This window comes from Balaenoptera borealis (assembly GCF_965194805.1).
Source record: "Balaenoptera borealis genome assembly, chromosome: 13".
NCBI classification, from domain to species: domain Eukaryota; kingdom Metazoa; phylum Chordata; class Mammalia; order Artiodactyla; family Balaenopteridae; genus Balaenoptera; species Balaenoptera borealis.
The window spans coordinates 42,337,256-42,475,667 of NC_138870.1; the positions used below are offsets into that span (position 1 = coordinate 42,337,256).

Sequence of the window (138,412 nt, forward strand, 5' to 3'; positions counted from 1 at the left end):
ACAGGAAATCCAAGGGCTGGAGGGCGACAACCACCCACCCCATGGCCTTCTCACGTCACACGGAGAGTCCGGAACGACTCCTAGAAGCCTAGACCCTTCCACACAGCCTCATTTCTGGCCTCCCCATCCTAAAGTGAGAATTTGAGAGCCAGGGGAACGTCTGGCTGAAATCTGAGGTGGAAATAGGGGCGAGAAGCTCTGAGGAAAGCCCGAAGTCTGTGGAGAGACTAGAAGGCGGCAAGTTGGAGGCCCAGGTGTGCCTCACTTCACGACAGCGGGAGGCTGTGGACACTTACCTCTGTCCACCCCTGGGCCCCTGAGGCTCAGAGTCTGCACGTCCCACCTGACCTGGTATGTCCAGGGTTTGAGCGCATGCCCATAGCCGCCCTCCCCATCTTCTTCCCTCTGAGGGGCAGCCCAGCCTTCTGCCCTGCCCAAACCCTGGGCCAGGGGAACTGCCCCACCCCCAGGCACCGTTCCAGGTCTAAACAGACGCCACTTCCCCAACCCTTAGTTACCTTCTAGGGTGACTCCAGCCAGTGGCCCTGGTGGAGGGAGCTGCCTCACAAGGGAGCCTGGGGCAGAGTCCAGGGCCCTGGAGTCCTGCACCCCGGGGCCCACGCAGTCTCCACCTGCCTGTCCATCCCTGAGTCCTCCCACAGAATTAGCTGAGTCAGGGGCACGGAGGGGCCTCCAGGTTTTATTAGGGATACGGCAGAAGCAGAGGCTGGAAGCAGAGCAGCCGCGTTTTTAACAACAGATAAATTAACCGCAGTGCGGGGATGGTGGTGGTGGGGGGGTGGCGCGGGCGGGTGGAGATTGGGCCAGGTGCTTTAATATATAAAAAAAAAACCAACAAAACAGACAGACAAATGGGCCCCAAAGACATGGGGCAGGAGAGGGCAGCACCATCCAGACAGCGGGGAGGGCCAGGGCAGACAGAGAGAAGGCAACTTGACCCCTCGCCCCTGAACTCCACCAGCACGGGGCTTCTGAGGCAGGGGAGCTGCCAGGGTGGGTGGAGATGGCACGGCTGGTGGGCAGGAAGCCCAGCACCACAAGATGGCTCAGCCTGAAGTGGGAGCTGGGGGCCGGGACACAGCGGCCTTGAACCCCCAGTCCCGCAGAGGAAGAGCCTTACTCTGGGTGAGAGAAGGGACCAAGGGTGGGGTCTCTCCCTGAGCTGAGAGCGGTCATCTCCTCCACAGCAGCGGCGGGCAGTGGGGTGTGCCGGGGACCCCCTTCACCTTCTTGTCCATCTACCTCCTTGGTCCCTTCAGGGAGGGGCCCCACGGGCCCCGAGGGGGCGGGGCGTGAGGCGAGCCGGCCCAGTCCGCGGTCTCCGACGCCAGAGCGGGGCGTGGCCGCTGCAACCGCTCAGCCCTGACTCCCGCAGGAGGACAGCGAGTCATAGAGTGAGTCACTGAGAGACTCTGAGGTCTCCAGCCCCGGGGGACCCCCACTGGCCACTCTCCCTTCTTCGCCCACGTCCGATGTGCTGGGGGTGCGGCTACCCCCAAACGCTGGGCCCTGGGGCGCAGGGGCTGGGCGGCTGGGCTCCAGGCTCCGCTTTCCGTCCACGTCCACGGGCAGGGCCTGGGGAAGGAGGGAAGGCTCGGGAGGAAGCTCCTCTCACCCCTCCCCGCCTGAGAGGCTCTGCCCACCTGACGGGGGCGCTGCAGAGGAAGCAGGCTGGAGGCGCGACTGAGCACAGCCCTACAGTCCCACCAAGGTTCCGGAAGGGAGAGAAGCCCTTTCCCCAAGAGGGGTGTGAGAAGGCGGGGGGAGGGGGTGGGCTGCCCACTCAGTCCTCCTCCCGGACAGGGCTGTGCCTCACCCCACGTCATCCCCTCCTGCCCTCCACTGCTGTTCCCTTTTCCCCTTCGGCCATGCTCACCATGGGGGTCCTGGGCAGCCCCTCCAGTTGTCGGGGCGGGCATAGGAAAGGGTCAGAGGAGCCGCTGGCTGCCCTCGCGTTGGGGAAGGTCCAGTTCTTGGCCAGCTGGACAGGAGCAGGAGGGCCAGGGTCTTCACAAGGATCTATCCGGGGACAAGGGGAAGATGGGTGGTGGGTGGAGCTCCCAGAGAGGCCCACCCCCCTGCCCAGGCACTCACCGTGGGGACAGGTCTGATGGCCCCGGTGGCCCGGAGCAGCGGTGAGCAGGGCGGGGAAGGCCGGCATGCTGGGGTGCCGCCCGCTCACCAGCAGCTCCTCTATGCCAGGCACCTCACGCTCCAGTGTGTGGGCACGGCGGGGGACTTTGGTAAGGGGTGGGGGCCGAGCTGGGGGCACCCCGGCCGGGGGCTCCAGCCGTGGTGGCTTGGTCTTGGGAAGATTCTTACTGGGGGTCCCACTGCTGCCATGGTCTGGGGGCGGGAAGGTCCCAATGCCACTGTCCAGAGTTCGAGTCAAAGAGCCACAGGCTGGGGAGGGGAGGGGAAGTCAGGGATGTGAAGCTGCAGGCGGCTCAGCCCCTCTGCTTTCTTCCGGCTTTCTGCCCCTGCCCAGGTTCCACCCATGGTCAGGGCCCCCTCCTGGCCCCACTGGCTCAGTCATCCCTGCCTGCCCTGCCCCACCTCCCCTAGTCCTGGGGAAGAGGGCAGGGCAGGTACCCTATGAGGCAGGGAGGGATTTATTCCTGTGCAGCCCCAGTGCCCACTGATGCTTGGCACCAAGATGCTATAGGGCCTGGCACCTGCTGTGGTGACAGGAAGGAGTAAAGCGAGCAGGGGGTAAGGGGCAGGTCCCAGCCTTGGCCCAGACTTGGCCCTTGACCCTGCTGACCTGTGAAATGTGAGGTGGGCACTGGCTCAGCCAGACTGTCCTCTGAGGGCATCTCTTCCCGCCTCCCCGGCTCGCTGCTTGGCTGTACAGGGTACAGGAGACCTCAGAGCCCATTCCTCCTCCACCCTAATCCCCTCCATCAGGATCCCTGGAGTATGGGTCTGAGAGTCCTGGCAACCTGCCAGCCCTCAGGAGGCCCTCTCCCCTCCCCATTCTCCTCGGAGACCAGAAAGGCATCCAGCAGCTTCCAGGCCCCAGGGAAGGGGAGCCCTCCAGGCGGTAAGAGACCTGGCAGGGCCACAGAGCCAGGCCCTCCACCCAGCCCCCGCCCCAGGAACTTACCTTCCCAGGAGGTTTCCCACAGCCCTGAAGAGGGCCCACCAGGCCATTTCGGGGCCCACAGGCCGGCCAGGGGTTCTTGGGGTCAGAGGACACTGGCTGGAAATCACCATACTCAGGTTTGGGCTCCCGCCAGCTCTTGGGGGGCAGTTCCTTGCCATCCACCCTAGGGGCGGCAGTGCAGATTGCCGTGAGGGAGGCCCGGGCCCACTCACACATTCTGGCCTCCCTCCCTCCAATGGTGCTGGGCCTAGCGAGGCACCCACTGCCCCCTGCCCCTGGGGAAGGGGACATATCCCTGGTGGCTTCCCACATCAACCTCTCCTGACACCAGGAACAGGCCAAGACCCCAGGGAAAACTCCAGAGGATCAGCAGGGGCAGGGTATATGGGAGAACTCCCCCAAAGCTACCCAGGGTCAAGCCTAGAGACCTCTCCGACAATGTCTGCCGGTAGAGAGCAGACGCGGTCACATCCTGGTCCACATGTGACACACCCTGCCTACCCCAGCTGACTTTGAGCGCACTTGCTGTCCAAACCACACCCTACTTGGAGCCCGATTCCTGAGGACATTCTGCCTTACCTGGCCCAGACACAGCAACCCCAAGATGGGGGAGCCCCTTCCCTAAACCACAGCTCCCTTTGCTGAGTCTGTGGCAGGTGCCAAAGGGCAAGATGGGAAGGGAGCCCTCCTTTTTCTACAGGATAGAAAACACCGGAGGGAGAAGACCTGCATCAACCCAGTTAGGTACTAGCACTCCCTTAACTACTGCATGCTGCACCTCAGACAGGCTGCCTCATCTGACTCAAGACAATCCAAGAAAATGTGGACTGTTAACTCTTCTCAAATGAGAAACTGGGTCTCAGCAAGTTGAATGTCAGCCAGCCAGAGAGGAGGGGAGCTGGGGCACAAACCCCTTGCTCCTTGTTCGAGGCCCCAGTCTCTCCTCTGGGCCAGGCCATTAACCCTCAGGATGCTTTGGTGCCATTTCATTTGACCTCCTACACCCTTTGACCTCTGGGAAGCCCCAGGTCCTGGGAAAGGCAGTCCCAACCCCAGGGATGCCCGTGTAGGGAAAAGGGCCCCCAGCCACCAAGCCCCAGGCTCTCACCTGTTGAGCAGCTGCTGCATGAAGGTGTCCGCACCCTGGTACATGCCGGCCAGCTGGCCCTGCACCTGCCCCAGGCCTGCACTGGGCCCCGGCGCTGGTCCCCCGGGCCGTGGCCGGGCCCTGCTGCTCAGGTAGGCCTTCTCCTCCTCCAGTGCCCGGCGCAGGTCTTCTGCCTTAGCCATCAGCTTGGAGATGTTGAGGCTCTCGGCCTCCAGCTTCCGGGCTTCAATCTTGACCTCCTTCCGGAGCGGGGAGCCCCCGCCAGCCCCTTCCTTGCCCTTGGCGGCCTCTGTGCGGCGGTTCAGCGCTGGCAGCTTGCTCTTCTTAAGGCCGAACCAGCTGGCGATGCTGCTAGTGTTGCGGTGCTTGGCCTCGGTGCCGGGGGCCCGCTCCTGGCCCTGGAGCCGCAGCATGTTCTCCTCGATGCCCTTCATCACCTTCTCCTCAATGGCCGAGTGTGGGGCCCGCCCCTCAGGGCCTGGGCCTGGGTCGGCAGGGCCAGGCGCTGGGGGTGTGGGCTGGGCCGTAGTGCCGCCGCAGTCTGCCCAGGGTGGGCCCTTCCCCTTGTCAGGCCTGGGGGGCTCCTTGGTGGCTGGTGGGGCCACAGGTCGGGGCACCACCTTGGTGGGCGACTTAGAAGGCAGCTTTGTCGGGCTGCCGTGGGGACTCTTATTGGGCTTGCCGAGGCTGGGGGCTGAGGTTGGCACTTTGGCAGGGGTGCGGGGTACCTGGGGGCACAGGGCCCCTGCCAGCCGGCTCTTGGCCAGCTCCACTTTGGTGAGGCAGCTCCTTGGTGAGACAGGCTCCAGGTCCACCCGGGCCCCCATGGAGTGGGAAGAGTAGACTCGGGACCCAGGGTCCCCCAGGAGCCCAGATTCCTGTTGCTTCAGGCTGCTTGTGCCTAAGGCCACGGCCCCCCGCAGGGCCCCCTTGGCTTCTGGCTGCTCAGGGGGCCTGGAGGCAGAGGGCGCTGTGTCTCCAGTGCTCTCCCCTGACTTCCCTCCTCCCCGGGCCTTCTCGGTGCCAGGCCTAGCTGGCACCCCATTCTTTTCTGGGCCCTGGGGCCCCTCGGGGCCAGTCTTCAGTTTCCCCAGGGCTGCTAGTCTGTCCCGCAGAGGTGTGTAGCCAGGATCCCCATGTCGCCGGGCCGGCCCTTGGCCAGGTTTCTTGGACGAGCTGCCTGGGGTCCTGCGGCCAGGGTGGGGAGACTCCGAGCCTGCCTTGTCCAAACTCTTCTCCTGGGCACTCTCATAGGGGCAGGATTCTGGGTGGCAGGGGCTGGAGGGGACTCCAGGGCTTCTGAGGACCTCAGGGGCCCGTGGCACCTCCAGAGTTAGTTGTGGGTAGGTGGGCACCTGCAGCGGGGATGGAGGTGGCTCTGGGGAAGGCCCCCTATAGGTGCTCCGGGAAAGGTCCAGAATGTTCTCGTAGCAAGGAGACACCACTGGTCCCGGGGAAAGCGTAGTGGACAAGGCTGGCTGGGGAGGTCTGAGCTGTGCAGAATCTGGGGTTGTGGGGCAGGGTGACGGGCTGGTGGGCAGGCCCTGCGCCCCCTCTGGGGACAGCTCTCCTCCGCCCAGACCCCTGCGGGCCGGCAGCGGGGAGGGGCTGCCGTCTGAGCCACTGTTCCGACAGGGGATTCGGGAGTTCCGGGGGAGCTGGGGGCTGAGCTGGGGGCCCCCTGGGCTGGGTACCTTCTCTGAGGCTGGAGGCAGCTTTAGAAACTTGAGACCTCTGGCTGGAGAGGGCAGAAGGGGTCCTTGGGCTTCCCCGGGAGAAGGGGGGCCAATTTGGAGCTTGCTTTTCACCTGAGATGAGGAGTGGGGGTGGCCAGACCGTGAGCCCAGGGGGGCGTCCCCTGCACCCATGAACACGCTGAGGAAGGGGAGGGGCCCCTGGCCCTCTGAGGTAGCACCAAAGCCCGGCCTGTGGGCCTCCGGGGTACCCGCTCCCCAAGCTGACTTGGGGAGGCCTTTGGACTTGGACAGCTGTGGGGGCCCCTGGTCTGGGGAGGATGGCTGCCTGGGACCCGGCTGGTCCCCGCCGAGTGGGCAAGCAGCCCCGGCCAAGAAGGCCTGTAGGTAAGACTCTGTGTCCTCAAGGAGCTGGCCCAGGTTCAACTGTTTGCGGGCCAGGGCCCCGAGCAGGGTGTCAGGGCTGGGTGCCTCGCTGGGGTCACCTGCCTCATCAGAAGAGGAGGAGGAGCTGCTGCCTGGGGCACAGGGTGGCCTGGAACCGGTGCCCTGGGCCTGTGGGGAGCCCCTACTAGGGCCCCAGGGCCGCCCAGCACTGTCTTCCTCCCCTGGGCCCCCTAAGAGGCGCTCCCAGTGCAGCAGGCCTCCCAGGCTACCAGGACCTAGTAGCAGGCAGGGGGCCCAGGGAGAGGGTTCAGGCTGAGGTGGGCCACATAGCTCGCCATTGATGGGCTCTGGGGAGCCGGAACCCTCGCCTGGAGGCGGCCAGGGGGTGGCAGGTGAGCACAGAAGCAAGGGGTCAGTCTCTTCCAAGGCTCTCAGCACCTCCAGGATCTGGGCTTTCTTTCGAAGGAACGGGGATAGGGCCTCCAGCGCTGGGGGTGGGGCGGCCGGGGGTCCTGGGCCTCCTGGCCGCAGCTGCTGCTCCCAACACACCTTGGGGGAGAAATGGCATGAGGAGGAGATCGTGTGCAGGCCAGGGACCCGAGCGGGCATAACTGAGTATGCCAGGAACAGAGCTGGCCTGGTTTGTCTGTGTCCCCAAAAGGAACTGATAGCTTCTGGGATATGTTGGAAAGCTTCCTCAAGAGTCTCTGAGTCCTGGTTACCCCAAATGTCCTTCCTGGCACACCTGGGGTTGGGTGGGCACCCACCTCCCTTTCTGTTTATCTCTGCACCACTTCCTACCAGTATTTGCGGGTTAGCAGGGCTGACCACCTACAACCCTGGTGTTTGCTACGTTTGCCCCAGGAGAGGGAGGCCTGTCCATTTCTCAGTCTCCAGAAAGAACACAGACTCAAGAAAGGGATGTGATGTGGCCAAGTCCTAAGTCAGTTGCTGCAGGCAAGCCCGGGCCTCCTCAGGTCAGGCAGCTGTCCTGCTGCGCTGATCCCCGTGGAGAAGCAGACTGGGAATGACTCCATTGCAAACCCTCTCCTGCTTCTCCCAGGCCCCTTCTTAGGCCCCATCTAGTCTGGTACAGTGGTTAACTACATGGGCTCTGGAGCCAGATTGTACGGGTTCAAGACCCAGGTCCACTGCTTAACTAGTTACATGACTTTCAGCAAGTTATTTAATCTCTAAGCTTCATTGTATCACCTGTAAAATAGGATGGTGATTATATTTAATCTCACAAAATAAGATAAATGAAACCAGATATGCAAAAGAATGAATGAATAATAGTTCTGGACTGGGATAAATAAATATGTGTATGATTATAAATTTAAGCCAAAAATTACCAAAAAAAAAAAGATAAATGAGATCCAGGTGTCCAGTACAGTGCCTGGCACAGACTAAGAGCTCAGGAAGTATTAACTGTGAGTCTGACTGCTGTACTATAACGCTTTTGCTCGCAAGACCAGTGGCTGGGGGTGGGGATCTGTTTTTCTTGGTACGAGGCTGACAGCTGAGGGCTCACACCCAGCCTGGACAAGAATCTGTGTGCCCGGAAGCAGCCCTTCCCCTGGGACTCATTAGGAAACAGCCGTGGAGCACCGGCTGACGAGCCCGGAGCCAGCGGAGCCACAGACCACAGTGCCCAGCGCTCCTACCTCTCTCTGCCCAGTACAGCGCCCCAGAGGCAGCGAGGTGGCCGGTCCCTCAGCGGAGCTCAGGGAGGGGGTGGCTGGTGGCTCTGAAGGCAGCTGGAGTGGGGCGAGTGGGATCTGCAGGGGAGAGGCGAGGTTAGCACAGGTGCTGTCCGTCCCAGGTCCCTACTCCCACAGGAAGCTATGGCTTCCCATCCAGGGGCAGGGAAACATTCTTCCAAGTCTGCTCCTTCGGTGACGTCTCCTGGCCCAAGGTGTGGCTCTCACCACATGGTCAGAGGAGCCTCGGGAGACCACAGCACAGGTAGACTAAAGAAGTGCAAGCCCAGGTGGCCGGGAGGTGGGACAGGGTAGGGAGATCTGGAGAAAGAGGAGTGCCCCTGGGCCAGCAGGCAGTGGCAGGCCTAACCCGGGTGTCCAGCGAGCCTCCAGGACCCTCTGCTTTTCTGAGGGGCCTCCTCCCTGATTACAGAGAGGGTGAGCCTCGAGGCCCCTTCCTGTTCTGACTACCCGTGACCCAGCATCCACAGGGTTGGCTGAGACTAACGGAAGAGGCATTTGTTACTGGGTCCTGGAAAAGAGATGGTGGGAGTTATCACTTCTGTCTCCCCTGAATGGCCTCATGTGAAATCTCTGCTCTGAGGATTACAAAAGTAGTATTATTTTTGCCTGCACCACACGGCATGTGGGGTCTTAATTCCCCAACCAGGGATCACACCTACGCCCCCTGCAGTGGAAGAGCAGAGTCCTAACCACTTAATCATGGATCACTTCTCTCTCATTCCCCTTCTGCTAGGCATCTCGACTAGATACAAGTCAGCTTTAACTCTCCCCGTGTCATTCTCCATGGCTGTTAAATCCTGTCTCTGCCTCCCCTCCAGCCTGGCCAGCTGCAGCCGCTCCTGCGGCCCACGATCCTCAAACCTCTGGCCTGGACGCTGCTCAGCATTTCAGTCTCTCTGACCTGGCTGGGTGGCTTTTCAATCTCCTGTGCACAAGGCAGCCTAAAGCATCTTTTTCTTCTTTGTCTAAAGCATCTCTGTGCTCATAGCCTCCTCTGCCTGCCCACTGCCTCCAGAGACAAGTCTGAACCCCTCTGCCGGCATTCCGGCCGGGCCTGCTGGTTCTTCCCTGATGCCATCCCTAGCTCTCTCTCACTCACTCTTTACACATCCTTCGCTCAAGTCCAGCTAAACAACTCTTGGCTCCCTAGGATTCCCTGCTCTGTTCCTTCCACAGGGAACCCCATCTCCCAGACCCCTACTGCAGTCTTTTAAAACCTCCCATCCATCAGGGCCCAGGTCTGACGTCGCCTCCTTCAAGGAACCCTCCCCATCCCATCTCTGATGGCCTCTCTGCCCCTTGGGCTCTTGGTCAGCAGTGTCACACTCTGTAGCCCTGCCTTAGTGTCTAGCAGCCCCAGCTCTCAGCGGTTACGTTCGCTCTGCACAGGCCACAGCTCTGTCCAATTCCATACCTGTTGGCAAAGGCACTGCTCACAGGGAGAGCTTAATTAGCATTTGCTCAATGGAGCTTCCATCCTAGCAAAGCACAACTTGGAAATAACATTAATAATGACAACTAGTCGCCAGTCACTGACTATCTACTACGGGCCAAGCACTAGATATTATCTCATTTAATCCTTACAACAACCTGCAATACAGGTATTTTTATCCCCATTTACAAGGGAAAAAACTTGTGGTTTGTGTGGTTAAATAATTTACCCAAGGTCGCACAGCTAAGAATTAGCTAAGTTAGGGACCCAACCCAAGTTTATCTGAGGCCAAGGTTCATGCTCTTTCCATTATGTCATGTTACTTCTGGGGAAGATAAATCTATGGTCCCAAACCCCAAAATTCATTTAAAAATTCCCAGTTCAAATCCCAGAATTCATTGAAGTAAAAAACAAACGATTTCAGGATGATCTACACCTCTGTTATCATCAGTCACTGAGAAGGGTATGGACAACAGGGTAAGCTTGGCTGGTGTGGGTCAGGCCTCTGGGGATTCCTGGGTCAACCCTACAGCAGGGACAGACCCAGGGCAGGGGGAGCTGCAGAGTCACTACCGCTGATTCACCCAGGTCTGCACTGGCCTGGTGAGACAGGGGCTGCAGAAAGGCCATGGCGGTGAGACGCTTCCTCTGCCAGGGGTCAGGTTTCCCAGAGAGCTGAGGGCATCCTGCTCAGGATCTGGGGGCCAAGAGCTGCCTGGTTTGCATCACAGACACACAAATTCAGACATACACACAAGGTGTTTCTCTTCTTGTCAAGGTCGGGGTGGGTTGGCGGTGGGCTGGTTGACCTCAGAACCCACCGTTCACCTCAGGTACCTGGAGCTGCTCCTGATCCACCCAGGTCTCACCCCATCCTTGGGGCTTCCTGACAGAGTGGACCCCAAGTGACAGCTTAACTGAGCCCAGGACTCATTCCCAGTAGCCTCCTGCTTCTCCTGGGTAAGGCAGGTTTCAGGGCTAGAAGCAGGGACAGCGTCTGCAGCCATGCTTGGGTCATTGGGTGAGCACATGCAGCTAGGCATGCGCAGAGTCATCCGGGTGAAGTGCCTTTCCTGACCTCTCTGTGACACCAAGCACTGGGTGCCTTACACCCGGCCCCACCCCTGCCCCTGGCCAAGAAGAAGGCAACGCAGTGGCCAAAGGGGCCCCTTGGGAGCTCGAAATAATTGCATTTTCAGCCTCCACCCATCTGAGGGCGGAGGAAGCAAGGACCTTCTCTGTCAACAAGAAGGGATACCATCCAGCTGGGCGGGGAGCACCTGGGAGGTGGGGGAGAGCCAAGCTTAAGGGAACTCAGGAAGTTTCCCCCTCATCTAAGGCTTAGATCTATCAGGCTCGGTCGGCCTGCCCTGGATGGCCACAGCCCCCAGAATGGAGGGCAATGGCTGACGGCCTACTTCTGTAGGTGTCTGGGAGAAGAGAGGGTGATGATATTGACAGGGCTGGGGGGAGGCAGGAAGCCGAGATGTGAGGAAGGAAGGAGAATCTCTTGTGCCCACCTGAGGGAGGGAGCCTGCTGTGAGCTGAAGTTTCTGCTGAAACAGGGCGCTCAGCATCTGGTTCTGCCGTTCCAGGTCAAATACCCTCTTCTTCAGCTTGATGCATTCCTCCCGCAGGTCCTGCCACCCCCGGGAGGTGGAGGAAGACAAAGAGAGGATGGTGGGGAGAGGGAGAGTGGTATGAGCACAGTCGCCTTCATCAGAGCAGCGGGCACTCCTGCTGGGCATGCCCTTCTCTTGCAACCTCCTTCTATGAGGGAGCTGACCCTGCCTATGTTTATGGCTATCACATCTTCTGGGGATGGTACATTTTCTAACGTTTACCACCCCTGGTCAGAGGTAATTCCGTTCCATTTGGCAACTTTCACAATCCTGGAGCCAATCCCCTGCCTCTTAGAAAGCACATGTCAAAGAAGGGCCCATATAAGGCAGAGGAAGACCTGGGGGTCAGAGTGGCCCACGTGTCAAGAAATTACCCACACTACTTGAGTAAACATTTAGATGTCACCTTATGCTTACAACATCAACACTGCTATCAGGGCTATCGAAACATGGAGAAACTAGCTGGGCCCAGGATAACAGAAGGATTCAAGCCCAAATCAAAGTTACCATAGCTCAGAGACTTGGCCTTACCTAGCCAGGTAGAACAGTATGGACTGTCCAAGACAGAGAAAGGGGACTTCACTGGAGGACCAAGATGCCATTTCCACCCTCCTCTATTCCCTATCTAAGCAGGTACAGGGGTCCACAGGAAGGACCTCCCCTGCTGTACCCAGGGCCTCCTCCCAGGGCATCTGGGCTCAGGGCAGAGGGTGAGAACATCTCTTGTGGCCTTTTACCTTTTGGTTCAGCAGCGCCTGCACCACATGGTTGGCAACCTGGGGACAGAAAGGCAGAGCTGAGGAAGAGCTGTCAGCCAACCCAGCCTCTGCCTGGAATCGACAAGCTATCCTCCCCGTGGGGAGCATCAGTTCCACAGACCTCGTCCAGACAGCGCTCGTAGGTCTCCCGCTGGTTTTCATTGGCCTGGGCGAGTGCCGAGTTCTCTGCCTGCAGGAAGGAGGAGGAGGGCAAATAGGAGGCTAAGGGATCATTCTTCCCCTGGGCAAGTCCCTCTTGGGGAAGGGGAGGCAAGGAGTCTACTAGCTCTACCCCTGCCCCAGCTCTTGGCTCTGGTCTGATTCTGCCAGGGGGAGGCCTGCAGCCCAGGGCATGAAGAAGGCAGAGCTGAGATGGCTGGTTTTTTGTTACCCCAACTTCAGTCAGTGAGGCTGCAGGGGCTGGGGAGACACAGCAACCAGGAGGACCGAAGGTGGGAGGTGCCAAAAGTAACCCTTATTTCCCTGGGGAGAGGGCAGAGGAGCCTGGAGGGAGGAGGGCGGGTCTTAGGAATGTGGTAAAAGGCCTAGTTTAAGGATCCATGTCTTTGTCCCTCAACTCCTGAGACCCTTCTTTCTGTGGCCTCTGCGGCCACCCCCTTCCTAGAGCAGGGGCATGAAAGCAGGGGAGAAGAGGAGTAAAGAAGGGAGACATTCAGGGGGTTAGGATGGCCCCACCCTTGCGCACGCCTCTTGTCCTGAGCTGGCACACAGGCTGCAGAGCGAAGAGCAAGGAAAGGGGTTCTCAGAGGGGCTCTGCTAAAGAAACGTTCAGCTCTGCTCCAGCCTGGCAAAGCGGCCTGAGAGGAAGGTCCCCCCACACCCCAGAACCCACCCAAGCGCCCCAGGACTCTGGCCAGCCCTGCTGCCCCCCGCCGCCCCGTGGCCCACCTCCAGCTCCCGCAGCCGGTGCAGGAGCTCCTGGCAGGTGCCCGGCTCCACGCTGCCCTCACCACCCTCTCCTGGCTTTGGGTTTCCAGGGCTCCCGGCCGGCTGGTCCATGGCCTCCGACATCAGGCCCTGGGGACAAGTGAGAGAAGCCCCGGCAGGCTACTCCAGGGCACGGGGAGGTGAGCGGAGGAGGAGGAGGACAGAGACGAACGTTGTCAGTATTCTCGGAGTTTGGATCAGTGTGACCCCCGTGCCACGGACACTGTAACAACTCAGGGTCAGGCTAAGACTCCTGCTCATGGGACAGACACATAGACACACTCTTCCCATCTCAAGAACAGAGACCATTGTTTTATAAAACCCTGTAATTGCTCTCGCCCTCTCACAGGTCACACAGACACTGGCCAGGAGCCAAGAAACCTGAATTCTCCGCTGACGCTGGCCTCAGACTGGCGCCCGGTATCCTCTCAGGCAGAGTGGGAGGTGGTCTGCATGCCTCCAAGACTCCCTGCTTGCAGCGAGGCCCCGGGGGACCAGCCTCTGTGCACGCGGGGCCCTCCGCAGGGGTCTCTTGACACCTACCCCCCTACCGCTTGGCCAGCTCCTTCCTATTCATTCTCCAGGGCCCCCACTCCAAGGCCGGGTCAGGTACTGCTCCCGCACGGCTCTGTGACTGTCCCCCAAGACTGTCAGCTCTGCGAGGGCAGGGACACTGTCTTCACTTCACTGTCCACACTCACACTTCTTGGTGTGATACGTGGCGTATAAGAGACAGACTGACAGCTGTACAGACTAGTGTGTCACTGCCTGAGCACACAGAGCCAGGGTTCTGACCTGTATCGCATTATGTGATCCCCACCCCCCCCGCCCCCAAACTGTTGCCATAGTGACTGGCTTTACCTGACTAGTCTTCACCTTCCATTTGAGTTTCAATTTCTCAGCTAGAGGAAAGTACTCATTTCCTTCCTCTGCACAAATATTGTAGAAATTTCCAGTAGATGGGAAACCCTTCCTAACATAAAAGGTTGGAGGCCCCCAGTCTACCACCAACTACTTGCCTCCCTGACCCACTGCAGCTCCCACAAAAGGGGCTTAGCACTTTTGGACCAAGGAAGAGAGGAGCTCTCGGCAGCTACCAGGCCTCTGAATGCTCTTCCCTCCCGTGGGGCACAGGGGCGGCCTCTCCCACCCCAGCCCTCCTCCTCCAGTCCCCACCATCAGCGTGCACAGTCTCCACAGCCTCTCACCTGTCTCTGCCTTCTCACCCAGGCTGGCACACTCATGCAAGCAGCCAGAATGGTCACCTTGCCTGTGGAGACACAGAGGGAGACGATGTCAGCCGTGCATTTATTGGGTTCCTGCTGCCTGGCATCCTGGGCCATAGGGATAAACAAGCCAGAGAAAGCCCTGCCTTTATGAGGCTCCCATTCTATTGGGGGAGGCAGGTAATACCAGATAGACCAATGAACAGACATCAGGCTCCAAGAAGGCTCTGGAGGTGACAGCAAGGCAGAGACCTGAATGAAGGCTGGATGAAATCCTGGAATGGGAAAAGCATTCCAGGCAGAGGAAAGAGCCAGTGCAAACGTCTCCAGCTCTCAGCCAGAGGGGAATGAACAGCCACACAGCCCTTCCAAAATTCTTCTTTAATCCTCATAACCACAAAGGGAATTAAGTGCTATTATCCACACCTATATGTGAGATGAGGAAACTGAGGCACAGGAAGCTACACCCACATACCCAGAGTGCATCCTGTGTGCTGGCACTTTCTCATGCATCATCAATCGCATCTGATTCTCCTATCGACCTTGTAAAAGGAGGGCAAGGCGGGGGTGCCAGCCTGGTCTGAAGCAGGCTCCAGAGGCAAAGGATGCCGCCCACATCATATGGCAGGTTCACAAAGCACAGTGGACGGGCCTGGGTCCCCCCTTCCTATGCAGCCTCTCTGTACACACACGTGGTACTGTGTGCTCCGTATAGTTAGTCCCAGTGCTCTCGGAGCTTTGCAGTTAGAGAGATCTGGGTTAGAATCTGACTCTGCAAAATCTGTTTCCTCACCTGTATAATGGGGATCAGAATACTTAGTCCAAAGGGTTGTTGGAGCATGAAGTGAGATAACGTATGTCGAGTGTCTTGCATGGACTCAATAAATGGAGGCTTTTCACGTTTTGGAGCCCACTGCTACTTCAGCGGTTCACCTGCAAGTGGACTCTTGAGTCCCAGGCCCCTCACCCTGGGGGTCTGAGCAGGAGGGTCTCCTGAAGATGTGAGGTGCTGCCCCTCTGCCCTGCCCTCAGGGGCCTCCTCCTCTCCAACCCCCTCCCTGCCAGCCCTCCAGCTGCAGGGCCAGCCCAGTCCTCATTCTTCTCTGCCTGATACCCTAGAAAGAGAAAGGGTAACAGCAGAAAGGGAGAATGCTCCTTTCTGGGCTGGGTGGGGGAGGGAGAGAGAACAAGCATGTGTGCACAATAATGGGAAGGGGGCTTCTGAAAACCAGAATAAAAGGAAAAACTGTGTAATGCTTATTTTTAACACTCTGCCACAATCTAAAGTCCTTTGTTATTTTAACGTCATAAAAATGTATCAAGTATAACTTCATTTTGCTCGCAACATTATCATGCTTGATATATTTAGAAATGGACAGGCCTCAAAAGAAACGAAAAAAATTCAGGAAAAATCCTCCTTCCCACAAACACAAATAGGGGTTAAAACTAAAAAAGGCCTCGGGTTACCTCCACCATTGGACCAGTTCCAGGCCACCCCACATCACCCATCTCTGGGCCATCATCCTCTTGCCAGGCAGAGGCTCCCACTGCTCTAGGAGAGGCCTGTCCCCACAGATCACCAGCGTCCCCTCAGCCCCCTCACCACTTAGTTCCCCAGTGGACACCTCCAGGAATAGAGGGGCTGGGGTGGGGAGTGTGAAAAAAACCAGGGGGATGAAGGAGGGGAGTAGGATGAACAGGGCAGTGTCTGGAGGCCAGAAAGGGGAAAGATAAAACAGTAGAAACCTCGAGTCTTTGTTTTCTTCACACAACAAAAACCAAACTAAGGGTGAAGGTGGTTTAGGAGGGTATCTTCTCCTAAAATAAAATTAAAAAAAATAAAAATAAAAAAGCATCCAGCTTAGGCATGAGGCCCAGACTGTGAGGGCTGGCTGTGGAGTAGGTAGGTATATGTGGCTTCGTGTGTTGAGGAGGGCAGGGACCCAACACACCCCACAAAGCCAACTACTGCCACCCTCCTGATCTGAGCCCCTGGGGATCCCAGGGCAGGGAGGCCTGAGTCCCACTGTGACCTAGGGGAGACCCTCCAAGGGACAAGCCCCCTAAGCGCAACAGCTCGGTCATGGGGGTCGGCCTCCGTATCCTGAGCAGGGCCTGGGAGAGGCTCCGGAAATGTCGGCTGAAGGCAGGCTGTGACTCAGCCCCACCTTGGGGAGAAGTTTTCTGCCCTCTGCCAAAGTGGTCCGGCCAACTCAGGGCGACGGGTTTTCTCTGTGTCTGCAGGGCCACAAGCAGAGGGCAGGCAGGAAGCTGTCAGCTTGGGATGCTGAGTCACTCGGAAGAGGCCTGCATTTAAACTTGGCGCTGGGGAGACACGCACGCTGTGAGCAGGGTGAGTGTGAGCTCAAGATTTCTATGGTGAAAAGAAAACTTCCTGCGTCTTTACCCTCCTCTAGGGAACATTAAGATCGAGAGAGATAATACCACCTCTAGCTCCCAATCTGAGCCCAATTAGGAATTTGGCCCTTCAGAGTCTGGGTTTTCGACCCAAATCTCATGAGAAAAAACAAAAACAAAAACAAAAAAACTCAGGTCGGTTCCCCAGTGGCTGTCCCTGCAGGGTCAGTGGGACCCACCTCCCCAGGGCCGAGCACCCTCGTCCTCCCTCAGGCCCCACAACTGCTACTCACAGCTTCTGTGCTCAGCCCACCTGGGGCCCAGGAAAAGCCCTGGCCTGGGTTTTTCAGGATGGCCCTGGCTTCAGGCTTTCCTCTGGTGGTCCCACACCATATCCCACATGGTGGATGTAGGTCTGGAACACATGATGCTGGCCAGGATGGGTAGGGATGGAGCTGCAGTGGGTGGGAGCTCGAGCTTGAATGGGAGGCTTCTCCCGCCAGAACTGCCAACGGGCAACCCCGCCCCCGCAAAAGCCTGATTCAGAGGGAGGTGACCTCAGTGCCGAGGGAAGGGAGGGGGAGGAAGGGAGGAAGAGCAGAGCCTCTCTGGCCCTCCTTCAGAGACAGGGAAGGGGGAACAGCTGTTCAGGGGGTTTCTGGGTAACCCAGGGATGAGGTGGGTACAGCCCCATCCCTGAGTGAATCTGGGTGACCACTATCTCTTCAGCCTAGTCACTCATGGAAGGCCCCCCAGCCCCAAAAGATGGGACTGTCCTGGCCTTTCAGTCAGCCAGATCAAAGGCGTAGACTCTGCAGCTCCCACCCCCTCCCCAGCCGGGGCACCCGCAAGACCCCTCCCTAAACTCAGAGTCCAGACCTGGGAGGAAGGGGCCAGAGAGATGGCAGCAAGCCTGTCCTCCAGGCTCCCTTACCCTGGCCCTTAGCCAAGGCCTTTGGGCCCTGATGAGCCCCTCACTCACCAGCTGTTCCCCCCGGAGTCCTCTAGGGAAAAAAGCAAGGGGCCAGGAGGTGGGGGAGGGGTGGGCAGCTGTGGGAAGGCAGAGATGGAGCTCACTTTAATAACAGAATCATCCGTAACACAACCATTTCCCCTCTGCTCCCCCCATCCCCCAGCTGCTTTCTGAAATCCCAGTCACACCCAAAAGTCTACTTGTAAACAGCCACTTCTTCACCCACAGCAAACACTCCTTTCCAGACTAGATCAGCCCTGCGCTGCCCTGGGGTGTGGGGAGGAAAATGAGGACTGAGGCCCCAGGGCATTCCTAGCCTGAAAGTGGCCACCTTAATCTGGCCTAAAGCATCTTTTAGCCCTAAGTATTCCAACTGGTCTCCTCCCCCCTCAGGGAAAGAGGCAGACAAGAATTTCCTTTCCTCCTCCTGACAACTGGCCCCAAGACACAATAGCCCTTCTGAGAGGCAAGTGTCCGTGGGGAAGGGGCCCACTGCACCCCTCCTCCAACTTCCTGTTCACAGGCACTCCAAGAACCTCCAGACCATGGTATAGGTTCTTACAAACTGACAGTAGGCCAGTCCCCTGCCTTTCCAGGCAGGGCAGGAGGAAGGGCAGTAGTGTTATGAGCTCAAAAGGCTTATAGATTTCAATACCCTTTATCTCTCCTCCCCCAGATCCTCAACGTTCCCTGTTCACAGCATAACCCAACAATAAAAGCAACTGCTGGGGGTGGGGAGAGGGAAGGGGCTCGGACAGACACAATGGGTTTATTTATAGGGCCACACACCAGGGGTTCTGCAGCCAAGAAGCCCAGGCCCCACTCCCAAAAGCTCAGCAGGCCCATCCTAGCCCGGCCAAGGGTACTGGAAAAAGCCTCAGACCAGAAGGCAGAAGGCTTCTAGTCCCAACAATGCAATTTATTTGCTGTGTGACTTTAGGCAAATCACTCAGTTTCTCAAGGATAAGTTCCTTCATGCCAAGTGGAGGTTGTTCTAGAACAGTGGTTCTCAAAGTGTGGTCCAGGGACCCCGAGGCCCTTTCAAGGAATCTACAGGGTCAAAATTATTTTCACAATATCACTAAGACATTATTTACCTTTTTAACTCTCATTCTCTCATGAGTATATAGTGGCATTTTCCAGAGACTACGTGATATGTGATAACATGACAGATTTCATACAGAAGCCGATATGAGAATCCAGCTGCCTTCTATTAAGTCAGACATAACAGATTTGCAAAAATGAAGAACAATGCCATTCACTATTTTTTGTTTTGGAAAATATATGATTATTTTTCATAAAATATGTTAACATGGGTTTATTGTTACTTTTAAATGAATTAAATAAATGTTTAAAACTCTCAGTTCTAATTTGTATGACAGTAAATGTCAATAGGTACAATCTATATGAATCAAAGCTCTTTGGGGTCTTCAATTTTTATATTGTAGAAGGGTCCTTAGACTCAATAGTTTGAAAAGAATCACTTTTCTTAGAACAGTGTGGTCCAGTAGACCTTTCTGTGATGATGAAAATGTTTATTCCATGCTGTTCAATATGGTAGCCACCAGCCACACATGGCTACTGAGCATTTGAAATGCAGCCAGTCCAACTGGGGAACTGAATTTTAAATTTAAATAGCCATATGCAGCTGCTGGCGACGATACTGGACAGCGAAGTTAGAAGATCCCTGGGATTCCTTGACTTGAGCATTCGAGGTCAATGCTTCTTTCCAGTCTAGAGTAGGGAAGGGAAGGGAAGGACAGGACTTAACACTCCTGTCCCCAGGCTTTTGCTCACACTATTTCTCACTCTCTCTTCACCAAAGGAAGGCCATCTCAGCCACATGGGCAGTCCTGCTGGCACTCTTACCAAGGCTTAGAGTTGCTCTCTCATTCTCTGCAACGACTACCTCACACCCTCTCCAATCGCCTCAGACTTCTGGTCTACCACCTCCCCTCGCTTCCCCAGCGGATTGAAGCCAGCAGAGGGGAAACCCCTCAAACCTCCCGCCACCACAGTCCCAGCCCCATCGGAATCCTCTGTACTTCCTTCTCTCCTCCTGTTACAGCAGAGGGGCTGCCCTTTTCCCAGGCAAGGCCAGTCCTTCCTACCCCAGACCCTCCCCATTTATGTCTTCAGGGTCTACTTCCTGAAGGGATCTTTCCCATCTACCTTTACAACTTCTCAGGTACCTTTCATCTTAAAAATAATTTCCCCCTGACATTTCTCCAGATACTGCCCTCTTTTGCCTTTCACAGCCAAACTTCTCAAAAAAAGCCATCCTCACTTCTCACTCCTTCCTCAACCTGGTCAAACTTAAGCAGTAACTGCCACAACGCTAAATCCTACAATATTTTTCAGTCCCCATTGCCTTCTCAAGCACAAATGCCTCTGGTGGCCACTTCCTGCTGGACTACGTTTTTTAAAGCTTTGAGACATAGTTCAACTCCCACACAACTCACCCATTTAAAGTGTACAATTCAGGGGTTTGCAGTATATTCACCGATATATACAATCATGGCCATTGTCAATTTTAGAACATTTTCATTACTCCTTAGTTACCAGCCCCTCACACCCAAACCAAGGCAACCACTAATCATTTTCTGTCTCTATAGATTTCCCCATTCTGGACATTTCATATGAATGGAATCATACAATAGCTGGTCTTCTGTGACTGGCTTCTTTCACTCTGCATAATGTTTCCAAGGTTCATCTCTGTTGATGCATGTATCAGTACTACATTCCTCTTTATGGCCACATAATATTCCATTGTATGGCTATGCCACAATTTGTTTATCCATTCAGCTGCTGATGGACATTTGAACCGTTTCCACTTTTTGGCTATTATGCATAATGCTGCTCTAAGCAGTGTACACACCAGTGTACAAATCGTCTGGATGGATGTTTTCATTTCCTCTTGGGTATACACCTAGCAGTGGGATTGCTGGGTTGTATGGTGACTTTAGGTTTAACTTTTTGAGGACCTGCCAAACTGTTTCCCAAAGTGGATGCACCATTTTAGAGTTCCATCAACAATGTGTGAGGGCTGCAATTTCTCCACATCCTCACCACTTGTTATTGTCTGATTTTCTGATTCTAAGTCACCTTAGTAAATGTTAAGTGATTTTTTTTTTTTTTTGGCTGTGTTGGGTCTTTGTTGTTGTGCACAGGCTTTCTCTAGTTGCGGCGAGTGGGGGCTACTCTTTGTTGCAGCGTGCGGGCTTCTCATTGAGGTGGCTTCTCTTGTTGCGGAGCACGGAAACTAGAGCGCAGGCTCAGCAGTTGTGGCCCACGGGCTCAGTTGCTCTGCGGCATGTGGGATCTTCCCAGACCAGGGCTCGAACCCTTGTCCCCTGCGTTGGCAGGCAGATTCTTACCACTGCACCACCAGGGAAGTCCTGAAGTGATTTTTATGGTTTTGATTTATATTTCTCCGATTGATGATGTTGAGCATCTTTTCATTGGCTTATTGGCCATTTGTATATCTCCCCTGGAGACAAGTCTATTCAGATCCCTTTGCCCATTGTTTAGTTGGGTTATGTGTCTTTTTACTGTCGAGTTGTAAGAATTCTTTATATATTCTGAACACAGGTCCCTTATCAGATATATGATTTGTAAATGTTTGCTCCTATTCTGTGGTTGTCTTTTCTCTGTCTTGATAGTGACCACTTCCTCCTGGACAACGTTTCCCTTGTCTACCACTCTCTGCAGCTATCTTCCACCTCTTCTTCTGTGTTATTTATTTGTGAGTGTATGTGTGTATACCTTAAAAAAAACAAACAGACATAGCAGCATGTTCTCACTGTTCTACATCATTCATTAGCAAAACAATTAAAAAAAAAACCCACACGTGGTCCAGTGGGTAAGACTCCACACTCCCAATGCAGGGGGCCTGGGTTCAATCCCTGGTCAGGGAACTAGATCCCGCATGCATGCTGCAACTAAGAGTCCGCACGCCGCAACTAAGAAGTCCACATGCCACAACTAAAAATCCCTCATGCTACAACTAAGACCCAGTGCAGCCAAAATAAATAAATAAACAAATAAATAAATATTTAAAAAAAAACAACCCACAGACTTCATTTGGATCTTAACCAGTTTTTCCACTGATGCCCTTTCCACTGGTATTCTATCCCAAGATCCGATCCGGGATCCCACATTGTACTTAATCACCATGACTCCTTAGTCTCCTATGATCCATGACAGTTCCTTGGTCTTTGTTTTGGCCGCTCCAAGCGGCTTGCAGGATCTTAGTTCCCCAACCAGGGATCGAACCCGAGCCCTCTGTGCTTAAAGCGCGGAGTCCTAACCACTGGACCGCCAGGGAATTCCCAGTCTTTGTCTTTTACGACCTTGACACTTTGGAAGGTAACTGGTCAGTACTTTGGAGAATATTTCCTAATATGAGTTTGTTTGATGTTTTCTCCAATGAGACTGAGGTTATGGATTTTGGGAAAGAATATCACAGAGGTGATGTGCCCTTCTCAGTGCATTCTATCAGGGGCTGTGTATACATGATGCTGAGATGTCTTACTACTGATGATGTTAACCTTGATCACTTGGTTAGGTGGCGTCTACTAGTGTGTTTCTGTACTGTAAAATGAAAACATACTTTTTCTTTTGTAATAATAAATATTTGGGGGGAGGGCAATACTTTGTGACCGTGCAAAATCCTGTTTCTGCTTAAATTTTCACCCACTCATTTTAGGATTCATCAGTGGATCTTGCTTGCAGCAATTACTATGGTGCCCTAACAATAATTTTCGATTTCCCTCATTCCTTGTAATTTATTAATTGGAAGTTTTCTGTAAGAAAAAGCTGTCTCTTCACTCCCATTTATTTACTTAATTCCATATTTGTATGAGTATGGACTCACAGGCATTATTTTATTCTTTGGATTTTAATCCAATATTATCATCACCACTTATTTTACTGCTTAAATTCCAGCTTTGGCCATGCTTTCAGGTTGGCTCCTGTGTCCTTTCAACATGCCTCCATTAAAAAAAAAAGTTTATTTATTTATTTTTTAACATTTGCTTACTTTCTGGCACGAGAAGATGTTCCAGGCTGATCTTGTATTTTCCCTGCCACAATCTCTTTTCCAAAGGAGCTCTAGCAATCTTCTTTCTAAAACTGTAAATCTGATTGCGTCCTTCCTGCTTCAAATCTTCCCGTGACCTCCTACTGCTTTGGGGACAGATAAAAGCCCTCAACATGGCCCTGGAAGCCCTGCCCTGGGCTGGCCGCAGAGCAATATTCTTCTGAAAAGCTATCCTGGACTGACGTGGCCCATGTTGATCTCTCTTCAAGTGCCTCCTGCAGGATCAGTATTTCAAACTGTAATGCATCCTGTTCTCTAGTACTCCCTGAGAGAAGGGGCAACTTCCATGCTGTTAGAAGGGGAGCTCCCTGAGGAGGGGCCCTGCTTATATGTCGTTTTTCCCCTCCTACTTCCTGCCAGGGCACTGCTCCTGCCAACGAGGTCCTGAACTTGGTGATCTCCTTTCATTCCAGACAGAAAAAGACCAGAAAGACAGGACAGGTGAGAAGGTACAGTGGACTCATCAGGTTCCCTTAAAGATCCCCAGTGACGGCCCCCAACCCAAGTGGCTCTGAAAGTCCATATGACAAGCCACACTGAGAGGTGAGCAAGGACATTTTCAGATTTGTCCCGAACATTGATATGACCTTTTCCAAGCTCTCAACCTTCTCCCCAGGTCTCAGTGATGCCCTCTGGCAAAGGGACTAATCTATTCATTCTGCAAATATTCTGGACAGATCACTCAGTGGGAGGTACAGTGCTGGGTACTGGGACGCAATTTAGAGATGGGTCAGTTCTTTTCAGACTTCTTGGAGCTTTCAGACTAGTAGAGGATGTAAGACATGTAGGTAAATAGCTGTACTGTGAAGGACGTTCCACAAGAGAAGTCTTTGGAGAACTTTAAAAATCAGGAGAGAAATATTAAGCTGGAACAGTTTTTCAGAATTTGAGCATCTAGGGAACTCAGCCTTTATAGACAGATAGGGTTTAGCTACAAGGAAAAGGGAAGGGGGTCATTCCAGGCAGCAGGAGGCAGAAGTCTCCGGGTGTGTATGGAAACAGAATGACTCAGTACAGCTGGACTGAAGGGCATTTGAAGGTGAGTGTTTCCTGGTCCCCTGGCCCATGCCAGTTACCAACTCATCTCCTACCCCCTGACCGAACAGGAGAGTCAGCATCTTTTCAACATCCTGGGTGTAACCGGAGACACATGCTGGGCCCCACAGGAGGAACAGAGGCACAGAGGCTCCTGGAGACCATACCAGAGCTGACAACTGCAACTTCAGCTATCTGCTCTCCGATCCAAGAGAAAAAGGGCCTGGGAGGCTGCACAGCCTATTGGCTCTCAGGCTACACCTGCAGGCCCCAAAGAGCTGGGCATACACTCAGCCAGCCCCCCATGCTCAGTCCCTAGTGCTCACTCCCGCAGGCGTCATATCCTGACCTCTTTCTTCAAAGGGAACGGGCTCTGGCCAACCAAGTGTCTTCCTGTCCAGGCAGCTTTAGTGTTGACTCAGTGGGTGCCATTTGGCCAGAGCCCATAGGTGACCTCTTAAGCTGCCAGCTCTGCTCTTGAGAGGAGAAAGTAGCTCTGGTTCACCCACAATTCCGACTAGGCTCTGCTCGTTTGTGCCCATAAATGGGAGTCAGGCTTCCTTGATTCCAGTCTGGCTCAGCCATACTGCATGCCCCTAGATGAAGCCTAGAAACCCCCGACTCAGTTTTCTTATCTGTCAAATGGGGTGAGCTCTCTCTCTTGACTCCTCTCTTCCCAGAGGGCATAGAAGAGGAGGATGAGATCACGTCTGGAAATGGACTGCATCTGAGAAGAGAGGTCCCCTTGTGTGGGGTGGGGGACGTGGGGGTGAGGAGCCCGGCAGGGCCTTTAGGGAGAAGCCCTTGGATTTGATGCTGCCTTCCTCCTATGGGCCCCACAGGCTTCCCAGGAAAGCAAGGGGGGTAGAGAGGAAGGGACAGCAAAGCCAAGAGCTTTAGCCTTCTTCTAGCCCCGGGGACAGGAAGTGAGGTGCTGTCTACAGAGGAAGTGAGAAGCAAACACCCCCCAACTTCCCTTCAGCCTGCAATGGAAAGGAAGGCTCTAGCTTCAGGAGCCCACAGGCCCAGAGCTGGGGAAACAGAAGGCAGTGGGGTGGAGGCAGGGGAGTAGGCATTTTCAGCACCATCTGGCAGAGAAGAGGGCCTCTTGTCTTGGACACAGTAAAACTCAAGGGGTCCAGGACATCCCACAGACTGGGGTAGTGGGGAGAAGAGACACCACTGAAGTCAAGTTGAGAAACCCAGCTTCCCAGGTCACGTGGTACCACTTCTGCAGCCCTGGCCCCAGACTCCTGCCCCAGCTCTGTGCTGTGTCACGTGCCTGCCCCTAACACACGCACATCCCTCACACACCAAGGTGGGTAGGGCCTCTGATTATCTGGTCTCACAGTACTTGTCCTTTTTGTGCAGCCCCCATCACAGCTGTAACTTTATAACTGTTTAATTATTTGGTTAACATGGACTTCTTGGATCACCACTGTACCCCCAGAGTCTGGCACCACACCTAGTACTTAGTAAGAGCTGGCCATAGCTTGAGAATTCCTTGGTTTTGGCATCCGAATGAAGTTTGGCATATGAAGGTAAATGAACCCTGCTCCTGGTCTGAGGTCGACTGGGGGACCCTGAGGTGGGTGATGAAGGTCAGAAACCAGAGTCCCGACATGGTGGCAGAAGAAATCTCTGTACACGCAGATACTGCCAACTGGTGACAGATGAAGACAGTATATTCTATATGCTATCTTTTGGGCAAGGGGGGTGGGGAAAGAATATATATTTGTGTTTATTTTTGTATTAAAAAACAAGGGATATGTAAGAAATTAATAAGTGATTATGTATGGAGGGAGAAGGGGGTGGAGGGGGGAATGAGATTTCTCAATGTATGCCTTTTTGTATCATTTTGATCTTTGGACTATGTAAAAAAAAATCTAGTGAAAAAATAAAAGAATATAAAACAAAAAAAAGTTAGAAGGAATAACCACTTGACCAGGTGATTTCTAAAGCCCCTCCCAGATGGGGCCATCTACTCTCTTCTTCCCATGTTAGGAAGTAAGGACCAGGCCCCAGGACAAGGGAGGGGTGAGGAGGTCTAGACAGATGAGTGTGGGGTCTGGCCAAGGAACACCAGTGTCTTTACTCTCTTTCTTCCCAGCAGTCTCTCCCGGACCTAGGGGAGAGGACCCCTAGCCCCCGCTGTGGTGGGCACTGGTAGCAACAAACTATTCAGAAGTTAGGGGACTTCCCTGGTGGCGCAGTGGTTAAGAATCCGCCTGCCAATGCAGGGGACACGGGCTCGAGCCCTGGTCTGGGAAGATCCCACATGCTGTGGAGCAACTAAGCCCATGCGCCACAACTACTGAGCCTGCGCTCTAGAGCCCACGAGCCACAACTACTGAAGCCCATGCGCTTAGAGCCCGTGCTCCGCCACAAGAGAAGCCACCGCAATGAGAAGCCCGTGCACCGCAATGAAGAGTAGCCCCCACTCATTGCAACTAGAGAAAGCCCACGTGCAGCAACGAAGACCCAACGCAGCCCCCCAAAAAAAATAAATAAATCTTAAAAAAAAAAAGGAAGTTAGTCAGGGCTACTTCCGCCTGGATAAGAGCTGGGTTCATTCTTACCCTTGGGAAGGGGGTAAGGTCTGGCCAAGGGCAGAGGCAGAAGTGGGAGCTTGGGCAAGGGGAAGGTTTGGGGCAGGTGGGGGTAAGGCAGGGTAAAGGACTCCTGAAGTGCCCGGGGCTTCCGCGGGCAGGTTCTGGGGGTGTCTCAACAGATCTTCACACAAAAGGGCCAATTACAGCCCTCACATCAAGCCAGCTGGGAGTGAAATGAATCAGCCCCTGGAACAGCAGCTGCTGAGAACCCCAGGGCCACACCCCAGGAATTCCAGGGCCTCTCACATTCCCCTCCAGGAAAGACCTCATCATTCTCCTACCCAGAGGGTCTTCAGGGAGGGACAATTTCAAGCCCTGCATTATAGTGAGAACTGCAGACCAACACCCCAAGCAGCACTCACCACTCAAGTCTTGCAGGCAATAGCATGAGCAGCAGAATGAAGCGTCTCTCCTTTTAAAATACCTATAGTTTTTTGTTTTTTTTTTTAAAGCTTAGCGAGTCCTGGAGAACTCCCAGAGCTTAAGGACCAGCATAAGGTTCAGGGAGCTGTGCCTGACTGGGCTCTTCTCAGCCGCTGCTGGATTTTTAGAAATCAGGAATAGCAGCAATGATAATTCACCTTAATAACAACCTGGCCTCCTCAGGCCTCTTCCATCTGTGTAACTCCCAGAGTAGGGAAAACGTTAATTATCAAGCAGGTGCCACACCCCAGTGATGATGTCTTATTAATCCATCAGCACAGACTGGGAAACTGAGGCCCCGGGAGAAAGATCTGGCTCATACGGAGCTAAGGATACAGGTGCCGAGGGCCACTGGGCAGTGAGGAACTAGAGGTGCTGGCTTCATATCTGTCGTGCTTTGGGAAGGTGCTGAAGACAAGGGCACTTCTTTCAGGGTCAGCCAGACCTGGGTTTGGGGTGAAGGTGAGGAAGACCCCAAATATGTGCCCCAAGCCCCCTCCCCAGGCTGCCAGGGCCTGGTGGAAGCCTTGGCAGGGAGTCCAGGGTTCTGATCTTGAGCCAAAACACTACTCTCCCAAAGCACTGTAAAGCAGGCCAACAGCTGCTTTGAGCGTCTCCGCCATCTCTGCAACGTGCACAGGCACTACAGGCTAAGTGAGGGCTCAGCTCTCCAAATAGCCCCATGTGACAGGCGCAGTCCATGAAGTGGGAGCAGGAGGCACCTGGCAGCCAGGTGGGTAGATCAGATCAAAATCATGTCAAGTGGGGAGACTGCTTCTTTGGGACCCAAGCCCATCTCGGTGGCCCCCACCCACCTTTGGCACTGACCTTAAAATAATGAGATCTTTTCTACAGCAAGGCCTGCCTAGTCGGTCACTGCTTTAGAAACCGGCAGAGGAGGCTCAGCTGGTCTGTGCCTCCTCCAGCAGAGGAGGGGAGGGTGGTCACAGAAGACCAAAGATCTTTTCCCACTGTGGCCATGGAGGGAAGCAGCACACACTTGAAATGTGGATGAAATGTAAAGATGGAGGCATTGCTTGTGCAGATCCATCTGCAGCCTACTACGTGCTTGGTACTGTGAGAGATGCTGGGAACAGACACAATCTCAGCTCTGGGGAACCATAAGTGCCAAGCCAGGGAGCAACCAAAGACCTTGTCTACCAACCCTCCAGGGTAGGACCTAGGGAAAAACATTAAGGGTGTTATTCTAAGGAATTTGAAGTTGTTTTTCTTCAGCATGTTAAGAGAGCTGGCCAGAGCCCATGGGGTACCCTGAGATAACACTCTGACCCCTAAGGGCTCAGCTCTCCACAATCTCAGGTTCAAGAACTGCCCTCTCTGCCTTAAATCTGGCCAGGCCCCCTCATGCACAAGAAATTAAGGCAGAATGGTACAATGTAAAACACTAGACCGGAGTCAGGAGCCCTGCCTCTGACACTCATCATTGTACAAATCACTTCCCCCTCTAGACTTCAGTGTCCTCCCCACCTTTTTTTTTTTTCAGTTTCCCCATTTTTAACATGAGGGCATTGGACTAGACTGTCTCTAGGATTCCTTCCAGCCTGTGACTCTATGTTGTTTTGACGTAGTGGCAGATCCCAGATTGATTTACATAAATTTGCATGTTCAATCAGAAATCCCAAACTCCAAGTATAGAAAATCCAATCAGTCCATTAGTGCAGCCAGACTGGGGCTGGAGGAGTCTGCCAGGTTTGGGTGAGGATTGTCAAAGCAGACAGTGGTAGTGGTGGTGAATTAGGGGAGGAGCCGGGGAAGCGGGGGCAGAAGCGGCATTTGTTCTGAGAGACGCGCTTCTGGTGACCCAAGGCTGATGGGGCCAGGGACCCCTCTTTCGCTATCAGGCAAGATTCCTTTCTCCTCCTGCTTCTAACGGGGCCTCTGGCTGGCTGGCCTCAGAGCCACACCCCAAGAGGAAACGGCAGCCTCTGCCTAGCAACAGCCACATCCTTCACTCTGACAGGGACTCCACTGTTAACCACTTTCTGGGAAACTGACCTTCCTGGGAGCTTCCATTCTCCATCCCAGGGGTTTCTAGCAGTGAGGAAGGTTTCCTTGGGGTCTAACCTAAATACCTCCTGCTGTAGCTTCACTCTCATGGCAGCAGGGCCCAGGGAAGAGGGCTCCTGGGGAGCTAGCAGAGGGAAAAGCAATGCAGGAGAATGTGCTCCACATCCAACCGATCCCACGGCCTTTTTAACCACCACCTCTCCTTTGACATCCCCCTCAGCACCTGGGAGGCCAAGGATGAAAACAAACAAGGAGAACGTGAAGGCCTTTGGTTCTTGGGCTAGAGAGCAAGTCCCAACCTGGAGAGTCTGACTCCTGAGAAAGCTCTACTCCCCAGGAGGGAAGGAGTCTGGGAAAGGTGGGGTTGCGGCAGCCTCTCCCTGCTGCTGCCTGGCTGGCGTGGGAGGGTCTGGGAGGCTGGCTGGGCGAGGGCAGCAGGGAAGATTCCTTACGCCCCTTGCCTGGGAGCTGGGGGTGTGAGTACAGAGGTGAGGTGAGTAGGGCCAGCGGGTGGGATGGGCAACAGCAGCGGGGCTCTCCTTGTCCTCTTCCCATAACCGGGTAGATGAGTGTGCTGTACTCCCTGGCCCAGATCCTAAAACAAGTCCCAACAGCTGAGATGCAAACTGTCTCCTGGGAATCTGCTTCCCCTGCTGGCCCTTGGCTGCCTCCTCCTCTCTCAACTCCTCCCCAAAGGCACAGCTCAAAGACTGGCCTGCCAGGATGTCTCACCAGAGGCCTTGATGGGTGGGCCAAATCCCAGCCAGCAGCAGTTCATACTCCAAGGCACCAGGGGTGAGCAGCACAGTGGCTATTCTTAGGCAGGATAAGGGAGTCTGCGCCCCTCCACCCAAGGTTCTACTCCTAAGCAACTTACTTCTTCAAACTTAGCCACCCTGCTGGAGGACCTTACTCCCCTCCAATTTCACTCATCAGTGGAGCCACACAATGTCAAAAAGTGGAAAGGAATAGTAGCGGTTTCTAATCCAACTGCTGAATTTTACAGATGGTAGAAAAGAGCACCAGAGAGGCAAACTACCTTGGCTAAGGTCACACAGCAACCTATGAGGAGCAGGGACCAGAGCTTCTGACTCCCAGTGCACAGTGATAACAGCTTGGTCCTCATACACACTGGTTTCCGCTTGCCTATTGTAGAAGGGCCTTCTTCCCTGCAGCCCAGGCCATCTGCCTCTCCAGGTTCTCACTCTCTTCCAAAGGCCTGAGCTGGAGAGAGATGCTGGAGGGCTCACACCACCTCATGCACAGACCATAGACTGAAAACAAAGTTGAACCAAGTGGGGATATCTCCCTAGACAGGGATGCAAGTGTTTCTCTGAGGTAAGAAACCCACTAACCCCACGTTGTTCTTAGAAAGACAGGCACCCAATAAATATGAGAAGTGAATTTTGTGTCTCCTTTCTTGAAAGACAAGGAGTCTCTGAGTCAGCTGGCATATCTTGCAAGAGAGGGTCTGCAACAGGGCAATTGGGCTAGGTTCACTTTCCCCCAAGTACTGCCCACAGAACCATTAGACACTGACCCTTAGCTACTGTCCTCCAGGACCACACCTGTCCCAGGCATTTGTTTCCACCACTATCTCTGGCAGACAACTGTGCTTAAGCAGGAGGACCTGTGGGGGAGGGAGAGCAGTGGTAGGGAGGGCATAGAAGCATTGCCTTTACAGCCAGACAACCGGGCAGCCTAAGACCCCTGGCTACTCAGGAAGGCAGGCATTTAAGAAGTAGCAGCTGCACAGGCTGGTGGATAGCGCTGAGACACCTGGAAAACCAGGCCTGTGGGAGGTAAGGGTCCTCCGTGCCCTTGGGGCAGTGCCAGGGTTGGAGAGACCACGGGGGCTGGGGTTCAGACAGCCGCTTTCCTAGTCGGCCTAGGCCAGTGGAGTGTCGGGCACAGATAAATTCTCTGCATTCTTCTGGCACCGCAGCCAGGACCCAGAGAGCCTTTCCTGCAAGAGCTGTCCTAGCTTCACTCCCTGCCCAGCCCTTCTCCCTTCCTCAGCCTCTCTTTAGTGTTCAGCCCGCCCGGCTACCCTTCTCCTTCCCGCAGTCCCTCAGAGCCACTGAAGGGTCGTTCCGGGAGACCCCGATCTCTCCGCCTCCCCCCACCTCTCCCACACCCTACCGCCCCAGGCCACGGAGACAGCAAGGAGTGCGAAGAGAAGCCCGAGGCTCGTCTACGCGCCTGCGCTTTGGGGAGAGCCTCCCCCGCGCAACAACCCGGCACCGCTAAGCGGCACCCGTACGATGGGATGCGGGTGGGGTGGGGTGCGCAGCTGGGGCAAGGTCAGTGCTTTCAAAGGGGGCGGTAGACCGGCCCCCGGAACATCCCCCTCTCCGGAAAGTTTCCCTTCCGGGGCCACGGAGTGTGCGCGAGGATGGCGCGAGGGGCGGGAGGGGGTGGGGTGGGGGTGGACAGAGTCGCGGCCGGACCCCTCGGCGTGAGTGAGGCGGGAGGGAGGGGAGGCCAGCGAGGTCCGGCAGGAAGCCGCGCCGCCCTCTCCGACCCAAGGCTGCCACGAGAGCCTTACCCTCCATATCTCTCACCCCTAGCCCGGGCTTACAGACACCCCCCACTCGCCTCGCCGCCCTTTAAATCGCAAGTGGGCCCAGAACTCACCGAAATCAGGTGTTGAGCTGGGCCAGGGCAGGCCGGATCCGCCAGGTCCATGGCCGCGGCTCGGGGGCGGGGGGCAGAGAAAAAGGGGGGTGCTGGGGCCGCCTCTTGATGTCAAGGCTTTAAAGGGGCCAGTGAGCCCCGCCCCTCGCTCAGACCCCGCCTCCCCCTCCCGCGCAGCCAATCCACGTTCACCCTGGATGCGCGCCCCTCCCAGCCCCCTCCAGATGTTCCCAGGACGAGAGCTCGGTCCGCCCGGCCCGAGCGCGCCGCTTCCGCCCTGGAGGAAAGGACCTCCCCTCCCCCCTATAGCGACACAGACTTCCCAGACCTGGCCGGGTTGGGCCCGGTAAACCTCCCCAGTGCCGGGGTAGGAGAAGCCGGGCTGGGCCGAGCGGGGGTGGAATGGGGGGCATCTATAGCAGAGAAAACTAAGTAGGTGCACGCGGACCCGTGGGCATGCGTGTCTGCTTCTGTAGGGCTGGGCGTGCACGTGTATATGTGATTGTGAGCGTCGGTGTTTGTAATTTGCCTTCCTGCATACGTGTTGGGTGTAAATCTAAGGGAAGAGGCTTGAGTGACTGCTTGGCCTTAAATGCTCCCATCTCCCTTTTCTTCCTCCCAGATCGGGTCCTTGCAGCAATATGGAAACCTGGGCGCTGGGAACAGGCTCTGCGCCTCTCAGAGCAGTGCTGGCCTTTTCCTCACTGGTTAAGGAGGAGGGAAGGCTGACCAGAAAAAGGATACAATTTTGCTCTCAGCCACTTGCTGTCTCAGTGGGGGCGAGTTCCTTCCCTGCTGAACTAACTGCGTGCTTGAAGGAGGAAAAGCAAACAGCCCACCTAGGTCCCTGCAGGGCCTCAGAGCTCCCTTCGATATCATTCTCATTGGTCCTTGGTTAAACAATTATTTGCCCTTGTCTGGATACCATATAATCTTCACAATCTGGCCCCTTAGTGCAGGTTCTGAAGGGGGTTCTGCAGAGAAATACAAAGGGATCCCTAGCCACAGGCTCTGCTCATTTTATTAAAATTGCTTCTATTGCGGGTATACACAGGATGTATTAAAGCACCATATTATCCAATAAATGAACATAAAAGCTCAGGGAACATAGAGTGCTCAAATTGGCTAGAATTGACCAAGAGTGCCTCTCTGAAGGAGGCTCCTTAATTTAAAATGGGATTTGAAGGGCAGAGAGAACTTGAATAGGATCCAGGTGAAGTAAGGACACAAGGAGATTCAGGTAGGAAAGAGCAAATTATCTGCATGGGACAGTGAGCAGAGAACATTGGTAGGGTGGGAAGTGGGAGAAGTTAATGGAGGAAGTTTTGTATGGAGGAGATCAGAATAAGGATATGGATTTGACAGGACAGGTGATTTTAAAAAGTCATTTTGGGGGCTTCCCTGGTGGCACAGTGGTTGAGAATCTGCCTGCCAATGCAGGGGACACGGGTTCGAGCCCTGGTCTGGGAAGAGCCCACATGCCGCGGAGCAACTAGGCCCGTGAGCCACAATTACTGAGCCTGCGCGTCTGGAGCCTGTGCTCCGCAACAAGAGAGGCCGCGATAGTGAGAGGCCCGCGCACCGCAATGAAGAGGGGCCCCCACTTGCCGCAACTAGAGAAAGCCCTCGCACAAAAACAAAGACCCAACACAGCCGTAAATAAATAAATAAATAAATAAGTCATTTTGGATTCTTGAGTATAGAGGTAGCTTGATGAAAAGAATGCCTTAGGATAGTGATTATTGGAGCCTAGAAGATGTCGTGGAGGTTACTCCCACCAGCTCCCTCACCTTTGCTTTAAAACAATTTTTAAAATTGATTTATCCTTAACATACAAGAAAATGCAGATCTTGGGTGTTTTGTTTGGTGAATTTCAACAATAATATATACACTTATGTAACCCCCCCCAAACAAGATACCGAACCATCACCCCAAAGAATTCCTTCATTCCCCTGTATAGTCAGTTACCCTGCACCTACCAACACCCACCCCCTGCAACTTCCTGAATTTTATCACCATGGTTTTGTCTGTTCTTGAATTTCACATAAGTGGAATCATACAGTATGTACTCTTTTGTGTCTATATTCTTTAGCTTAGTAACGTTTTTGAGATTCAGCCATGTGTAGTCTATTCTTTTATATTGCTGAGTAACAGTCCATTGTATGAATATATTGTAATTTGTTTATCCATTCTCCAATTGATGGATATTTGGGTGTTTCCAGTTTGGGGCTATCATGAATAAGGCTGCTCTAAATATTCTTGTGCAAATCTTTTTGTGAATGTGTTTTCATTTTGAGAAAGCTCACCTTATTTCTTGATTATAGCTAGTGGCATATTTGGAATCCTGCAGCACTGATTAATTCTATTCATTCAATCATCTAACATTTATTGAATAGGAATCCGTGTCCCAGTCCTGGGTTTACAACAAAAATTACACATGATCGTTTCCTCCAAGGGCTTAAAAGTCCAGTAAAAGTCCACTCATCTGTTGCATTCCAAAGCCATGGAGTAGAAAAACCTTAAGAGTCTGCCAGGCATTTCTAACTATTTTTGGATGTTTCCAAATAACTAAATTTTGGGAAGCAAACAAACCATGTAGATGATTTTTTACTTTACATTCAGATGTTCGCCCCTGTTTAATAAACACAGCTGGAACATCTGCACTTGTCAGAACAAGTACCTATTCTCCTTAACTTAAAGGCTCTTGCACTCTTGAAAGTTTAGACATTCAGATTTGGGCAGATTCTCTATGCTTCACAGACCTTTATCTTCACTGACAGGAGGTGAAAGAAGTATAGCTACCATTGCTCCATGCTTTCTGTCTTTGATGAGGCCCAACACACTTTAATTACCACACTTAGTTGTATTATTCACTTATTAAAAATTACACTGAAGTTCCAATGTTGGTTTTCCACCTTGTTATATACCACTAATCATAAATTGTTCTTTACTTGAGTTATCTATGTTACAAAACAAGCTAGGCCTTTTAGGTCTCTGGTTGCTGCAAGCTGTTGGTAACAAACCAGTTTGGTGGCATGGTCTAATGGTACAGATAGTGCTGATGAATGACTGGTCAATGGCATCTCAGAGAGCCATGCCCTCACTGGTCACATCAGTACTTTGAATGGGGTCCTCTGCTTCAATACTATGTGTTCCTTCATTCAGTGTTGGAGCATCTTCATTCCTCAGTTTGGCATTGTAGCCATTTGGCTACTGTGTTACATTGGTTGATGAACTGACCCCAGTTTAGAATTCCTGACATCAGGAGATGGTCAGGTTGGTAACTGACCTCTCAAAAGATTTTAATAATCTGACTATTCTCCAGGTTGGATTGACTCTGAGGGCATTCTCTTTTTTTTTTGGCCGTACCATGCAGCATGTGGGATCTGAGTTCCCCAACTAGGGAGTCTTAACCACTGAACCACCAGGGAGGTCCTCTGAGTGCATTCTTGATGTCTTTCCTGCTCACTAAGAGGAAGAAAGGAGCTGGGAAGAGGCTATTATTTGGTCCATTTGCTGAATAGGAATAGATCTTTGCTAGTGCTGCTTACTTCTACATAGGACAACATGTTCCTTGGGTTCTGACAGCATTGCCAGTATGTGCTTTGAAACCTCATACCTGGTACAGATATGATGGATCTGCTTAGGTCCTTGAACCCCTTTCTCCTCATTTTCATTATTCGAAAATTCTTATTGAGTCTTTACTGTATCCCAGGCACTATGCATATAGTATTAGCTACCTAATAAATAATTCATGTCGGGTATGATAAGCAATAAGATTGAAAAGATAAGTGGGGGGATGATCATACTTTATCCTAAAAGCAATGCAGAGCCTTTGAATGGTTTTAAGCAAGGGGGTGTCATGATTAGAACTGCATTTTAAAAAGATCACTGTGGTTGCAGTGTGGAGAACAGATAAGAGAGAGCAAGATTGAAGTCAGGGAGACCAGACAGAAAGTTTTTGTAGTAATTGGGAAAAATGAGAAACGATGTGCTCTGGACTAGAAAAATGATAGTGATGATGGAGAGGAGACGACTTCAAGAAATAAATAGTATTAAAGTCAGGAGGTCTTGGGATTGGAAGTAGAGGGAAGCAGAGTGCTAAGCCAAGACCTCTGGGCCAGTCACTGAAATATCAAACACCTGAAGAAGAGCAGGTTTGGGAGATGATATACTCTCTTCCAAACATGTTGACAATGAAATGCCTGGGAGACGTCCAAGTGGAAATGTCTATCCAAGAGGTCAGAGCTTCCCAACTGTTGTGCCTCAGGAAGAGGTTACAGATGTGCTGCATGTTGATCTTTTCAACACTCAGAGCAGCACAAGCTCCCTCCAACAAACAGCAGTCTCAGTAAGGTGGACTGCCACGAAAACACCATCATTTTCTATGCGTGCCATGATGTGGGAAATGTTGGGAAGTACTAATATACGATGATGTTGGATAAATAATTCTGAAGCTCAGAAGAGATATCTGGACTAGAGATATCTGGACTAAGACATTTGTGAGTCATCAGAACATCAGATCATAGGTGGTAACTAAAGCCAGGGAGTATGGGACTTCCCTGTTGGCACAGTGGTTATGAATCCGCCTGCCAGTGCAGGGGACACGGGTTCGAGCCCTCGTCTGGGAAGATCCCACATGCTGTGAAGCAACTAAGCCCGTGTGCCACAACTACTGAGCCTGAGCTCTAGAGCCCACGAGCCAAAACTACTGAGCCTGAGAGCCACAATTACTGAAACCTGTGCGCCTAGAGTCCGTGCTCTGCAACAAGAGAAGCCATGGCAATGAGAAGCCCGTGCACCGCAAGGAAGACCCAACGCAGCCAAAAAAAAAAAAAAAACAGAGAGATTAAACAAATTTTCAGGTGTTTATCTGCCATTATCATTTTCTGTGAATGTCTTTTTCTAATAGATATATAAGAGTTGGTTGTATTATAACGAAATTTGCCCTTTGTCACATGTATTGCCAATAGTGTTTCTAGTTGGGAGTTTATCATGTGAGTTTATTGGAATTTTTTTTTCCTTTGCCTTAGGTAGTCAAATTTATTGATCTTTTTCTTTATGGCTTTTGTTTTTTTTGTGTTTAGGATGTACTACAATTTTTTAAATTATCTTTTTTCTCTAGTATGCTTACGGTTTTCTTTTTACTTTAAATATTCCATCCAGCAGAGACATGGATGAACCTAGAGACTGTCATACAGAGTGAAGTAAGTCAGAAAGAGAAACACAAATACCGTATAATATCACTTATATGTGGAATCTAGAAAAATGATACAGATGAACTTATTTGCAAAGCAGAAATCAAGACACAGATGTAGAGAATGGACATATGGCTTACCGGTGGGGGGAAGGGGGTGGGATGAATTGGGAAATTGGGATTGACATATATACACTACTATATATAAAATAGATAACTGGACTTCCCTGGTGGTCCAGTGAGTAAGACTCAGTGTTCCCAATGCAGGGGTCCTGGGGTTCAATCCCTGGTCGGGGAACTAGATCCTGCATGCCACAACTAAGACCTGGCGCAGCCTAAATAAATAAATATTAAAAAAAAAAAAAAAAAGCACAAATGCCTTAACTGGAAGGGTTTCTCTTTAAAAAATAAATAAATAAATAAAATAGATAATAAATGAGAACCTAACTGTATAGCACAGGGAACTCTACTCAATGCTCTGTGGTGACCTAAATGGGAAGGAAATCCAAAAAAGAGGGGATATATGTATATGTATAGCCGACTCACTTTGCTGTATAGCAGAAACTAACACAACACTGTAAAGCAACTATACTCTAATAAAAATTAATTTTAAAATATTTTAAAATAATAAATAAATATTCCATCCAGAATCTATTTAAATGGCAAAGACCACTGTTATTTCTCACTGCTGCTCAGAATGACATCTCCATTCTAGACCAGCCAGTCCTTTCTGTTTTCAATGTACAAAACACACATTCCTGTGTACCTTTGCAGAGAGGTTCCTTTCTACATGGCTCATAGGGCATGCTCCTGTCCCTCTTGTTATCATTGCAAAAGCTATACAGCTGTCCCTTGGTAGCCATAGGCAATTAGTTCCAAGACCCCAATTGATACCAAAATCCATGGATGCTCAAGTCCCTCATATAAAATGTACTATTTGCATATAACCTATGCACATCTTCCCTTATACTTTAAATCATCTCTAGATTACATATAATAACTAATATAATGTAAATGCTACATAAATAGTTGTAAGTACAATGTAAATGCTATGCCAGAGGTGCACAGCAAATTCAAGTTTTGCTTTTTGGAACTTTCTGGAATTTTTTTCCCCAAATATTTTTGATCCATGGTTGGTTAAATCTGTGGATGCAGAACCTGCAGATATGACTTTCAGGGACAGCTCAAATCCCATACGCTCCAGAAATTCTTCCATGCCCATTGTAGTCCACAAAGATTTTTCCTTTTCTGAAGCTCACATGATCACATGCTACCATGTATGAGCCTCTCCTTTTCTCCTCAACTTTAACATAGTTGCTAAAAGAATCAAATCTAACCTTTAGAAGTCCCAGTTTGTCTAACTGATTTTTCTTTACCCTCCACAGCAGCTAAAAGCATGCTGGGTATATGGCAGGAACTTGATAAATTACTTTTTGATTTGCCATAAATGTGTAGCATTAGCCACATGTGGCTAATAAGCATCTGAAATGTGGCTAGTCCAGATTGAGATGAGCTGTAAGTATAAAATACACACTAGATTTTGAAGATGGTATTAAAAAAATAATATAACATCTCATTAATAATTTTTATATTGCCTGCATGTTGAAATGCTAATTTTTTAATATACTGGATTACATATCTATATATTTAAAGTATATCCAGGACCATTCTTCATTCTTGTCCCTCAGTAAGTCTCTTGTCATGTTTGGTGTTGGTTCCTAAATTAGGCTGTTTTGAGGATAAAGATGATCTTTTCTTGAAGCCAAAGATATTCTTACCATCTCCAAGGGCTCTCCTAGGCCATTACACAAGCATTACCTTCTTGGTACCGAGACCTCATCGTTATAAGCACTATTTACACATCTTTTTTGAAACTAACAGCTACAGACTTCAAATACAACAGTTCCTCCCAACACGTCAGGTAACTGCTCAGCCAATAGAAATGTTGGAGGGAAGAGGTCGGGTTCAGATGCTGAAGGATCTCCCAAAGCTTTTACTGATCGAAGATTCCTCAGTTACCCATGTAGGTGGAGCCCCAGCCTGTTCCTTTGGTCGCTGTGGCTGTTTCCTGCCATCAGGAGTTACCCGGGACTGGTGCTGCTTGGCGTGTAGCCTAGTCTCATTGTAGTCAGAGTACCTGTGTTGGTTTCCTGTTCCTGCTGTAACAAATCATCACAAACTTAGTGGTTTAAAACAACACAAATTTATTCTCTTACAGATCAGAAGTCTAAAATCAAGGTATTGGCAGGGCTGCATTCCTTCTGGAGGCTTCTGGAGAGAAACCATTTCCTGGCCTTTTCTAACTACATTTCTTGGCTTGCAGCCCTTGCTTACATTACTCCAACCTCTTGCTTCTGTCATGACATCTACTGTGGTCAAATCTCCCTTTGCCTTCCTCTTATAAGGACACTTGTGATTACATTTAGGGCCAACCCTGATAATCCAGATTAATCTCTTGATCTCAAAATCCTTAATCAAGATCCGTAATCTACACAACTGCACACATCTACAAAGTCCGTTTTGCTATCTAAGGTAGCGTTCACACGTTCCAGGGATTAGGATGTGGACATTTTGGAGGACCAGTATTCAGCCTGCCACAGCACCATATATATTTCTTTGCACTGCCTTGGTGAAGGGAGAGAGCACCAGCAGGGTCACAAAGTTTCAAAGTGTTCTTAAATTAACATCTACAGAGAAGCAGGTAAATTCACGTCTATAATCACTGTTATCACTCCGAGACCATCATAAACCTCATTTCCATTAGCAAGGATCACTCTCTCCCTCCCAGCGCTGCTTCCTTTAAAATGCTCTGTAGGCTGAAGTTGAACTACTTATTACTCCCTCATCTTAAAAAACAAATTATTTGAAATAGTAGGATGCATGTTTTCTACAGAGATGAGATGTTTTTCTCGTAAGTCTTTGATCTAACAGGCATGGTTGTGGTCTCTAGCATGCTTAGAATGTAACAGCACTTTGTTTAACAATCCATATTCTGCAAATTACCTTCATATCCTTTAGCACATTTGGGCATAGGAAAAGGAAGGTCTTGTTATTTCAGTTGTACATATGAGTAAACTGAGGCTCAGAAAGGTTAAGTGAATTGAATAGGGTGGTCATACAGTAAGTTACTGGCAGATCCTGATTCCAAACCTGATGTTCTTTCCACTGCTCTGTTCCCAGGCCAAACTCAATCCCAGAAGGCTGAGGAGGATCTAACTGATCTTGGGATCTTAATACATCCTAGAGTTGGCCTTGGAATCCCTACCTCCTGAGCATGAAACCCACTTTTCTGAGGTCCTACCCAGAAGTCAAAGCTAGGGGTAGATTGGGAATTCAGGGGAAGGTCAGGGTTGCTGTCAAGTCAAGGGTACAGTAAGAGGGTAGTTAGGACTTATGGAGACGTAAGAGTGTCTATGTTTGCTATATGTGCCTATTTAACTGGTAGACAGCAGCAGGGGTGCTGCTAGGTACTCAACCTAGAATTAGGCCTGATTTCTGCGAGGGGAATTCTAAGAACATCAGGGATAGCTAAGAGTGGCCTGGCTGGGTCTCTTATTCCCAGGTCTGAACACATAATTTGAGGAAGCACAGTAACTCCAAGGTCCATGCTCTTTTACACTGGCTCTCTGGAGTCTCTTCTCAGTCTTGATTTCTATGACATTTCAAGGCATAGTAGCCAAGGCCCAGTCTCTGCAGCTACACTGCTTAGGTAAGCCCAGCTCTGCCACTTACAAGGTATGTGACCTTGGGAGAGTCACTTAACCTGTGTGTGCTTCAGTTCCAACATCTGCAAAATGAGGATGATAATAGTATCTACCCCATAGGGTTAAGGATTTTAAAAGTTCTGTTGTCTGGCACACGGTGCTATATTATTATCTTTTTCTGTTTTCTTATTTTCCTGTTTCTAACCAGACCTCTTATTTTTCCTTTTTAACAAATTTATTTATTTATTTTTGGCTGCATTGGGCCTTCGTTGTTGCACACGGGCTTTCTCTAGTTGTGGCAAGTGGGGGCTACTCTTTGTTGCGGTGCGTGGGCTTCTCAACGCAGTGGCTTCTCTTGTGGAGCACTGGCTCTAGGCACATGGGCTTCAGTAGTTGTGGCTCGCGGGCTCTAGAGCGCAGGCTCAGTAGTTGTGGCACACAGGCTTAGCTGCTCCGCAGCATGTGGGATCTTCCCAGCCCAGGGCTTGAACCCGTGTCCCCTGCATTGGCAGGCAGATTCCTAACCACTGTGCCACCAGGGAAGCCCTAACCAGACCTCTTTTGGTTCTTCCTTTCTTCCTCACTCAAGAAGTATTAGCAGCCCCCAAGCCTAGGATCTTGTCCCCTCCTATTATATCCACTTACTTTTTAAATTTACTACTCATTAAATCTCAATCATTCTATGTGAATGACTTCCAAATTTTTACATCTAGTCTTTATCCACTGTCCTCTCCCAAACTATCAATAATGAAGGCCTTGAAATGGACGTCTTATCTCAAAGATGTTTGGGAAACATAACTCAAAAATCCATGCCAAAGGCTAACCTTATCCTCCTCTCGACTTTCTAATTTCTCCCCATTTTTACAGTATCCTGGGCAGTCTTTTGCCCAATCATAGATCTCCCTTTTCTTCTCAGTACTTGAATTCGGGTGCATTTCTTTTTTGTTCACTCATATATTCATTCAACAAGTAATTCTCAGCTGCCTGCCATGTGTCAGACATTGAGCTAGGCTTAGGTATACAAAAATAAGTTGGGCTTGAGGAGCTCAGTCTCCTGGTGGTGGGGAAGAGGCACAGAAACAATTATAATATGATGAGGTAAACACTGTGATAGAGGCCTCTATGCAAAGTCCTCACTAGAATATAGTAACAAATGCAAACTGCTATAGGAGTTGGGGAAGATTTTTGAGAAAATGTAACATCTGAGCCATTTTTAGGACAAACAGTTGAACCACATTGCAAAGTGGGAGAGCTGGGGGAGAGAGAAGGGAAGCAGGAGTTTGTGCTAAGAAGTTCAGTGTGGCTGATGTGTAGAGGAAAGGCATGAAGACTAGCACTGTCCTGTACAACTTGCTGCAACAATGGAAATTTTCTATATCTGTGCTGTCCAATAAGGTAGTCACTAGTCACACAGGGCTACTGAACACCTGAAATGTGGCTAGTAGGACGGAGGAGCTGAATTTTAAATTTTATTTCATTTTCCTTAATTTAAATTTAAATAGCAAGCGGCTACCTTATTGAACAATATTGGTTTAGGCACTGGATAAAGGACAGGACTCTAGGCACTAGGAAACCACTGAAGGTTTTTAAGCATAATACTAGCATAGCTAGATATTTGAGAAAGGGAACACTAGCAGCAAGACAGAATGGATTGGAGGGTAGAGGATTTAACATAGAAACCTTTGGGAGGCATCAGCCACATGGATGAAATAAGTGGAACTTACATGTTATTGGTAGAATTCACTGGACTTTGTGACTGTTTCAGTGTGGGAAGTATAAATGAGGAGAATTAACTGAAGTTTGAAGCTTGAGCAATGGGTGGATGCCAACAATTGAGATAGGATTAGGTTTGGAATGAGGGTAATGAGTTTGCTTTTGGGATATGTTGAATTTGAGGTGCCAAAGAACTATCTAGGGGAGTATGACTACAAAACAGGAAAAATATTAATCTGGAATTGTGAAGGTGGGGCTTATAACTATTGGGGGTTATTAGCATATAGGTAGTTGTTAAAGGTATGGGAGTGGAGGAACTCACCCCAGGAAAAAAATGTAGAAGAGGACTAGATGGACCCTAAGGGATCCTAAGCATCAAAGTGTGGTCTGTTTCGACTTGCATCATAATCATATGGCATGCCTGTTAAAAAGATTCCTCATTGTGAATGTATTTAATGCCACAGAATATACACTTAAAAACAGTTAAAACTGTACATTCTATGTTACATATATTTTTCCACAATAAAAATTGCAAAAAAACCCAAATCAAACCAAACCAGAATCCTAAGCCCCATTTCTGACCTGAATCACAGCTTCTAGAGATGAATCCAGGACTCCCCCAGGTAATGCTTATGCAAATTAAAATGTGAACCAATTGCTTAAGGTGTAGAGAGAAACTAAGAGATTGGAAGAGAATAATAGCACAGAATGGCAGAGAATCAAAGGGAGCGCGGTTCAATAAGGAAGGAGTCAATAGTGTTGAATGGTTCCATGGCCCAGGAGGAAGACTGGAAAGAGGCCTCAAAATATGGCATTCAGGTGGCTACTGATGAATGGGAGATGAGGGAGCAGAGGCGGTTGCATGTATTCTTTCAAGGGCTTTGCTCATGTATGGTGGTGAAGAGATGGAGATTGCATAAGGCTGAGAGGGAGATAGGACACAGGAAAAGTTGGTGGTTTTGAAGGTGAGCGAGAACTGAGCATGTTGGTAGGTGGACAGCAAGGTTCAATGAGGCCAAGGAGACACCAAGGGGATCCTTAATAAAATACAGTTTGGGAGAGGTAGTAGAGGTTGGGATCTGGAACTTAGGCAGAGGTTATTTGGGTAAAAGCTCACTGGGTAAGTTTAGAAGTGAAAACAAGGGAAGATGAAGGGGTTCAAGACTGAGGGCAAGAAAAGACTTCCTGACACAGTAAACAAAAATGGCACTAGTTGGTGGTTAGGTCACCTGCTTAGATTAATGGAGCAGGAATAGAGTCAAGAGCCTGCCTGCAGAAGGGTAAAAGTCTGGAAGAGTCTCTAGGATAAAAGTGATCAGGAGCAGCAATATAAAAAGACTGAGAAGTAGTATTAGAGTCTAACTGAGACTGGAAATGGCACCAACCATACAATTATCCTGCACAAAATAGAAAAATTGGTTTTCCTAAATGAAGGTTTTGGTTCCATCCTCCTATTATTTAGGAACTGCTCTGGCTTCTGCTCTCTCTGCATAAAGTTCAAATTCCTTAGTAGGAACTTTTACTAACTTCTTCAAGAAGTCCAACCTCTAATTGGTGGTTCAGACTCTCTTGTTCCCTGTTCCTCCTTCTATAACATCAACTCAGAAAAGAATAGGATCTTAGAGATTGTGAAGCTCATCAATCCAATCTCCCTTCTTAGCTAGGTATGTTTTATTTTTCCATCTTCTCTCCACCACATCTTCTCTATCTTCCACTTTCCCTTGAAGTGGACTCATGGGTGTTTTAAAAATCAACACCTGCCAGACATCAGTGACACCTATCCCACAGCACTGACGCTGTAGCCATCCAATTGTAGGCTGCATTTTGTGTAGGCTTCTCTGCACGTATTCCCACCCCCATACTGGTATATGCCCCCTACCTCCATACTGGTGTGCTTTGACAGAAGACACGGACAAAAAATGTCCTGAATTAACTTACTCGCTGGCATGTTTTCTGTTTTGAGCTTGGGTGAGGTTCTTTTTCTTGAGTTGAAACCTCCATGGGTAGAGTGGTTAAAGGCAGAAATTTCTTTTCTACTCCAGATTCACAGGGCATTCTCAACCATACTCAAGTCACTTTTATTATATATAAAATATAATTGTATATACTGTATACAATCCCACTTCATTCATTTCATTTGTACCGGTTGGATTTTGAGTTCATAATTTAATCTTTTAAATATCTTTTAAATGCTAGTCGATGCATCTTGGTTAGTACTTGTATCTATAACTGCTGTGCTCAGCCTGGGCATGTTGGCAACTTGACCTGCTTTGGAAAGATGTTCTTCCTACCAAAGCTTCTCCTTTAGCCAGCCCAGTGACTTTTCATTCCAGATTGTATTGTGAGGTTTTGTCTCATAGACAGGATGAGTAAGTCTAGAAGAAGCCTGAAGAAGGCAGATCAGATTTAAGGAGACCAGGGAAGGGACATTCTAAGGCTAACCTGGTCTAAGTCTTCCTAAATAACCACCAAAGGCAGCCCCTTGCATATCCCAGAACCAGGATCACTTTCTCTAGGTCATTCCAGATAGGACAGATCATTGCCCCACATGAATATTCTCCTCAGGGATCATCCCCCCAAATGAGGAAGATACTGATTCTTTTCATTGCATGTCCTGGACATTTAAAAAGCTTCTGCCAAGTTTTTTTTTTTTATTTTTTTTTTTTATTTTTTTATTTTTTTTTTTTAACATCTTTATTGAAGTATAATCTGCCAAGTTTTAAAGCTGCCTAACTATCAGGAGTTAAGGAGAATGAACTTAATTCTTTGCATAAAACCCTTTCAATATCTCTATCCTCCCTCCCATCTCATTGTCTCCAGAATCTTATTCTGTTCCTTTCTTTCCCTTCTTCTATCAGTGATTCAGGGATCGGATGAGTCTCTGTGGCTTGTTTTGCCCTGAAGAGCAGAAGGCTTCGGTCCCAACTGGTGTTGCCGAAGCAGCATACTAATTCCATGCCATGGTCCTGGGTCAAGATCTGCACAATCTGATTGGCCATATCACCTCGGATAGCTAGGGAGCGGAAGTGGTCAAAATCATGGAGGCCCAGCTTCCGGAGACGCCTTGCAGCTGCCCGATAACACTTCCAGGGCTGTGGTTCCACAAGGAGGTAGCAGCACAGGGAAGAAAGGTGGGCCAGGAACTCCCAAAGGCCTTGGTCCCCATGGTTCAGATGAATCCACATGGTTATTGACATGCAGAAGCCAATATCAAAAACTGAGCGTCCAAACTGGCTTAAGAAAGAGCTCAAGAGAACTTTCCGGGTCCTGTGATTCATGAAGTCCAGGGTGATAAAGGTCAAGCCATCCGGAAAAGGGCATTCTTTTTCAGCTCGTTCCACCAGGACTGGATCTATGTCGCAGCAGAGGAGATGGAGTTCTCTTGAGGCATCTGAGCAGGTCTCCCCATCATGTAGGGAAAGGAAATGTTTGTATAGAGCCACACTCAGATCCTAGAGGAATCCAAAAGAGCTTTGTCATTGCAGCTCTCAACCAGTGAATGGAAGAGAAACCTATATCTCTTATCCTCCCATTGAGACTGCCACTTACTCCTGGCTTTATAGGATGTAAGGTTGTTAAACTATAGCCTAAGGAGGTTGCCCTCCAAAAGTTTTCCACAAAGCAGGCTCTCAGCGCCCTCCAGGAGTCTCAAGCTGTAATGCATCATCTCCATACTTTCCTGACACTGATGGGTTGTGTGGTTGAAAGTTACAGCCCAATGGATGCAGCAAAGGAGTCCAGAGCAGTATTTTCCAGCTTAAGTAATATGCTGGTAAACTCACTATCTTTTTCTTTTTTTGAGTATCTCAGACCCCAGGGAGGAGGAAAAGATTTCAGGGGCATAACCAGTGCTCCTTGCCAGGAAGGTGAAGAACAGAGCAAGCACCATCTTATAAAAATCTCCTTCTCAGACCTGTGGTTGGGAAAGTCTGCATTCCAAAGTCTTCAGTCAGCCTTCACTCTACAGCTTCAATTTTGCTACATGTGTTATGTTTCACCACCCCCTTCTGAGACTTATTCTGCTTTTGCATCCATTACCTGCTGACCTCCTTCTAGCCAAATCCAATGATTTGTGATTTTCACCCTCTTAGCACCTTTTTGACTCTTAAACAAGTCACTATTTCCTTTCTCTAACTTTGACTTCTATAACCATTATAACTAACTTAAATTCATGTTCTAATCTGTTTTTTTTAAGGCATTTTTCTATTCACTACCTCATTTGCTCTGTGCAACAATTCTGTGAGGAAAATATTTATGCCCTTTGTGCAGGTGAAGAAAGTGCAGCTGGAAACAATCCAGATGTCCAATAATAGTAGCATGGATTGAGATGGAATACCAGATAGCAATTAAAAATGAAGGAATTCAGCTCAGTGCAGCAACATGGATGACTCACACAAATACATAATGCTGAGCAAAAAAGCAAGACACAAAAGAAAATACATGGCAAGCTTCCATGTAGATGAAGTTCGAAAATGGACAAAATTAAACTACACTGTTTACGGCTACAAAAATAGCAAGCTATAAAAAAAAGCAAGGAAACAATAATAATAAGAGTTGGGCTCTCTGGGTGGAGAGGGGCGTTTATGAGCAGGGAAAGGCATATGGGAGACTTCTTGGGGAGCTGACAATGTTTTATTCTTGATATAGACAGTAGTCATAAAGGTGTCTGCTTTATAATAATTCATAAAGTGTGAATTTATGTTTTGTGCACTTTTCTCTATGTGTGGCATAGTTCACAAAAAACCCTGTATTTTAAAAATTATGGTTCAGAGGCTAGTGACTTGTCCAATGTCACATGGTTACTACATGGAAGGATTCAGGCAAGATTTAGGCAACATTAAGCTCTTTCCTCCATACCAGGCTTCTCATACTTCAATAGGCATACACATCACCTAGGGATCTTATTAAAATAAAGATGTTGATTTAGTAGATCTGGGTTGGGGGCAGAGATTCTGTATTTTTAATAAACTTCCAAGTCATGCTGATGCTGTAGTTCAAGGACCACATTTTGAGTAGGAAGATTATGCTGCTTAAAAATATCTCCCCATCTTTCTATTTATTTCTCTGCTGTCTTCCTCCTCCTATCTGATCTTGGGTGTGCCCCATGTTTGACCAGTCATTTCATCACATCAGTCCCTCCTCTACCACATCTCTTAATCCTCTCCATCCTCAATTCCCCAATCTTAGAGACCCCTGGAAGCTTAAAAAAGAAAACACAGACTCAAGGGCTCAATCCCCAAGATCCTGATTCAGTAGGTCTAGAGTAGGGCCTAGGAATTTCTAAAATCTAAAATTCTAAAAACAAAGCACCCCCCAAATTATCGCACATCTATATTATGAAGCTGCTAAAAAAGACTGTAGTGACATGAGTGATCTCCAAATTATTAAATGAAAAGCAAGGTGCAAAAGAGTGTGCTATTATTTGTAAAACTAGAAGAGGTGAGCTATTTATACATACATAAATGTTTGTGTACACATAAGGTGTATACTCAAGAAATTATAAACAGCAGTTGCCATTGTGTAGGAGAAGAGGATTTAGGGTCAGGAGTAGAGACTTGCTTTTTACTATATGCCCCTTTGTATTTTGAAATTTTTTTTTTTTTTTTGGTCTTATCAAGTGCAAGCATCTTTTCTTAAAGGCAAAATAAAAAACTCCCTAAATGTACAGCCAGGTTTGGGAACCACTGCCCTAGTTAACTGCAACTATGTCCTGGCCCCTAAGGTACACGTATACTACTTTCAACTTTAAAATCTCCTGTAGTTTCCTAATGCCTTTCATGAAATCCCAAGTCTTAAACCCAGTCTCTTTTCCCCTTTGATTTGCTGTATCATCACAGTAGAGAAATGTCTGCAAGGGACAGCCAGACACCCAACCATCTGCTCATTCCAGCTTTTTAGCCTGTGTCCAAATGCCTCCCTCCCATTTACCAGCCCTGTGCCTACAGCCCTCAACCCTCTACCAAATTCTCTTCTGCCTAAGGCCAGAAACACGATAAAATTCTCCTCCTCCCCTCCCACTCCTGGTCTGGAATGGAGTGAGGGTACTAACTTTTTGAAGCATTTGTAATCATAGGGTCAGAATGCCTGCTCCTCTAGGATATCCTAGTGGCTACAAATAGGTGTCAGAGAGACATTTCGCTATTTTGCTTGTGGTTTGACTATAATCATTCTTACGCCTAAAAATACTTTGCGGTAAGAAAACGTGGCAATGCCTTCCTCCCGCAGGGTGCTTTATTTTCTTTCTCGATCTTCTTCACTGTACCCAGCCAACTGATTGCTTTTAAAATAAATATCCACTTGGCTCCAGGGTCCATTCTGCACTGTTTCACACTAATCTTAATTCCAGGCATGATTCTGTCACCCTTGGCTCCCAGTAAACCAATCCCAAGCCCACGCTCCCAAACTTGGGTCTCGGGAAGTCCTCTCTCCCCCAGCCAGGTCGCCAGCCACGCTGGACAGGAGGCAAGCGCTGGAAGCCCAGGCACAGTGGCCCTTCCCACCCGGCGTTCTGCCAAGAGGCCGCAAGCGCGGAGGCGGGGACGCAGGAATTCGGAACGTAGTTGAAAACGATTCCTCCCCAAGATTCCTAAAAGAGATGGTGCTGGGACCCTAGAGGTGAGGTAGCAGCAACACGGGGTCGAACACTACGCCTTTAAACTCATTTTGGGAAAGTTGTGAGGGGTCTGGTGCCACGCCCAGGCCGGAACCCCAGTGGATGTGAAGGCTGCCAACCTCTCGGCACGACCGACGTCCGATCCCTCCCCCGTCACTCACCCCGGAGTTACACCCCACGTCGAGCCCCAGGATCGGCCTTGTCTCGGGACTCTGAGGGAAGAGCCGGCGAAGCAGCTCTGGAGGCAGGAGGCGGAGCCGTTGCTCTGGAGGGTGGAAGCGGGAATAATGAGGGAAATTTCCGTATGGGGCGGCCCCGGGTTCCAGAACTCGCGGTTCCTCTTCCGCCGCGGTCTCTTCAACGCCCCCGGTGGCTTGCTTCATGGACGCCGCCATTAGTCTCAGTCTCGCCTCTGGGTCCCCTCGGAACCGGAAGTCGGGAACCTGCAGGCTCGGCGAGCGCGGTCCGGGCTCCAGCGCGCCTGCGCTGCATGGCAAAGGCGAGTGACTATAAAGGCGGCCTCCCCTGAGCCAGCGCAGAAGCTTGGGGTTTGCGTTGGCTCGTGGAACCCTCGCCATAACCTGGGAGGTAGTTAGTAATATTATCCCATTTTTCTGGTGAAACAAGCTCAGAGAGGTTGAGTGACTTGCTCAAGCTGACATAGTTTCAACTTGGGCTACCCAGAACAAGGAGTTTGTTGGGATTTGGAAGTCACTTTTGGTCCAGCTTCCTTCCTTTACAAATGCATGTGAGATCCAGAGAGTAGGAGTTTACTTGTCCAGGGTCACACGCGAATCTCTGACGCTGGAACTTCACCCGGTTCATCCTGTGATGCCAGGAACTATGGGTCACTCGAGGTGCCAGAAGACCCAAATGGCCCTGCCTGCCACGTGGGTCAGGTGGACAGGGGCAACTGTAGACTGTGAGCTCTTGAGAGGCAAGGACTATGCCTTAAGAGCCGGTACTTAAGAGTCCTTACCAGGCGCTAGACACCTTTCTAAGCCCTTTACATGTATTTATTTAATTCTAACACCAACCCTGTGAGGAAAGAACGGTAACTAATATCCGTTTTATGTAGATGAGGACATTGGGGCACAGCGAAGTTAGTAACTTGCCCAAGGTGTTGCAGTTAGAAATGATAGTACCAGGATTTGACCCAGGCACTTGGCTCCAGAGGATGTACTTGCAACCATTATGTTATTCTCAGCCTGAATCCCTTATACCTGCCATAATGCCTTACCCAAGGAGGCTTAATAAGTATATGCTGAATGAAAACTCAATATCTACAAATTGTATTGGGAAAACTGGATATTCATATGCAAAAGAATGAAAGTAGACCCTTACACAAAAATCAACTCAAAATGGATTAAATGTAAGACCTGAAACTGTATATCTCCTAGAAAAAAAACCATAGGGGAAAGGCTTCAAGACTGATCTTGGCAATGATTTCATGGATGTGATGCCAAAAGTACAGACAACAAAAGCAAAAATAGACAAGTGGGACTACATCAAACTAAAAAGCTTCTACACAGCAACAGAAACCACTGACAGTAAAAAGGCAACCTATGGAATGGGAGAAAATATTTGCAAGCCATTTATCTGATAAGGGATTAATTTCCAAAATATATAAGGAACTCCTACAACTCAAAAGCACAAAAACCAATAACTTGATTTTTTTAATGGGCAAAGGACTTGAATAGACAGTTTTCCAAAGGAAGACATACCAATGACCAACAGGTATATGAAAAGATGTTCAGTGTCACTAATCATCAGGGAAATGCAAATCAAAACCACAGTGAGATATCATCTCACACCTGTTAGGGTGGCTATTATGAAACAAAAACAAAAGACAAGAGGTATTGGCAAGGATGTGGAGAAAGTGGAACGCTTGTGCATTGTTGGTGGAAATGTAAAATGGTACAGCCTCTATGACAAACAGTATGGATGTTCCTCAAAAAATTAAAAATAGAACTACTACATGATCCAGCAATCCCATTTCTGGGTATTTATCCAAAAGAATTGAAATCAGGATCTCGGAGAGATATTAGTGCTCACATGTTCATGTGACACTGTTCACAATAGTCAACATGTGGAAATGACTTAAATGTCCATCTGCAGATGAATAGATAAAAGAAATGTGGTATATACATACAGTAGAATATTATTCATCTTAAAAAAGAAGGAAACCCTACCATATGTGACAAAATGGATGAACCTTGAGGACATTATGCTAAGTGAAATAAGGCAGTTACAGAAGGACAATTACTGCATGATTCCACTTATATAAGGTATCTAAAATAGTCAGACTCACAGAAGCAAAGACTAGAATGGTAGTTACCAGTGGCTGGGGTGAGGGGAAGGGGGACTTGCTAGTCAACTGGTATAAAGTTTCAGTTATGCAAGATGAATACGTTCTAGAGATCTGCTGTACAACATTGTGTCTATAGATAACAATACTGTACTGTACACTTAAAAACTGGTTAAGACGGTAGATCCCATGTTAAGTATTCTTCTTGCAATGAAATAAAATTTTAAAAAACCCCAAACTCCATACAGGATGCAAGTAGGCAACTAAAACCAGGTCTGATTTGGGAAAACTGAAAAGGAAGAAAGAAGGGAACTGAACTGAAAGAGAGCTGGTGGAATGGAACTAGGCAAAATGTGGGCTGAGCCAGAGATAAGAAAAAAAACTGAGCTGGTGAGAAACTGCGCCAAGGGGGCAGGATGGGGCATGGCATCGGCCTAGGTAGCAGGTTCAAGTCAGCAGCCAGGATGGGACAGAATATCCAGCAGGTTCAGCCAGGGGTCTGCAGAGTTGTGCTGACCTCTCCCCACCTGGCCAGCCATCTTCAAGGGGCCTCCAGCTTCATGAGGCCAGCGATTTGCTGAACTTCTTCCAAGGACTGAAGCATGACTTCTGCAGACAGTACCATCAGAGGTTAAAATAGGCCCTGTCCCTTTTCCTCTCAATTTTTACTTCATACTTTCATCTCTGTCTGATCTATCAGACAGAGAGGACATAAGTTAATGACCAAAAGTCACAGTGGGATTGAATTAACCACAATATTCTGCACAACTTCTAGCAAAAGAGGGGCAGGGGAGGGTGGGGGAACAGCAGCACCACCATTTCTCTCCCCAGTGTTTGACAGATTTTGGTGAGCTGAACTTACCCCTTTTTGTCACTAGATGATGCTAGCACAAACACTCGGCAACCCTTAATTTCCAAAGAGCAGGAATCAACTTGCTTTTGAAGGCAGTTTTTTCTTTGCCTGTTTAAACACAGTATATTTGCCAGTAAAGAATTTAATTTCATCAAGGACATGGGCATGGTTTTTGAGTTCTCAAAACACTGTTCACCCGAAAAGGAATAGGCAACAGTCCTAGGTGGTGAATGGCAGGCTCCTCCTGATCCTGGGAGCCTCAAGAAGTAAAGATAGGAGTGGGCCTGGTAATGCTACTGGGGACCTGAAATGCCTTAGAGGTGAGCCCATAAAGAGGCATTAGAGTTTGACTCACTCCGGGGACTTTTTGAACCTGTGCTCATTTTTCAGAGCCTGATCAGCCCAAGTGACCTGACAATGCTCAGCTGGAGCCTGGGGCCTGAGTAACCAGCCCCAATACCTCAAATAGCCGTAATAGCACCTAAGAACATGCTCTGCACTGCAGTTGGCTAGATTGTGTGGAGCCTGATGCTTATACAATTGTGTGGGTGGGCAGTGCTTTAAAGAAAAAAATTACAAAGATAGGCATGAAAGTGAATATTTACAATGAGAAAACAAATCACAACAAATTACAATTTTTAAAAAGCTGACAAATACCACAAACATCACAAAAATTCCCATAATAGTTTGATGAATCAAATGCCAGTCACACTTGAATATTACTATTTTCTTACATTGTTTGGCTGCATAGGCTTTGATTGCTTCTTCACATGGTAATGATTTGAAAATATCATTTCACTAAGAGGACTAGAAAGATGATTCAGTCTTATCAAATTTGCCTTTTTATTATTTGATCATTTAGAAAAGTTTCTTTCAGGTTCAAGATTTGCTATTGGCAATGTCGTGTAAATGTTTAGGTTTGTTATCAAATTGGGGAAAAACCTTGATCAAGTTTCTTTCATCTAGGAGCTATACAATCTCAGAGCATTTCAAATTTTCTTGTGCAGGGACTATGCTCTTCAAATTGACTATGTTTACTAGCCAGTTTGTCTTTGAAAACCTCATTATAAATGGTGAATTATGAGTTTTTTATTATTTGCATTGATATCAGTAATTTGTGTCAAGTCATCAAAAAGTGTAAAGATAGGAGTTTTGATAATTTGTATTTTGAACAGTTCTTATCAAAAGAGAAAAGAATGCATATATAATGATATTTGCTGTGTTATTGAGTATATTGCTGACACCACAAAACTTGTTTTGACTAGATGTCAATAAGGACAGGATCCTCTGCTTATATTTTTGTACAGCTGACAAGTGGAAGAGTTTTCTTCAGACTAGCTTCTGGCCTCATACATTTCTTTTCTTTTCATTTTTTTTTAAAGAAAATGTGTTTATTTTTTCAATATATATTCTTTTTTTAAAATTAATTTTTATTGGAGTATAGTTGATTTACAACGTTAGTTTCAGGTGTACAGCAAAGTGAATCAGTTATACAAATACATATATCCACTCTTTATTAGAGTCTATTCCCATATAGGTCATCACAGAGTACTGAGTAGAGTTCCCTGTGCTATACAGTAGGTTCTTATTAGTTATCTATTATATATATAGTAGTGTGTATATGTCAATCCCAATCTCCCAATTTATCTCTCCCCCCCCTTTCCCCCTTGGTAACCATAAGTTTGTTTGTTTTCTACATCTGTGACTCTATTTCTGTTTTGTTTAGGTTCATTTGTACCATTTTTTTAGATTCCACGTATAAGCGATATATGATATTTGCCTTTCTGTGCCTGACTTCGGCTTCATATATTTCCAAAACTTGATTTTCTTCTACTCCCACACACTTCTGGTGCCAGGTACAGTAGGACACATTTAGACCTTGATTTGAACTCTGGCCTTGCACCTTCAGGTCACAACTTCAGGTGAGTCAGCACGGTGGGCAGATAAGAGATTCCTGGAGCTATTCCTTCATCTGGGCGTCAGGTAATAGCTGTAATAGGTCAACTATGCATGGAAGTGACTGTAAACCATGTGAACAGATCCCAAACAGAGCGTATCCCCAACTAAACTTCCCCTTAACTGGATTCCAAGAATGCCTGTGGCCATTCCAGTGCCATCTAACAGAAGGGGAAATGTGAAGGAGGGTAAGTCAAAGTGGAAACAGCAGTCTTAATCAACTGCAATTAAAATATCTTAACTTTTTCAAATTTTGTAAAATCAAATGACCTTGTAAACACTTAGAAAAATTTCTAAGGCCTTGGAAGGGTCCTGGGTATGAGTGAGGACCCTGAAGGTTGAGTTTCATTAGCTCCATGGTAAATCCATCTCTGTCCTGCACAGAATATGTATCCAAGCACAGTTAAAATGAAGAAGTATATGTAGAATTTGAAATAACCAAGTTAGGAACTATTCACGTGCATAATGGCGTCTATGGCCTCCCAAGGAACCTTGCGCAGCTGACATCCTGGCCCGTGGTCCAGCCCATCCTACCCTCCCATCCTGTCCCTCTCTAATCACAACCCAGAGCCTCTGCTCAGTGTCTGCTCTCCCACCTCACTCACTACCTCCAGCTGGGGTTTGGGGGGGCCTCAGAACTGGTGGTTAAGCAGGAATCTATGCATACTTTAAAATATTAAATCTCTTTTCTCCCAGAAACAATGTTCCAATAAGGGACTCATACCTGGACTTTTGGAACACAAACCATCTATAAATGGAGAATTTACTTTTTATTATGGTTGAGAAATTCTGCAATTAATCCTTGTAGATTTTTAAACCACTTGGAAATAATATCCATACAATTTATAAATGTATGGATATGTAAACCTCTCATTTTCAGATGAGGAAACTGAGACCCAGGAGGTCAAGGCAATTTCTCCAAAGCTGGAACCGAATTAGTGAGGGTAGGTTAAGTGCTGTAACAAACAACCCCCAAATCTCAGTGGCTTACCACAATAAAGGTTTATTTCTCCCTCACGTCTCAATTCAATGTGAGTCAAGGGTAGGGTGGAGGGGGCCTCTGCTTCTCAGAGACTTCATGGACCCATCTAGAAGCTTTAAAAAATATCTGGAAACATTAAAAAAACATCTGGAAACATTTCACTGGAGGCAAATAAACACATGAAGAGATGTTAAACATCACTAGCCATTAAGGAAATGCAAACTAAAGCCACCATGAGCTATCCCTATACATCTATTAGAACAGTGAAAATAAAAACATATTGACAACACCAAATGCTTGAATTCTTGGATGCAGAGAAATTAGATCTGTCATGTATTGTTGGTGAGAATGTCAAATGGCACAGGCATTCTGGTAAATAGTTTGGCAGATTCTTCAAACAAACAAAAACAACTGGAATTGGGAGGAATGAGGATTAACTGTTAATGGAGATAGAGTTTCTTTTGGGGGGACAAAATGTTCTAAAATTAGATTGTGGTGATGGTTTATTCATACCTTCTAAATATATGAAAAAAATATTAAATTGTACCCTTTATTTATTTATGTTTAAATATTTATTTATTTATTTATTGGCTGCGTCGGGTCTTAGTTGTGGTGCACCGGCTCCAGAGCATGTGGGCTCAGTAGTTGCGGCACGCGAGATCTTAGTTTCCCGACCAGGGATTGAACCGGTGTCCCCTGCGTTGCAAGATGGACTCTTAACCACTGGACCACCAGGGAAGTCCCTAAATTGTACACTTTGAATAGGTAAATTAGATGGTATGTGAATTATATCTCAATAAATCTGTTCTTAAAAAAATGAGCATACACTTACCATATGACCCAGCAATCACGCTCCTGGGCATTTATCCTAGAGAAATGAAAACTTATATCCACACAAAACCTTTATGTGACTGTTCATAGTGGCTTTATTTGTAGTAGCTAAAAATTGGAAAGAACCAATATGTCCTTCAGTAAGTGAATGGTTAAACAAACCGTGGTACATCTATAGTATGGACTATTACTCAGTGATAATAAGGAATGAACTACTGATACCTGCAACAATTTGGATGGATGTTAAAGCATTATGCTGAGTGAAAAAAAATCTCAAAAGATACAAACTAGATGGTTCCCTTTATATAACATTTTCAAAATGAAAAAATCATAGAAAATGGAAAAGAGATCAGTGCTTTGCTAGGGTAAGGGGGGTGGATGTGACCATATCATGGTGGCTTAATAGAGATGTTTGTGGTGGTGGAATGGTTCTGTATTTTGATTATAGCAGTGGCTACATGAATCTATGTGATAGAATATCACAGAACTATTTACACACGTTGTACCAATGTTAATTTCCCAGTTTAGGTAGTGTGGTATAATTATATAAGATGTAATCATTGAGGGAAACAGTGAAGGGTACAGGGGACCTCACCATACCTTTTTGTAACTTCCTGTACATCTATAATTGTTTCAAAATAAACAGTTAAAAAAATAAGAGGAATTATTAGAGAATCAATATAGGAAACAGTTACACCCTCACCCTCTCCACCACCCAATGTAGCCGTCTATGCCCCCGCCTGCCTCCAACCCTGGCAGCAAAGTGGATGGGGTAAAATAGAGAATCTCTGGTCTGGGGGACACCAGCCCACTGGAGGCAAGGATAACCTGCTGCAGGCTTAAGTGAAAGTTTACACAGTAAATGTTGAAAACCCCAGATTTCTCGCCCTACCACTTTCCAGATAACTGGCAGCCAGGGTTACACCTTTCAAGTGGGAGGTCTGGAGAGCCTGCTTGGGGAAACTTTTTTTTTTTTTTTTTAATTTATTTTTTGGCTGCATTGGGTCTTTGTGGCTGCGTGTGGCTTTCTCTAGTTGTGGGGAGCGGGGGCTCCTCTTCATTGTGGTGTGCGGGCTTCTCATTGTGGTGGCTTCTCATTGCGGAGCACGGGCTCTAGGCGCGCGGGCTTCAGTAGTTGTGGCGCGCGGGCTCAGTAGTCGGGCTCAGTAGTTGTGGCTCGCGGGCTCTAGAGCGCAGGCTCAGTAGTTGTGGCACAAGGGCTTAGTTGCTCCGCAGCATGTGGGATCTTCCTGGACCAGGGCTTGAGCCCTTGTCCCCCACATTGACAGGCAGATTCTTAACCACTGTGCCACCAGGGAAGCCCTGCTTGGGGAAACTTACTGACATCTGGGGTTTCTCTAGGGAAACGGCCCAGCCAGAACTAGTGAAGCTCACAGAGACAACCCTACCACCAGCTCAGAGCTTTTAGTGCCCCAGTCATTCTTTTTTTTTTTAAAAATATTTATTTATTTATTTATCTATTTATTTGGCTGTGTTGGGTCTTACTTGTGGCACATGGGATCTTCATTTAAGAATGCAGGACCATTCACTGCAGTGCGCAGGCTTCTCTCTAGTTGTGGCGTGTGGGTTTTTCTCTCTCTAATTGTGGTGCACGGCTCCAGAGTGCACGGGCTCTGTAGTTTGCAGCTCATGGGCTCTCTTGTTGAGGCGCATGAGCTCAGTAGTTGTGGTGTGCAGACTCAGTAGTTGTAGTGCGCGGGCTTAGTTGCCCCGTGGCATGTGGGATCTTAGTTCTCTGACCAGGGATCAAACACCCATTCCCTGCACTGGAAGGCAGATTCCTTACCACTGGACCACCAGGGAGGTCCCCATTCTTTTTAAAATAGATTCCAAGTGTATGTGAAAGTAGAGAGAATGGTATGATTTCCATGTATCTGCTACTCAGCTCCAACAATTATCAAACATACAGCCAATCTTATTTCTTCCATACCTCTATACTTTCAATCTGTTGGTGCCCACCCTCTTTAAAAAACAAAACAAAACAAAACAAAAATAAAAACCTTACAGCTTATTTGTTGAAGAAATTAGATATTTCGTCCTGTAGCATTTCCTATATTCTGGATTGTCGAAGTCATGTAATAATTTTCTCAACTTTTGTATACTATATAAACTCTTGGTTAGCTCTAGAATCTTGTTCAGATTGAGATTTGATTTTTGTCAGGAAAACTACTAGGTGGGGATGTACTTCATATTGTATCACATCGGGGGGCCCACTCTTAAAGTAGAGCAGATGACCCTAGATCATCAGACATTTGAGGAAAGTCTCTAACATGAAAAATAGAGTTCAAACAGCCTAGAAACAAGTAAGTCAGAGGAGCAAAGACCATGCAGGGAGAAGAAAAATATCCCCCAAATCCTAAAATACTAACATTCTCTACGAATTAAGAGAGATATTACATCCATGAAACAAGCTAGAAAAAGAACATAGAATCCAAGTGATGGTTATGTTTACCATAAAATTCTTTCAACTTTTCTATATGTTTGGAACCTTCTCACAGCAAAATATTGGGAAAAAAGAACATTTAAAGAACAAAAAGAAGCCTTGGGAATTAAAAATATGATAGCAGAAATGAAATACTCCATAGAGTAGTTGGAAGATAAAATTGAGGCAATCTTCTACAAAGTGGAGCAAAAAAGGCAAAGATGGAAAATAGAAGACAAAAGATATAGTCTGGCTTAGGTGGTCTGATATCCAAATAATAGGAGTTCCAGAAAGAGAAAGCTGAGGGAACTATCAAACTATCTGTCAAAGAATTAGCAAATAAATCAAAGAACTAGCAAAGAAATAATTCAAGAACATTTCCCAGAACTGAAAGGCCTATCAATTGTATAGTGGATAAAAATAGTTTCCTTTCCATCTTCCCTCCCTTTCTCCTTCTTTCCTCTTATCATCCTTCCCTCCTTCCTTCCTTTTTTTTTCTCTATTTATTTTTTTTAACTTCCCTTTACAGTATATTTTATTACACAATTTATGTAATTTTTGGTATAGAAAAATTAGTAAATCTAGATAAAACAAATAAAGGGACTTCCCTGGTGGTCCAGTGGTTAAGAATCCTCCTTCTAATGCAGGGGACACAGGTTTGATCCCTGGTTGGGGAACTAAGATCCCACATGCCACGGGGCAACTAAGCCTGTGCACTCTAGAGCCCACGTGCCACAACTAGAGAGAAGCCTGTGCGCCACAACGAAAGATCCTGCATGCCATAACAAAGATCCCCCGTGCTGCAACTAAGACCCGACTCAGCCCAATAAATAAATGAATATTTTAAAAAAACAAATACAGTAAAGTGACAGGGCACAGAAATCTGTTGTGTCTCTATACACTGACAGTGAGCTAGTAGAAAGAGAAATTGAGAAAACAATTTCATTTACAATTGCAACAAAAAGAGTAAAATAGCTAGGAATAAACTTAACCTAGGAGGTGAAAGACCTGTACACTGAAAACTGTAAGACGTTGAAAGAAGTTGAAGAAGACACAAACAAATGGAAAGGAAATCATGCTTATGGACTGGAAGAATTAGCATTGTTAAAATGTCCATGTTACCTAAAGCAATCTACCTATTCAATGCAATTCCTATCAAAATCCCAAGGACATTTTCCACAGAAATAGAACAAAAAAATTCTAAAATTTATATGGAACCACAAAAGGCCCTGAATAGCAAAAGCAATCTTGAGAAAAAAGAACAAAGCTGAAGGTATAACACACCCTGATTTCAAACTATATTACAAAGCCACAGTAATCAAAACAGCATGGTATTGGCAGAAAAACAGATACATAGATCAATGTAAGAGAATTGAGAGCCTAGAAATAAACCCATGCATGGGTTTACGGACAATTAATTTATGACAAAGGAGCAAAGACCATACAATGGAGAAAGGATAATCTCTTCAACAAATGGGGTTGGGAAAACTGGGCAGCTTAAACATGAAACTAGACTACTATCTCACACCATACACAAAAATCAACTCAAAGTAGATTTAAAGACTTGAATGTAAAACCTGAAACCATAAAACTCTTAGAAGAAAACATGTATGTTTTCTGTATTTGTCCCTGTATTTGTTTATTATTTGTTTTATCTAGATTTACTAATTTTTCTATACCAAAAATTACATAAATTGTGTAAGAAGGCAGTATGTTCTTTGACATCAGTCTTAACAATATCTTCCTAGATATGTCTCCTCAGGCAAAGGAAACAAAAGCAAAAATAAACAAATGGGACTACATAAAACTAAAAACTTCTGCACCCTCAACAAAACAAAAAGACAACCTATCAAATGGGAGAAGATATTTGCAAATGATATATCCATTAAGCTGTTGATATCCAAAATATATAAAGAACTCATACAACTCAGCAACAAAAAAACAAACAACCTGATTAAAAAACGGGCAGAGGAGCTAAACAGACATTTTTTCAAAGAAGACATACAGATGGCCAACAGGCACATGAAAAGATGCTCATTATAACTATTTGGGAAATGCAAATCAAAACCACAATGGATATCACTCCATGCCTGTTAGAATAAATAACAAGGCAAGAAATAAGTGTTGGCAAGGAGGAGAAAAGGAAGCCCTTGGGCACTGTTGGTGGGAATGTAAATTGGTGCAGCCACCATGGAAAACAGTATGGCAGTTCCTCAAAATATTAAGACTAGAAATGATCTAGCAATCCCACTTCTGGGTGCTTATCCAAAGAATAAGAAAATGCTAACTTGAAAAGATATAAGCACCCCTATGTTCATCACAGCATTATTTACAATAACCAAGATATGGAAACAACCTAAGTGCCCACCAGTGGATGAATGGATAAAGATTCCCAGAGTGGAATACTACTCAGCTATAAAAGGATGAAATCTTGCCATTTGTGACAACATGGATGGACCTTAAGTGTGCTATGCTAAGTGAAATAAGTCAGATGGAAAAAGAGAACTACCACATGATTTCACTCATTTGTGGAATATAAAAAACAAGCAAACTGTTGGTGGGAATGTAAATTGATACAGCCACTATGGAGAACAGTATGGAGGTTCCTTAAAAAACTAAAAATAGAATTACCATATGACCCATCAATCCTGGGCATATACTGTGAGAAAACCATAATTCGAAAAGAGTCATGTACCACAATGTTCATTGCAGCACTATTTACAATAGCCAGGACACGGAAGCAACCTAAGTGTCCATCGACAGATGAATGGATAAAGAAGATGTGGCACATATATACAATGGAATATTACTCAGCCATAAACAGAAACGAAACTGAGTTATTTGTAGTGAGGTGGATGGACCTAGAGTCTGTCATACAGAGTGAAGTAAGTCAGAAAGAGAAAAACAAATACTGTGTACTAACACATATATATGGAATCTAAAAAAAAAAAATGGTTCTGAAGAACCTATGGGCAGGACAGTAATAAAGATGCAGACGTAGAGAATGGACTTGAGGACACGGGGAGGGGGAAGGATAAGCTGGGACGAAGTGACAGAGTGGCATGGACATATATACACTACCAAATGTAAAATAGATAGCTAGTGGGAAGCAGCCACATAGCACAGGGAGATCAGCTCGGTGCTTTGTGACCACCTAGAGAGGTGGGATAGGCAGGGTGGGAGGGGTGGGAGACGCAAGAGGGAGGGGTTATGGGGATATATGTATACGTATAGCTGATTCACTTTGTTATACAGCAGAAACTAACACAACATTGTAAAGCAATTATACTCCAATAAAGATGTTAAAAAAAAATAAAAAGAATCAGCCTGCCAATGCAGGGGACATGGGTTCGAGCCCTGGTCCAGGAAGATCCCACATGCTGTGGAGCAACTAAGCCCATACGCCACTACTGAGCCTGTGCTCTAGAGCCTGTGAGCCACAACTACTGAGCCTGTGTGCTTAGAGCCCATGCTCCGCAACAAGAGAAGCCGCCGCAATGAGAAGCCCGTGCACCACAACAAAGAGTAGCCCCTGCTCTCCGCAACTAGAGAAAGCCCACGCACAGCAACGAAGACCCAACGCAGCCCAAAATAAATAAATTTATAAAACAAAAACAAAAACAAAACCAGGCAAACAAAAAAACAAACAAAATAAAATAAATGAACAAACCAAACAAAAACAAACTTGTAGAGAAAAGAGTAGTAGTTACTAGCTGGGAAGGGGTAGTGGTGGGGACAAATGGGGTAAAGAAGATCAATCGTATGGTGATGGATGGAAACCAAAGTTTTGGTAGTGAGCATGCTCTATGGGATACAGAAGCAGAAATGTAGTATTGTACACATGAAACTTATATAATGTTATAAACTAATGTTACCTTAAAAAAACTTTAAAAAAAAGAAAAAAAGAGGAAAGTAATCTGTGTGGAGATAAGCTGAAACTATATTAATATTCTGTCCCTATGAAACTTTCACCTAAAAGTTTAGCATTCATTTGATGATTCTTGCCTGAATCAATTATTACAAAATGGTAATTTTCTAATTCTCTCATTCCATCTATATTTATTCATTGGCAGTTTACTATAAGGAAGAGCCATAAAATATATTTTAAAAAATAAAAAATGGGATTACACTCTACATAATATTTTGCAATATGCTTTTTAATCTAATATGCAATACTGTGATTCTGTGTAAATATTTACCCATATTATCATTCTTAATGACTGCTTAGTAGTTCGTACAATAAGTGTACCACAATTTGTTAAATAGCCCCTTATTGTTTAATATTTATGCTTCCAAATTTTCACTCTTATGAACAATATCCCAGTGGACATTCTGTATCCTTTTGGCATTCGTCCAGTTGTTTATTTAGGATAAATATCTAGAAATATGATTTCTGGGACACAGGGTATATACTTCTAAAAGTCACTTGATAAATATGGCCAAATTATCCTCCAGAGTTGTTTCCCAAACACAGATCTGATCTTGTCATTCCTCTACTTAACCATCTACAGTGTTCTCACTGCCTACAGAATCTAGTTCCATCTCCCTGGCAGAGTGTTGCTTGGTTCCTCGTATCCCGACTCCTCTCCATGTTTTAGCGTCTTCTCTTTCCATTCCCTTCAAACCCCCTGTGCTCCAGCTAACACCAGACAACTTGCCATCCCCTAACACATTATAACATTCCATGCCACCAGGCCTTTGTTTCAGCTATTCCCTTTGTCTGAAAGGCCCTCTTCTCTCTTGTCTGCTTGACTAAAATGTGCTCATCTTTTAAGCTCAAAGGTCTCTGAGAAGACTTTTTTTTTGGCCACACCGCGGCTTGTGGGATCATAGTTCCCCAAGCAGGGACTGAACCTGGGCCCCCGGCAGTGGGAGTGCAGAGTCCTAACTACTGGACCGCCAGGGATTTCCCGCTGAGAAGGCTTTTCTAATTCCCTATCTAACTATAATAGAATGGCACTTACTTTACTGGTTACTTCACTGACATCTCCATACCACTATGCTGAGTTCCTTGAGGACAGGGTGTCTGTCCTCTGGTGATGGACATGTGCTGTTTTTGCCTGCTTGGCATTCAACTTTCTCCTGGGAACCATACTCTGATTTTCCTTTGGGGAAATATCCCTCACTTCCCCAACTCCTATCAATGAGTGTGGCTCCCGGGATAAAGATATGACCTAGATCCAGTCAGTCAGTGCATTCCACCCTAGTGCCATAGTGACTGGTCCAGCAGAGAACTTCTGAACCAAGGAGGACCAATTAGGGTCAGCCAGGACTTCTGCTGGAATTGCTGGGCCAGAGAACTCTTGGAACTCACACAGCAACACTTTTATCACATTCCACTGGTCAAAGAACTTGGGGTCATTGTTTTAAACTTCTCCACTGTATCCTCAGGCCTCATGCAAAATATACCCAACCTTTCCTAAGACCCCCCGCAAAGTCTCATCCCATTGCAACATCAGGCTCAATCTTGAGGTCCAGAATCACATCTAAACCAAGTCTATGTGCATTTGAGGCTCTTCAGGTTTGGTTCCTGGGTAAGGCTGGTCTCAATCTGAAAACTTCAGAAGAGAGACAAGTTATTTATCCCCATCTCCCACCCCCCATCACAGCATACAGTAAGGGGACAGGGATGGGACAACCACAATAGTTGCTCTGGTTCAAAAGGGAGGAAATGAGAGGGATACAGCAGACACTGGTTGTAGCAATTTTGAACTCCCTCTGGGCACATGTTGCCCATTCCTTGACTAGGGCCCAAAATTGCTCTCTGGCAATGACTCTCTGTGGCTCTTAACTGTACTCTCTGGCCTTCTTGGTTTTTGCCTTCTGAGTCACCTTCTTTTCCATAGGAAGTAGCCCACGTTGCCTCTGAATAGTTTTCTCAGTCTAATTCCTGTCCATAGAAGTTCAGGAGTCCAGAGGCCTCTTCATTTTGTACTGTTTCTGTCCCTTTCCATCTGAACTGGTGGTGCTACTACAAATACAACTGTCTTAGAAACTGTGGTTTTTCTATGAATCTTATTGAGGATCAGTCCAATGAGTGACAAGAGTCACACTCATAAATCTTTTTGAGACAAGGCCTTCTCTATCTTGGGCCCCCAGTGAGGCTGCTGAAGGATGATATCTTTAAGATCCTTAGTAGCCCTATTGTTTATCAGAGCCAGTTTGCACCAAATGTGTTTAAGATCCTTAGGAGTGCTTCTGTCTGTTGGAAAGATTCTATGAGGCACCATCTTAGATCTTTCTAAGGTCTTAACAAAGGGTTGTACGGTCACACTTTTGGCTTCATCTTTGCTAGCAGACCATGTTTTCCTGACAGTGCCTTGGATTTGATCTTTGTCCTGAGGCCCTTATTACTTTGAGAATTCTTTGCTGGCTGGAAAGACTGTCCTAGGCTTTTTATATCTCCTCCAAATTTTGTTTAACGGAATAATTCCTTCTTTAGGTTTTCTCTCACTATCTGTTTCTTGTGATAAAAAGCCAAAACAAGCCAACTGACCCTTTCAGCGTTCTGCCTGGAAATCATCTTAGCCAGATCCATCAGTTCATTAGGTATCTTTTTCTATTTTTCACATGAGTGTAGATAAAAGTTTTGCTAAACTTTCTACCGTGACATAACAAGGGTCTGTGTCCCTCTGGGTTTCAATTATATTTTCCTCAATTTTCTTTGAACCTTCATATGCAGTCTCCTGGAAGCCCTTCAAGCTTTCCTTAACAGTCTCATTGAGACTTGTCAGGCATCTCCTACCACCTGGTCCCAAAATCAATGCTGTGTGTTTGAAGTTTTGTTATGGCAGTGCCTCACTTCCAGGGAACAGATTCTGTTCCATTTATCTGTTGTTGCATATCAAACTACTTCAAACTTAGTGTCATAACACAACAACAATTTTGTTGTACTCACAGATTCTGTAGATTAGGAATTTGAACAGGGGACATAGGGGATGCTTTGTCTCTGCTCCGTGATGTCTTGGGCCCCAACTGGGAAGACTCAAATGTCTGGGGGCTGGAGTGAGAGAATCTACTTCCAAAACGGCTTCCTCCCTCACATGGCTGCCACTTGGTGAGCATGGCTGGAAGACCGGGCTCAGCCTGGTCTCTTGGTTAGAGGACCCACACATGCCTCCCTAGCGTGGTGGAAAAGGAGCTAACAAAGGGGCACAGAGCACCTACTGCGTACAAAGCACTTCCATAGCCGGCAGGAGATAGGAGAGGGAGAAATCACCAGGAGTGTTGCAGAAGAGAAACCATACTCAACAGCTCCAGACCATTTAGCTGAGAGTCCCAAGTAAATGTGCTTTAAAGTGGCCCCGGCAGGAAAGCAAGCGCTGAGGAGATGTGGAGCTGTGGAAAGGGGAGGCCTCTGAGTCGGGGTGGGGCCTCTGAATTGTTTTCTCAGCTTGCTTCCTGCCCACAGAAGTTCAGGAGTCCAAAGTCCTCTTCATTTTGAGACAGGGTGAGGTTTGCTCCTTTTGGCAGGGTTTTCCCAGAAAAGAAAGCAGAGACCCCAGGAGGGGTTGGGGAGGGTGGGCTGGGAAGAAAGGATCTTAGCCGTCTGTGTGTGGGGATGGGGGTAGGGGACAATTAGTGAGTGGGCAAACACAGGTTTGCTGAGAGTAGCCAGACTTGGGTGAAGACAGATGGCAGGTGTAAGCCAGATCAGGTCAGCTCAGCTCTGGAATTTCTCCAGCCTAGCTTGGGAGCCTGGGAATGGGAATGAAGAACCTCAGTGTAAAGACCATTCCTGGGGTGGGGAGGATGTACACGAGGGTCACCAGTCGAGGCAGCAGCTGCCAGAAGGGTGTGGATGGTTTAGTGGGTTGAATAGTGACCCACCCCCTCCAAAGAGATGTCCAAGTCCTAACGTCTGGTACCTGTGAATATGATCTTTTTTGGAAATAGGGTCTCTGTAGATGTAATTAAGGATCTCAAGAAGAGATCATCATCCTAGATTTAGGGTGGGCCTAAATCCGATGACAAGTATCCTTATAAGAGAAAGGAGAGACGGATTCAAGACACAGAGACACAGAGGAAAAGGCCAGGTGAAGACAGAGGTAAAGATTGGAGGGCAACCGCAAGCCAAGGAACACCAAGGACTGCCTGCAGCCACCAGACGCTGGGAGAGAGACACAGAATGAACCCTCCCTCAGAGCTCCACAAGGAACCAACCCTACCGACACCTTGATTTCAGGCTTCGAGCCTCCACAGCTGTGGGAGAATAACTTAGTTCCGTTGTTTTAAGCCACCCAGTTTGTGGTAATTTGTTACAGCAGCCCTAGGAACTAGTGAAGACAGAATGGGTAAAGAGATAGAGTGAGACTGAAGGGCTGGTTGGAAGCAGGCGGTGGCGAGGGAGCCCAGTGTTGCCAGCTTGGGCTGCCATCCCTCCTTTTGTACCCATCCAAGCCCCTCAGCCTTCATTCACTCCCAGCCCCGACACAGAGGCCTCCCCTTTCCACTGCTCCGCATCTCCTCAGCACTTGCTTTCCTGCTGGGGCTACTTTAGAGCACATTTATTAATACTTGGGACTCTCAGCTAAGTGGTCTGGAGCTGTCGGGTATGTTTTCTCTCCTGTAATCACCGTTGGTGATTTCTCCCTCTCCTATCTCCTGCCGGCTATGGAAGTGCTTTGTACTCAGGAGGTGCTTAATACATGTTACTTATTCTTTCTTCAGAGCCCCCTAACTATTGCCCTGCTCCTTTCCCTGCTCCAGTTGAACTGATACCAAAACCTTGTCGGAGGCGAGATAAGGTCTCCCACTGCCTCAGTGTGATGTGTCCCCTCCCACATGCCACGCTCAGCCCTGAGTTCCTCAGAGGAACTTGGTAATGTAATCATCACCCCCTGTGCCCTGTAATCCCACCCCCAGTCACTCACTTGTGTATAAACTTGGACAAATCACTGCACCCTCTGCTCCAGAGTTTCCTCTTAGGTAAAATAAAAGGGTTGGAGGGGGTTCATTCATTCCTTCCTCCATTCATTCAAAGGCTGTTTATTGATGCCATTTGCCATAAGACCTATGAGTTCAAGGGTGAACAAGACACAGTTCATGCCTTCAAGCAGCTCAGGTCTTATACGAGGAGACAGAAGGAGAGGTTAAAACGCAGCTAGAGTGGTACAGAGCAGGAGGGCTCCGAGGAGGGAGTGGCCAGGGCACCTGGGGGAAGGATTGAGAAAGTCTTCACAGGAGAGGCAACTCTCAAAGCTGCTGTTCTTGGGGATCCTTCCAGGTACAACATAGGCTTTCCTTCTAGGGAACCAGATTTTGGGTCAAAATAAGGAAGAATCTTCTAACAGAACTGTGCACAAAAGAACAGGCTTCCATGGAAGGCTTCCCGTTGGGAGGAACCTCTGTCAGGGCTGTCACAGGTGCAAGGATCCAAAGGGCCTCCACCAAGGGTCTATATATATCGACAGGAGGGCCAGTGTGGAACGTGGAGATTTAATTCTCACTTAGCTACACTAGGAGCAGCAGCTCTGGCATGAACCCCTCACACTGCCACACACACACACACACACTCCCTGAGCCATACGAGGGGACGAGCAAAAGGCAGGCAAAGGAGAAGGTTCGGGTGTCATTGTTACTTTTATTCTTATCTCCTGTCAGTCGTGGACCAGGAAGGTGAGGCCAGGGAAAGGAACAGCGCAGATCCCAGGAAACTTGGAGGAGCTGAGGCCTGAAGGGCTTGTTTCTGGGGGTGTGTCTCTGCCCTCAGACACTCGAGAGAAAGCTCTGGGCCTGGGTGGCACAGGAGTGGTTTCCAACAGACAGGTAAACAGTGTCTGAGAGATGACAGTGGCTGTACTAAAGGGAACAGCAGGAGGCTGAGGCAGAGGGTGGTCTGGGGTGATCCAAGAAGAGCCGGGAACGAAGGCCAGTGGCCAGATCCTGCCCGCAAACCTCAGGCCACACATCCTTCTGCTTCTCGCCTGCAGAACTAGGCCCTGCTTTTCCTCAGGCAGCCACTGAGGGGCAGCAAAGTGCTTGAGTGAAATCCCAGGTGAGCCGGGGAGGGAGAGGCAGAGCCTTTTGGAACAAGGGTGTCTGTCTGATCCTGATGCCCCCAGGAGCAAAAGCTGAGGATGGCAGAACCAAGATTCCAGGGGCTTCCCCAGGCGATACAGGAGCCACACCTGAGCCTGGGAATCGGTGCTAGAGGCCAGGGACTTGTGTGTACCTCCCTGGCCCCCCATCTACAATCCCCAGGAGAGGATCTTTTGCTCTGTTTTCCCCTCAGTAAAAGACCTCTAACCTTCATCACAGATGGTCAGATTCTTGGCTGCCTGCAGTTTTATAAAATCCAACCCACCCCTTCCTGGGCAGGGAAGCAGGCTTCCCTCCTCCTCTGCAGCTTGTGGCACCTGCCCAGCTTCGGTTTCTCTGTTTCTTGTAATCCTGCATTCCTGTTCCCCACCCTTCCTCCTTCCAAGACCCATCCAGGTGTCCCTGGGGTGCCTCATGGCTTCAGTACAGGTGGAACCCAGGAGCCTCAGCCTTGGCTCTGCTGCCAGCTCAGACCTGGACCGCTGGTCCTGGACCCCTCTCAGGACCCAGAATAGGAGACTCTGCAGCATACTCTGCTGTGCGATGGCCCTGAGTTGCCCCGTCACATTGTCTATTGCTGAGTGCTTGCCTCCCCCTTCACGCTTTTGGAGCTCAGCCTTGGAAAAGCTTCTCAGTCCCCAACTTCTGCATAAACTGTCCTAGGAAGAGGAGGGTTTTGACAAGTGGATTCTGGGAAGCATGACCAAAGCCCAGGCTGAGAATTACAGGGCAAGGGGTGGGAGAAGTAACCCCTCTAGTACTGGAACTGGAGATTAGGAGAGGAATCGAGGGGACCTCGGAGGAGAGGTGGCAACTGGATAAGGAAGTCAGTGCAAATAAGTGTTCTGGTGCCTGTCCCTGCGGCACTCTGGCCACGGTCTTCCATCTTGCTGATAGGAAAACTGAATCACAGTCAGTAAGAAACACTTGCTTAATACCATGAGCCTGTTGGCAATGAGGCTGGAAATCAGACACCAGAATCCTGCTTCCCAGCTTGTGTTTAGAAGGTGGAAACTACAGAGTACAAAATCTGGTGGTGGTAGCTGGGGTGGGGTGGGGATGGAAGGCCAGGGGTGGTAACGAGGACAACGAATCCCCCGAGCTGTCAGGGCCTGACCATCCAGTCTCATTCCAGCCCCCATCCAGTCTATTAGCTGTATGACCTTGGACCAAGCCTCTCCTTCACCTCAGCTTTCCTCTCTGCAATGGGGATGCGCCGAGTACTACCTTCGTAGGGTTGCCGTAATGGATTAATTTGGACCAGCACGCAGGGCGCATCCCACCTGTGCTCCCAGTTGCCTTTATCTCACACACCAACACCGCCATCCATTCTTGGTTCCCTCTCTCCTCATACCCAAGATGGAACAAAACCTCAAATGCTTCTGCAATATTTCTTAAAAGTTGGAAATAGGAAGGGCGGAGAGGGAGGGATCAGGAACACATAGATAACATACCTAGTTATCCCCCCACCCCCAGGGGCAAACAGAGCCACCGGCATATGGGGAGAGAGGCAACCCTGGAGGGAGAGGCCAGGGAAGGGTCCAAGTATCCACTCTGAACCTCCCTGACTCCACACAGTAACTTTCCATTGGCCCAGTTAGCCGCTAGCAAGGTCAGGCTGCACGCTTCCCCCAGGTGTGGCCCCCTGGTCCACTCCCCGGCAGACTTGCAGGGGGCTGGGTGGCTGACGCACACCCTGCCTGAGATCTCAGCCGCCCAGAGGCTGATAAGGAGACCCGACCCCATCACATGGGGACCAGCTGGAGGGACTTGCCCTGGTTGTTAACATCAGCTGGACGGCTTCCAAATTGGAGAGATGAGGAGATAAGGAGTGAAACGGCCTAGACCTCTGGCCTGAGTGGCCAGAGAAGCTAGGAGAAGGGACACGGGCACTGCCAATGGAGGCCTCAGGAGGCCTGACTGGGGATAAGCCAGCAACTGGCAGAGGATGGGGGAGGTTTTAGGAAGTGAGATGGGCAGAAAGACCGTGGGGAAGGGCTGGAGGCAGGGCCGGATTCCCTCCTGGTGGGGCTGGCTCAGTTGCTAGATAAGCCTCCCTTCCCTAGAATACCCAGTCCTCCAGGGCCCAGGCCCTCACTCAGCCTCAGGCCTGTGGCAGCAGCCTGGGAGTTTAAGAGAAGACGTGAGCGGATGTTGGTTTCAGTCCTGCCACGCCTCCCAGGAGGATGCAGGTCTGGGTGAGTCGGCGGTGCTGCAGAGCCCAGGCCTCCCAGTTGGTTGGCTGCCTGCTCCCAACTCCCTTGGAGCCTCAGGACAGGTCCCCACTCAGTAGCAGGGCCCCTGCCCCCACCTCCTGCCCCAACAGCTCTGTGTCATGACCCAGGAGGGTAAACCAAGGCAAGCACGGATGGCACTGGCTTCCTGCCCCTCTCTCTGCTGCAGGGCTCAGGTGCCTAGAACAAGCCGCTGGTCCCAGAGCTGAGAGAAGATGGGCAGCCTGGAACAGCCATCCTGTTCACCCACTATCCCCGTCCCCCCACTGCAGAGCACCCACATCTTGTCTCCCAGTTGTCCTCCCCACCCCTTTCTTACCGAATGTCAAAGCCTAACTGGAAGGAGGGAGGGGAGGCAGGGGGTGGGCACAGGACAGTGTGCCCCATAGTCCCACAGCTGTGGCAGCCTCAGGAGGAATCACGGTGGGGCTGCAGGCCTCGGCCAGGCTTCCTGGGATCTTTTTCCCACCTCTGAAATCCTGCTGGGCTTCTCCCACTCATCCCTTGGGTCCTCAAACCCAGAGGAACCTCCAGCCTCGACTGTCTCAGTTTGGGAGATATAACTGGGGGGAAGGGGCAGCACAGGGGATGGTGTGACCTGGGTACCGCAGGGCCCCTGATGGCATGGGTACAAGCTGCAGAGGGTGAGGATGAGGGCTGGCTGAGGGAAGTGAGCAGGCTTGCCAAAGGCTGGGCTGGCAGCTAGCTTTATATCTGGGCTGGCAGGAGCACAGGGAGGGTCAGAGGACCAGCAAGGGGGCATTCTCTGAAGGAAGGGGGGGTGGGAAGGGGTCCTCATTCCCGGTTGGTGCCAAAAAGCTGCAGGAAGAAGGTGAAGATATAGATGATGTCCAGGTAAATGTTGAGGGCTCCAAAAATATACTCCTCAGGGCTCAGCGAGTGGCGTCGGCTACCCATCAGCAACTGGGTGTCAAATGCCAGGAACTGAGGGAAGGGGGAAGAGAGAGAGAGAGGTCAGAAGGTCTGGTCACTGTGACACTGACCAAGGGAGCCCAGTGTCCCAGCCCAGGCCCACCCCCAATTTTGTTATCACGGGCTGCCTGGCTGCTCAGTGACCCTCCTGTGACAGCCCAGAATATGGCACTTTCCCGACACCTTCCATCCCTAATTCAACACTTTTTTACTGAGCACCTACTATGTGCCAGCCACCGATGCAGCAAAGAACAAGACAGACAAGAACCCCGACTTCATAGAGCTTAGAGTCTAGCGGGAAAGTAATTGTTAGTATGGTGAGTAACAAAGAGAAACACAAAGTGCCACAGGGGGCTGATAACAGGTACCTGACCAATGTGAGTGTGTCAGGGGTCAGGGAAGGCTTCCTGGAGGAGGGGACCTTCAAGCAGAGGCATAGTCTTCTTGCCATTCCCTCAGGGCCCTACTCTTAGAGGATGAATGAATGCTCCATGTAACAGTGAGCAGGGAGCAGGCACTTGTTAGGTGCTTTATAGACATTAGCCTACTTTGTCCTAATAATGTCCCTATTGAGTAGGGATTCTACCTTTCTTAGAGGAAACCAAGGCCCAGAGATGTTCAGTACTTAACCAAGGTTACACAGCTGGGAAGTAGCAAAGCCAGGATCTGCACCCAAGCAGGCTGGCTCCAGAGCCCGCTCATTTAACCATTCTGCTCTGCAGCTTATGGGCAGCACCCAGGGTTAATGTGTTTCCTGCCAGGAAACAGGCTCCCCCAAGAGCCCCAGTGACTTGCTCAGAGCTGCAGACAACGAGGAACACCACATCATGCCTGCTTTCGGGGGCTCACCACTTAGCGGGGGACACTTACAGATGATTACAGTAAAACCTGGTAAATGCCATAATTAGGGCTGATTGGGCAGGGGGAAGGTGGCCTGGGAGAGGTGACACTTTCCCTGGGGCTTGAAGTATGAGTAGGAGTTTGCTAGACTAAGCAGGCCTGGGGAAGCCCTGGAGGTGAGGGCGGTGGTGTGCAGAATGAGGAATTCACTGTGGCAGGAGCAGTGGGGCAAAGGGATGGATGGACAGAGGCTGGAGCCCAGGGGCCAGAGGCTCCAGCAGGGAGCAGCTCCAGCATGTGGGACATCGAGGCATGTCACCCTTGAGGGCGGGGAGGTGGGGGTGATTACAAGTGTGGGCTTGAAAGTCAGACGGACTTGGATTCCAGTCTCAGCTCTGTTACTCACTAGCTCTGGGATCCTGGGCCAGGTTATTTAGTCGCTCTGAGCCCATGAGTCCGCCTCGGCAGAAGGGAGATGAGTGTGCTTGCCTCCTGAGGATGTTGTGAGAGTGAGATAATGCGTGCAAGGTGCCTGGCAAGGTGCCTGACACATGGTAAGCACTTAATGAATGGTGGCTATTAGTGCAGTTTTATTGTTATATCTGCAGAAGGAGAGGTGCCCTCTTGAGAGCTTGTGTGCGCTGCTGCTGAGACTCAGGTCTCCTGCCACTCAGCAAGGAGGCAGAAATGTCACTAGGGAAGCTGTGTAGCCTTAACAGCAGGCAAATGGAGAACCATAGCCAGGGCTGAGGGGGCCCTGCTCAGGGCATGAGAATACAGGACCAGAGTCGGAATGCCTGGGTTTGGGCTTCTATACCTTGGAGCCATCACCCACTTGACCTCAGTGTCCTCACCTGCAAAATGGGACAGTAATGACGACCACACCATGGTGTGGTTTTGAGGGTAAATGTATGACAGCATACGTGTCATCAACTATTGTTATTCTTTAGTGTCGTTTTACTCCACTCTACTCTGCTCCTTCTCAATTTGATTTGGATTGCCAGGTAAAGTTTCCTTCTGTAGCAAGAACAGGCAAGGAGAGGGGCTGACTCAATGCTACAGGCTGCTTAGCAGTCACGGCTGCCAGCATAAGTTAATAAACTGCTGATCTGGCTTACCAATCAGTCGCTTGCTTGGTTGATTTCCCAGAGCCTGGTCACCCCTGGGTGAGCTAATGAAATTGAATCTCTCAACTAGAAGGCTTGGACCTGACCCGGTCTGGGGGTGGCCTCTCCAAGGAGCCTCCTAGAACAGCCAGCTGGCTTTTCTCTTGGAGAAAAGAGGAATGAAATGGTTTCTGCCCCTGTCCTTGGCCAATGGCCATGGATGCTTATCTACATGGGCTATCTGCGAGAGCCTGCCACAAATTTCAACCCCACTGCCCAGTAACACCCATCACTGCAACCTCATGCCTGTAAGCCAGCTGAAGGCTTTCCATTCATTTATTCCCAGCAGCATTTGTTGAGCATCTACTATGTTGCAGGGAACATGAAAGCAAAAGACATGATCAGAGATTACATTACGAACATGCATTCACACAGGGGAAAGTAACTTGATAATCTCCCTGGGTGATGAGCACTGTTCCCTAACATGTTGGCTGAGAGCAGATATCTTGGTCATAGTTAACATTTTAGTTGGCAGCTAAGATCTTAGTTGAGAGCTAACGACCAGATTGACCACTGACACCTAAAAGGACAGCAGGAGACTTCCCTGGTGGCGCAGTGGTTAAGAATCCGCCTGCCAATGCAGGGGACACGGGTTCGAGCCCTGGTCCGGGAAGATCCCACATGCCGCGGAGCAACTAAGTCCATGCACCACAACTACTGAGCCCGCACGCCTAGAGCCCGTGCTCCACAACAAGAGAAGCCACCATGATGAGAGGCCCGCGCACCGCAACCAAGAGTAGCCCCCGGTCGTCGCAACTAGAGAAAGCCTGCACGCAGCAACGAAGACCCAATGTAGCCAAAAATAAATAAGTAAAATAAATAAATTTATATATATAAAAAAATTCCCCAATCCTGCCAAAGTCATAAAAAAAAAAAGAGGACAGCAGGTGCTTGAGTTGTGAGGCAACTGGATACAAGACCCTGCAGGAGGGGCATGTGGGTCAGGGGCAAGAGGCAGGAGCTGGACGAGGACGCTACTAACTTACATCTGAACCGTCTTTTCACGCGCTAGTCCTTTATCTCACTTGCCCAATTCACTCTAGGAGGTGGATATTCACCCTTATTATTTTAAATATGAGGAAAGGAGTCTCAGAGCAGGTGAATGACTTGCTGATGGTCATTTATCTAGCTGGAACCAGATTACCTGTCTCCCACGTTCCGACAGAGAAGGAGGGAGGGTGGGCTTGAACGGAGGGAGGAAAGCACGCACAGAGGGCAGAGGAGACAAAGGCAGACTTTCCTGGTTCACCCTATTGGCCAGGGCTGCACCTGGTCAGGGTCCCACGGCCATACACTCGGCCTGACCCTGCCTCATCCAGGCTTATGTCTGCTGGCCTGCCAGAAATGAGGCTGAGAGGCTCTGGGGGAGCCATGCCATGGAAAGGGTAGCTCAGAGCCACCAACAAACAGGCACTGAATACAAAAAGCTGGGGTTGCAATGTGTTGAATCAGCATAAAAAATATACGTGGACCATGTCCATCCTACAGAAATGCCAGCATAAGGGCTCAAAGCAGCACACCCAAGGCTGTTCACGGCAGCCTTGGTTCTAACAGTGAAATCCTGGAAACAAACCCAACCTCTATCAACCAGGGGATTGTGAGGTAAACTGCGGGCAGCAGTGCTGAAGCAGAAACATCTCTGATATACACTCTTATGAGAAAAGCACAACTTGCAGAAAAATCCAAATCGCATGAGCCCCTTTATGTAACAAAAAAACCTCACAAAACTATATGTTATAGGGGCCTACGTAGCATATACCTATAAAATGCATATAGAAAGGTCTGGAAGGAGAGACAACTGATCACAGCTGTTACACGGCCAAATGACATTTGCTTTATCTATATTATTTAAGATTTTAAAAAATGAAATATATGAATAAGTGTACTCATACATTATATTAGAAAAAATTAAGAGAAGGGTTAAAGTAGCACAAAGGAAGAGTTTGTGAACTGTTTCATTTAACTGTCACCATAATCCCCTGGGACAGGTATTGCATGATCATCTCCATCATGGAGCTGAGGAGACTGAGGCCCAGAGAGTATAAATGACTCACCCACTTCACACAGCTGAGAGGACAGACAGTCCCATTCTGTTTCCACCATGTGACACTGCTTTGGGGCGTGGGGTGTGTGTGTGTGTGTGTGTGTGTCTCTGTGCAGAAGGATGGAAGAGGTGAGAAGTGTAAACAAAGCTCATGGCCAAGAGCCTAGCAAGCTATCTGGGGAGATGCAGGGAGCGCTGGGCCCACCTGGCTCCGCCCCCACTTTCTGGGCTAGAAGGTGAGCGTGGGCTTTGAGGATTCCAGAGAAAAGAGACTACCAGCTTTAAGCCCTTGTGCCCTCAGTTGGGATGCAGGACAAGGAGAGGGGAGCTGAGTGGAGACCCGCCTGGGGCCCATAGAAGATACTTCTCTTGTCTTCAGCGACCTGGGTGTCAAAAGTTTAAATGGCACAGACGACCTCCGCATGCACCCCTGGGTCCTGGGAAGCACTCCCAGGTGGGTCACCACCACCAAAGGAACAGGGTCTGGCAGCCATGTGAGCCAGAAAGTCTGGCCCAAGATAAAAGGGGAGCAGTGTGAAAAGGTATGTGAAAGAGGAAGGGTGTGCGTGTAGTACAGTGCTTAAGAGCACGGACTGGGGAGTCGCACAGACCTGGGTTCAAAGCTTGCCTATGACCTTAGGCAACTGACTACTACTAACAGGTAATATTATTGATCACTGATGACATGCCAGGCACTTTCTGACTGCTTTGCACATATTAATTCACTGAAAAGTCACAACCTACGAGGTGGGTACTATTATTATCTGCATTTTACGGATAAGGAAACAGAAGCACAGAGAGGTGACATGACTTGATCAGTCCACACAGCTCGAATGTGGCAGAGAATGGATTTGAACCCAGCTACTGTGCTCCAAAATCTGGTGTTCTGAATTATAAGGTTAACATTTACAATAAGGGTGAAAGCTACCATCGTAGTTGAGAGACTACCATGTTCCAGGTGCTAGGCTGTTTTCTTTTTTCTGTTCATATATTATCTTATAAAGCATTACCACAGCCTTGTGAGATAGTTAATATTAGCCTCATTTTAAGATGTGGCACAGAGAGATCAAGTAACTTGCCCAAAGGTCACAGTGGTAAGAGGATGAGCTAGGCCTTGACTGTGGTTTGGGTGGGGTGCACGTGGCCACCTGGAGAGCCCCCCTGGCCCTCCTGATAGCACCTTTCCCGGCTCTGCCCCTGTATGCCTGTGTAGATGCTCCCCTGCCCTGCTCCCTACAGGGACTCTGAATCACCCCTCCCTCAGTCTACCAGCACTGGGGCTGGGGGGCTTCTTTCACCTTCTCCGGGTCAGGGTGTTGGTTTGAAAGGCTTGGTTTGAGCAGGGCATTGGTTTCTGAGGATTAGTGTCTCAGGAAGTGAGACTCAGGTGAGGTCCAGGAGGCGGACACGAGTACACTTTCCCCCCGAAGGAGCAATTACTGGTCAATCCACCCTCCCTCCTGTCACCCTCAGAGGAATCCACTCAATCTCGAGTGGGTTCAGATGAGGCCACGGGTGGGTATCAGGGCTGTTGTGGTGACAGAGGGTGGGCGGCAGGACAGAGTAGGTTCTCACTGGATCTTTCAGGCTCATGTAAACCATTGAGGCAAAAGAGTCTCTAAACTCTGAATGAAATAAAGATGAGTCTAAAATAAAGTGATACCCCTGCCTTGGGTTTGTGCAGCCATTTTTACTTTTCAAAATGTTTCTCTAACTGTGAAGAAGGCAGGGCATCTATCACAGCCCCCATTAGAAAAGCAGGGTAAGGGGTGGGGTGGGGGCAGACTGGAGTCTCTTCCCCAAATCCCTCACATGCTGTGGGAAGATTCACAGGACACACAGAGTCCCTGTTGGGGCTGGATGGAAGTAACTGCCCAAAGCCTAGCCTCAGGGTGACAGAGGCTGAGAAGCCCTCTCTGGGCCCTCCTGCTGTGGGGGGACCTCTCTAGGCCTCTATCTTCCCATCTGTGAAATGGACAGGGAGACAGAGTAGAAAGAATGCTGGGCTGAGAGTCAGGAAAATGGGGCTTTCATCCAGCTTGGCAGCCAACAGTGCATGCATGTGTGTGGTGTGTGTGTGTGTGGTGTGTGTATGTAGTGTGTTTGTGATGCGTATATGGTATGCATGTGTATATGTGTGTGTGGTGTGTGTATGTGTAGTGTATGTGTGATGTGTGTATGGTATGCATGTAAGTGGTGTGTGTGTGTAGTATGTATGTGTGTGGTGTGTATGTGTGACATGTGTATGCTATGCATGTGTATGGTGTGTGTGTATGTGTGTGTGGTGTGTATGTGTGATGTGTGTATGGTATGCATGTGTGGGGTGTGTGTGTGAGTGTGTAGTATGTATGTGTGGTGTGTATGTGTGATGTGTGTATGGTATGCATGTGTGTGGTGTGTGTATGTGTGTGTGGTGTATATGTGTGATGTGTGTATGGTATGCATTGTGTGGTGTGTGAGTGTGTAGTATGTATGTGTGTGGTGTGTATGTGTGACGTGTGTATGGTATGTGTGTGGGGTATGTGTGTGTGTGTGCTGTGTATGTGTGATATGTGTATGGTGTCTGTGTGTGGTGTGTGTATGTGTGTGGTGTGTATGTGTGATGTGTGTATGGTGTCTGTGTGTGGTGTGTGTATGTGTGTGGTGTGTATGTGTGACGTGCATATGGTATGCATGTGTGTGGTGTGTGTATGTGTGTGGTGTGTATGTGTGATGTGTGTATGGTATGCATGTGTGTGGTGTGTGTGTATGTGTGTGTGGTGTGTGACGTGTGTATGGTATCTGTGTGTGGTGTGTGTGTGAGTGTGTAGTATGTATGTGTGTGTGGTGTGTATGTGTGACGTGTGTATGGTATGCATGTGTGTGGTGTGTGTGTATGTGTGTGTGGTGTGTGACATGTGTATGGTATGCATGTGTGTGGTGTGTGTGTGAGTGTGTAGTATGTATGTGTGTGTGGTGTGTACATGTGTGTGGTGTGTGTGTATGTATGTGTGGTGTGTATGTGTGATGTGTGTATGGTATGCATGTGTGTGGTGTGTGTGTATGTGTGTGTGGTGTGTGACGTGTGTATGGTATGCATGTGTGTGGTGTGTGTGTATGTGTGTGTGGTGTGTATGTGTGATGTGTGTATGGTATGCATGTGTGTGGTGTGTGTGTATGTGTGTGTGGTGTGTGACGTGTGTATGGTATGCATGTGTGTGGTGTGTGTGTGAGTGTGTAGTATGTATGTGTGTGTGGTGTGTGTGTGAGTGTGTAGTATGTATGTGTGTGTGGTGTGTACGTGTGTGTGGTGTGTGTGTCTGGGTGTGCTCTCTCTGGGTCTCAGCGCAGGGAGGTCCCTGTCTTTCTGAGGGCTCACAGTCTCAGTGTTCCTTTTCTTCTAGGAACTGAGAGCAGACGGTTGTGTGTGTCCCCTCAATGGTCAGAAGTCAATACCCAGCACTGGAGGCCCAGCACCTGTACAAACAAAGCATCTTCCTATCCAAGCTTCACTCATCCAAACACCATCAGGCCCTGACGCATCCAGTACTGACCACACTGGCTCTCCGTGCCACCCCATCCCTGACTCTGGGACACTGCAGTGGCCTCCTAACTAATCTCTCAGCCTCTCTCCTATTCATTAATCTGGCTTCTCACTAATCTTCCTTAAAGCATAGCGACTGATGTTTCCTGAGGTCCTCAAACTGGCCAGATGGGGCAGGCAGGAAGAGAGTTCTGTTCCCATTGGGCCCATCACCTAATTTCTAAAGTCCTACTCCTGGTTTCTTCCCTAGGTATCCAGGCTTGGCTTCCTGATTTAAGTGGCTGGGACACTTAGCTTCCCCAAAGAAGGACCAACTCTGAGGCAGAGCAACCTGCCCAGAGTCATGTAGGCAAAGAGGCTCAGTCACTGCAGGAAACCAGCTGGCCAGGCCCTGGGCACCACCTGTGCTCCCTTGCTCTCTCTCTCTCTCTCTCTCTCTCCCCCTCTCCCTGCCTCAACCCTCCTGCTCTGTCCAAACCCCTCCACCTTGCCTCATCACCCCGGCCCAGCCCTCATGTTCCTCTGCCTCACTTTTCATGAGCTTCTACAGAAAAGCACTCCAGGAGAGGGCACTAGAGGGGAGAGGAGGAGGGGGCCAGCCTGAGGCCAGTACCTTTCGGCTGACTCACCCACTTCCGTTGGCATTTGAGTCTAAGTGCCTAGAGGTGGGTTACGTGGTAGGGTGAGGGAGAACACCCAAGCCTCTTGAGAATGTGCCAAGGCTAGTCGGGGTGAGGCGCAGGAGGCTCCCCACCTCTCCAGTCTCAGCCTACTCCATCTGGGCGGCCCTGCTCTCAAAGATGGCAGAGTGCCTCGGGGGAGGGGCTGAGGTCTCTAGGAGAAAATCTTTTGCTGCTCACAGCCCTTCCAAGGCCCCGACTGCTGGGGGTTGGGGTGGTTCTCACTGGGATCTGGGCCCGCCTCTGACACTTCTCTTCTCCCTTTTCTCACACATCCTCCTCGAGGCAGCAAGGAGGATAGGGATCGCTGAGTGAAATTCTTGCCTAGCTGTAGTGCTGGAACGGCCCCTCATGGTGCTGAGAATTCTCTATCGGCTAGGGTAGGAGATGCCAGGATGGGCAGACGGAGAGACCAGGGGTGCTGGGCACTGGTTCTGGGGATGGGTTGAAGCTACAGGACCACAGATTCCAAAGGACAGAAGTGATGCTGGAAGCAGGATCAGATTGAGGTCAAGGACCTTCTGAGCTGAGGTTAATGGGGAGGAATGGGGACCTTAGTTCTTATGGGGCTGGGCCTCTGTGGGTCTCCACCCACCTGACACTGAGAGGAGGGAGGGGAATGAGTCTAGCAGCCCCTCCTCAACTCTCCCCACACCATGGGACCCAGGGGACGGGCTGCAGGTCGTCCCTCCTTTGAGCCAGGTGGCAGAGGGCAGGAGATGGGACTGGGCATTGACGTCACGTGCTCCTAACCATTGTTTACATAACCTGCCAGATGAACCCAAAACTGTCGCAGTGTGGCTCTCCTAATAAGACATTAACAGGTAATTAGGTGCAGTGGTTCCTCCCCCCTGTGACTCACAGAAGACTGATGCTTAAGTCAGCTACGCACCCATGCTTTCTTTGCCTCACTCTGACAGCACCTCAGCCGGACCTGGCCTCTCAGGCGTCTGTTCATTCTGCAAACATCTAGGGGTGCCTGCTGTGCGCCACGCACCGTTCTAGGCACCGTGGATGCAGCGATGAGCAAGCCAGACCCAAATCCCTGCCTTCAAGGAACTTAAATTCTGCTGGACGGAGACAAACAATAAATAAACCAGAAAAATGTGTAGTATGTCAGAGGATGAGACGTGCTATGGAGAAACAGGGGCGTAGGGAGCAACATGCGTGCGTGCCTGCGTGTGCGTGTGTACACACTCAGCACAAGAGATTGTAAATAAAGCAAACACTTGAAGGAGGGGAGAGAGGGAGCTGTGAGCAGATGGGAAGGAACAGACAGAGGCAACCTCGGGTGCAGGGGCCCTGGGCTGGGAGTGAGCCTGCCGTCCTCAGGAGCAGCAAGGATGCCAGCGTGGCGGCAGCAGAGTGGGTGATGGGGAGCGGGAGGCCGTGAGGTCAGGGAGGGCCTGCAGGCAGTGGAGAGCGATTGCTGGAGGCCAAGCGGAGGAATGACCTGACCTCATTAATGTTTAACAGGATCACTCTAGCTGCTGTGGTGTGGGACACGGACTGTCGGGACAGCACCCGTGGGAGGCCATTTCAAGAATCCAGGTGGAAGGTGATGGCGACATGGACCAGGAAGTAGCCGTGAAGGTGGAGAGAAGCAATCAGATTCTAGATGGAAGGTGAGGCCAACCGGATTTGCTGCTGGGCCAGCTGTGGGGTGTGGGGAGACTGAGGAGTCGAGGTGTCATCAAGGCGTTTGGCCTGAGTGGCTGAAAGGATGGAGCTGCCACTTACAGCAACAAGGAAGGCTGTGGGAGGAGCAGGGGTTTGGGGAAGAGTAGGAGCTGAACCCTGTGCACATTAAGTTTGCGGTGCCTAGTAGATTTCCAAATGTGGACACGGAGTAGGCAATTGGAAAGTCTAGTGTGGGATTCCAGGCTAGTGATGTAAAATTTAGGGTCATCATCATAAAAGATGGTATTCAAAGTCTTGAGACAGTCTGAGATCCCCTAGGGAGTGAGTGTGGATGGTCCATGGCCCCAGAGCCCTCCAGTGTGACCCGGGAAGAAGGAGGAAAACCAGGAGAGCTGGTGCCTGGATACCAAGTGAAGAAGATGCTTCTGGGGGGAGGGAATGAGCAATAGTATCAAATGCTGCTGAGAGTCGAGCAAGATAAGGACTGAGAAATGACCGCTGGATTCAGTCACAGGGAGGCCATTGTGGACCGCGGAGAGAGCACTTTTAAGAGGGTAAGAGAGAATGGGAGAAGGACTGAGTAGAGAGAAGGGAGGAAGGGAGGAGAGGAATTGGAGAGAGTGTAGATTCCATTTTAAGGAGCTTTGCTCTAACTGGGGCGGGGCTAGAGGGAGATGTGGGTTAAGAGTGTTTTGTGTGTTGCTGTTTTTTCAGTTGGGAGAAATTACAGCCTGTTTCTATGCAGATGGAAATAATCCAGTAGAGAGGGCAATACTGATGGTGCGAGAGAGGGAAGGGGAACATTGCTGGAAAGATCACCCCAGCCTCTCCCCACTTCAAGCCAATAGAAGTTGTCCTCTTTGAGAGGGACGATGGGGGTTCTGGCAACGGCACCAGGCTGGGCACAGGACACCTGGGTCCTGTCCTAAATCTGCCCCTTACTGGAGGTGGGACCCTGTGCCAGCCCCTTAACACCCGGGACTTCAGATGTGGAAAGCGGGTCTTCACATGTAAAAACCGGTCTAACAGCAGCACTACCTCCCTTCCTGGGTTGTGATGGAGATCCAGTGAGGTAATAGGTGTGAAAGTGCTTTGTAAAATGTAAAGGGTGGAACAGATGGTTGAGATTATTTTTATTATTCTAATAATGCAAGGGATTATTAAACAAATTTAAAGGATTACTGTTCATCCAACCCGACTTGTACACACAGCCCTCCCCGCATAGCTGACACACATGCTGTGTCCTGATCAGCACGAAGCCAAGTAAACTCTCTGACGCTCCATCAGCGCTCACCCTCCTCCCACTCTGCCCGGCACGGACCCCTCTTCTTCCATTTGTCCCTGGCAAACGCTGTCCTCTGAGGCCTCCCCAGTCTCCCTCCCCTCAGTCTGACCCTCCTTCTTCCTTTCCTCCTAGCCGATACCCCCCCACCCCAACCTTTTCATCAAAATTTGTCTTTAGCAGGTACTGTGTGGAGGAAAGAGTGTGATCTGGAGCCAGAGAAGTTAGTGTTGTAGGATCATCAACCATCCTGGTTTGCCCAACCTTGGAGCTCCTAGGGGGTTCCCCCAAGAAGTGAGACTTTCAGTGCTAAAACTGGGAAAGTTCTGGGTAAACTGGGATAAGTTGGTCACCCTAGTCTTGACCAAGGCCAATCACACTTAGTTGATTTACCATTATCTTGCAGGGAAACCTTAGAAAAATCACTTAACTTCTTTGGGGTTAAGTTTTCTCATCTCTAAGATGAGAGGCTTGAAGTTTCACTAGACCCCTTTTTTAGTCCTGTCCAGCCCTCAGCTTCTGAGCCTGGAGGCCATTTACTCCATAGATATTTACTGAGTGCCACTATGTGCCATGCACTGTGCTCTTCCTGCTGACTGTGGCATCCTGGGCACACAGCACACACCTCACACATTGTAGGTGCTCAATAAAGACTTGTGGAAATGAATGAATGAATCTACCACACCCCCATTCCTGGCTCGATCCCTATCCACACCCCCAAAGTCTCTGCTCATAGTTCTGACCCCCTATTTTCCCCCCATCTCTGCTCCCCCACTCTGTCAGCCATAAGCCTCTGGAACATGTGATGAAGCCCAGAACTCTGACCAGACTGAGTTGAGCTGAAAACACCAGGGAGGGAGAGGAGAGCCTGGTCACTGCTCCCGCTGGCAGTGTTTACCTTGGATGCCACCCCACCCCGCAAGAGGATGTCACCAACACACGCTTGCCCTGGAGCACCATCACATTCAAGTGCTGGGAGCCCACTGAGCAAAGGGCCTGTGTTGGGCTGCTCTAGGCAGACATCTGCCCCTGGTCACCTTCCATCTCCTGGGCATCTGCCTCCAGCCACCCCACTCCCTTCCCCACCTAGCCTCAGACCCTGAGTTGGGCTCTGGGGCCATCTGTGCATATTCCCAGTCTAACCCTCCACTTCCTAGGATGCTGTCTGCTGTCTGCAAGTCATCTAAAGTCTCTGAGCTTCAGGCTCCTCACCTTAATCTGAGAACAATAGAACCTAGTTTATAGAGTTATGGTGAGGATTCAGTATATGTGCAGAGCTTGCTGTGGGAGAAGCAAGTGCTCAATAAATACCAGCTATCATTGTTATCACAACCATAATCATCATCATTCACACTCTCAGTTTGGTGAGGACAGCCAAGGACAAGCTCAATCTAAGTGCATCTGTCACAGGGTACCTGGAATCTCCCCTGCTCCAAGAAGCCTTCCCAGATTACTCCCAGCAGAGCAAGGACTAACTTAGTCAATGCGTCTGGGACACCCTCACTCTCCCACTCCCACAGGCAGCACTGAACCTCCCCAGGAGCCAGGGGTACCTCTTCCCAGCTCTGTCTAAAGCATCAATGTTGTTGTTACAACCTTCCTTGCCCCTCTGCCCAGGTCAGCTGGTCTGTCTTAGAGACCTGAGCAGCACTGAGACCCTCTGCGCCCACTGGTCCTTCACAAGGGTTCAGAGGAGAGGACTATGAGGAAGATAGGGATGGTGGAGGGGCCTGAGGAGACGGTGGGAGGCTGAGAAGGCAGGGTCCCCAGGAGGCCACACTCACCAATGTAAACACGCCTGCTCCCAGCACGGCATACACGGCATGGAGCCAGGGTACCTGCGGGGCAGACAAAAAATGGGCTCAAGGATGGCGAGATGGGCAGTGCAGCAGAGGGGCAGGGAGAAGGGATCAGTCCGAGAATGGAGGGTGTGGGACAGAGCTTCCCAGTGGGGGCCCCCTCTCACCCCCCAAAACCCAGCCCCAGACTGAGAGGTCCTTAATCCCCTGTGTGCTCACGGTGGGTGGGGGAGCCCCAGGATAACAGTGATCCTGGAGGGGCTGGCAGGGGAGGTCCAGACGGGCCAGCGCTTCTTTCCTCCACACACAGCCCCAGGCTCAGGCTGGCCCAGGGCGACTCATCCTATGGGGTCCCTGCCATCCTCCCAGCCTGGGTCTGGCCTGAGGCTGCGCCCTTCTCCCAGTGTGGACTCATCCCTGTGCTGTCTGTCCCCATGTCAGGAGCTTCCTGGCTCTGCCTGTGTGGGTAAAGGGGCTCAGGTAGAAGGGGACAAAGACTTAGGCCCAGGGGTTCGTGGGGGGGGCATCTGGCATCCCTGCCAGCTGTGCTTGATGGGATTGCCTGCAGAGGCTGGAACAGCACCCCTTCCCAACCTCTGCCCCCCCCCCAGGCCTCAGGGGCACCCAGCTGAGTGTGGGAACCTTGCAAGAGGTGCCAAACCAGCCGTGCCCTCTGAAGAGCCTTCCCCCAGAAGATTCCTGGAAACATAGGCATTCCATCAGCCTGACCCGGGTCAATAAAGGGTTCTTTGAAGCTCTGGGGCCCCTTCCTGTACCCCGCCCCCCCCCATCCTAGATACACAGAGGGCCCCCAGGCCAGCTCCGGCTCCTCCCTTCGTCAACAGGATCCTGGGAAGAGCCAAGGAAATGCCAGAACCAATCCTGACGTTCTGGACTGGGAGGCAATAATCTGGGGCTGGGCAGCATGGGGTAGGGAGGGGGAGTGAGGAATACTGCTCTCAGCCTGGCAGAAAAGGGGCAGTGGGGGACCCCCGTACTAGAGGTAGCTAAGAGGAGCCCGCGGCAGGTACAAGCCCTGAGCCCTCAGCACGGGTCCAACAGCTGCTCTCTTGGGTTCCCAGGGTTCAAACCCCCTCCTGTGATGCCCTCAGTCTGCCCCTTCTCCACCTGCAGCAGCCTGAGTGCCTGGAATGGGTCACTGAGCCCTGAGCAGTCTTAGTGGGATGTCCCAGGCAGGCCGGACACTTCTTAAAGAGCTGAGATTCAGCTGTCCCCACGGACACCCTCAAGAGGCAGGGGTATGCTCGGAGCCCCACTGTCCCATTTCCCGCCTGCCTGGACAGCCAGATCCTGCCTCTCTGGACTTGACTGATTCCCCAGAGTCCCAGGAATCCCTTCCTCAGGGCTCCTCTGGGCCTGGTGGCCCCATGGAGCTCCGGAGCCCCCTCCCTGGCCTAGGGTTTAAGTGATCCGAGCCCTCCCCCTCAGCCTCACCTCCCCCCTAGTGGAGAAGATGGGAAAGGTGAAGCGGATGTGGCTTGTGGAGTGGGCAGGTGCCCAGACCTGTCAAGAAAAGCCTCGTTTCGTTGTTTGCTTACACTGCCAACCAGCCCAGGGCAGGTGCCAGGAGAGGCAGGACAGGATGGCAGGCTGTGAGCCCTTGGCTCCCGGCCTTCCCTGGAGGGTGTAGGAGGAAACAGCACCCTCGGGCCAGCACTCCCCCCCCCACTTCCATCCCCATGGGGCCGGCTGGGAGACCTGGAGACTCACGTATTGGAAGGGCAGGAGGATGGCCAGGATGAGGCCACTGAAGAAGAGAGTCATGAGCAGCACGAAGAGCACACCCTGGCAGGACGTGAAGTCAAACTGCAGGGATGGGATGGGCGTCAGCTGCCGGGCCCCTCAGGCCTGCACAGAACGGCTTGGCGTTCCTGGGGGCCCCGGCTGGGCAGTGTGCTGGCCAGAAGGCCAAGGCCTCGGCAGCAGGCCACCTTCCTGTGCTCACCCCAGAACCCGGCGTTCCTCCCCCTCCCATCCCAGGTGGCCTCCCCAGACACTACTCACGCCTTTTATCTCCCCCAGCTAGGGAATCCAAGCTTGGAGCGCCACCCACCCCACCCACTGCCAACCTTCCTCGGCCCGAAGGCCCCAGGGCTGACCTTGGTCTGGAAGCTAAAGACGGTGACCGAGAGGCAGACGAGGGCCGTGATACCCAGGCACAGCAGCACAGATGTGGTGTTGTAGTAGCTGCAGGACGGGCAGGCCAGGGGGTCGGCTTCGGGCCAGGGCTTCTGGTCTCCCCTCGCCCTCCTCCCAGGCCCTCCCCCTTCTGCCAGGACCTGATCCCACGACTTCTGGCCCCCAGCCTCTCCCCTTTCCCAGGATCCCCCCTCTCTCTGCCTCCTCATCCTTTCTACTGGGACCCACCCTCCCCATCACGCTCAGACTCAAAATCCTGTTAGAAGGATCTTGAAGAGGTGGAAATGGGGGTGGGGAGGGGTTTGTGCTGGTGCCTGGAGGTGGCTTATAGGGAACTGTGTGATGGTGAACCTGGGGTCTTTTCGGCTGCAGCTTGAGAGGTGTCACCTTGCTCTCCTCCGTCTCCCACCCCCACCCACCACCCTGGCCAGGTCCTGGAGGCAGAGTGCAGGAGGAGCGTGCCCTAAGCCAACGTCTCCTGCCTGCCTGAACGCCCACCCCCCGTCCAAACGCTCCCCGGAAGGACTGTGCTTGGGGCAGCTCCCCTCAGGGTGTGGCCAGCCCCCTTCCGCCTGGCCCCTTTACCTGGACAACATCCCAGTGAGGTAGGCCATGGACAGGGTCTGAAAGGAGAAGCAGGATGAGGGAATGCTGGGGGCCCAGACGCCTTCAAGGGCCAGCCTGGGTCTCCACCCCTTGTGCGTACCCCTCAACTCTGAGTCTGCTTTGCTCACACACACATTTACCTCCAGGATTTCTCCTGGTGAAGGAGGTCCCAGCTGTCCCTTTCTTTTTTCTGCAGCCCTGCTCTTCCCCCTTTCTAAGATTCACACCCTCCCCCCCGGCTCTTGTTATCCATAACTCTAGGAGTCCCCATACAAACTTCTTAAAAACAAAATCACAGGGCTTCCCTGGTGGCGCAGTGGTTGAGAATCTGCCTGCCAATGCAGGGGACACGGGTTCGAGCCCTGGTCTGGGAAGATCCCACATGCCACGGAGCAACTGGGCCCGTGAGCCACAATTACTGAGCCTGCGTGTCTGGAGCCTGTGCTCCGCAACAAGAGAGCCGCGACAGTGAGAGGCCCGCGCAACGCGATGAAGAGTGGTCCCCGCTTGCCGCAACTAGAGAAAGCCCTCGCACAGAAACGAAGACCCAACACAGCAATCAATCAATCAATCAATAAAAATAAATAAATAAAAAAACAAAAAAACAAAAAAACAAAAAAACAAAATCACAATGGAAAGAGAGAGTGGATGGAGTGGGGAGAGAAAGGCCATTTGGAAAGAGAGGGTGGGGTATCTTTGCAGAAGAAGTGGGGTGAAAATACCCCTGCCTCCCCCAGTGACCTCACATCGGCTATCTCCAACTCCTAGCCCTCGAAGCTCACCCTTCAACCCTCCTCCCTCCATCCCCACTCAGCATCTGTCCCCAGACACTCCCACATCACTTACAAAGATGGTCAGGAGGATCAGGTTCCAGGGGAAATGCCTCCTGTAAGGCAAGCAGCAGAGTCGAGTTCAGAGGAGAGTGGGGGGGTGCCTGCAGCACAGGCTGGGTCATGCTGTACGAGGGCTCTCCGACAAACTCATCCCCACTCCCCGGAGCTTCTTCCTTCAGCCACATCCCCATGTGCCCCCATCTGTGCCTTCACCCTCCGCCCACCTCTGAGGTGCCAAGTAAAGGAGGGAGGGGCAGGCCTGCTTGATGGGAGCCCAGAGAAGGATGGGGCCCTCTTAGGGGTGCACTGGTGGCGAGCAGGACTGGGGCCAGAACTTCCAAGGTCCTGCTCATGTTCCCACAAGCCATGTTGCTCCTCAAGCCATCATCATACCTGGGTCCAGAACAGCAGGCCAGGGTCAGGTAGGTCGCAAAGAAGACAGCGCTGTGAGAGACAGATGGATGGGTGAGCTGGTCCTCCCTGAAGGCCCTCCACCCAGTCCCCTGCTCATTCCACTCTCTGCCACCCCTGCCCACAGGGCTCCAAGCAGGGTGCCACGGGGCAGGGGCAGGGGTTGGTTAAGCGCATGATCATCTTAGAACCTTGCAATGGGCAGGGTGATGGTATAATTCCAAAAGAAAGAAAGGGGAATAAGATGAGCCTGCTTCTAGAAATACTGAATCTTGGGTGCCATGTGATAGCTAACCACCCAATGCAAAGTGGTTCCCCCCAGACAACATCTTATTACTTATATATATTTTGAAAAGCTCATATACAGTGTTCTCTATATGCCAGGCAGAGAGCTACATGCTTTATGAGTATTAGCTAATATAATCCTCATATCTTCTCTATGAAGCACGTTCTTCACTTTATAACTGAGGCACAGTGAGGCCAGATGAGTTGTCCAAGGTCACACAGCTACCACATGGCAGAGGCAGGGTTAGAACAGAGGCATTCTCCTCCAGAGTCCTAGCTTATAACCACCACCCCACACTGCCTCCTTTAGGCCTTTCCCTGGCCCTGTCACTACCTACAATGATCTTGTCTGTCCTGCCAGCACCTAGCACAGCAAGAAGTACCTGTGGCATGAATTTCTGGATCAGGTGGCCGTATCCATTGGGAAACTGGCAGGAAGCTCAGGTGGAACCCAGAGACAGGGCTTGAGGATTAAGGATCTTCTGGAGAGCAGTGGAGGTGGAGGCCAGTCCAGGAGGTGGGACATGAGGGCTGAAGACCCAAGAGTGGGGCATGCTCATGTCTACCTAGATTGGTGCCAACACCAATGCATGGTCTCCAGCTCTCAGTGTGCCCTCAACACATGGCACCTGTCATCCTTCCCCATCTCCCTCCTCGGTTCTCTCACCCATCCCCTACAGCAACAATGCCAACCATCCTCCTTCATCTGCAAACCTCCCAGGCTGCCTCACTCTCCTGCCTGGTTTGGCCTGATGTGCCCCAGAAAGATTCGAGATGAGGTGGGGCTCCACTGGCTCCCTGCCTGCCGCCTGCAAACGTCACGTCCTGCATCTATGTGTCCTTCCTCCTGTCCCTCCTCCCATCCCAGGTGAATCCCCCCAAGCCTCTGGGTCCCACACCCTCCACTCCCCTGCCATCGACTGCTACATCTTCTCCCTCACAAACCTCCTCAGCTGTTCTCCATCTTTAACCAACATCTTTCCCGGCTCCAGCTACTGCCACTTTATCCACCCTCACAGCCAAGCTTCTTGAAAAAGTTGTCTCCACTCACGGCACCTTCTCCATCTCACAATTACTCCTCAGCTTAACAAACCAGCCCCTGTCCCACTTAATGAGAGCTGGCTTTGTCACATCGCTATGACCTTGTTGAGTCCAACTGACACTTGTCCATCCTTATCTGACCTGGACATGCTGACATCTGATCTCTCACGTTGCTTCCCTGGTTCCACAATGACACAGCCTTGGGTCCCCTCCTACCTCCCTGGTCACTCCTTCTCCATCTCCTTCAGCACAGGGTCTCTCCCATCAGACTGTCTCCCTTCATGATCCTCTTGGGTGGGCTCACTCATTCCTGGGACTCCCTTTATCAGGCAGATGCTCATGACTCACACACCATATTTCTGATCTAGAATTTCCTTCTCAACCTCAGACCTGAATAACCAACTGCCTACCAGGCAAACACGGCTGTTCAGAAACATGCCAAATGCAGCAGGTTAGAGCCGAACTTGCCCTCTTCCTTGCTCCTTCTCCTGCATCCCCTATTGCAGAGGATGTCACGCAGCCTCCGAGTCATCCAACCAGCGACCTTGGTCAGCCTTGACTCTCAGCCTGCCATGCCCAACTAATCACTTGAACCTGTTGATCCTCTACCCAGGCAGTTCTCAAATCTGTCCCCTTCTCTCCATCCCCACGACCACCCTTTTAGGTTGGGTCATCTCTGTCTATCTGGTCCTTCTGCCTCCAGCCCTGCCTTCCACTCTCCAAGCCATAGGCAGATCCCATCATGTGACTCTCCTGTTTAAAATTCCAAAGACCTGGTGATGCCCTGCGTGATCCGCCCCCGCCTACCTCTCCAGCCCATCCCGCACCGCACTCCATCCCTCCATCTACCCTCTCATTGCCCTCTGCACCCTCACAGTGTGCCCACCGCTCTCTGCCCCTGCTGGAAAGGACCGACTGGCGAGGATGCCTGGGGCTGAGGTTGGCGGGGCTTCCTCTGTGCACCACGGGCATAACTCAACCAAAGCCTGCAGCCCACACCCCATGGGTCTGCTCATCTGATCCCCACCCAGATGTAGCATCTGGAACAACCTATCGTCCAACCCAGGGCCTGGCACGGGTTAGGTGATCTTTAAATATTTCTGGATGAAATGTGGAAGCACAGGGAATGTAGGGGCTGAGACAAGCCTATTGGATTTGGTGAACAGGAGCCCTCCATCTTCACCCTCTCCTATTCTTCAGTGGTTCTCAAATGATGCATCACTGCTGTCACAGTGACGGAGGGGTTCTCAGTGCCAGGGCCAGGGCTGCAGGCCACCCTGCTCCATGAGGAACAGCGGAGTCGTCCTGCCCCAGTTGTTAAGAAATACCCCAGCATCTGCTCTCTTTTGGGCTCCCTTGAGTCACCAGTCACTTTGACAACAAGAAGAATAATAATAATACCCTTGTCTATGTGTATCCTGGGTGTGGGGCCTGTCTCCCTGGCCAGACTGGAAGCTTCCTGAGGGCAGGGCCCAGCCTCCTTTTCTCTCTGGTCCAGAGCTCCTCAACCCTCAAGACGAGTGGTCGGGAGGAAGGGCAGAGGGACGGATGACCTGGAGCGTATGGGGCAGTGTGGGAGGCTGACCCTCGCATTTCACATCCCAGCTCTGCCACTGCTATCGTGTGACCTTGAACAGCTACTTAATTGCAGAGTTCCAGCTTCCTGCTTTGTAATAGGGGAATACTGGTACCAACTCACTGGGCTGTAGCGAGGACTGAATGAGAGCATGCAGTCCAGCCTTGAGCACAGGGCCTGGCACTGGGTAGGGACCTGAAGATGGGAGTTGTTATTATTATAACTAGAACCTGGCTAACTGACAGCTTCCTGGAGAGGCTCGGACCCACCTCCCCCAAGTCTGGTCTCACACTTTTCCTCCTCTGTCCGGTCCCCCCACCTCCACCCCACAGCCCTTACTCCTCCCCCGCACGGTAGGGAGGCCTGCAATTCCTGCTGCCAAGGCTCAGAGGGAGCAATCAGACAATAAGGCGAGAGCCCACTGAGGGAGATGATTGGGGCCTGGAGAAAGCGTGGGCTGGGGGGAGGGGGGTGGTGCTGGAAGGCTGCCATCCCAGGGAGCGAAGAATAAGTCACAGAAGAAGTGAAAGACAGACTTGCTTGTCAGAGCCTGGGCCCCAGGGCCTGAGCTAGAGCCATGGTCTGTTTACAGAATGTCAAGACCGAAGCACGAGGCTTAGGTGGAGGCCAGGGTCCAAACCCAGTGTCCTCCCCCAACTTATGATGCTCCAGGACCAGTCCCAGGCTGTGGGGAGGCAGCAGAGCATGGAGAGGAAGTGCACGAGCTTCTCAATCAGAAAGACAGGGTTCAATCCTGGCTCTGCTGCTTAGGAAGCAACATCTTCTCTCTGAGCCTCAATTTTCTCACGTATAAAATGGGGATAAAAACAGTATCTGCCTCGTAGGGTTGTTGTTAAGGATCAAATGAAGAATATCTGCAAATCACGTGGCACAGTGCTTCATACATAGAAAAAGACCTGTTTTATTCTTACTGCTATTAAGGGCTTGGTATTTGGAGGACGTGAGACCCACTAGGTGTCAGACCTGCTAGGTCTCAGACCCAGAGGCAGCCTCAGGACTGGATAGTGACGTGGGGAGGGGGCAGGGTGGGGCAGAGCAACAGGCTGGCTTTCTAGAGAACAGGGCAGCATCTTGGTGGTGAATTCCCAAGCACCTTTAAGGCTTTGCGACGCTCCATGGAAAGCACACTTCCGACTTCTCTCCGCACCCACCTACCCCTGAGTCTGGGACAGCGTCTGTTTTCTGCCTGGAGATGTTGAGGAGGAAGGACCTCTCACCATTCAGAGGTCAAATTCTCACACCACCCTCAGTGGGGTGGACTCTGCCCTCAATTCTAGAGCCTGCTTATTCTTGGACTGTCCCCCTGCCACCATCTGCTTAGGACACAGAGTTCCAAAGACCCTCCCGCAGGAGGCCTGATGAGGGGCCTGGGGCCGCATTTCCGAGGTGGCAGGGGGCAGAGGCTGCCAGGTGGTGCTGACGTGCCGGGAGCCATGCCAACCCGCCACGGGGGCTGGCCGGGGTGGCAGTCCCTGGGGCCTCATTAGCTTTCCCCCACAGTGCCCCCCGTCCCCCAAGACGCCCGCCTCCCTGCCTGGTCTGCAGACAGGCCCTCTGTCCTGCGCCCTAAGAAAGGCTCTGGGTGTGAATGTCTCCTCCCCTGGGACCCCCAACTTGGCTGAGCTTCTCCTCCACCCCTCCGCTCCCCTGGGGAGCCCCAGAGGCCAGGATGCCTCCTTCCTGTCAGCCTTCGGCTGGCTTCTGTTAACTGGAGGCCCACTCTGGGACTGTCCTGGGCTCGGGTGGTCCAGGAGGCTCTGGGCTGAGCCTACGTTCCCACCAGATCCCCATCCAGGAACAGGCCTGGGACAGGTGTAGTGCGCAAGCTGCTTGGGTGGACATTCAGAACCTCCACCCCAGAAGGCCTCGCGGCTCCCTGGGATGTCCTGATTCCCCTCACGGAGGCTTGCTGTGCTCCGCCAGCCCGGTCCCTAATTTACCCAATGTGCCACGTGTGCTCCCACTCCCATGCTTTTGCTTAAGTCACCCTGGTCCCCAGGCCTCTTGGCTCACCCTTTGAGGCGCACCCGCCGACATGGACTGAGGGCTCCCCCTCCTCTGAACGCTGCTCTTTCACAGGCTGCCTTGTATGCCCACTGCCTCCCCCTGCAGAGGCCTCCTCCCCAGCAGCTCCAGTTCTGGCCTGGGCTCACAGTGGGTGCTGAAGGAGACTCTGCTGACAGTAGTTCTGCTTTGAACAGGGTGGTCCGGCCTGGAAGTATCCAGAATGACTCCTTAATTGCCCACATAGGAGGGTCAGAATAACCTCTCAAGTTACCTGCTACGTTCCTTAAAGAGTATAGAACAAGCAAGAGCCAACTGCTCGAGGGGAAGGGAGTCGGCCAAGCAGAGGGATTAAGAGTACAAGCCTCAACCTGAATCTTGGGTTTGAATCCCAGCTCTACCACTGCCTACCTGTGTGACCTTGGGCAAATTACTCAACCTCTCTGAGGCTTAGTTTTCTGAGGAGTGAATGCAACACTGCATTAGTTTTCTGAGGAGTGAATGCAACACTGCACATCAAGCACGTAGAACAATGCCCAGCTCTTATTAGGCACCTTATAAGTGGTAGCTCTTATGATAAATAATTCACAAGCATTAATAACAACTATGTTAATATTGAGTAGCAACATTATCATTAGTGTGGGCCAAGTTGTCCCAGCCCCCCTTCTCCTCCAGGCCAAGGTCTGGGTCTCCCTAGCCAGTTCCACCCTTCCCTCCTTGTGCAGGCACCAGAACCAACGCCCATCTCCTCCCCTCCCCCTCAGCTCTAAACACCCCAGAAGGCCCCTTCTGGCCATGCTCTTGTGAGGCAGTTCCTATGGGATGGGGAGAGGTCATGGGCTGGGATTCTGTCAGTGGAGATTTCCCACCTTGGCTGCGGAGGGTGTTCTGGGAAGGGGCCTGGGTATACTTACTAGGATGCCCAGTACCAGCCTGGGTTGGCCTGGACATAGTCCTTAACGGGGTCACTGCAGAGAAGGGAGGGAGAGAGAATCAGAATTTACCCTCTGTCTCCATTTCTGGTTCAACATCTGTACCTGCCCCCCCCCCCCCCCGCCCCGCCCCGCCTGCCAGTTCACAGGACTTGAGAGGAAGAAAGGAGAGACCACACCCCTGGTGGGGGAGGGAGCTCCAGCCACAGTCTCCCAGTCTCGGGCTGAGACCTGGATGCGCCCAGGTGTAGGGCTGCTGCATCTGAGAGGAACGACTGCTTCACAGACACCTGCAGGCTCAGAAAGCACGGGGCCACCCCCTGCTGGACGGAGAACCCCTCCCTGTGCACGGTCCAAGGTTCTTCCCAGTATGAGGTGGGCCGCTGCCCTGCACCAACATCTTCAGGCAGACGGTTCTAAGAACAGTCTGACTCTGGACCCTCCTCCCCAGGCCAAGACCTGGCGCCACCACCCGTGGAACGTGCTGGTCCACACAGCCAACTCACCAGAAGGTAAAGAGAGCCACGACACCCAAGGTCACCAGCAGCTGGATCAGCAGAATGGTATAGACCTGGGGGTGAGAGGGGGGTTCCGCTCAGCTTGGGGGGCCCTGTTGGAGGCCAGGGAGGCTCAAGCCCCCAGCAAGGCTCAGGGAGACCCCAACTTCCTGGCAACTCGATCTACCCTCCAGACCCGCATCCTGGGCCTTCCACCCTCCTTCTTAGGGGGCATCGGAATGAATCCAGGACAAGGCGAAAGGACAGCAAAGACGCTCCAGAGCCCACACCCATGGGATCTGGAGAGAAGAGACCACGTGTTCAGCCGCAGCAGGGGGCAGTGGGCACTCCAACTTCCCAGTAGGTGCCGTCAGCTGGGATCACAAGGATGGGGAGAGGGATGGCCTCTGGGCAGGAGACTGGGCCAGCGGCTTCTCGAGAGGCTCCCCCCACCCAGCTTCCCAGTCTGGGAGAGTTGGGGGAGGCAGTTACCTTTCTGATGAAGACTCTGCGAACGTTCTGGTCGTCCCAACTGAAGGTGGTGAAGAGCTCATGGTCTCCAGTGGGGAAACCACTCTCATAGCTAGAGCTGCTGCCTGGGTGGGCAGGGGGAGGGCCATGAGCGCTCCCACACACATAAACCCCACCCCCAACGGCTCAGAGCTACCTTTTGTCAGACTGGTTTTCCGGACCAGGCAAAGCCCTTCTCTCCAGCCCCAGTCTCAAACCTCCTCCTGCCCCACCCCATCCCATCCCACAGAGATCCCAGATCTCTCCCAGGTTGCCCCTCACCTTTCCTGTTCCGAGTCTGAGAAGGAACTGTCATCTCTCCTTCCCACCCCAAGCGGGGGCTCCCTGGGGCCCAAGCTCTGCCATACAAATGTGGCCCTTCCCCCTTGTGCCACCCATCCCCCTTCCTGGACATTCTGGCTCCCTTGTGGCTGAGAATCAGAGAAGGACAGCCACTTCCCCGGGGCTACCTCACACATCCCAGAGTCAAAGGTCCTACCCCGGCTTGCTCTGAGGCCCCGGGGGTGGGAACTGGGGACTCGTTGGTGGGGTGGACCTTCTGGTGCTCCAGCTGGGAACCAGAGATGTGGGGAGACTGGAGGGGAAATAGAGCCAGGACAAGGGCAAGAAGTGGCGTGTGGGTGTGGGTGAAGTTTGGGGGCCTGGTCCCAGAACTCAGGCTTTCGGAAGGGCATGGGCTCTGTAAGCAAACACGTGGATCCCTCCCCAAGACTGACTAGCTGTGTGACCTTGAGCAAGTCACCAGCCTTCTTTGTCTCTTCTGTGATATGGGTTGGTGATACCCACCTCATGGGGATGAAATGAGATAAAAGTGAAAGCTCTGTGCCTGATGCTGACGACACCACCCTCTCTCTTTCATCCCTCGTCTGGGTCATTCCTAAGGCCTCAGATGTGTCCACTCTGCTCTCCACCATCCCTGCCAGTTCTCCATGACCTTCCCCTCCACAGCAATAGCCTGTCTTGGTCTTTCAAATCTGACCTCGGCACTGTCCTGCTTCAAACTCTTTGATGGCTCCTCACTGCCTTTTACTCAAGTTCAAGTTCCTTAACAAAGCCTCCTCAGCCTCCCACGAGCCCTCCAGCCCCACTGCACACTACTCCCTTCTACTTTCCTCCAGCCTGACTATATTTTTTTCAGCAATGTGCTCTCTTGCCTCTGGGCCCCTGCACATTCTTTCTTTCAGCCTTGGACACTCATTTTCCCACCTCTTCACCAAGCTAATACATGCCATCCTTCAGGACTCCCCTCATGGATACCCCTTCCTCCAGGAAGTCTTCTCTGACTGTCAGGCGGGTTAGCTGAACTGCCAAGGCCTCCATCAGTGCCTTTCACCATGTGGTAATCATCCATTTACTTGTCTACACTGTCAGCTCTGTGAGGGAAGGGCTTGCAAATCAATGCATCCCCAGAAATTAGCTCAGTGCCAGACACGGTGCCTGGTGCACGCTTAGTAAATGTTTGTCACATGCTGACTGAAATGAGCTGCCTTCCTCTGCCCTGACAGTTCATTGGAAAACATTCCTTAAGGCAGCCAGTCCTGGCAACCAGGATATGGGAAATGAGGAAGGGGGAGGGAGGTGGAGCCACTGCCAACCTGGGGCTTGGAGACCCTAAACCTCTTATCCTTCACTCCTTCACATTCTGTCCACGTCCCCCACCAAAGCCCAAATGGCCAGGCCACAGAGGGGGAGAAAAGGAGAGAAAAAGCAGTCCTGTGGGTGTCAGGGGCAGGAGGAAGGGCTCCCATGAACACCAGACCTTCAAAGGCCCTCCAGTAGGTCACGGTGGGGTGGGTCTGCTTGGGTTTGGGCCGAGGGGCTTTGTGGTGGGAGGTGTGGACCATGGTGGCCGCTCCTTGTGAGTAGAGACTGTCTGAGGCATTGTCCCCGGGATGCCTTCTAGAATTCTGCTGGGGGTGGGGGTGGGGTGACAAGGTGGGGGAGGGGGTCGAGGGGCTGCTGAGGGAGGCCGAAGGGGCTGAGGAAGACTTCCCTGCAGCTTGCGGGAGCTGTACGTTCCCAGCCCTGAGGCAAAGCTCCCACAGGCTGCCACACCCAACAGAGGGGCCCCCACCGGCCGCGATTCTTAGTCTGCAAGGAGCTGGTGTAAGCCACGGCGGGTCGGCCTAGGAACTGTGCCTGGCCGTGAGGGACGCTAAGGCTGGCATCCACACACCTTCCCCACATCGTGCTCTCCCACCCCCAGTTAAGGCCTGGGGGAGGGTAGAGAGACAAAGAGAGTGATGGGTGAAGTGGATCCTCAGGCCCCCGTCCTAAACAACCCTGGGGCCTCCAGGGGAACAGGTTTCAGATCAGCCAGCATGTCGGCAAACTGTACCCACACTCACAGGGAGCCAGCCCCAGCTGAGGCCACAGTTAGCTGTAGCCTCGTACTACTCCTTCCTGTGTCCACTCTGACCTCTCTCACTCCCTCTCTGCATCCCTTTCTTCTAGACCAGCCCCTGGTTTTTCTCCCCCATCTGTCCCCTCTTTTTGCCCTAGCTTGGTGACTTGAAAAAGCCCCTCTTCTCCATCCAAGAGAACTATGACTGCAGAAACTGTATCACTCCTTCTTCACGGAGCTCTCCTTGCCCTACCCTCAGAACAGTCCTCCAAATCCCAAGCCTTTGACATCAGAGCCTCATACAACAACCACACAGTGTGTCTATTTCTGGGCAACTTCTTCCTACGCAGGTTTTCCATCTGGGCCCACCACTCCCCCTGATGCTCCAGCCTCCAGGAGCTGAGAGACTTACTAGGGTCCACATAGGCCCAGCTGGGGTGGAGAGGCACAGCCGAGGGAGCTGGCGGGAAGACTCCTGCCTTCAGCCCCTCCCCAGAGGTGGCCTCCTCGTAGGAGGGTGGGGCCGAAGGCACTGCTGGGGCCTCCTTCTTCTCACCATTCGCCTGCTGCTGCCCCTCTGTCCCGGGGGCCTTGTTAGCCACAGAGAGCTGTGGAGTAGAGGCAGAGAGAGACAGTCATCGGGGAGAGGGCACCTTCTAAGTCCTCTTCCCCAGCCCCTCAATTTCTGGAACTTCCATGGGTACTTTCTCACCTGCACTAGGAACGGCGGTGGTGCAGACAAGAATCTCCCTATTTTATGTGGGGTATATATACAATGGAATATTATTCAGCCTTAAAAAAGAAGGAATTCCTGTCATTTGCAACAACATGGATGAACCTGGAGGACATCATGCTAAGTGAAATAAGCCAGACACAGGAAGACAAAAACTGCAGGATCTCACTTGTATGTGGAATCTAAAATTGTCGAACTCGTAGAAGCACAGAGTAGAATGGTGGTTGCCAGGGTCTGGGGGGTGGGGGGAATGGGGAGATACTGGTCAAAGGGCACAAAGTTTCACTTACGCATGATGAAAAAGATCTGGAGATCTAATTACAGCCTAGTGACTATAGTTAACAATACTGTATTGTGTACTTGAAATTTGCTGAGAGGGTAGATCATAAGTGTTCTTGCCACACACACACACACAGAAGGTAACTGTGTGAAGTGATGGATGTGTTAACTAGCTTGACTGTGGTCATCATTCCGTAAGTTATATGTATATCAAAATATCACACACCTTAGATATATACAATTTCTATTTGTCAATTATACCCCAATAAATCTGGAAAAAAAAGAATCTCCCTATTTTACAGATGGGAGAACTGAGCTCCAGGGGGGTCAGGGCTGGCCAGGGGCACACACTGGAGCTGGCATAAGAACTGAGGAAGGAGAAAATTCTTAGGAGAGCCCACCATTGGTGGTCACTGTCCCCGGGGCAGGGACTGGCGCCATATGGTTCCACCTTTTCCCTGGGGTCCAGGGAAGGGCCTGGCACAGAGTAGTAGGCCCTTAAAAGTATTACTGAATGGAAGGTCCTCTTATTGAATCTCCCTGCTACCTTGCTCGTTGTATTTTGATCCCTGTTTTTAAATGAAGGAACTGAGGATCAGAGAGGAAGAATGACTCAGAGCCACACATGGCCCACCGGGCTGCAGAGCCCAGGCACCGTCCACTGGGACTGGCCTCCTTCTGCTGGGCTGCAGATGACCAAGGAGGGTGGGGATGGGAGAGCAGGGAAACAGAAAGGGGAGAGGAGATGGAAAAAAGAGGAAGAGGGGGACTTCCCTGGCAGTCCAGTGGTTAAGACGCCATGCTTCTACTGCAGGGGGCACGGGTTCAATCCCTGGTAAGGGAACTAAGATCCCGCATGCTGTGGGCGGCGCAGACAAAAAAAAAAAAAAAAGAGGAAGAGGAATGGGGGCTGCGGGGGAGCGGAGGGGCAAGAGGCTCCTGGCTAAGAGTCCATTTTGGCCTCATGCTATTGGAACCTCAGCCTCTCCCTCAAACCAGAACAGAATCAGACTGTCACTGATGGAAGGGAAAGCACCTCCTCATTCAGCCCCTTCCTTCATCTTACAGATTAGGAAACTGAGGCCCAGTGGGAAATATCCCATGGCAGGTTGAAAATTCAAGTCTATTTACACTCAGATATGGTCCCGGTTCCACAATGTGCAAGTTTAGCTTTGGTGAGAAGATAGGGGCTGGGAGGGCCCGAATGATGCCGCCAGGGAAGGGAAGACTGGGGAGGCGGGGATGGTATGAAAACTGAAACGTCACCAAAAGGACTGAACCTCAGAAAACAAACGGGATTTAGGTCTGGTTCCAAAAAGAATGAGTTAAACCTGCAGGGCCACTGAGGAAGGCTGCAAAGTTCCTTCTTTGAGGGCAGCGTCTAGCTGAGGCAGCCCAGAGATGGACGAGCACCGGAAGGTTCCTGCTTCCATCCAGCCCTGAGGATGACTGAACTGGAGGGGTCTTTTCCATCATCAGAAAGCCTGGGAGCAAGCTGGGGGTGAGGGGCAGAGGAGGCAGGGGCAATACATTCACCTCAAGACAGGAAGCAGCGTCAGCAAAGTGACTGGTGGAGGTGGAGGTGGAGGTGGGAAATGGAGGGAGAGAATCCGCAGAGTGGGGAGCTCTTCATTTTCACCATGGTGAACCCCACCCCTGCGTCCTTAGGGAAGGGCCTCAGAACCCAGGCCTGTGGGAGTAGGGCCCGGGCTCATCCCTCCTACTCCCCAACCCCCTTCATCACCCAGATCAGAAGGGTCATGCCCAGGAGAATCCATTTCAGCCCACTGGAACCAAGGTTCTCTGAGCCCAGACCCAGGGCTTGTGCCTGGGAAAAGGATTATCACCTCTGACTTCAGCCCGGTCCAGACTGGTCCTCCTCACCAACAACCACCCTGCTGACCCTAGGCCCTGGCCCCCCAACATCCGGCATTACCAAGTGAAGTCTGTCCAAATGGCACGAGGTGGTATCACCCAATGACATCATTCTGAGGCCTGATGAGCTTAAAAAACAGTGAAAGGAGTGTCTGAGAGCCCAGGAAAGATGCCATTGGCTCTGAGGCTCATCTCTGAGAAAAGAAGGGGGAGTGGAGGGGAGGCCCTTCTTCTGTTTTCTCTGCCCAATCCTTAGCACCCCCAAGCAGAGGGCCAGAGGACCCTCCTTCTTTGCCCCAGGCCCTGGTGGTTGTATAATTCCACAGGCTATTGATGTTACATAACCCTACTAGGCCAGCCAAGTCTCTGCCCCAGCCCCTCCCCTACACTTCAGGCCTAAAACAGGAACAAAAAGAGAAGATGTTTTATCCGGTCCCATTCAGTCCTACGTCTGGCCAAAGCCAAAACAAAAATTAGAACATCCTGAAGCAGGGTTGCCATAGTAACCCCCCAACCACAGGGGCTGTATCCAGATATGGAATAATGACAGGGAGTTGGGTGGGGGGTGTTCTGTGGAGGGTGTAAAAGATGAGTATAATATGGTTGGGGTTGGGATTGGACAGAGTGGGGGGTGCCCCATAGGGACTGCCCCTCAGGGCTCACCCTGGGGATGCGCGCGCGCGCACACACACACACACACACACACACACACACACCAGCCGCCTAAGCTGACTCCTTAAGGGGATGTGGGCGTCTGTGAAGGCTCCTGTGATGCCAGAGCAATTGGTGGAATGTAGATGGGAGGAGAGGTGAGCCTGGTGGGCAGGAAGAGGCCACAACCCATTCCTTGAAACAGGCTTTTTGGGCCTCTGACTTCAGCAAGGACCACGCAGGACCTTCGCATAAGAGCCAAGGGAGGATGCTTACAGTGGTCCTGAGAGTTTGCTTAGGATGACAGGGAGGTGGGGGAACCAGAGGATGGAGGATGATGCAGGTGGGGGAGATGCCGGTACCTTTCCCTGTGTCATGGTGCCGTCTCTCCGGGAAGGGGTCCCTGAGGCAGGGGCGGCCGCTTGGGTCACCGCAGCCTGCCTGCGTCTCTTCCTTCCTCCGCGTGGGTTCTAGCAACATCCACTGCAGCCGGGCCAGGAGGACCGGAGCGTACCATCCAGGCGCAGGGAGGGGGGCGGGAGATGGGGGGAGGAGCGGGCCAGGGTGGGCCTGGAGGCTGCGGCGGAGGCCTCTGCGGATTTGCAAGCGGAAGAGGAGGAGGCGGCGCACAGCCCTTTCCTCCCGCCCCCTCCTTCCTGGTATCCTCACCCCTCAGGGACCAGGCAGCTCTGCGCTGCGGAACTGCCCAAGTGGATGGGTCCAAGCGGGCGGGAGGAGGCGCCGGGAGTCCGTGACACCCGACCAGCTGATGCTGCCTGCCTGTAACTGGAACTGGGTGTCAGGGCCTTATCTCTCCACCATCTTTGCCGCTGACAGGCTCCGTTGTACCTCTGCCTGTTTCCCCTCCCTCTTTGGATGCGGCCCTGGTTTCCCCATCACCACCTCGCCTCTCATCATCTCTATTTCGTCATTCACGCTGGAGTGGGGGAAGTCTCCGATGTCTTGTCTACCCTACCGGCTTCTAAAAGGCCCCCTGGGCCCTAAGTTCCTGTGGGCCTTTGGGCAAGCCATGTGGGCACCTCTCCTTGCCTCCCTTTTCCCACCTGTGAAATGGGAGCAAGAGGCCCCTCCCTACCTTGTCACAGAGACATGGGGCTGGGAGGATGCAGCTTCTATTTTTTTCAACCCTGCTGGCACATTTTACCAGATCTTTCTGGAGAGGCCTCTAGGTCTGTCTCAAAACCTCTCCACCCCCCTACACTGCTCCCTTTTTGCCTCCATTCTCAGCCTCCACCACCCCTGTAACCATCTCCTCCCCATTCCAGAGCCTGTCCCACCCCCTTTCCCAGTCTTATCCTTGGGACTCGGCCATCACCGGGCCTTGTTTTCTGCAGTTGATGCAGTGTTACTGTGGGATTTGCAATCTCAAGAGCTGGGCTCGAGTCCCAATTTAGTCACCCACTGGCCGTGTGACTTTGACAAAGACTTAACCTCTCTGAGCTGCAGCATCTCCTATGGAAAGGAGGATAACAGCGGAGCTCTGTCCATCCTAGATTTACTGTGAGACACAGTGGTTATGATGGTGGAAGCACACTGAAGACCACAAAGGGTTGTGAGTATTTGAGTTATTATTATTTGAGGAATCTCCTGGAGCTGCCCCAGGGTGAGGACACAGAGATCTACCTAAAAGAAGGATCTGAACCTTGTAGGATGGGATGAGAAACCAAGATCTGGTGCAGGTGGGGGTGGCCCCCTACCTTCTGCTTCCCTGTCATCTCCCAGGTGGACCCACCTAATGGCTGGTGAGATAGCAGGGCCCTGGGCCAGCAGGTAAATTGCTGAAGTCTTTTTATCACCTCTACTCACCTGGTATCTCCCACTCCATAACCACCAACCTCCAACACAGTTGCTTAAACCTGGGCCTCCCTGTGCAGATGCTCTGTCAGTCCCCACACACCCAAGCCCTTCCCCACCCCCTCCGCATCCCATCACTTTCCTCCCCAAGCCCTTCTCCTTGACCCCTTCCTCCCACAAGCTGCTCCCTGGCCCTGGCACTGCTGCTGAAGCTCTGCCCAGCATTCCAGGTTCTGGCCTTCCCCTCCCTCTCCACATCTGTGTTCTGAAGCATTTTGCTTCTCCTGTTTGGCAGCTCAAGTGCCGTCTCCTCCAGGAAGCCTCCTTGGTCCCTAGTGTGGGTTAGATGCACTCTTCTGTACTTTCATAGCGCCCTGACATAGCACCTGTCACCGTGGCACTGTGGAGTTTGTCTGTTTCCCCGTTAGACTCTAAGAGATCCTGTCTGTAGCAGTTTTTGTGTTGGCAGGACTGAGGACAGTGCCAGGCATGTGGAATGAATGAATCCTATTACTGTTACCCAGACGTGCAGTGTTACACAGAGCCTGAATTTATGTAGGCCTTGGCATTTTCCTGTGTTTGTGACTCTTGCTTACTCCTTCTCTCCCCATTCCCTCTGCTCCAGCCACGCAGGCTCCTTGGCTGTTCCTAGACTGGGCCAAGCGTAGCTCAAGGCCTTTGCACTTGCTATGTCCTCTGCCTGAGATATCTACACGTCGCTGCATGGCTCACTCCCCCACTTACTTCACTGCTCTGCTCAGACTTCACCTTACTGGGGGGTGGGGAGGGGGGCTTCCTGATCCTATAAAAGTAGCCGTGCCACCAATGTAACCCCACCCAGCTCACTGGACAGTCCCTTTTTCCTAACTCAGCTTTATTTTTTTCCATGACAATTGTCACCTATGACATATAATTTTTTTTAACATCTTTATTGGAGTATAATTGCTTTACAATGGTGTGTTAGTTTCTGCTTTATAACAGAGTGAATCAGCTATACATATACATATATCCCCATATCTCCTCCCTCTTGCATCTCCCTCCCACCCTCCCTATCCCACCTCTCTAGGTGGTCACAAAGCACCGAGCTGATCTCCCTGTGCTATGCAGCTGCTTCCCACTAGCTATCTATTTTACATTTGGTAGTGTATATATCTGACATATAATTTTTGTTTAGTTTTTTGGTCTCTCTCTCTCTCTCTCTCCCCCTCAACAACTATATGAGAGGACACATTTTTGCACTACACCCTTGGGTTAAAATAGTGCCTGGCATGGATGTAATGGGTGCTTGGTAAATGTTTGGCTGAGTAAAGGGCAACATTATATACAATCCTTATATTCCTCAGACATTTTGACATTGTCAGTGCTATGATGTTTCTCAGATGTTGGACTCTATGACCCTGACATCACTTATATGTCCCGTTATGTGGTCTTCAGACATCACCCAGATGTTGGAATGTTTGTCTATCACTTTGCTGGCCTCTGGAGACAGTGAGGTCTGGTTATCAAGAGCACGGACTTCAGAGTCAGGTAGCCTCAGTTCTGATTCCAGCTTCTCTACTTGAAGGCTGTATGACTCCGGACAAGTTAGTTCCCCTCTCAGAGCCTCAGTTTCCTCATTTATAAAATGGGGGATAGTGATAGTACTGACTTCACAAGGCTGCAGAGAGCTTTAAATGATAATATATATGAAGGGCTTCACACAGTGACCAGCACATAATAAGCTCTCAGCATAAGTGAGCTATTAGCCTTAGGGGTTCCACAAATGTCGTTTAATGAAATAATTAATTTCCATCCTCATAAAGCAGCTTGGCTCCACTGTTATTCATTCATCACGTGTGTCGTGCCTATCTCTGTGCAACACACTGTGGTAGATGCTCTGGTGGTTCAAAGAGGAATCAGACCTGCAGCCTTTCCTCAAGGAAGAACGATCCATCACACATTCAGAACTCACCCCCGTGCAGTGCCGGGGCCAGAACCGGTGCCGTCAGGGAGGTTAGAAGACAGGGTGCCTGAGGGGAGCCGGGAACAGTGAGGGGCTCCCCAGAGGAGTTGGGAGCTCGTTGGGGTCACATCCTTGAATCCCTAGCCCAGGGAATGGGCTTTATTCTGTTAGTATGAAGTAGGGAAATGGGGCTGGGGGAGAAGGGGCAGGTTTCAAGGTTTTTTGAGCAGGGCATGCTCCAGAAAGACCACACTGCTGGAGTCACTTTTGTCATTAAAGCATTTTCTTAAACGAGAAGGGCAGAAGGATGCATCTGTGAGCAACACGTGGGAGGGACTGAATGAGGAAGAGACTGGAGGTGCAGAGACAAGCAAGGAGACTTCGGGAGAGTTCCCGTGAGGGGCGCTCAGAGCCCAGACTTGAGAGCAGGCTGCCTGGGCTGAAGTCCAGGCGCTGGGTAAAATGCTTCACTTCTCTGTGCCTCAGTTTCCTCTTCTGTGAAATGAAGGTTATGAGTTAGTATTGGTAAAGCACTCAGAACAGGACTAGGCATATAACAAGTGCTCCATGTGTGTTTGGTAATTTTAAAGTGAGACAAACAATCCAGGGGCAGAAAAGATGGAGAGAGGCAATTGGCTTGGGGCAGGATTGACAGGACTTGAGAAGAGACTGGACATAGATAAGGGGTGAAGGGACATCAGAAGAGATGGGGGCTGAGTCTCGGGGCGAATGGTGCCGTTATGAGAAGGGAGGAAGGTGCTGATGTGCTCAGATGGGGTCAGGTTGAGTTTGTGGTGCCCGTGGGACATCCAGGTGGAGAAGTCCCGTAGGCAGTCGTCAAGAGGTCCAGGCAGGGCCTTACGCAGCTCAGGGGGCAGCATGCACTGGGTTCTAGGGGAACACCACTGCCCCTTCTGTCCGGGAGCCCAGCCCTGGGGCCTCACGGAGTCGAGCAATATGGGTGCCGGGGACTGAATGGCCACTGGCCATTATCAGAATGTGGGCAGTGGCTGAATCACAGAGTATGTGAGGACATCCCTGGAGAGCGAGGCCAAGGAGGGAAGGGGGGTCGAGCAGGCCTGGAGCAGCAACTGGGGGATGGGGGAGATGGAAGGAAGTTCTTTCCTGCCTCCAGAATCCCCGTCACCGTCTTCAGCCACCAAGCGGAGGTGGGAGTGGAGAGGTTCGAAGACCATGCCTCAGTGTCTTCAGGGCTGCTCCTCGGGCAGGGGAGCATGGGGGCTCCAGCTGTTTCCTTTCCCTCCCTTCAGGCTCACACTGTGGCGGCCCATCCCGATCCTTGTTCTGCTGTGGTTGCCAGCTAGCTCCGTTTGGGGCAGGTGCCAGGGGAGGAGGCCGATGGTGTGGACAGAGGCGTCACTTCTCATTTTACAGCCGTAGAAGCGAAAGGCTAAAGAGGGTGAGTGACTAACCCAAAGTTACATGACATGTTGGGGGCCAAGCCAAGGTAAGAGGAATGAATGTACCCCAGCAGGGGACCATCAGCCCAAGAGTGATTCAGTGGCAACACTTAGACGGGGTGAGGGGGAGGAGTTGGGCGTTCCCAGTCTTCCTAGGTGGGCAGAATCAGAGCTAGCCAGTCACCTCTCCCCAGACCCTCCCCCGTATCCCCCATACACTCAAGCCTGCACACCCAGCTTGCAGCAGCGCCTGCGCCCGAGGGTGAAGAGAGAACCGCAGAGGCAGGGTCTAGAGCCCAGTGGCTCGCAGTAGGCAGATTTCAGGCTGGGCTGCAAGAGGTGGTGGTCCGGGCCAGCTCTGGTATACCAATGCACACCCTGTGTATACCTGGGCCTCAGCTGTGGTTGCCTCCCACAGATTTTGAAGCCTGTCACTGCCCTGCAGGTCCCTGGCCCCCTACCCCTCTCATTGCTATCCTTATAGGCCCTTTCTACCTCCCCTACCCCCTTCCCATCCCCCCCATCCCTACAGCAAAGAGCCCTACATCCTGTCCTGGCCAGTCATTACCTGGTTGCACAACCCCTCTGTGCTGGGGTGTCCATTCCTGCCTTCCCCTCCCCTCACCCCAGGACACACTGCCTCCCCAGATACGGTCTCCGAAGCTCAGGGACACGAAATCTTTGGCAAGCACCAACACCCTGAATCACCCTTCTTCCAAGCTGCAAGCGTGGCTTATGGAGTGAAACCGTATTCTTGCTGCTCTTGAGTGCCTTGAGAAGTCATTCCTTCCCCTGGGTCTTGGTGTGGGCGCCCGCCCTCCCTGATTCCTGGGATGGTCACAGGTTGTACAATCACTTGTGTTCCGTGTGCTGCGCGTGTGCATTTCTGCTTCTCCTCCAGACGGAAAGCTCCTTAAAGGTAGGACTGTGTTATCTTGATCCTTTCAGCACCCACCCCATCTCTTCCACCTGCTAGAGTTCAGTGGTGAAGAATACAGGTTTTGGATCTAGGTCCATCTGGGCACAAATTCTGACCTTGCCACTTATCACATGAGTGACCTTAGGCAAGTCATTAAACCTCTCGGAGCTTAGTAATGGACATCCATTAATTAATTCACTCATCCAACCAATATTTACTGAGGGCCTACTACATCTCAAGCACTCATATATATATAGCAGCGAAGACAAAAGATGCAATTCTCAGCCCTGCGGGGTTTACTTCTTAGTGGGGAATATTAGTGCTTATCTCATAGGGCGATTGTGAGGACTCGATGAGCCGCCATATGGAAAAGGCTTAGCACAGTGCCTGACACAGTAGGCATGACACACAGGAGCTGTTGTTGTGAACATGCATTCAAGACGGTTTACCGAGAACTTACTGTGAGCCAGCTCCGTGCTGGGTGTCAGGGAGACATAGGTGCAGAACACCCATCCGTGCCCTCAAGGAACTCACAGTCTAACACACCTACTATGTAACAATGGGCACCATCTCCATCATTGTTCAGAAGCCTGTAACCAACACCGGCTTATATTGCATACCACAAAGAACCATAAAGTTCTAGAATGTCAGGTACAGCAGAGACTGCTGTTTGTCCCCCAATATCCTTCAGACAAAGCCATGCATGATTGATGGTTATCAACACTATGGTTTGGGGAGGTTCAGAAAGAGGTGTGATTATATTTGGTTGGGAGATCAGAAGGGATTGGGAGAGGTGGCTTTTCAACTGCATCTGGAACAAAAAAGTAGAATTTAATAGACAGAGACCGTGGTGGCAGAAATAGGAAGGGAGGCCCTTCAGCAGAGGAGAATGGCACACAAAGGCATGGAGAAAGGAAAATGTGAGGCACCAATTTTGTGTTAATCCCAAGATGGCCTAGCCTAGGGTGAGGTTGGAGGCTGATCTAGGGAAGGCAGCTGTATTCACAGGCACAAGGACAACTTCCCAAGAGGTGGGGTTTGACGGACCCCCGTCCCAGCCTGCCCTTGGCCAAGAGGACAACAGGCTCAATATTCCACCATTAGAAATTCATTTCTTGGGGCTTCCCTGGTGACGCAGTGGTTGGGAGTCCTCCTGCCGATGCAGGGCACACGGGTTCGATCCCTGGTCCGGGAAGATCCCATATGCCGTGGAGCGGCTAGGCCCGTGAGCCACAACTGCTGAAGCCCACTTGCCTGGAGCCCGTGCTCCGCAACGGGGGAGGCCGCCGCAGTGAGAAGCCCACGCACCGCAACAAAGACCCAACGCAGCCAAAAATAAATAAATAAGATAAATAAATTTAAAAAAAAAAAAGAAAAAGAAATTCATTTCTTTTGGTAAGCATTCAGCCTCCAGGAGGTTGCTAGCAGGAGGCAAATCATCCCCACAGGAATAACATGGAAAGATGGTTCTGGGCCATGAGAGGAATGGTGGGGAAAAGAGACCTAGGAACAGTGGAGAACAGGGTGATGTGACTGGGGGAATAATAATAATAATAATAGCTAACTCTTGTTGAGCACTTAAATGCTAGGCACTGAGCTAAGTGTGCTACATGGATTGTTTCATTTAGTCCTTGACAACAGAAGTAGGTCCTCTTATCTCCATTTTACAGATGAGGAAACTGAGACTTGGAGAGGTGAAGTGACTTGCCCAAGGTCTCCCACAGCTGGCAGTCAGCAGCCAGACCCCAGAGACCAGCTCTCAGCCACATGGGGTCCTGCCTCAGATACTGGTTTTCTAACCAGTTAGATGGGGTTAGTGGCAGCTCCTCCACTGAGCCAAAAGTAAAGCTCCCTGAGTGGTGTGACATGCTGTAGGTCTTCACATGTGCCGTGTCCCTTCCCTTTCTCCTGAGTGGAAAGCTCTGTTTCATGAGCCAGGAGCCTCGTAAATATTTCAGTGGTGTCTGTGTGGTCGAGGCTGTGCAGCCTGTTCTCTGCAGCGCTTGTGATAGTGAGGTCTGGGAGATGTCCCAGGCCTGCTGCAAGTATTTGATCAGCCTCAGTTAAAAAAAAAAAAAAAAAAAGACCTGTTCCTGGAACAGCTGACAGAGATGATAGTCACTAGCGCAAGACAGATCTGCAGACTTTTTCTGGAGAGAGTCCAGAGCATGAGCCGGCCCAGGGTCCCGTTTCCCAAGCAGGGTCCCATTTCCCAAGCAGGGTCCCATTTCCCAGGCTGTCTGGCTGCCAAGCCCGACAGCCAGCCGTGGGCTCCTCCTTCCAACCCGGACACTGTGCCGAGGGCTCTGTCGTACTTGGGGGAAGGGCTGCAGCGAGCCCAGAAAAGAAAACAAGGGGCACAGGTGGTGCCCCTACAGCAGGGGTGGAAGCTAGAATTGAGGGCAAGTTGACCTGGGTCAGTGCCTCTGGAGCACTTTGACTTCTTTTTAAAAAAAAAAAAAAAAAACTTTGTTGGGGTAAGAACACTTAACATGAGATCTACCTTCTTAACCAATTTTTAAGGGTACAATCCAGTGTTGTTAGCTGTAGGCACAATATTATATAGGGGATGTCTAGAACTTATTCATCTTGCATAACTGAAACTTGGTACTCATTAAATAACAACTCTCCACTGCCCCCTTCCCCCAGCTCCTGGCAGCCGCCATTCGACTCTCTGCTTCTATGAGTTTGACTTTTAGATACCTCACAAAAGGGAATCATGCGGCATCTCTCCTTCTGCAATTAGCTTGTTTCATTTACCATAATGTCCTCAAGTTTCATCCATGTTGTCACATATAGCAGAATTTCCTTCTTTTTAAGGTCGAATCATACTTTACTATATATATATATATATCGCATTTTCTCTGTCCATTTATGCGTGGATGGACATTTAGGTTGTTTCCACATCTTGGCTATTGTGAATAATGCTGTAATGAACGTGGGAGTCTAAATATCTCTTTGAGATCCTAATTTCAATTCTTTTGGATAAACACCCAGAAGTGGGATTGCTGGATCATATGGTAGTTCTAGTTTTAATTTTTTGAGGAATTGCCATTCTGTTTCTATAGTGGCTGCACCATTTTACATTCCATTCCTCCCAACAGTGTACAAGGGTTCCAGGTCCTCAACATCCTAACCAACATTTGTTATCGGGTTTTTTTTTTTTAAATAATAGCCCTCCTAACAGGTGTGATGTGGTATCTCATTGTATTTTTGATTTGCATTTCCCTGATGATTAGTGATATTGAGTATATTTTCATATGCTTTTTGGCCATTTGTATGTCTTCTTTGGAGAAATGTAAATGTCTATTCAATTCCTTTGCCTATTTAAAAAATTTTTTTATTGAAGTATAGTTGATTTACAATGTTGTGTTATTTTCTGCTGTACAGCAAAATGAATCAGTTATACATGTACATATATCTACTATTTTTTAGATTCTTTTCCCATATAGGTCATTACAGAGTATTGAGTAGAGTTCCCTATGCTATACGGTAGGTTCTTATTAGTTATCTATTTTATATATAGTAGTGTGTATATGTCAATCCCAATCTCCCAGTTTATCCCTCCCCCCCTTTCCCCCCTACCTTTGCCTATTTTTTAATCAAGGTTGTCTGGGGCTTTTTTGCTATTGAGACAGTATGAAAAACGAATGTAAAATATCTTATTCATAAACTTTTATATTGACTACATATTGAAGTGACAATATTTTAGGTATATTGGGTTAAATAAAATATTAAAGTTAATTCCACTTGCTCTTTTTGCTTTTTTCATGGGGGTATTAAAACAATTGAAATTACAAATGTGGGACTTCCCTGGTGGTCTAGTGGTTGAGAATCCGCCTTCCAATGCAGGGGACGCAGGTTCGATCTCTAGTCAGGGAACTAGGATCCCACGTGCTATGGGGCAACTAAGCCCATGCGCCACAACTACAGAGCCCATGCTCTCTAGAGCCCACGCACCACAACTAGAGAGAAGCCGGTGCACCGTAAGAAAAGATCAACGAAGGTCCTGCGTGCTGCAACGAAGACCCGACGCAGCCAAAAATAAATAAATAAATAAATAAATTTACTTATTTATTTATTTTTGGCTGCGTCGGGTCTTCGTTGCTGCACGCGGGATTTCTCTAGTTGCGGCGAGCGGGGGCTACTCTTCGTTGCGGCGCGCGGGCTTCTCACTGCAGTGGCTTCTCTTGTTGCAGAGCACGGGCTCTAGGCCCGTGGGCTTCAGTAGTTGTGGCACACGGGCTTAGTTGCTCTGCGGCATGTGGGATCTTCCCGGACCAGGGCTCGAACCCGTGTCCCCTGCATTGGCAGGCGATTCTTAACCACTGCCCCACCAGGGAAGCCCAAATTTTTTTTAAGTAAAAAAAAAAAAAAATTACAAACGTGCATTTGTGTCTCACATATTTCTTTCTATTGAACTGTGCTGATCTAGACTGAACCATTCCCCACTGCCCACTCTTCTGAGAGAAAACCCATGGGGAGATGTTATGGGGGAGACTCAGATGGAGAGGGATCGTGACGTGTTGAGATAAGATCCATCCAGACTAGGCTGGAGATGGGGAGGGATGTGCAGGGGGAGAGCTGTGCTGACGAGGCTCCCGGAAGAGGGGAGTTTGGAGCAGGTATTTTCTCTTTCACATTCATATTTCTCTGTTCATATGTCTGCCTCCCTAGAAGACTATGAGCTCCCTGAGATAAATAAGAGCTTGTTTTTGTTTTTGTTTTTGTTTTAAATTTATTTATTTATTTATTTTTGGCTGTGTTTGTTTGTTTATTTATTTATTTATTTATTTATTTATGGCTGTGTTGGGTCTTCGTTTCTGTGCGAGGGCTTTCTCTAGTTGTGGCAAGCGGGGGCCACTCTTCATCGCGGTGCGCGGGCCTCTCACTATCGCGGCCCCTCCCGTTGCGGGGCACAGGCTCCAGACGCGCAGGCTCAGTAATTGTGGCTCACGGGCCCAGCTGCTCCGCGGCATGTGGGATCTTCCCAGACCAGGGCTCGAACCCGTGTCCCCTGCATTAGCAGGCAGACTCTCAACCACTGCGCCACCAGGGAAGCCCAAGAGCTTGTTTTATTCATCTTCATATCTTCAGTGCCAAGCACAGTGCCTGCCATAGAGTGAGCGCTTGAAAACAGGCACTGCATTAAGGAATGAGGCAAGGGATAGGATGGGGAGAGAATCCAGACAGCAGAGGATGGTGCTGAGATGCTGCCGGGCCCGCCTGGGTGGCTACAGCACTTGGAATATTTGGAGATTTTAATTCTTAAATCTTTTAAATTATAATCTCCAGAGAACAGCCAGGCCGAACTCGTATATACTCCTTAGGAGCTGAAGACAACTGGGAACAGCCAGTGAGGACACCCCGAGGTCATTGCATCCAGCCTCCTGCCTCTTTACTCCCTTCAAGGGAGCAGATTCCTCCCCCTCCTGCAGTCAGCCCTCTAGCCCTGGCCTGGTGCTTCCCCAGGTGTGCACACGTGCCTGGGGTAGAGTTCAGCAGGTTCAGCTACTCCTGTCTGGCACAGCTCTGCCTCCATCTCAAGCCAGGGCCCCACCCTTGCCCAAGTCATGGATCAGTGCCTTTCTCACACACCTCAAGTCTCGAGGTGGGGTCCAGTTCCCAGGTTCCCACAGCCCCCACCCTCAGCGAGCCTCTTCTGCCCAGCAGCAGGCAAGGTAAGGAGGCAGCAGGATCAGGGAGGGCTTGAGGATACAGAAAGGACCCCAGAGGAGCTCAGAGGGATGGATGATTAGTGCTGCGTGTTGAGAGCAGCCTATTGTGGAACTTAAGCACTGGGGTTCCGGAGCTGGAGCGCCTGGGTTTAACTCTCAGCTTCTCCACTTGCTGTGTGTGACCTTGGGCAAGTTAGCTAACCGCTTTAGACCTTAGCTTCCTCACCTCGAAAATGGGCACAATACAGGTCCCCTGCCCACAGGGCGGTTCAGAGATTCCATGACTGAAAACAAATCAAGGACTTAGAACCGTGCCTGGCACACGGTAAACACTCAATGTTAGAAGTAGTCTAGCTCCCTCGCTTCACATTTGGGGAAATGAAGCCCAAAGAAGAGTAATAACTAGGCACAGTTAGTAAGACAAAATGGTTTTGTATCATTCAGTTTTTTCTTTTAGTTTTTATTATGGAAATTTTTTAACATACAAAAATGAAGTAATAATATGATGAACTCATTACGAAGTAGGGTACTCATTACCCTATTTCAGCGATTATCAGGTCACTGAGTTTCATCTATACCCCCAACATACCCCTGGTGGGTTATTTTTGGCTGCCCGTGCGCAGCATGCAGGATCTTAGTTCCCCAACCAGGGATCAAACCCGCACCCCCTGCAGTGGAAGCGTGGAGTCTTAACCACTGGACGGCCAGGGAAGTCCACCCCTGGGTTCTTCTGAAGCAAATCTCAGCCATTATATCATTTCATCTGTAAACATTTCAGTATGTGTCTCTAAAAGAAAAGGACTTAAAAATAGCCACATTACCATTATTACTAAAATATTCACAATAATATGTCAATATCATCAAATATCCAATCACTGTTCAGATTCTCTAATTGTCTCATTTCTAAAACAATTTGTTTAAATCAGAGTCCAAATAAAGTCTATATATGGCAAATGATTGCTGTCTCTTTTAAACTATAGGTTCCCCCTTTTCCTCTTTTTTTCCACCCCTTACAATATATTTGTTGAAGAAACCAGGTCATTTGTTCTGTAGAGTTTCCCACTGTCTGGAATTTTGTTGCACCCCTCTGTCTAGAGGCTCGATGTGATTCAGGTTCAACATGTGGGACCGTAACCCCGTAGGCAGTGGTGTGTTCTCCCATCTCAGAGACAATGTGAGCAGTGCTGCTGGTCAGTTCTTCCCTCCAGTATTTCATTAGGGGTTGCAGAATAATGAGATTCCATCTTCCTCCGCATTTAATAGCTAAAATTCTTTTTTTTTTTTAATAAATTTATTTATTTATTATTTATTTTTGGCTGTGTTGGGTCTTCGTTGCTGCACGCCGGCTTTCTCTAGTTGTGGCGAGCGGGGGCTACTTTTCGTTGCGGTGTGCAGCTTCTCATTGCTGTGGCTTCTCTTGCTGCAGAGCACGGGCTCTAGGCGCTCGGGCTTCAGTAGTTGTTGCACGCGGGCTCAGTAGTTGTGGCACTCAGGCTCAGTAGTTGTGGCTCGAGGGCTCTAGAGCTCAGGCTCAGTAGTTGTGGCGCACGGGCTTTGTTGCTCCGCGGCATGTGGGATCTTCCCAGACCAAGGCTCAAACCCGTGTCCCCTGCATTGGCAGGCGGATTCTTAACCACTGCACCACCAGGGAAGTCCCTAAAATTCTTTTACTAAGAGAAACTTGCCTCTCTCAACTATTTGGTTAACCTGAGTTAACTTTTATAAACTATACAGGAAAAGCAGATCAGTGCTTGATTCTTTTCCCTTTATTTACAGTTTCCAAACTACTGAGTTACTTCCTTAGCATCCCCAAAAGTGATCGATTTTTTAAAAAAATCATGAACTCGTGAATTTAAATATATTTGAAGTGTTTCAAATCATTGCCACTATAGTTAGGATATATTTTAAAACTTGTTGGCTGAAATTTATTGAATGAGGGTAATAAAAATAAAGGTAACCGTGGGAAAACCGAGATAACTCCGACTCTGGAGGTCAGCAACCCAGAGGTGGAATCCTGGCTCTACTATTTACAAGCTTGGTGACCTTGGTAGAGTTACTTAATTTCTCTTTCTATTTCCTCATGCCCCAAAGAGGAAAGCGGTTAATAATAACTAATATTTATTGAGTGTTTACCATCTTCCAAGCATAGTGCTAAGTTCTTTAAAGACATAATGGCGGGCTTCCCTGGTGGCGCAGTGGTTGAGAATCTGCCTGCCAATGCAGGGGACACGGGTTCGAGCCCTGGTCTGGGAAGATCCCACATGCTGCGGAGCAGCTGGGCCCGTGAGCCACAATTACTGAGCCTGCGCGTCTGGAGCCTGTGCTCTGCAACAAGAGAGGCCGTGATAGTGAGAGGCCCGTGCACCGTGATGAAGAGTGGCCCCTGCTTGCCACAACTAGAGAAAGCCCTCGCACAGAAACGAAGACCCAACACAGACATTAAAAAAATAAATAAATAAATAAATTAATTATTTAAAAAATTTTTTAAAAAGACATAATGGCACGTAATCCTCATATCAGCTCCATGAGGTAGGAGCTATTATCATCCCCATTTTAGAGATGAGGAGGAAACTAAAATATGAATTGGTTGAGCAATTTGTCAAGGTTGCACACCTAGAAAGAAGTGGAACAGGGACTTGAACCCAGGGCCGTCTGGCTCCAAAGCACACCGTCATCTGATGGTTATTGCGAAGATCTGAGCTGGTGATGATCATTCATCGTATGCCTGCTGCATGCCAGGCCCTTGGCCTGACTCCAAAGCTCACACTCTTAGCCGGTACCCTATTTTCATGGTGTTGGCCTGTGGTTAGTGCATAATTAGTGAGAATTATTGGTGGGTGTAGAAGTAACCACCATGGGAGTGAGGGATGGAGCAAGGAACTAACCAGGAAAAGGGCAGGCCCAGGGAAAGTCAGGGCGAGCAGGTCTATCGTTGCCCCTTGGCACTTCCCCTCAGAAATGGAGCACAGTCAGGTCTGGCACATGGGGAAGGGGGCAAAACTTCTGTTGCAGCTGTGCTCTCTCCCTCCCCAGGCTCCCCCTCAACTGCTGAGATGCAGGCCTCTTGCCTAAGAATGCAGCTGTTGTTGGTGGGTTCTATGTCCACTGCCGTTATGGTTCTCATCCTAATTGCTTTGTTAATCAGTAAGGGCAGGAAAGTTCCCTCTGCTTCCCCAGAGAGGCCTGGGTGGCCCTCAAGTAGTCTTAGAGGACAGTCCAGGTCCTACCTGGCTGGTAGGGAGGGCAGAGATCCTGGGTGCAGCTGGGAGGGGGCAGGTATCAATAAGAACACCAAGAACAGTATTTCCTGAGCACCTGGTGTGTGCCAGGTGGAGGCCAGACCCTAAGTTATCCTCAGTGTCCAGAAAATGTGTGTCTTTTTTTTTTTTTTTTGGCTACACCACTCAGCATGTGGGATGGGATCTTAGTTCCCCGACCAGGAATGGAACCCGCGCCCCCTGCACTGGAAGCACAGAGTCTTAACCACTGGACTGCCAGGGAAGTCCCAGGTGGGTCTTCTTAATATCTCCATTTTGCAGATGAGCAAACTGAGGCTAAGAGAGGTTAAGCAACTTTGCCTGAGGCAGGTGGCAGATCCAGGAATCTAATCCAGGCTGCCCAACTCCATACGGGGTACAGACAGACAAGGAAGCAGGATATTGTGGAGGCAGGCGATGCTGAAGTTCTCTGGGTAGCGAAGGGAGGAGAGCATTCCAGGCAGGAGGAACGGTTTATGAGACGGTGTGGAGGTGTGAAAAGGTATGGCCTGTTCAGGATGGTGATTAGCTCTGTGGCCAGAGTGAAGGGTGTGTAGGGAGGAGGGGCAGCAAATGGAGTGAGGGGGCTGCTGGGGCCAAGGTAGAAACCTCAGGTTCTAGGACAAGGAGCTGGAATTTTGTCCTTGGGCGGGGGGAGGTGTGGGACCATGGGAGGCATTAAGCAAGAGGACTGATGACGGTGATAACTTGGGTTTGCATGGTGATCTGTGGTTTACAAGGAGCTTCTTGAGGTACATTATCAGGTGGAAGCCTCATGTCAATCCTGAGAGCTACCCATTTTGCAGATTAGCAAACAGACTCAGAATAGTTATGAGACATGCTCAGGCCACAAAGCAACTAACAACTTCTTACCAAGAATATGACAGCAAGTAATAAGAACAGATATTCATTGAGCTCCAACTATGTGCTAGGTTTGGGATACATCAGTGAACAAAATACAAGATAAGTAAAATGTCTAGTAGTTAGAGGTGCTGTGGAGAAAACTAGGCAGAGAACAAAAGCAGAAGACACTCACTCTGACAACTAATATTTTGAACTGAGAGTTCCCTGCGCTGCACTAGGAGGTGCCCCCAGATGTGCCTGAAGAACTAATAAGGGCCCCAGTGGGGGAGAGTTTGGGGATTGCCGGCTCAGACCCTGACTTCGCTGTGACCTTGAGCAAGGCAGGCCCTCCTTAAACCCGTTGCTAAGTGAGGAGACTGCACCAGAGAAGGGGTTTCTAATGTCAGAAGCCTCGAGGAGCATCTCAAGCTGACTCAGGAGATCCGGGGAAGGGACTCAGGTAGGGGTATTTTAACAAGCTCCACGGGAAACTCTGAAAGCACACCTGATTAGAAACAACTAGATTATCAAGGTCCCTTCCAAATCCAGTTCAATAAATTCAATACAACACATGTTTATTGAGTACCCCCTATGCCAAGCGGTATCCTGCAGCTTTGGGATAAATCAGTGAGCAAAATACAAGATAAATAGGTAAAATTTTCTAGTAGTTAGAGCAGCACCGGCAAAGTACAATGAGGAGTGCTGGTTTGGGGAGGAGTTGTAGCATTCGGTAGTATTAGCAAAGGTGACTTGAAGGAGGCGAGGGAGTAGCTGAGTGCATATCTGGGGAAAGGATACTCTGAGCAGTCAGCAGCTAGAGCAAAGGCCCTGGTACAGCAGTGTGCTTGCAAGGTGGCCACTGTGACTGGAGCCGAGTGGGCGAGAGTTAGGGGTGGGGTGAGGGGAAGGAGACGGTCATGCAATGCTGCTCTAGCGTGTTAAGACATATTCAGCACTTCCCTGAGTATCTTGACTCTGATATTGACCCTGAAGCTGTCCCTGCCCTGACCTCTCCCCCAATGAACTTTCATTTTAGGGACCACCCATCACAGTAAATGCCAGAACTGCTAACACCAAAACAGTGTCACTTGTATAGGTACGCATTTTGTATTTTCCCTCCTTAATCCTAAGTGTCTTCAGCCTCGCCTAGTCTTCTGTCCCACCCAAGTATCTGTCCTTCCCTTCCCAGCTCCTTCCAGGGCCCCCAGGTATGCGTGGCCTAGAGGCAGGGGAACAGGGCAGGTGGAGAGCATGTGACCAATGTCATTCTCGTTGTCGCAGGGAAGCAGCGGCTTAGGGTACAGCATCCAGGAAAGAGAGGACCCGCATGAATAACTGTCCCTGGAATTACTCACTTTGAGCTTCTGGCTGGGAATCCCAAGATAAATAAGACTGTGCCTGCCTGGGGGTCCCAGCCTGGGGTGGTGGGCTTGGAGGAGTGGAGCTGGGTAGGAAAGGAGATAAACACAGATGCAGAAAATTCTAATGTATATACAATGTATTGTTTCAGATTCTCAAACAAGAGAGGTAAGTGACCACCAGAGTTCAACAGGTCATTATCTACCAGTTGGGGGACCCTGTGTAAATCAATTAACCTCTCCTCTCAGGCCTTGACAGATATCGGGCTCAATACATTTTTAAATAAATGTGCTTCAGTTTCCTTGGATGTTAAATGGGAGTAATAATACTATTGTTGACTGAGGTCTCCCCAAAGCCAGCCTCCACCCACTTCCAAGCTCACTCTGTGGTCTTGCCTCTGACCGTCCCCTCAGCAGCATTTGTACCTCACTCCACTGAGGTGTCAAGTGTGCCACCAGGCCATATCTGTTGAGAGGAAGGTCATACCAGCTTGTGGGTGTGACCTTGACTGCAAAGGCCAGCACACAGCTGATGTAATGGTCATTAAAGTGTTCTACTGGCTGATCAATGGCGAGAGCTGCCAACTTTAGCAAATAAAAATCCAGGACACCCAGTTAAATTTGAATTTCGGATAAACAACCAAAACAAATTTATTATAAGTATGTCCCACACAATATTTGGGACTGTAGGGGAGGCAAAAATTTACCTCTATCCTCTTAGAGTTTTTTGGCTGGACCTGTGAATTAAACTGCCATAAAACAGATTAACAGGAGAAAAGCATACACATTTCTATAAGTTTTATTTCTATAAGACCCAAAGAAATGGTGAAAACTACTGCCTTTATACTGGATTGAACAAAGAGAGACAATTGTGGAAAAGTAACCAAACTATATGGTGAGGCTAAAGGAAAATAAGAGTTACTTTAACAAGGTCTGTTTGTACAAAAGGCTCTTGACTTTGACAAACCTTAAGAGAATGTATCTTTTTTTCTTGGTACAGGGAGGGAATCTTTCACGTAGGAGTTTTTAATGTCCTGTTTTCAGGAAGAAAAGAGGAGATTAGAATGCCCTTTCCGAATCTGCTGTTTTTCAAGTGCCTTTAGCTCAAAATAATCCTTATGTCAGAGGGGTCTATTTGGAGATGGTGTATTCTGCCACCCTTCAGGGCATATTTGTTATACAAAAATATTATTCATGGGGCTTCCCTGGTGGCGCAGTGGTTGAGAATCTGCCTGCCAATGCAGGGGACACGGGTTCAAGCCCTGGTCTGGGAAGATCCCACATGCCACGGAGTGACTGGGCCCATGAGCCACAACTACTGAGCCTGCGCGTCTGGAGCCTGTGCTCCGCAGCAAGAGAGGCCGCAATAGTGAGAGGCCCGTGCACCGCGATGAAGCAACGAAGATCCAATGCAGCCAAAAATAAATAAATAAAAAAAAAATTAAATAAATTTTAAAAAACAAAAAATAAATACAATACAAAAGAGATTTTCACATAATTTGTGTTGACAGTCATGCCAAATTAGACAACCTTCCTTCAGTCATTATAGTTGTTAGTTTTTTATTAACTTAAGTCTGGAGAAACTTCATGAGGCTGGAATTTATCAATATAATTCTCTAAGCAATACTTGGATTCAGAACAAAACCACAAATTTTACGTATCATGTGCAAATAAAATAATGGGATGGCATATGATACCTTACCACTGTCACAAAAAAATTACAAAATGTTTTTATTTCATCATATAAAGTGCTATTCCTTTTATCATGAACATTTCTTTTTTTAAAAAATAAATTTATTTATTTATTTTTGGCTGCATTGGGTCTTTGTTGCTGCGTGCGGGCTTTCTCTAGTTGTGGCGAGCGGGGGCTACTCTTCGTTGTGGTGTGCGGGCTTCTCACTGTGGTGGCTTCTCTTGTTGCGGAGCACGGGCTCTAGGCGCACGGGATTCAGTAGTTGGGGCTCATGGGCTCTCTTAGAGCACAGGCTCAGTAGTTGTGGCGCACGGGCTTAGTTGCCCCGCAGCATGTGGGATCTTAGTTCCCTGACCAGGGATCAAACCCGCGTCCCCTGCATTGTAAGGCGGATTCTTTACCACTGGACCACCAGTGAAGTCCATGAACATTTCTTAAAGCACTATCTTAATCCATAAGATAGCAGTTCTCAAACATCTTTATGTCAGAACTCCTTTACACTCTTAAAAATTATTGAGGAGTCCAAAGAGCTCTTGTTTATATAAATTGTAACTATCAACAGTCGTCATATTAGAAATTAAACTGCTAACTTTTAAAACACAACACATGAGCCCAAGTTCCATTAGCCGTCAGAGTGATAATGACATCCACGCCAAGCAGCCTCTGGAAAACACTGTACACTCGTGAGAGAAGCAGCGTGAAAAGGGCAAATGATGTCTAAGTTTTGTGGGACCTGACCAGGGATTGAACCCAGGCCCTCGGCAGGGAAAGTTTGGAGTCCTAACCACTGGACCGCCAGGGAATTCCTGTCCTCAGGCCACATTTCGAGAACTGCTTCTGGGGAACAATGTAAAGAATTGGTATCATGCTCCCTACACATTATGCCTAGACCTATGAATATATAAGAGTTTTAAGAATTAGTCCTACAAAACATTCCTTGACTGTGGTGTGCAACTTTTGTGAATATTACACTAATTCATGAGTCCATGCAGAACCACAAATTGGAACATGAAGAGAAGCAGAAAAGCAGAGCTGCTTCTATGTGCTTTGTCGTGTGTAAAGCCCAGAAATGCCTCTCACCCTCTCAGAGCTTCAGTTTCTTCTTCTGTGGCATGAGGATGATACCCATCTATGCTTCCACATCAATTCTGTACATTGCTTGAGGGCGGGTCCTGCCCGAGTCCCCACGATGTCCCCAGTGCAGTGCCTGGCCCAGAGCAGGTGCTCACTCAACATCGTCAGTGTGACCACTGGCCTCGCGGCTGTGCTGACCGAGGCTACTGTCACGTGCACTTTGGAGTCAGGCAGGCTACTTGTGTGAGCTCGGAGGGCTTCTTCTCCTGAGGTGGAAAGTCCACCATTTCCAAACCAAGAAGTCTGGCAAGGTTGCTAACTTCTCAAGGGCTCAGTTTCATCATCTATAAAAGGGGGTAACAACACTAGTACCTACCTCATGGGGGAGACGTACCAATGGGATAATCTATGTAGAGCACTTAGCACCTGACACATAGAAAACGCTTGATAAATGTTAACTATTCACTCTACCAGGCAGGCAATTTCAATATGGGGCAGATAGATTTATTAAAAATCAACTCCTAGCTTGGCGAGGGCAAGGACCGGGTCTCACGTACAGGTGAATTCTGGAACTGTGCTCCGTGCCTGATACACAGCTGGTGCTCACCCAACAGGCGAATGAACGAACGAAGGGATGAACACACGAACAGAAGTTCTTTCTTATGGCTAAAGGGTTATACCTTCTGCCCACTGGCAGTGTGGAACCACCTAGCTCCTTCAACTGCTGAACACTGAGAATCACGTCCTTGCCTTCGTCCCCCATCCTCCGAGCTCCCGGCTCTGCCCTGTTGCTGAAAGTAAAAACTAAATCGCTTTTGAATCATTAGTTGACCCACTGATAATACCTCCCACTGACCCTGGGTTCACTGAATTCTCCCATGAATAATCAGAAAACTGACAAAACAGGATTTTCTCTCTACCATTTAATGTAAATTAATGTTTATCTTTATTCTTTTAAGTAATACATGTTCTTCATAGAAAAATAATTTTTAAACAGAAAACACAAGACTAAGAAAGTCAAGCTAATTCCACCAAGTAGAGAACTACCAGTAACATTTTAGCCTATCTATCTCCACTCATATATAAAGAGGGGGGTTATGAGTAACTTTTTTTTTTTTAACAAAATCAAGTTCTTATTGTGAATGCTTTTTTTTTTTTTTTTCTGCTTAAGGTACTTTGAACATCTTTCCATGTGACATTCTCTCCCACAACTGCAGGGACGCTAGTGCTGGACACTTGTGTGGTTTCCACTTTCTCTCCACTGTAAATAATACTGCCATCTGCATTCGTTACTTACTGTGCACACACACTGTGCACACTTGCAGGTTTACAGTAAATGAAATGAACACATTTTCAGTATTTGGTGGGATGGTGACCATTAATGGAGACTACTTCTTGCCCAGATTCTTACATGGCCTCCTAACTGGGGCCAGCCTGGTCTCCCCAGAACCCTTCATGATTCCTCCTTGTCCTACATGTGGTCTAACTTGGCATTCAGGCCCTCTGAAGGTCTGTGCCAGTCACCCTGGACACTGGCTACACTAACCCCATGCTTTCCCACCTTCTTTGCTGACAGCTCCCCCAGCCTGTGACAGCCTCCAGGTGAGAGTTTGGGGAACAATTTTTCTTCTTTTCAAAAATATTTGTTTCGGGCTTCCCTGGTGGCGCAGTGGTTGAGAATCTGCCTGCCAATGCAGGGGACACGGGTTCGAGCCCTGGTCTGGGAAGATCCCACATGCCGTGGAGCAACAAGGCCCGTGAGCCACAATTGCTGAGCCTGCGCATCTGGAGCCTGTGCTCCGCAACAAGAGAGGCCGCGACAGTGAGAGGCCCGCGCACCGCGATGAAGAGTGGCCCCCACTTGCCACAACTAGAGAAAGCCCTCGCACAGAAACGAAGACCCAACACAGCCAAAAATAAATAAATAAATAAATTAATTAATTATTTTAAAAATGCAACTGTGGGGAAAAAAAATTTGTTTCCACACTTAACTATGACAAGCATTAACTACTTTTTAAATTGACATATAATTCATATAACGTAAAATCCACCCTTTAAAAAAAGTGTACAATTCAGTGGTTTTTAGTATATTCACAAGGCTGTACCACCATCACCACCATCTAATTCTAGAACACTTTCATCACCCCCGAAAGAAGTCCCATACGCATTAGCAGTCACTCCCCATTCTCCCTCTCCCTGGGCCCTGGCAACCACTAATCTATATACTTACTATCTCTGTGGCTTTGCCTATTCAGGATATTTCATACATGTGGAATCATAAAATAGGTGGCCTTTTGTGATTGCCTTATTTCACTTAGCATAATGACTTCAAGTTTCATCCATATTGTAGCATGTGTCAGAATTTCCTTCCTTTTTAAGGTTGCATGAAATTTCACTGTGTGGCTATACCACACTGTGTTTATCAATTCGTCTGTTGATGGACACATTGGTTGTTTCCACCTTTTGGCTATTGTGAATAATGCTGCTATGAATGTTGGTGTACAATTACCTGTTTGAGTCCTTGATTTCAATTCCTTTAGGTATGGAGTGGAATTGCTGGATTGTATAGTAATTCTATGTTTAACTTTTTGAGGAACCACCACACTGTTTTCTACAGCAGCTACAACAATCTGTAGTCCCACCGGCTATGTATGAGGGTTTCAATTTCTTCACATCACTCTCAACACTTGTTATTGTCTGTGTTTTTTATTATAGTCATCTCAGTGGGTGTGAAGTAGCATCTTATTGTGGTTTTAATTTGCATTTTCCTAATGACTAATGATGTCGAGCACCTTTTCAACTGCTTTTGGCCATTTTCTATATATTTGTAGAGAAGTACCTATTCTCTCTCTCTTTCTCTCCATATTTTTAGAGAACTATCTATTCAAGCCCTCTTCCCATTTTAAATTGGGTTATTTGTTTTTTTATCGTTGAGTCCCAAGTATTCTTTATATATTTTGGATACCAGACTCTTATCAGATACATGATTTGCAAATATTGTCTCCCATTATATCAGTTATGTTTTCAGTTTCTTGATAGCATCCTTTGAAGCACAAAGTTTAAAATTTTGATGACGTCCAATTTATTATTATTTTTTCGTTGCTTGTGCTTTGTATGTCACATCTAAGAAACCATCACCTAATCCAACATCAAAGAGACTTATCCCTATGTTTTCTTCTGATGGTTTTATAGTTTAACTCTTACATTTAGGTCTTTGATCATTTTGACTTAATTTTAGTATAGGGCTCCAAATTCATTCTTTTGCATGTAGATATCTAGTTGTCCCAGCATCATTGGTTGAAAAGATTATTATTTCCTCATTGAACTGTCCTGGCACCTTTGCTGAAAATCAGTTGTTCATAAATATATGGGGTTATTTCTGGACTGTCAAGTCTATTTCATTGATCTATAATATCTCTCTTATGCCAGCCCTACATAGCCTTGATACTTGATACAGAGTGCCACTGCAGCTTTGCAGTGAGTTTAAATCAGGAAGTATGACTCCTCCAACTTTGTTCTTCTTTTTCACAGAAGAAAAAAAAATATATATATATATATATTAACAAAATCCTACATATTCAGTTCATTCCAACCCAAAAGCCACCTTCTCCAGGGAACTTTTCCCAGACTTTCTATTCAGGATCTGCCTTCCTCTGGACGTTTCCTTTGTTCTTGTCTTACGGCATCTTGTACTCTTGTGAGGTTGCTGGGATCACCAATCTCACTGGAAGAAGAGCTCGTTGAAGGCAGGGGTTGTGTCTTATTTACTTGAAAATATACCCCATGCCTCCTGGCATGGAGCCTAGGACTATGGTGGGGCTGAGTACATGCTGAATGAATGAATGAATAAGTGCATAAATAAATGAATGGTATTGAGTCACTCATATAGTTCATATTCTGATCAGAACCTGGGCAAACATCCTTTACAAAGAAGGGCTTAGGAATAACATTCATTAAATTCATAGTTACACCTCTATTGACAAGTGTAGTCATGTGTGGTTTCACCTGAGGTTTCCTTAGTTTATTTTAGTCATTATAATGCTTATCAACAAGAGGAAAATGTGCCTGAATTAGTGGAGGAATTACGTGTGAATTGCACACTTAGGCATTTCACAGTCAGGCCCAACCTCAATCAATACCGTAACACAATGACAGGTCTTATCAAAGCTTCAGACTTTGCTTAAACTAAAAGGTTATTAGCCTTTGAATTAGCACTCCAAACAGCTCTCTTAATTAATCTGCTAATGGTTTTCTTTCTTTAGAGGGATTAGCCCTGATCGATTCTAATATATGCTCCCAGAGCTACATACACACATTGGTCCCTTAAACAGTCCAGCGGAGATCTCAGTTTGAGCCCCTGCCTTCAGTTGAGGTGTGGAGACAGCACACATGTGACTCTTCTGAGTCAGGGGGCCAAGTGCCGGGTCACCCAGTAGGCCCAGAGCAGCTGGGCGGGACTAATTCTGCTTGGGAGGCAGGGAGGCATCAGGCCACCTCAGACTTTTGAACTGAGCCTGGAATCCTGCCCAGGATTCTGTCCGGTAGAGACGAGGACTAAAGGATTATGGCAGGGTGCAAAAGGTGTTCCAGGCAGATGGAACAGCTAGAGCAAAGGTGTGTTCACAGGCATACATTGTACCTATATACACATGTACACTCAGAAGCATCCTTCTCCCAAGAACTGGGCCAGTCAGAAACTGTCTGAAAGATGTCATTGTGTCCACCTGAGTCAGCCCACAGCCCAAAGTCCCACCAGGCTCTGGGTTCCAGCTGTCCTTCCCACCAGAGGGCATTGAATGTCTGCCACGCCCAGCCTTCTTTCCCATCAGTGCAGGCCCTCTCTCTGGCACCAGGCTGGGCGTTCCCCTCGGGGTCCTTACTCACTGCAAACTCCGGCACTAATCCCTGAAGGCCCAGAGTGAACTGGGCCAGAGGTTCTTGGTCCTGATGAAGCTTGGGTGTCACAAGATGCAGACTTTTCCACCCACCCCTGCTGGGACCTTTGGCTGCCTGTTGGAGCCACGGGGGCAGAGAGAGCCTCCACAGCACTGTGGACTGGTGATGGGGGTATAGCTTTGTCCAATATTTAAAAGTTCTTAGGAACAGTCCCAATGTACTTTCTTCCATCAATCCATGACAAGTATTTATTGATCACATACCTTTTAAATTTTGTAATTGATGTATTGCTAACATATATTAAGATATACATGTCATTAGTATATAGCCTGATGCATTTTCACCAACTGAACGCACCTGTGTAACCAGAACCTGGATCAAGAGACAGAACGTGACCAGCAACCCAGAACTCCTCCCGTTCCCCTGCCAGTCACCACCTCCCCCAAGGATAACCAGTGTCCTGGCTTGTGACAGCAGAGATCAGTTTTGTCTGATTTTGTACTTTATATAGATGGACTCATAGAGTATGGACTCTCTTGGCACTTTCTCTTGAACAAACAGATTGGTCAAAGATCTGAAGAGAGAAAGCAAAAGGGTGTTTGAAAGACTGGTCCTCCTGAGGAATAGGGAGTAAATCTCATGTATGGGGGTCTCTGCAGTCCATCCGGGGGTGGAGAGGGCAGGTGGCCTGGTGGAAAGTGCTCTGATCTAGGACTCAGGGACTTGCATTCAGATTTGATATCCGCCCACAGCTTGCTGTGCAACCTTGGAAAAATCTTTCCCTCTCTGGACCTCAGGTACATCCTCTGCAGGGTTAGAGGGGAGAATAGTTTCCTGCCTTTTCCCCAACAAAGACACCTTCTGTTATCTATCCCCACCCCCATCACTGCCATGGAGGACATGCTTTGAAAAATGTTGCTGACTGAGCAGACCACACGTAAGTAATGATTCATTTGTTTCCCTGTTTCTTGTTAACAGAAGACCTATGGAGCAGACTCAGATCTACAGCAGATAGCAAGCGTGCCAACCAGGGTTGGCAGAATTCCAGAAATACGCAGAGGTTCTTTGTGGCTGAGTTACTTGATGGCAACCTCATGTTGGGGAAATGTTCAGAGCCTGATGCACCCACTGAATTATAGTGAATTACTTGAGAAGCCCCATCTCCGCCTTCATGCAGCCCTGGGCCCAGGAACCACCGACAGGACACGCAGTCGCTAACTTCCCTTCCACCTCTGATAAGCCAAGGGTCTGGGGGTTGGCCAGCTCCCGCCTGGAATGACCACAGAGTTGTGGATTGTGGACCCCTCCCCTGAGTAGGGCCTCCTTCTCAACCTGACCTCAGCCCCCAACCCCACTGTGTGCCCTTTACTCCAGCAGGCCCCCTGCCCAGCCCCCTGCTGGACAAGTCCTCCCGGGCCGAGGGTTGGCTCACGTTGCTCTGGGGGGACTATTTGGGAACTGCTGATGGAACTTGAATTCCTGGAGCACTGTGATAATTGCCCTCTGCCACTCCAGGCAGCCGCCACCAGTGTGGGGACATAACTCCACTGTTCTCTTCAGGGACATGGCTTGCTGCCTCCTTCAGGGTCTGCCTCCTCCTCCAGTCTTGGCTGCTCAGAGCTCGGGCTCTGGGGTCTCACTCCCCTCCATGCACCCCCAAGAACTTTCTCCTTTTCAGCCTGTCCCCATTTCTGTCCATGACCAAGGATGGGATGAAGTCTGCTTGAGGAAAGGAATTGTGCTCGCTGCTGGGGAGAAGAACCACACACAGAATAAGTCAGAATCCATTTAGAGCTGAGGGCAGGGAGGGAATGAGCTTGGGGTGGGGAAGGATTTGGTCAAAGAGAGCTTCTCGGTAAAGGGGACTCACGCATGGATGTGGAGGAGGAGGGGGCAGAGCTATATGGAATGAGGTGTGCTGGGGGGTGGCACACTGCAGACTGGACAGTCTCCGTGCAGTGAGATGGTCTCCACGCATGCTCATGTTCTGAGCAGTATGCGGGTGTGCGGGACCCCCAAGGGGTCACCTCTAGAGGGATGAAGTAACTGGAAATTCTCTAGGGTGATGAGTTGGGTGGGGAGAGGAATGCAACTAGGTAGGGGGTGGGGAGTGGTGTGCTGAGAGCTTGGAACCTGATATGAAGACATCTAGAAGCCTTGGTTGGACATCTAGAAGCCTTGTCTGGGACACATAACTAGATGGCCCATGGAGAACAACCCGTCAATCCAGCATATGTTCCATTTCACTGTCTTTGAGACAAGGTGCTGAGCCTTTGTACCATGAGGTGTAGAGGGAACTGAGGGGTAAGGCCTGAGGTATCACCTTGGGATAAAGAAGTGCTTGCCTGCTTGTCCATCTGGGTAGGCTTCTTCGTGTTTTTGTTTTTGTTTTTTTTAATATTTACGTATTTATTTATTTGGCTGTGCCGGGTCTTAGTTGCGGCACGGGGGATATTCGTTGCTGTGTGCGGGATCTTTAGATGCAGCATGTGGGATCTTTAGTTGCGGCATGTGAACTCTTAGTTGTGGCATGCATGTGGGATCTAGTTCCCTGACCAGGGATCGAACCCGGGCCCCCTGCATTGGGAGCGTGGAGTCCTAGCCACTGGACCCCCAGGGAAATCCCTGGGTAGGCTGCTTGAAAGAGAAGTAATTTCTGGAACAGCATGACAGTTTGTCTTGTTACAGGAAACCATTTGAGCATGTGTTGTGGGCTGGTGCAGCTCTAGGAAATGGGGGTGAATAGTTGTGACCCCTGCTCTCCGGGAGCTGACATTGTTGTGGAAAAGGCAGATCATGGAAAACTCAACCCAGTAAAGATATGGAGCTTGAGAAAGGCTCTGATGGGGGTGGGAGAGTGCCTAGATTCAGCTATGTCTGAACTGCATTTTGACAGATGAACAGTTCTCCAAGGGGTGAAGCATGCACATACTCAGAGACTCAAAACATCCTGTGAGAATCTGATGAAAGTTATGGACCTTTTCTCAGAAACATACACACATGTTTCATGGATCTTGGAGTGGGAATCCGCAGAAAAAGCCCTGAGGCCAGCCAGAGCATGGCAGTGATCAAGGACATTGATCTCTGGGGCAGAGATGAATCCCAAGGAGAAGGACCCCAGCCAGGGCACAGCCTGCCCTCGGTAGTGGATGCCAGGGCATGATTCTGGTAACATGGCCAGACCGCTGGTGGGAGAGGGAACGGGGCTTCAGCAGGAGCTGGTTTCCGGAGACAGAGCTGTGTTGAGAGTATGGCCCAGGTGGCTGTGGGGTGATGGTGGCGAACACCTGAGAGGGTACTTGGTGGTATTTGGGATCATGAAGGTGGGGGTCATGGTTAGCGCAGCACGGTGTGGAGATCAAGAGCAGCGCTTTCAGAGTCTAGCACACCTTTGTGTGAACCCCACGGATGGTTATCACCTCAAAGATGGCCTGGAACTCAGCCTTCAACAGTGGTCTCTGGGGGGCTGGGAGATGTGGAGTCAGCAACACCCAGGGAGTTTCTCAAAGTATATGTGCTGCTCCCACGCTCACCCCTACATAATTCAGACGATATGACCTCTGGGAAGTTGGCAATTGCATTGTGAAAAGCTTTCCAGGTTATTCTGATCCATCCCTGACATTTTGTCCTTCTCCCCCAAAAAACTACCCAGAAAGGTCATTGAAAAAAGAACATGACACTGTTCCTCTGAACTAATTAGACCAGCAGCAGCCCAGCCCAGCTCAATTCAGCCAGCTAGCCCATTCATTCAACATGTGTTTATTGCGCTTCCGCACAGGGCCAGGCCCTGGGCCAGGTGTTGGAGACCCAAGACCCAGCTCTTATACCAGCCATGGTGGGGAAGACAAGCCAGAGCAGAGACATCACAGTGTTGTGAGAGCTCTGTGATAAGGAAAGTCCCAAGTACTCTAGGAACACCCAGGAGGGGCAGTCTTGGGTCATCAGGGAAGGCTTCCTGGTAGTAGGCCAGGAGCCAGCCAGGAGGGTGGAGGAGAAGCCACCTGTGCACAGCCTAGAGGCAAGAGAGAGCAGAGGTGTTCAAGGAAGTACCAGTAATCCCAGCATGGCCTGTGGAGTGAGAGAGGAGGCCGGAGCCACCAGGGGGTTGGAATTGATCCTGCAGGCAATGGGGAGGCACGCAGTGTTCTGAGGGAGCTTTCCAGGGGCCGAGGTTACCCTGGGGGAATTGATGGGCCTGGAGAGAGAGGTCCCTGGGGTCATGAGCGGATCTGTTGTCTGCTCTGGGGATCTCAGCAAGAGATGCTGAAGGCCCGAATGAAGAGTGTCCATGGGGCCAGAGATGAGGGGCTGGAGTCTGCAGAAATGCCACCCCCGCCGTGGCTGACCCCTTCTGAGAGGCACGCATATCCCCTCCACCCCACCCGCATGCAGCAGGGGGCTGCGGAGGGGATTGTTCTGGAAACCTTGTGTCTGGCCTCACCATCTGAGCTGTGAGTCCATGTGGCCGTCCAGCCTTCCCCTGCGCCGCTTCCTCTTCCCTCTCTCCCTCCCCAGTCTTTCCAGAATCCTCTGACGAGCCTTCCTATTTCCTCAGCGTTGTCCTTAACACTTCCACCTCCTGGAAGCCCAGCTCTCCTCCCGTGTAAGGACATCCGCACCTGTGCTGTTCGTGAAGCTGCTCAGTTCCAAAGGCCTTCGCGTCCCCATTTCCCTCAGTCACTCCCACAGCCACAGCCTGGAGGCTGTCTTTCCTGAAACACCTGAACTGTTCAAAGCGTCAACCCTCCACTTGCGGGCCACGGCCCTCTGTGCTCCTGATGACTCCCTTCTTCCCGACTGCCTGCCCCAGGCTCCCACCCACCTAGACCTCCAGCCCCCCGCCCTGCCTCTACCTTCCCCACACACCCGAGACCCTCTGGCCTCCACACCCTGCCCTGCCTGTGTCCCCACCAGCTGCCCGTCGCACCCACCCAGCAGCCCCTGGGCCAGTAGAGCTGGCTGCCTTCTTGGCTGCCACCCCGGGCTGCTAAATCACCATGGAGACCGTGGCCTCTTACCTCAGACAGGCCCCGTCCGCTGCCCGCACCGGCCCTCTGTCTGCCCTGCACTGCAGCTCTTCCAAACCCGCTCTGGTCCCCTCTCGCCTCTACCTCTCCCAGTCTCCTCATTCACAGCCGACCTTCCTCTTCATTCACAAAGAAAGCAGAGGCCCCAAGATGGGAACCCCCTCGAGTTCCCGCTACCCCAGCTGCACGCTGCAACACCACGCACGCCCCAGCTTTCTTCCTCCTGAAGCATGGACCTCCCCGCTCGTGCGTAGGACCAGCCTGGGGTCTGGGGCCCAGCTCCGCCCTCATCCTTGGGCATGGAGGTCTCTGTCATCCCCTCCCTCGTCCCTCTCTCCAGCCGCCCATTTCCCCCCAGCTCCTCCCATCATCATGGAAACCCCCTCTGTCCTCCCCTCCTGCCTCACCTCCCCTTCGGTCCCCCCACTGCCTCTCTTACCCACCCCAGAAGCACCTCAACATCAGAATCCCTCTCATTTCTCCCCAACCTGCCTCTCCTCCAGTGCTCCCCATCTTGGTAAAGGGCAGCAGGACCCAACCAACTCCACACCCAGAGGCATTCTGTACCCCTCCCTCCCTCAAGCCCACGTTCCAGCACCCACTGAGTCCCCCTCCAGGCTCCTCTTCAATATCCTCAGAATCCATCATTATGCTTCTGCGATGTGCCAGGCTCCTCCCATGCAAGTGCTCGGCCCATTATTCATTCGGGTATTTGCTCAATACGCATTTCTTGGAAAGCTCATCCTGTGCAGCATTGACTTGACTCAAGTTCCAACTCAGACAGTGGTCCCACTTGGTACCTGACCCCTCGCATCCCAATACTAGTAATTGACCTGAACTTCACCCTTTTTGACCAACTCTGTCTCACCTCCTGAGCTGCCTGAGAGTTTGGCTGCCCCTCCTCATGCTGCCACCCTGTTTCTGTTGGCCTCATCCTGCCACCCTGTCAAGTGGTGATTATGATGAGGCATCATGGTGGTTATGAAGGCTCGGTGGTGGCAGTGGCAGTGATGGGGAAACCATCTGAGATGGGGCTGGTGGGGATAGTGACCCTATTAGAATTCCCTTAGGGACATTTATTGATTTATGCACTCAGTAAATATTTATTGAGCATCTACAATGTGCCAGGCACTGAGCTAGGCCCTAGGGATACATCAAGGAGCAAAAACACATAGGTTCCCCCCTCTCCAGGAGCTTACAGTTTACTGAGGGAGATATTCATCATATAAATGTCACAATTATGACAAAGACAAGTGCCTCACCGGGGTGGCACATGGTGCTCAAGTATGTTATAGGGGGGCTTGGTCCTCTCTGAGGAAGTGATGGTGAAGCTGAGGTCTGAAGGATGAAGATGTGTTAACTAGGAGAAGAGAAAAGGGATGAGCAGCCCAGGTAGAAGGACCAGCATGTGCAAAGGCCCTGGGGGGAAGCAGAGACAATGCATGGGACAGGAAGTCCCGCACAGAACACACTTTTGTTTTTTAATTGTAAAATAACATAACAAAAAATTCACCATTCAGACTTCTCTGGTGGCGCAGTGGTTAAGAATCCACCTGCCAATGCAGAGGACACGGGTTCAAGCCCTGGTCTGGGAAGATCCCACATGCCGTGGAGCAACTAAGCCCGTGTGCCACAACTACTGAGCCTGTGCTCTAGAGCCCACGAGCCACAACTACTGAGCCCGCGTGCCACAACTACTGAAGCCCACGAGCCTAGAGCCCATGCTCTGCAACAAGAGAAGCCACCGCAATGAGAAGCCCACGCACCGCAATGAAGAGTAGCCCCTGCTCGCTGCAACTAGAGAAAGCCTGCACGCAGCAGCAGCAGCAGCAAAGACCCAACGCAGCCAAAAATAAATTAATTAATTAAAAAAAAAATTCACCATTCGACCGTCTCAAAGTGTACAACTGAGCGGCATTTAGTAAATTCACAATGTTGTGCAACCACCACTCTCTTGTTCCAGAACATTTCACCACCCCAAAAGTAAACCCTGTACCCATTAAGCAATCACTCCTCATTCTTCTCTCTCCACCCCGCAGCCCCTGGCAACCACTCATCTACTTTCTGTCTCTACAGATTTGCCTATTCCGGACATTTCATATAAATGGAATCACATACTTTGCGATCTTTTGTGCCTGGCTTCTTTCACTCAGCGTAACATATACAAGTTTCATCCATGTTGCAGCAGGTATCAGTACTTCATTCCTTGCTATGGCTAAATCATATTCCATTGTATGGATATACTGCATTTTGTTTATCCATTCATCTGTTAATGGCCATCTGGGTTGTTTCCACCTTTTGGCTATTGTGGATCATGTTGCTATGAACATGTGTGTCCAAGTTTCTGTTTGAACACCTGACTTCAACTCTTTTGGGTCTAAACCCAGGAGTGGAACTTTGGGGTCATATGGTAACTCTGTGTTTAACTTTTTGAGGAAGAGCACACACTTTTTATTACATTCGTCTGACATGACTTAAATTCAAGCTGTGGTGGTAAGACAGGGGTGAAAGTAACATGGGAGAGTAAGCACTGTTATTTTCCAATGTTGACAGTTTCTTTCCATCTCTTTTCAGGTTGCTTAAAGTGGAGGAGAACAGGCAGAGAGGCGCCATCTAATTAACTGCCCATACGGTCAGCCCTGCCAGGTCAAGGATCTCGGTCTGTTTTTTCCCTGACATATCTCAGAGCCTAAAACACTGCTTGGCACATGACTGGTACTCAATAAATATTTGTTGCATGAATAATTAAATACAGTGAACTGCTTTAACTGCCCTAAAACCCTGAGAAAACATTCATTAGCTAGAACCAAGGCAGATGAGCCCACGTTGCAGCCCAAGGCGGGTGGTTGGGTGAAGAAAGGATTCTCCAGAGCCACAAGCCCTCAGCCCCTGGGGAAACCTCAACTGGTATTTTTGAACACTTGCCATGTGCAGGTACTTTTACATTTGTTCACCAGGAAGCTTGGAAAGCCTGAGTGGCTTTGGACTCCACAGACAGGCCGCCTACGAGGTGGACCCAGAATCCACCCCAGGCCGCTGGACATCAGGTCTTGCTCCCTTGGTGGGCACAGTGGTCCCTCTGTCCCAAGGCCAACGTTCAGCCCTGAGCAGGCCCGGGGCTGTGGTCAGCTGGGGGAACTCCCAAGGGTGTCTCAGGACCGCCACGGAGAGTACTCAGTTTTCCCTTCCCCCAGCTGAGGCTGGAGGGAGGAGGGAAGGATGGCAGCAGAGCGTGTAAATTGGAGACTGATATTGAATTGCAGCAAAATGAGCAGAGGATTAGGTGCCCCACCTGGACCCACCCCGGGAGAATACCAAGACCTGGACAGGCTCTCATGAGAAGCTGGCAGGCCCAGTACCAGGCGGAATCGTGGTTGGATGAGCAGGGGTCATGAGGCAGGTGGCTGGGACCACAGGCCGGAAGGCACCATTGGTTTGGCTGAGGCCTTCCTCTCCTGGGTCCTCCACCCCCAGGCTGGGCATCCTGCATTCACAGAGTTCTTCTTGAGTTCTGGGGGCAGAGCTGGGGGATCAGAGCCAGGCTGAGACGCTATCCCAGGTCCCTGACTTCAGGGAGAGCAGGGAGAAGGGGGATAGGAACACACGTAAATACCCAGGATTCTGGGGAGTGGGGTGGAGAAGCTGCCTTGACCGAGTAAGTCTGGGAAGGCTTCCTGGAGGAGGATGAAGGGTGTGGGACTGGGTTGGGATCCAGGAAGATCTGAATTTGAATTATGGCTTAGCTACTTCCTAGCTGTTTGACCTTGGGCAGACAGTTCGTTCTACAAACATTTTTATGAGTGTCTACACCAGGCCAATCACGTATTAAGCATTGGGACAACAAAGATGAATTCGATACAGTTCCTGTCCTCAGAGCTTGACCAAATCATTTTGGACGGCATGATCCGTGACGTCACAGAGGTGAAGCAGAGCACTGTGGGCCGGGGGCAGAGGAAGTGGCAGCCAGCTTAATGTTCTTGAGCCTCCCTTACCCTAATCTGTACAATGGGGTTGGTGCCCACTTGCTCACATAGCTGAGATGACTGGCTGAGAGAATCTGTGTGAGCCTAGCTCGGTGCCTCGCACACTTGATGGGCGGGTCAAGCCTCGAGGAGAGGTATGAGGCTGACAGAGGCCGAGGTCTGGGAGGGACACGAGGGGATGTGACGCCAGGGTAGAAGGAAGGCAGGCATGATGGCGTGCTGGTGGGGAGAGGGGCCCTGTCCAGAGCCCAAACAGGGCCCTGCAGGTCCCCCAATAGCTGGAGCCATGGATGCTGGAGGCAGGCACCATGGGCTTAGCTGCAGCTATTCTGAGTGGGAAGTCAAACAGGTTTGGGTGACCTTTGCAAGCAAGGCACTGCCCACAACACTTTCAGCTCGTTACTACTCCCTAATCTGGCAATGACCCCAGCACGGCCTGACCCTGGTATTCGCCGCTCCTCTCTCTCCCTGTAGGACAGAGACACCAGCTCTCCTGGGTCAGCTGGCAAACCCTTCCCCCTCTGCCCTCCAGCCCTGCAGGGAGGACCCGCCCACTCCCCAGGGAGGGTGCTACCAAGGCACCCTTGGCTCTTTGGGGCCTCCAGCCTGGCCAGCCTTCCCCAGATGTGACGGGGGAGGAAGCCAGGGACTGGGAGGAGTTCAGTCAAGGGAGGAACAGTAAGTCCTCCTCCTGGCTGGTCTCCCCTCCCGCTAGCGCCCACAATGGCTCCCAGATGCCCACCTATACAGCAGCTTTATTAGCATGCATGCCGGGCTTCTCCATGCTGCAGCGCTGTATGCGACCCCATTCGTCGGCTTGTCCAGCCCTCAGCCTGGTGCACCAGCTCCTGCCACAGCTTCCCCGGTGTTTGCTCAGCCTTCTTCGGACTCCTCCAAGAGCTCGGGAACTCACTACCTCACCAGGCAGGGTTATTATTAGAAAGGGCTCCCTGCCCCTGCGCCCCTTACTCACACCTAATCCTCTTAAATGAGAATAAGCTTGTTCCTGACCCCTCCTCACCCCTCTTACCCATTGAGAAAGCGCTTTTCAGCCAGGATCAAAAACAGTGTTTTGCAAACTGTGAGTGGCAACCCATTAGTGGGTCATGAAGTCAGTTTAGTAGTTGTTACCTAAATGAGTTTTTTTAGTGAAATAGAGTAGAGGAATTTAAAACATCACATTTAGGAAATATTGCTTTGTGAAATGTTAGTTTTAGTTATCTGTCTCTTTCTGTCCATTGAGATAATGTTTATGGGTTAGGATATCAAATGTATTTCTTCCTGCAGGTCTCAGTTACAAAGGTTTGGAAGTCACTTGCCTGGAGGAAGAGTTAGCCACGAGAAAATGGTGGTGACACCTGTCCCAGGTAGAGGGAACAACGAGTGTCAGGGCCCCAAAATGAAGGAGTTGGCCTGGCCTTGTCTTATGGGCAGTGGCAGCCGTAGGGTGGTCAGGTAAGATCCCATCTTCTTCATCTCTGGGTCCCACCCCAAGGGCGCAAGGGAAATGGCAGGAAGCTGTCTCTGGGTCTCCCCAGGAGCTTGATCCTGTGACCTTCCCGCCTCTACCTGGGCCTCGGCTGTCAGGACTGCCTGGCCTTTGAGGACGAAGTCAGCCAACCATGGGGGCAAAAGCCTGAATTTCTGAATCAGACAGATATGTATTTATAGCTTGTCTCATCTCTTTACCAGCCTTGCGATCTCAGGCAACTTTCATAACCTCTCTGTGCCTCAGTTTCCACCAGTGTTAAATGAGGCTAATAAGACTCATCCCCAAAAGTCCTTGTGAGAATTTAGTTTGAAACCCAGATGTCCCCAGGCCTTCAGTCCTCTGGGTTCCCTCTTTGCTTTCGCATAGAATAGGGTTGTCAGATTTAGCAAATAAAAATACAGGGTACCCAGTTAAATTTCAATTTCAGATAATGAGTAATTTTTCAATATGAGTGTGCTCCAAATATTGCTTTGAATATACTTATGCTAAACAATTTGTTATTTCTCTGAAATTCAAATGTACCTGGGCATCCTGCGTTTCGTCTGCCAACCCTACATAGAAATCCAAAGGCGCGCATTCCATCCCAGAACTGCGTGGATCCGACACCCTACAATACTTTTCAGGCTTCCTGAGGGGGCCAGAGCCGCAGACTCCCAACCCCTCCTGCCAGCTGCTGCCTGGGGTTGCTCTTTTCACTCTGTCCCACTTCGCCCGACTGCAGATCTGCCCTGTCCCTTCTCCCTCCTTCCCCAAAGTTCCAGCCTCATGGGCTGGGGTGTGTGACCCACTTTTACCGACCTCGTAGGGACAATGGAGGGCACTTGCAGCTCGGCTCAGAGCAGGAAAAACACCTCACTTCATCTGTCAGACAGCACCGGTCCTGAATTCTGTCACTGTGCTTCCACATGGGGCACCCTCCCTGGCCCAGCTCCCCACAGACACCCTCCTCCTACTTCTGCTTTTCCAGAGTCTCGGCCCCCTCCTTCAAGCCACCAGCAAACAACACACAAATCCCCACTTCTTTAGTAATCAGAGTCCTTTAGCCTTCTTTCTCATTTCTTTCCTATCTTGATTATTTCACAGGGTGGGTATGAGGTAGGGGTTCACTTTCACAACTAAAAATGTCCTCTTAAAGTCAGACTCCTGAGACTTCCCTGGCGGTCCAGTGGTTAGGACTCCGCGCTTCCACTGCAGGGGGCACGGGTTCAATCCCTGGTCAGAGAACTAAGATCCGCAAGCCATGTGGCGCAGCCAAAACAAAAACAAAAACAAAAATAAAAGCAAAAAAAACCCTTCAGACTCCTGGGATTCTAATTCCGCCTCCCCACTTACTAGCTGTGTGGTCTCAGGAAAGTTACTTAACCTCGCTGTCTCATTTTCTTCATCTCATAAAAAATGAGATAATTTTAGCTCAGGGACTTCCCTGATGGTGCAGTGGTTAAGAATCCACCTGCAAATGCAGGGGACACGGGTTCGATCCCTGGTCCGGGAAGATCTCACATGCCGTGGAGCAACTAAGCCCGTGTGCCACAACTACTGAGCCTGTGCTCTAGAGCCTGCGAGCTACAACTACTGAGCCCATGTGCCACAACTACCGACACCCGCGCGCCTAGAGGCCGTGCTCCGCAACAAGAGAAGTCACTGTAATGAGAAGCCCGCGCACCGCAACGAAGAGTAGCCCCTGCTCGCCGCAACTAGACAAAGCCCGCGCGCAGCAACGAAGACCCAACGCAGCCATAAATAAATAAATGAATAAGGGAGAGCACAGCCCAAGTAGGGGCCCAGTCATGGTTGGTGCCCTCCCCTCCTTCCACACTTGGGTCCAGACCGGAATGTGGGCAAGTCACAATCTCTCTGGACTTCATGTTGTAATCTGTAAAATGGGATCCATAGTCTAGATGACCTCTAAGATCCTGCTGGGTTCTAAATGTATGACCATGTGACTGAATAACCAACATACACATACACAAATTTTGGCTGGGGGTTAATGGCTACAGAGAGAAGTCATGACACCGCTTTTGGGTATATCGGGAGGTAAGAGATTTTACACTTGACCAGGTTAGGGGAGATCCTGCCCAGAATCAAGGGTCAGAGGGCCACTTTCTCTCTCAAGATCATGAACACTTTGACCAAAGAGGAAAGACCAGAAAGGCTGTGTGGCCCATCCAAGGGCACACAGCAACACAAGGGGCTCCACTCTTCAGTCTCCAGTCACTCTCAGATTTCCATTCCTGGGACTGTGACTTGCCCAGGGACCTG

At 49.9% G+C, this 138,412-nt stretch overlaps 3 protein-coding genes and 1 long non-coding RNA gene across 17 annotated transcripts; 1 reads left to right on the forward strand and 3 right to left on the reverse strand.

Moving 5' to 3' along the window:
* Positions 1-680: 680 nt before the first annotated feature.
* Positions 681-31,312, reverse strand: NCKAP5L (NCK associated protein 5 like). Of its 12 annotated transcripts, none has more exons than XM_082352347.1 (13): positions 31,194-31,312; positions 14,009-14,070; positions 12,762-12,920; positions 11,974-12,042; positions 11,832-11,870; positions 10,993-11,112; positions 7,981-8,094; positions 4,236-6,865; positions 3,128-3,290; positions 2,786-2,867; positions 2,344-2,424; positions 1,898-2,040; positions 681-1,596 (listed from the first exon to the last, which is right to left on the reverse strand). In XM_082352347.1, exons 2-13 carry the CDS (start codon positions 14,042-14,044, stop codon positions 1,378-1,380), a joined length of 3,855 nt encoding a protein of 1,284 aa, XP_082208473.1. In that variant the 5' UTR covers positions 14,045-14,070; positions 31,194-31,312; the 3' UTR covers positions 681-1,377. The 12 variants fall into 12 exon arrangements, 11 of the variants coding, with proteins under 11 accessions (XP_082208473.1, XP_082208471.1, XP_082208468.1 ...); XM_082352345.1 differs by having other exon boundaries at positions 2,116-2,424; XM_082352342.1 differs by having other exon boundaries at positions 1,898-2,424; positions 12,762-12,890.
* A 13,209-nt stretch (positions 31,313-44,521) lies between these two features.
* Positions 44,522-56,328, reverse strand: BCDIN3D (BCDIN3 domain containing RNA methyltransferase). The gene is given in 3 exon segments (XM_082352506.1): positions 44,522-44,691; positions 44,693-45,259; positions 48,582-56,328. Coding segments are annotated over 3 exon segments (1,014 nt in total). The 5' UTR covers positions 48,999-56,328; the 3' UTR covers positions 44,522-44,661.
* An 11,028-nt stretch (positions 56,329-67,356) lies between these two features.
* Positions 67,357-101,294, reverse strand: FAIM2 (Fas apoptotic inhibitory molecule 2). Its single transcript, XM_082352531.1, has 12 exons — positions 101,118-101,294; positions 97,630-97,825; positions 94,835-94,938; positions 94,352-94,416; positions 93,828-93,881; positions 87,969-88,019; positions 87,589-87,628; positions 86,722-86,759; positions 86,097-86,184; positions 85,708-85,803; positions 83,962-84,015; positions 67,357-71,013 (listed from the first exon to the last, which is right to left on the reverse strand). Exons 1-12 carry the CDS (start codon positions 101,130-101,132, stop codon positions 70,864-70,866), a joined length of 951 nt encoding a protein of 316 aa, XP_082208657.1. The 5' UTR covers positions 101,133-101,294; the 3' UTR covers positions 67,357-70,863.
* An 11,161-nt stretch (positions 101,295-112,455) lies between these two features.
* Positions 112,456-135,171, forward strand: LOC309610115. 3 transcript variants are annotated; one of them, XR_014233718.1, is made up of 6 exons: positions 112,456-112,533; positions 115,939-116,039; positions 122,332-122,357; positions 126,630-126,683; positions 132,755-132,866; positions 133,253-135,171. It is a non-coding gene; the product is annotated as an uncharacterized lncRNA (long non-coding RNA). The 3 variants fall into 3 exon arrangements; XR_014233719.1 differs by lacking the exon at positions 122,332-122,357; XR_014233720.1 differs by lacking the exons at positions 122,332-122,357; positions 126,630-126,683.
* The last annotated feature ends 3,241 nt before the right edge of the window (positions 135,172-138,412 follow it).

Coding starts and splice junctions, on each gene's coding strand:
- FAIM2 (XM_082352531.1), bottom strand. Junction 88,020..93,827: donor GGCTGGTACTGGGCATCCTA/GTAAGTATACCC, acceptor TGTCTCTCACAG/CGCTGTCTTCTTTGCGACCT. Junction 87,629..87,968: donor GCCTGCTGTTCTGGACCCAG/GTATGATGATGG, acceptor CTTGCCTTACAG/GAGGCATTTCCCCTGGAACC.
- NCKAP5L (XM_082352337.1), bottom strand. CDS start 14,044: ATGAGTGTGCCAGCCTGGGTGAGAAGGCAGAGACAG. Junction 11,871..11,973: donor ACGAGCGCTGTCTGGACGAG/GTCTGTGGAACT, acceptor TTCTGTCCCCAG/GTTGCCAACCATGTGGTGCA. Junction 11,113..11,831: donor AGGCGCTGCTGAACCAAAAG/GTAAAAGGCCAC, acceptor CGGGGGTGGCAG/GACCTGCGGGAGGAATGCAT.